The sequence below is a fragment of the Caretta caretta genome, chromosome 4, assembly GCF_965140235.1.
Source record: "Caretta caretta isolate rCarCar2 chromosome 4, rCarCar1.hap1, whole genome shotgun sequence".
NCBI classification, from domain to species: domain Eukaryota; kingdom Metazoa; phylum Chordata; order Testudines; family Cheloniidae; genus Caretta; species Caretta caretta.
Genome location: NC_134209.1, coordinates 139,259,290 through 139,403,468, shown reverse-complemented (window position 1 = coordinate 139,403,468; position 144,179 = coordinate 139,259,290). Strand labels below are relative to the sequence as shown.

Genomic DNA, 144,179 nt, shown 5'->3' with positions numbered 1-144,179 from the left:
AGTCAGCTTCAGATCATGTAAGGTGCCCCCTTACCTCTCTGCCTCCCCCTCCCACATTTTTCACCCAGACTGGGGAGTAACACTCTGCAGATGAACTTTTGAACTCTGGGGCTGGACTTTTTGGACTTTGGGTGATTTTTTGGATTGCTGGACTCAGAAAACGTTTGGGTTGTGGGACTCAAGAACCCGAGGGAAAGGACATGGCCCAATTTGTTGGGGTGGGTCTTTGCTCATGGTTTGGTTGATGAACCCTAGTTGTGGTGTTTTCTTAATTTAATGCTGATATCGTTTACCTCATGTTATTAAAGATTCTCTGCTACACCGAGACTCTGTGCTTGCGAGAGGAGAAGTATTGCCTCTTTGAGGCTCCCAGGGGTGTTTGTAAGATTTTCCCAGGTCACTGGGTGGGGGCTCGAGCCAGTTTTGCATTTGCTTTGATGAGAGGGAACCCCTGTGTACTGAACCCGGCCCTTGCTGCTATCAACTCGGCCTGGCAGTTGGGTACACAGAGAAGGCAGGTCCCCAAAAGACCACAGTGGACCTGCAGAGAGGAAGCAACTGATGCATGGGAAAGCCTGAAAAAAGGGTTAATGGACGCACCTACCTTGGCCACCCTTAACAACTAATTCCCCTTTGTGTTGTACCCTAGTGTTAAGAATTTCTGTATTGTTAGTATGCTTACACAGCATCCTGGTGCTGGGGAAATTATTATAGCAAAGCGTTAACAGGTCCAGAAAGTAAACTGGGAATTTGTGAGCAAACTGCTCTCGCTGCCTACTGGACACTACAAAAAGCTCAGGCAATTATCGTAGCAAGCAAGGTGATTGTAAAGAGCCACCATGCACTGGGAAAATTCCTCAGTCAGGAAAACCTATCTAAAGGACATGTGAAAGTAGATAAGGCCCATTCAATGGGTCTTTTCTCTCATGTCCAAGAATGTTAAATTAGTCCCACTAAAAGAACCTGAAATATCTGTATGGGGGTTGACTATAAATGGTGGAGAACATGTTTGTGAACCCCTAGGGGAATCCAAAGCACATCCTATATTTAAAGCAACCCCAGCTGAACAGGCATCAGAGGGGTAGCTGTATTAGTCTGGATCTGTAAAAGCGGCAAAGAGTTCTGTGGCACCTTATAGACAAACAGACGTATTGGAGCATAAGCTTTTGTGGGTGCATACCCACTTTGTCAGATGCATGTACTGAACAGGTGATTGGAAAAACCATTTCATTTGTGGATGGTAGCTTATATTACACTGAAGGAAAATGAGTCACTGGTTTTGCAGGGATTTGTTTAACTGAAAACCTGCAAAGAGTTGACTTTTTCCGGTACAAATTAAGCAAAGAGGAAACACAGTCAGCAGAAGTGTCAGCGATCTTGGAAGTTTTAGCTAGAATGAGGAACAAGCAAACAGAACTGCTAATAGGAACAGATTCAGATTATGGTTACAAGGGAACCACCATCTATCTACCATGGTGGAATAGTGTAGGTTTTATAGGAACTGACGGATCCGAAATTAAACACAAGACCTTATGGCAGCAAATAGAGCAATTGGCAGGGCAGTATCAGAGGATCCGGATGGTTAAAATAAAAGCCCATAAGAGGACAGGCCCATTGAAAAATGGAAACGAACTAGCAGATAAATTGGCTAAGGAAGCAGCCCTTACTGGAACACTGTGGGAGCCTACACCTGTGGCAGTAACCACCTGGGCACAGGCAAAGCAAAAACAACAAAGTGAGGGAAACAACCAGAAAGTGCTTCAGTCTCTATAGGACCTACAGGCAAAAGATGACTTAATACAGCAATGGATAGTAGAATGCCCCTCATAGTGGCAGGGTGTCCCGTTGAGAAAGGAGGGAAATCTAATTCTGGCAAAACCAGAAACTGAATGGGTTTTGGTAATACCTCAGCAGATACAGTACCTCCTTTTAGGATGGATACATGGTTCAATTGTGGGAGGTCACCCAAAACAGGAAGAGGCATTGGAAAAACTTAAAAACCTGGGATGGTGGCCTGGAATGAAAAATGATTTAAATCTGCATATTCATAGCTGTTTAACATGTGCTAGGGAAGACCCTGCTAGAAGAAAAAGATGTGGAGAGTTAATGCACCAAGCGTTAAAAGGACCCCTCCAACGTTTACAGGTTGATTTTGTAGGACCCTTGCCTACTACTCCTAGGGGAAATAGATTTCTGTTTGTAATTGTGGGTAGTTTTAGCAAATGGGTAGAAGCATTCCCTACTAGGAAAGAAATCAGCGGGGCCGCTGCAAAAATGTTAACTGAAATTTTTCCAAAATGGGGACTGCCACACTGCATTGATTCTGACAATGGTCCTGCCTTTATCGGGCAGGTATAGCGAAGTATGGGTACCTGGGCCGGTATTCCCCTACTGTTACACATCCCCGACCACCCTCAAGCTGGGGGACAGGTGGAAAGGACGAATAAATCTCTTAACATTGAACTGTCTAAAGTGTGTAATGCGCTAGGAACAATTTGGGACATAGTACTTCCATGGGTTCGGATGAGGATCAGGAGCCGTCCAAACCACATGACAGGATTTAGTCCCTATGAAATACTCTTTGGGAGACCTATGCCTGGCTGGGAAACCTTGCTGGATCCCTCAGATTGGGAAACAGTTACAGCACTGGAACACCTTTAAATATCGATTGGACACAGTTCAAGGAGCAGCTGCAGCACAGCTGGCTGCAGAACAGCAAAAAATGAATCAGGAATGTGTCTGGCCGTTGTTTAGTATATTACATCCTTCTCTCTGGAGTATGAAATCAAACACTGATCCAAGTCCAGAGGAACAGAGGTCATTCAAAAGGGCATATGAACTGCATTAGGGGCCTGATGCAGAAATTACTGGGTGAGGTTCTCTGGCCTTTGTCATGCTGGAGGTCAGACTAGATGATCATAATGGTCTCTTTTGACCTTAAAAATCTGTGAATCTACATCCAGTCATTCTTGCACAATAGATCTGTGTGGAAAACTCAGATGACTACTGCTTAAAAAGTCCACCTACGTTATTTTTAGGGGATGTTTCTTGCAGATTGAACCTTTGCCAAAAAACTGGTGAATTCCCACCTGGAAACTCTGAATTGTGTCCAGAGGATAGAATTTTGCCATTTTAATCATTAGAAGCTGATTTCACCAGCAAAAATGGAAACCTTTGTCCTCTGGATGAAATTAATGAATAATAGTATTTGGATATCTACAGCACTTTCCATAACAAAATCTCAAACACCAATGGAATTAAACTTCAAAAGTGCCACAGGGGGTGCTCGACTCCCCAGTTCCCGCCCAGTGCCTTCCACCTGCCGGTGGGCCGCACAGATCAGCGGCTCCCATCCGCCACAATCAGCTGTTTCGTGGTGTGCAGGAGGCTGGGAGGGAGGGGAAGGAGTGAGGATGTGGTGGGTTCGGGGGGAGAGGGGGTGTGGAACTGGCCGGGAAGAGGCCGGGTGGAGGTGGGAAGAGGCGGGGTGTGGGTGGGGCCTTGGGGAAAGGGGTGGAGTGGGGCAGGGCCTGGGGTGGAGCTGCGGGGTCAAGCACCCCCCTGGCACTTTGAAAAGTCAGCGCCTGTGATTCTCTAACTGGAAAAGTACAGTTTGGTGTGTGGTGCTCTGCTCTGTCCAATGTTGATAACAGTCGGCTGCATGCGTGTGTGTTCGCTCTGTGTGCTGTCCCGGCTCTGCACATCGCTGACACAGCAGACCCTGAGAGAACCCCCAATGACCACAGACTCCGATAAGGTACGAGGGCACCCGGCCAGGTTTATTGTCTAACGAAACACAGTAATAGTTTCCCGCAGACTACCAGACATACTACGAATATGTGCCCCTTGACAATGGACACAGCTCAATGACCATTTGTGCTATCACATTCTTATAACTATATTTATATTTAAAAGTGCAAACAAGTTTACAAAAACCTAAACAAGAAATTGACATTTTGTTAATATTATCTTTACCTTAATGTTGAGGTTTCCCCTTACATTTTTTCTCTGAATAACAAATAAAAAAACTTTGAAAAATAAAACAAAACTGTGATTAATAAAAGAGAATTCTTTTTGTTTGCAATTGCATTATTTGTTGAGGCAGAAATATATGTACATGTATTTGTAACTGAAACCTTTTTGAACTTTGTACAAAAAAATTGGTGTTAATAATACTATTATACCCCAACCATGATCTTATAGTAGTGTGGTACCACATATACATATATTTTTAAAAGGGTATAAAATTGACTTTTGTTGCAACAAAATAAAAATAAGAAGTAGTCAAGTGACACACACAACACGGGAAAACATACATGACATACAGGACTAACTGACAATTAAAAACAAATGGCACCAGAATTCTATTTACAACTATACAAAATAAGGCACACAAAAATAAAAAATAAAAAAATAAACGAAAGGGTTAAACATAAATAAGCGAGTCATTACCTTTTTATTTAAAACTTTTCATAAAAAATGATATTAAGTTATTTGCCAAATTTCTTGCATTGATTTAGTAACTTAAGGCATTTTTATTACTTTATATCAAACTTTATTGTAAAACTCTACTATCTGGAAATAAGGAAAGCCCATGTTTCAAATCTTAGTCAGTGGTTAGGATTAGAAGCAGAGTCTCCATTTCTGTTGCTTGGCAACCATATTTTCAAGAAAGTTAGGAGTAATGTCAGCTGTTGCATTCCTGAAGGGTTAAAATAATCTACCGGATTTATTTGAAGTAAAAGTGTTTACCTTGTTTTCTCTTTGTTTGTTGTTTTTGTTCTGTTTTCAATGGCTTTGTCTTTTCGAGGTTTCTGTAAAAACTACAACTTTTAACTTTTAAAACAAAGAGAGAGAGTTGAAGTGAGGAGGGGCGAGGGAAAGGGGGGGGGTGAAGAGCAAGCTAGGAAGGTAGCGAGATCTGAGCCAAGAGAGATTAACTCTATTAAGGAATGTGAAAGTATAAGGTAAGCTCATATCTAAAAATATAACCTTTCTCAAATATTTTTACATATCGGTTCAGTTTTTTCCTTTATATGCTTTCTCAGTTTGCTAAACTTGCTGCTGCTGCGTGCAGCAGCCAGTTTAGCAGCGAGTTCAGCAAACTGAGAAAGCATATAAAGGAAAAAACTGAACCGGTATGTAAAAATATTTGAGAAAGAAGGTTATATTTTTAGATATGAGTGTGGTTCTGTGGGTCAAAGCAGTTGGGAACCGCGCCGCTGGTTTTTATCCTGGCTTTGAGAGGAGAGTGGGGGTAGTTACCTGCTTTTGTAAAACCTGAATTTGTGTCTGTTGCTTTTGTCTGCATGCCAAATGGATTGCAGGAGTGCCCTTTTTTGCTGCAGCTAACTGTTTTGGGGCAGCTCCATGGGTTAAAGTACTAAGTGTAGGTGTTAACCTGCTTAATCTTGGTTTTTCACTTCGAAATTCTTTTTTATTTACTTCCCTGCCATTGAGTCGCAGCTCCTGTCTCCTAATGTGCTCTGTGAACCATTCCATTTTTAACTTCATCTGATTTACCAATTCAGTGATAGTATTGTTTGCTACTTTCCCCTCCTGTGCAGTTACTTGTCCCATTCTGACAGGCACCAATCTAGGTTTAGGTTTTACCAGAACCTAGCTTTTATCATGCAGTGGTGGTTGCAATGCAGTGGACACCGTTTCGTCTTTTAATTTTGCTAGGGCCACATTTTTCCATTTCTGTCCCCATTCTTCAGGCACAGGGTAGCTACCTGAAGCCTGCTGTTGACCACAAATATTTATAACAAGGGATAGCACATTTTTCTTTTGCAGGTTTTCCACAGCTGTCTCCAATTCTTTGTTTTCCTACTTTATCTGTTTGAGCATATCATGAGTCTGGACGGTCTGCTGCCCTGTTAAAAGAGCTTGGGCTTTCCAGTGCTTGACTGCCTGGGTTGCCTCCTCCAAGGCTTTAGTTATCTCTTCCACTTCTCTGGTTTTCTCCATTACTTGCCTGGCCAGTATGTTGGCGTGTTGTTTAAGCCATCTTACTGCCATGGACATTTAATTTCAAAATTCCAGCTTTTTTACTTTTGTTATTATTTTTTAGAGCTTCTGTTTCTACCATTGCTGTAGGTATGCCATTCTTTTTAAAATTCATATGGACCCCCTTTACTGGCAATACAGCGGGTCCACGAGTTATCAAACTCTGTGAGGATTTGAAGGGAGGGGATAAGGGGCTTCCCTAGCTTGTGGTTTTCTGTCATGTTAGATTGCGATTCCTACAGCAGACAGCTCTCTTACTCACCAGATCAGCAGTCGGGGTCACCAATGTGGAGCTCTGCTCTGTCCAATGTTGATAACAGTCGGCTGCGTGCGTATGTGTTCCCTCTGTGTGCTGCCCTGGCTCTGCAGATCACTGACACAGCAGACCCCAAGAGAACCCCCAATGACCACAGACTCCGATAAGTTACGAAGGCACCCGGCCAGGTTTATTGTCAAATGAAACACAGTAATAGTTTCCCGCAGACTCTACCGGACATACTACGAATATATGCCCCTTGACAATGGACACAGCTCAGTCAGTGGTGGGACTGTCCACTGCCCCCTAGGCTGGACAGAGACACCACCCCAGGGATGCATTCTTATACACAGGTACAAACAAGTTACACATCACTCTTGATGTATTGAGGTACAACCCCTCTATGTGTTAGGGTATGGCCTCTCTCCTGGTACATGTTGGTTCAAACAAACAACTCTATTCATCATATTATCCTTTTGACCCTGTCTTTAGGACGGGTCAGCGTGTTCCTTGTTATCTCTTTAGAAAGTGTTCATACCAGAATGTCCTGGTACCATCCTGGCACATGTTCATCCTATTAGTTAGTTCATCCTTGATACCTTTGAGATATGTGGATACGTGCAATTAGCAGCCTTCTTCTTGCCAACTTCTGTGAGCAAGGCCTGCCTCTTGCTCACGGTGTAACTTTGTTTTATGTTAGCAAAGTCTTGACCATTACTTTAGTTCAGGCCTTAGGCCTTATACCAGGCCTCTGATACAAGGGTTTATGTTTCTGAGTCTCATTTTACCACACTGTGCCTCTGGGCTACCACAGCAGATTTTCTTGCATAGCCTTGTGTTTTATAATGGGAGTTATTTAAAGAATCTTTCTTTCAGAGGTAACAGTTCCTGGACAGAATGAGGCAGGCTTCTAGCTGCATGTAATGTGTTTATTTTTTTCAATGAGGGATGCAAAAGATCCCAAAGGATCAGACACTCTGTAATTCCTTTCTGTCTTGTTTCCACATACGCTGCATCCAGGAGCAGCTCTTTCCTCTGAGACATATGAAACTCTTGCTGGGCTGTCAGAGGTGAATGGAAGAAACCCTATAAGAGCTAAGTGATATTAAGAAAGTAAATAAATATGTGTGACATGATTTAGTGAATAGTGGCAAGAAGTGGACATGACAATACTGCAATCTTTTATTTCTTTTATCCTTTTTTTTTAATATTACTTCTCTTTTATAGGGACTGATCCCACTCAATTGTGGACTCGACTTTAATGGGTGTTTGATTAGGCCCTCTGTTCTCAACCTCTGAGGATAGGACAAGAAGCAATGGGCTTAAATTGCAGCAAGGGAGGTTTAGGTTGGACATTAGGAAAAACTTCCTAACTGTCAGCGTGGTTAAGCACTGGAATAAATTGCCTAGGGAGGTTGCGGAATCTCCATCACTGGAGATTTTTAAGAGCAGGTTAGACAAACACCTGTCAGGGATGGTCTAGATAATACTTAGTCCTGCCATCAGTGCAGGGGATTGGACTAGATGACCACTCGAGGTCCCTTCCAGTCCTATAAACCTCATGGCCTCTATTACTTCCTTCTGAGTATTCTCCCTTTGGAATGCTTTGGACTGAGTAGTGTAAAGGACAGTTAGCTATAAAACTAATGAAGTAAAGTGTAATTGAGGTCCGGTAATTAAGTTAAATCTCTGTGATGGCCCTCCTGTCACAGAGGAGAGCTTATATGTCAGATGGAAACTGCATTTTGATGGACTGTTTGTCTTCTGATAAATGAACCTATTTCATACTTTTCTCATCAAGCTGGGCAGAGCATTGAATGATTGAAATCTGCAGAGTTTTGAAACTACACAGAGACTGGCACGAAAATGCCTAACAGTCTTGCAAAGTAGTACTTGGTCATGGTAAATGTCTAATTTAGATTGATGGATGAGACACGGATGATGATGTCACCAGAAGTCCCACCTGCCTTGACATCAATGGAAGTCCTGCCTTACCCAAAAGTGATATTACAAGAACTGATGATGTCACCCGAAATGAAGTTGGGGCATAAATTCATGCCCTTTGGGGATCTGGTCTAACCTTTTCTAACCTCTGAACCTAGAATCATAGAATATCAGGGTTGGAAGGGACCTCAGGAGGACATCTAGTCCAACCCCCTGTTCAAAGCAGGACCAATCCCCATTTTTGGCCCAGATCTCTAAATGGTCCCCTCAAGGATTGAACTCACAACCCTGGGTTTAGCAGGCCAAACATAAAGGCCTACCTGACCTAGAGAGGTAAACCACTATGATCTGATGTTGGCTCAGACTCCCTAACCCACCACCTGATAAGTAGCATCATCCATAAAAATGATAAAGATATTGACAAGGTGGTGGAGCCTCCGAACCTGGGTCCGGCATTTTGGTGAAAGACAGTGTAGAGGTGGTGAGGTACCCCTCCCCAGCACCAACAGAGCTGTAATCACTCTAGCCAGGTTAGGAACCTAAAGACCTGGGTCTGGCACCATAGTTAGAGGCACCAGTGTGAGAAATAGCATGGAGAGAGAAGCTAGAGGCAGCAGCAAGGCATCCTTCACAGAACCTGGACAGTACCTCCCTTTAGGCGCCGGAGGTGGGCCTGTCTGAATCATTCCTGGGCTCTGAGACTTCATCAACCACTGACAATTTGTGAGAGGGGTGCACCAGAGGGGACAAGGGGGGCGGCATTTGTCCATTGAATGTGCACAGCAGAAGGTGGGGAAACTAAGACAAAGGATTACTCCTTAGGATACAGTGGAGAGGTGGATATTACTATTCATATAGTTTATGGTTGAATTACTCTTGTTTTCCCAACTTAATGCTGTGCTCCTTTCCCCCATCCATAAGGAAGACAGACATGATGCCAGTATTAAAGAAACACATTTTTGCATCAGTAACAATCATGCTACTTTTCCAAACCTTTCACATTTATGAAAGTTGTTTGCTGCTTTTGATATTCATTGCTTGACATCTAGCATGGTGTCAGCATCATTGCTTCCTAGATAGGTAAATGACTTACCTCTTCTATTGCTTCTTCATCCAGTCTAATAGTTACTTTTGGGATATTGACAACCACATATTTTGTCTTTCCCTTGCTGAACAAATCAACTTGTTTGCTGTGTCTGCCAAAATCTGGGTCTTTTCTTTCATTGAGCGGTGTGTTGAATTGAACAGGACAATGTCATCAGCAAAAATGAGGTCATCCAACTGCTTTATCATTTGTGCATAAAATTCCTCTGTTGCCTTCTGCAGTTACTTTCCCCATGACATTGTCAATGACAAGTGAAAACAAGTAAATTTAGTTTTGTAAGTATCTATTTTCTCTTAAGAAAACTCTGCACATTTTAAAAACTCCTTCTGTGTACATTTTTTTTACCATTTTTAATGCTTTAAACTGTTTCTTTATCATGTCTAGTGGTGGTGCTACTTATCAGGCTCTGGTTTAAGGAGTCTGGGCCAACATCAGCGCCTACTGGTTTACCTTTCTAGATAAGCAGGCCTTCTGGTTGGGGTGAAGGTTCACAAGGGTTTAGATCAGAGCCCTGAAGGGCATGGGTTTAGGTCGTAATATCATTTCTTGTTACATCATTCTACCCTGCGCTGCCATTTCTGGTTAAAGTAAAACTTCCGGTGATAGCAAGAGCTGGGACTTCTGGTTAAGGCAGGATTTCTGGTGACATCATCATTGTTAAGTCATCCATCAATCTCTTATCTCATATAACAATCTGAACATAAACATTTACTTTGGTCAGGAATGTGCAAGTTCTAGGACTTTGTAAGAACCCTGAATACGTCTCCAGCACATTAGCCATAGTGCCAGCAGCAGGCAGTTCAGGTTGTGCAAGTACTATTGTTTGCATTCAACAGAGGACTGAAATGAGAATTTGAACTCTTCTGGGTCCTCCCATGCCTACTGGAATAATAGAGTATTAATAAATTACTCCTGGGGGAATTGTGTGCTACTGCTCATGCACATAATTAAAGAGCCATGCATACTTTTAATTTTGTTGTGCAAAAAAAAGCTGCCAAAATGTTGCTGCAGTTCCACCTCTTGCGCACCAGAGGGCACTGTGGCAATAGAACACAGCAGCAGCTCCCAGCCAGCTAGGGAAGAGACAGATCCTGCCTTCTTCGCAGCACCTGTAAGGCCAGGTCAGGAGACAGGGACTATGGGGAGACAGACAGCGTGGGTACTTGGAGGGGTCAGACAGGGGCTCATAAGGGCTAGTGGGGGAGGACAGACTGGGGCAGGAGTTGAATGGGAGTGGAGGCACAGGGCCATGGGCGGGGGGAGGTACAGGGCCACATGGTGATGGGGGAGGGAGTGCAGAGCTAAATATGGACAGAGGGTTGCTGAGTGGGAGCACAGAGACACATGGGGACAGGGACGGGGGTACAGAGCCACATAGGGACAGGGGAGTGGCTGGATGGGGGCACAGAAACACATGGAGACAGGGGAGAGGGTGCAGGGCCACATGGGGATGGGGGAAAGAGGGTCTGAGTGGGGGTGGAGGGACATGTGGACAGGGGGTGCAAGGACACATGGGGAGAGGGGCAGATGTGCCTGACTGAATGGGAGAGACTAGGGGTCAGCCAGGATTTGTATAGGGGGAAGTTAAATAACAATCCCTCCCCGCCCCCGCAAAAACCCTGTTCCATACTTTTCCCACCCATACCCAGCAACCCTCTAAGTTCACACCCAGGATCCTTCCCATCAATTTACTTCCCTCTCCCTCAGCTCCTCCATTACCCCTGACTCCCCCAAGCCTTTGCACTGCTGCTGAGGGAGTGCAGGAAATACGGTTCTATATTGTCGTTTAAATGAATTATTACTCAGAGTTCTGCATTAATATGCCTACTAAGGAATCTATTTGTCAAAAAACATTTCCTGACTCTTTTTTGTTGTCTGTATTGTTACAGACATACGTGCTGACAGGTATTTAGAAATAAATTATCAAAAATAATTGAAACTGCTGTGATTATATTGTGTTATTTTGACAAATAAAATATGCAGAATTTTGCAGAATTTTAAAATATTGTATGCAGAATTTTTAATTTTTTGGCACAGAATTCCCCCAGGAGTAATAAATAATAGTACTAGCTTTGTATAGTAGTAGTGACTTCAAGCTGAGTATTTCAAAACATGTTACAAAGTTATTGTACTATAAAAGCATTAACTCTGTTTCACAGATGAGAAATCTGAGACAGAGAGCTTAGATGACTTGTGCAAGGTCACATGGGAAGTCTATAGTTGAGCTGGGAACAGAGCCCAGATCTCATGACTCCCAGTAATGTGTGCTTAACCACATGGCCATCCTTCCTTTCCTAATGGAAGCTAATGACTCTGATGTGTCCTTAGGCTAGTCATGTTCCATCCTCATACCCAGTTACAAACCCAGTGCAACCCAAATGAAAACAAGAGGTCAGATCCTTGACACTGATTTGCCAATTTACATCAGTTGAAGATCTGATTCCAGGTCTTCACAGTCAACCAGAAGCTCCCATTAAAGACTGTGGCAAAACTCCTGTTGATTTCAGGATTGGGGATAATGGGATTTAGCTCGCAGTAACATTTCATTTACTAGGGCAGAAAATGGTGATATAGCACAAATATAACAGAGATGCTTAAAAGCAGGGTCCTTTATTCTGAGGATTCTGCATGGCACTGTAATTTCAGAGATTGTTTATATGTCCAGAGCAGCTCTCTCATATACCACACATTTAGTTGTTTATCATAATTTACAAGGCCATGTCTAGGTAAACATTAGCTGGCTGGCAAATTTGTAATGCTGCAAGATGAATATTTAATGTGTCATTTTCATTACTGATGCTTTTGAATATGAAGGGCAATTACTGCTGTAGTTTTCCGACAGAGCAAGAAAGCTTAAGAGTGACATGATGACTTTCACGTAAAATTAAATATGTCAAAAACAACAACAATCTCTGAAAACTGGTTTCTTCTAGTAGAGGCTGGTGACATCTGAAAATACATAGGAAATGCCTGGACTCCTAGATGGGCTCATGATGTAGAGAGCGCATTGACCTTGGTCATTCTTGAGGCGGCCTTACCCTTCCTTTGTGTCTATGCACAAGGGAGAATTCCCACCAAAGTGTACCTTTTGCATTGCTGTCTAGCACTTCTGATTCAATGGCTCCAGATGCCACATGTTGTGAGGCTGGTCCTGCCATCTCGTTTCTGTCTCCAACGTTCAGAATCTTCCTTCCTGGGCTTTTATCTGAATTCCCGGAGTCCAGGTTGTGTTTGTGTGTGTGTGTTTGGGCAGGGTTGGGGGGTTTGAATAAAGAAGACACCTCTTCTCCCAATAGAGGAACACTTCTCCCAAGCTTTAAAGCGTCAGCCTTGCAAAGAAGTTCAGGTCTTGGTGTGAGACTTGAATGAACCCACGATCTCAAGAGCCAAAAAAATGCTAGCAACAGTGTCAGCCACTGCTGCTTCTTGGTAGGATCATCACTCGGAACTGCTGACCCTGACAGTCAAGCTCCTTTCTCAGCCTCTGTTGCCTGGGTTTCCTTAAACCCAACTTCCTGTAGTTTACAGATGCTTATCCCAGCATGTTAGGGAGGGCGCAGAGTCAGGCCCACTCCTTGTGATCACTGCCCCCTTCTAGCTTTGCCTTAGTTTTCCTAAGGGCTGCTACAAAGGCCTACTAGCTTAGCTGCTTTGGGCAATGAGCAAAATTTGCGATATTTTAGTGCTGGCAGTGGCCTAGGCATTTTGCTGCGCTGCCAATGTCTTCCCTAACACCTTCTACATACCAAAGGTTGCCCAACTTGTAAATTGCAGTCTGGGGAGATCTATCTCAGCCATTTCCCATGCCCACCCCGACCCTTGACAGCTCTATCTCAGATAGTTCTAAGCCATACACCAATAAACATGACAGAAAATTTCACCTCTTCTGCAACTGACTTCCCATCTCACAATAGCCTTTTCCGATCCACTAAGGTGAATGCAGCGTAGCCTTCCTTCAGATGAGATGGCGATGCCAGGTTTCTTCTGACCTTCTGTTATAGTTGGCCAAGTAGGAAAGAGTAGGGGTTAATTAGAATGGTGTAAAATGCTCACAACAAAACCCAAGCCCAGGATAGACTTGTCTGCTTTCACATTTAGTTACAAATGCAAACCATGTTTGTAGACAGAGTGACAACTTTCTTGAGTCATCCTGGGCTTATGCTCAATACCCCATTTGAAACTCCCAGCGTGGCACTGTGTGGACAGGAAAGCGAGTGAAACTCTGCCTTTATCAGGAATCACACTTTGCATTTTTGTGCTCATTTCTGCCTGAAATGCCAACCAAGACTCAAGAAACATGAAACTTAATGAAAGGTTTGCACCAGCCCCTGGCAGCCAAAACCAGATGAGTTGCATCCAGCTATGGATTGCCCTAGCCAATGCAAATACCTTTCTCACTGAAACAGGTTTGTATTTCCCAAGATGGGTGTGAGTTATTGGCAGTGAAGACAGAATGGCTTCCACAGTTGGAGCATTACTGGTGTTTCACTTATCCTTTTGTGAAGGATTTAGTGGTCCTTGGAATGAGGAGCTCACTTCTGTTTATTAACTGAAAGAAAAGCTCATTTATTTCTGTCTCAGAGACAGACAGGCAATCTGTTTACCGCTGCACAAAACACTGGCTGCATGGCTATTTATTAATAGTTTATGTCTAATGTAATCATGTCATGTGTCCAACAACTTCCATGGGCTCTATTTATGGTCCTCAAGACAGAGCCCAGTGCTATTATCTTCTTAGACTCCAGTCAGCAGGGAGAAATCAGAAGCTTCTAGCTGTTAATTCAGCTATCTAATATTTCCCCCTATGTAGTTTAGATACAGGAGCCCCTTGTTTCCTCATGTTCTATACAGTCACTGTCAAAGGGCCAGATCCTACAATGTGCAGTGAGCCCTCACTGCTCATTGAAGTCAGTGGGCAGTGAGGGTGCTCCATTCCTTGTTGGATGGGGTCTTAAATCCTCCACCCCATTTCTTTTCTGCCTCATCTTCCCATTCTATCAGGGCTTCTTGATCCAATGCTCACTGAAGTCAAGAGAAATGAGCTTCAATAGGCTTTGGGTCAGGCCGTTAGATCAATGCATTGGAGTTCTGCAGGAATATGAACGAAGCCTCAGGTAGAGGTGTTTGGGTAAACCCAAATATCCCAGTGTTTGTGTGTATTTTCCACAGGCATCGCCTTAAGGGGCCCTGTCATAAATATAAAGGGAATGGTAAACACCTTTAAAATCCCTCCTGGCCAGAGGAAAAACCCTTTCACCTGTAAAGGGTTAAGAAGCTAGGATAACCTCGCTGGCACCTGACCAAAATGACCAATGAGGAGACAAGATACTTTCAAAAGCTGGGGGGAGGGAGAAACAAAGCCTCTCTCTCTCTGTCTGTGTGATGCTTTTGCCGGGGACAGAACAGGAATGGAGTCTTAGAACTTAGTAAGTAATCTAGCTAGATATGCATTAGATTCTGATTCCTTTAAATGGCTGAGAAAATAAGCTGTGCTGAATGGAATGTAGATTTCTGTTTTTCTGTCTTTTTGTAACTTAAGGTTTTGCCTAGAGGGATTCTCTATGCTTTAAATCTGATTACCTTGTAAGGTATTTACCATCCTGATTTTACAGAGGTGATTTTTTTTTTACTTTTTCTTCTATTAAAACTCTTCTTTTAAGAATCTGAATGCTTTTTCATTGTTCTTAAGATCCAAGGGTTTGGGTCTGTGTTCACCTATGCAAATCGGTGAGGATTTTTATCAAACCTTCCCCAGGAAAGGGGATGTAAGGTTTGGGAGGATTGTGGGGGGAAAGATGTTTCCAAACGGACTCTTTCCCAGTAATATACCGGTTAGATGTTTGGTGGTGGTAGCGATAAAGTCCAAGGGCAAAAGGTAAAATAGTTTGTACCTTGGGGAAGTTTTAACCTAAGCTGGTAAAAGAAAGCTTAGGAGGTTTTCATGCAGGTCCCCACATCTGTATCCTAGAGTTCAGAGTGGGGAAGGAACCTTGACAGGCCCAAATAATGTAAGAGCTGGACTGCTCAGGCTGTCTTTAGTGATTTGGGCTTCAGTGGGACTACTCATATGCTTAATAGTAGGTATGTGTTTAAGTGCTTTGCTAGATCAGTGCCACAAGGATTAGCCTCTTGCAGGACTGAGCTCTAAATGAGGAGCACCTGACTCCTCTTTCCCCCAATCAATCACTTTCACCTTTCCTGTACAGTCGCCATTTTAAGACCATCTTTCTCCTACAGCCTATATTTTGTTTCCACTTTCAAGGCTTGTTCAGAAGACTTCACCCCTGCAGCTCTTCTGCTATTAGGTAAAATTCCTGTTAGACAAAATCTTGCACCAACATCATGTATGTGCGCATCCAGGCTGGCAGGGCACCAGCACCACCTTGGGGGAAATCCCAAGCATAGATCCACTGTAATAGCTCCAGTACCATCCCCTTGCCTGGACCCGTGCCCCATGTCGGGGATGTGGCTGATAGAAAGGGATGTGGCTGGAGAGCTCAGTGCTGGGACAGCCATTGAAGGCCTTGAGATCAAGTTTAATTTAGAGCAATCTTGAGGCTGCTTTAAACTGCCCCGTGTAACAGGATCAGGCAGCCATAAAGTGGACTGAGAATCTGGCCCAGCGACTGGATGTAGAAGCATAGCAGGGCACTGGCAACTGTATGGCACTGGCCCTATTTTGTGCCTTATGTTTGAAGGTTTACAAGGAAATCCCAGGTGGATGGGCAGCGCACAACTAAGAAAATGCCTACATTACAGATCAGTGACGTTAGAAAGTGTGTTTCCATCCAGATAACACCCTTCCTTTCCCACAAATACAAAAAGATGTTGGAAAGATTGTCTTTCCATGTCAGCATCAGCAAGTGATGAGAGATCTGATTTCCAGGAAAGAGAGAGGCTTTCTGTATTGCAGCAGTTCTGCAATGTTATAATAATTGGTGAATTATTCCCTGCTTCCATGACTGTGAAAGGCACTGAATATGCCTCTTATAGAACTGGTATGTGTTTGTACAATGTGTTTTCTTCAGCCTTGAGTAATTAATCAGTCACTCCTCTGGGTTGACTCACCACATCAGAATGCTGATTTTTGTGGTAACATCTGCCCAAGGGCCAGATTACAGAGACAAGGTGGGGGAGGTAATATCTTTTATTGGACCAACTTCTGTTGGTGAAAGAGAGAAGCTTTCGAGCTTACACAGAGCTCTTCTTCAGGTCTGGGACAGGTACTGAACAGAGACACTGGATTTATGGCTTAAAAATGTAATTAAGATGATGTTAAAATAAAAAGAAAACGGTACAGAGTTTAAGCATAGAAGTTTCTGCTTATCAGGGAATAACGTACAGATTATCAAGGGGCATGAAGTTTGGTTTAGGATCCGATGGCGTAAGGAATACATAATCTGCAATATCCCCAATTGGGGATAAAAGGTTAACGGGACAAAGTACAGACATTGAGATATGGGGGTATGTTGTTCATATAATGGCTATGTTCAGGTGTGGAGTATAATGAGCGGATACGATGATGAGGATGGATTTACCTTCATTTGGTGAGATTTAATGTTCAGTGATTTTATGGTTCCAGTTCATATGTTCCAATGGAAAAAGTCTCTTGGTCCCTTTCTCACAGTTGATGCACGATGTCGTACCGGGTCACGCCTCCTGGTACTGCCGGTGGCCGGTGATGTGTTCAATGTGATGTCCCTGGACCATCAGATGGTGTCCGAGACCACGAGGCACCACATGAACTGTGTGTAGCGTCGACCGATCATTACATCAGCCTTTAACCCACTAACCCCCTCTTTTTATCCTATTGCCATGTTTACATTACAAAAGTACTCCAATTTTACAGAAGTCAATTTTTGGGAACAGATTGTATAAAGTCGAGTGCATGCATCCACACTAAGGACATTAATTCGGCCGCGTGCATCCACAATACTGTGGCAAGTGTCGACATTCCAAGTGGTGCACTGTGGGTAGCTATCCCACAGTTCCCGCAGTCTCTGCTGCCCATTGGAATTCTGGGCTGAGCTCCCAATGCCTGATGGGGCCAAAAATATGTCGCGGGTGGTTATGGGTAAATGTCATCAGTCAATCCTCCCTCCCTCTGTGAAAGCAACAGCAGACAATCATTTTGCGCCCTTTTCCCTGGACTGCCCGAGCAGACGCCATAGCACCGTTCAGCTCACCACAACAGTTATGACCATTGTATACACCTCGCACATTATCGTGCAGTTTATGCAGAACCAGCACCTGAAAAACTGGGCGAGGAGGCGACGGAAGCACGGTGATGAGGACATGAACACAATTTTCTCTAAAATTGCGGTCCCCAGCAATTTGGAGATCATGGTTTTACTGGGGCAGGCTCATGCTGTGGAATGCCGATTCTGGGCCCGGGAAACAAGCACAGACTGGTGGGACTGCATAGTGTTGCAGGTTTGGAATGATTCCCAGTTGCTCCAAAACTTTCGCATGCGTAATGGCACTTTCATGGAACTTTGTGACTTGCTTTCCCCTGCCCTGAAGCACAAGAATACCAAGGTGAGAGCAGCCCTGACAGTTCACAAGTGATTGGCAATAGCCCTAGGGAAGCTTGCAATGCCAGACAGCTACCTGTCAGTTGGTAATCAATTTGGAGTGGGCAAATCCACTGTGGGGGGTTTCTATGATGCAAGTAGCCAACGCAATCATTGAGCTACTGCTATCAAAGGTAGTGACTCTGGGAAATGTGCAGGTCATACTAGATAGCTTTGCTGCAATGGGATTCCCTAACTGTGGTGGAGTGATAGAATGCATATCCCTATCTTGGGACCGGATCACCAGGGCAGCCAGTACATAAACTGCAAGGGATACTTTTCAATGGTGCTGCAAGCACTGGTGGATCACAAAGGACGTTTCACCAACATCAATGTGGGATGGCCGGGAAAGGTTCATGACACTCGCGTCTTCAGGAACTCTGGTCTGTTTAAATGGCTGCAGGAAGGGATTTACTTCCCAGACCAGAAAATAACTGTTGGGAATATTGAAATGCCTATAGTTATCCTTGGGGACCCAGCCTACCCCTTAATGCCATGGCTCATGAAGCTGTACACAGGCACCCTGGACAGTAGTAAGGAGCTGTTCTACTATAGGCTGAGCAAGTGCAGAATGGTGGTAGAGTGTGCATTTGGACATTTAAAGGGTTGCTGGCGCAGTTTACTGACTTGCTCAGACCACAGCAAAACCAATATTCCCATTGTTATTGCTGCTTGCTGTGCTCCACAATCTCTGTGAGAGTAAGGGGGAGACATTTATGGTGGGGTGGGAGGTTGATGCAAATCTCCTGGCCACTGAATACGCGCAGCCAGACACCAGGGCGGTTAGAAGAGCACAGCAGGAAGCGCTGCGCATCAGAGAAGCTTTGAAAACCAGTTTAATGACTGGCCAGGGTACTGTGTGACACTTCTGTTTGTTTCTCCTTGGTGAAAACCCGCCTCCTTGGTTGCCTCTAAATTCCATGTAAGCCACCTGCCCTCCCCCCTTCGATCACAGCTTGCTTGCAAAGGAAATAAAGTCACTATCATTTAAAAAACCATGTATTCTTTATTAATTGATTATAAAAATAGGGAGATAACTCACAAGGTAGCCTGGGTGGGGTGTGGGAGGAGGGAAGGAAAAGGCCACTTTAAAGCTTCTTGAATGACGGCCTTCTGTTGGGTTGTGCTTGGGTTGGGTACCCGGAGCCTCCCACCCCGCGTTCTTGGGCGTCTGGTGAGGAGGCTATGGAACTTGGGGAGGAGGGAGGGCAGTTAAGCAGGGGCTGCAGCAGCAGTCTGTGATCCTACTGCCATTCATGAACCTCCACCGACGCCGGAGCATGTCCGTTTGATCCTGCAGTAGCCCCAGCGTTGCCTCATGCCTCCTCTGATCTTCCTGCCACCACCTCTCCTCACGTTCATCGGCCGCTTTCCTGTACTCTGCTATTGCGTCCCTCCACACAATCTGCTGAACTCTGTCAGTGCCGGATGACTGCATGAGCTCAGAAAACATGCCATCATGCATGCGTTTTTTTCGCAGCCTTATCTGAGATTAGCCTTTGGGACGGAGGTGGGAGGCTTGAAACATCTGCTGGAGGAAAAAAAGGGAGTGAAGTATTTTAAAAGATACGTTTTACAGAACAATGGCTATACTCTTTCACGGTGAACAACACTATTCACATTACAGAGCACATGTGATTTTGGTACAAGGTCGCATTTTGCATCTTCTATTGAGTGCTTGCGGCTTTGGTGTTAGAGATCACACACGCAGGGCCGGGCAACAGAATTCAGCTTGCAGGCGGCCATGGTAAGCCATAGTCCTTCGGCTTCTGCAACCTTCATAACAGCAGTGCCCTCCTCTCCCATACCAAGCAAAGCCCGTTGAATTGGCCATTTAGTGCTGTGGTTTTCCTGTTAACGTGCAGCAGCAGAAACCAAACTAACCCCCCATCCCATCCAATTCTCTGGGATGATCGCTTTACCCCTCCCCCCACCGCGTGGCTGGTATCAGGGAAGATCCCTACTAGCCAAATGCGAACAGCTCAGCACCAATGCCCTCCCCCCCCCACCGCATGGCTAACTGCAGGGAGGATTTCTTTTCAGCCACAGGCAAACAACCCAGTAGGAATGGCTACCCTGAATGTCCCCTTAATTAAATTCCCCTATTTCAACCAGGTTACCATGAACGATATCACTCTACTGAGGATAACACAGAGAGATAAAGAATGGATGTTGCTTGAATGCCAGCAAACACTGGGACCATACGCTGCCAGGCTTTGTCATGCAATGATACCAGATTACTTGCTACTAGCATGGCGTGGTAAAGTGTCCTACCATGGTGGATGGAATAAGGCTGCCCTCCCCAGAAACCTTTTGCAAAGGCTTTGGGAGTACATCCAGGAGAGCTTTATGGAGATGTCCCTGGAGGATTTCCGCTCCATCCCCAGACACATTAACAGACTTTTCCAGTAGCTGTAGTGGCCGTGAATGCCAGGGCAAATTAATCATTAAACACGCTTGCTTTTAAACCATGTATACTATTTAAAAATGTACACTCACCAGAGGTCCCTTCTCTGCCTGGTGGGTCCAGGAGGCAGCCTTGGGTGGGTTCAGGGGGTACTGGCTCCAGGTCCAGGGTGAGAAACAATTCCTGGCTGTCGGGAAAACCGGTTTCTCCGCTTGCTTGCTGTGAGCTATCTACAACCTCCTCCTCATCATCTTCCTCGTCCCCAAAACCTGCTTCCGTGTTGCCTCCATCTCCATTGAAGGAGTCAAACAACACGGCTGGGGTAGTGGTGGCGGAACCCCTTAAAATGGCATGCAGCTCATCATAGAAGCGGCATGTTTGGGGCTCTGACCCAGAGCGGCCGTTTGCCTCTCTGGTTCTCTGGTAGGCTTGCCTCAGCTCCTTAAGTTTCACATGGCACTGCTTCGGGCCCCTGTTATGGCCTCTGTCCTTCATGCCCTGGAAGATTTTGACAAATGTTTTGGCATTTCGAAATCTGGAACGTAGTTCTGATAGCACGGATTCCTCTCCCCATACAGTGATCAGATTCCGTACCTCCCGTTCGGTCCAAGCTGGAGCTCTTTTGCGATTCTGGGACTTCATCATGGTCACCTCTGCTGATGAGCTCTGCACTCACCTGCAGCTTGCCACGCTGGCCAAACAGGAAATTAAATTCAAAAGTTTGCGGGCCTTTTCCTGTCTACCTGGCCAGTGCATCTGAGTTGAGAGTGCTGTCCAGAGTGGTCACAATGGAGCACTCTGGGATAGCTCCTGGAGGCCAATACCGTCTAATTGAATCCACTGTACCCCAAATTCAACTTGGCAAGGCCGATTTCAGCGCTAATCCCCTTGTCGGGGGTGGAGTAAGGAAATCGATTTTAAGAGCCCTTTAAGTAGAAAAAAAGGGCTTCGTCGTGTGGACTGGTGCAGGGTTAAATCGATTTAATGCTGCTCAGTTCGACCTCAACTCCTAGTGTAGACCAGGGCTAAAGGTCAGTTTCAATGTGAATGCAATGAAATAACAATGCAGATTCAGACATGTCTCAATGTATTTGGATGATTTGGGGACTGAAGCTGGGTTGCTTAAGGTTTTAAAAAACAATAAGCTGGTAAACATAAGCTGCCTTGCATCAACCTAGATGTGGAAATGTCTTCATTTAAATTTGGCTACCACTGACATAAGTGCCTCTCTCTGCTGATTTAGTAACACCGCCTCCCCGAGCGACGTGGAGTTATGCTCAATGTAAATTTGGTCGACTCAGTGACAGTGTTGACAAAGTTGCCTACGTCGACTGTTACTGGCTCTGAGGAGCCATCCCACAGTGCCCCACACTGACAACACAATTGATACAAATGCTCCTCACGAGGACACGCATCACCGACGCAAGGAGCCAAGTGTGCACACACACAAGCGATTTAATTATTGCACTGTCTTTATGCTGATGTCAGTTAGGTCAACATAATTTTGTAGCGGAGACATGGCCTAAATTCCCAACTGCGGTGTTGTTTTCACAGAGCTTGGCTTTTTTGGCACGTTGCACTGTTGCCAACTCATGATCTTATTGGCAGTCTCCGGGTAGCTGGTGTTTCTTTTTTTTTAAAGACTCAGTTCCTGGAGTTGAGTGGTTGTGTGAAAATCTCAGCTTTCATTTGATAAAGAGGAAGTTTCTAGCCCTTGTGGTTGACCAGAAGAGCTTGAAAACATGGATCTTAAAGGCTCAGAGATCCAAAGGCAAATAAAAGCACCACAGATGCCTTAGTGTTTAAGCCAATCTCATGATTCAGGGGGTTGGGGGAAGGGACTGACTCATGATTATTGAATGCCTGGGATTGGCAATACTGACAACAATAAAACCTATTCCCCCTCCGTTATATTTTTTTTTAGTGGTGGGAGTGTGCTGGGGGGAAGGGAAGGAAACAACACAGTTGTGTTTTAAGATGAACAGAAGAAAGATAAATTAGTGGTTAGGTTTTCACAGGGTAGGTGAAAGGAGATCAGCAGGAGGAAGGATGTAGCAGCAGTCAACTGTGCGTTAACTCCCAGTTGGATTTCCTGTAGGAAATCTGTAGGGTTGACGTATTTCTTCCCCTCTTCCCACCATCTGGTTCTTCCAGCAACACCACACAGAGATCTGACCCTAGAAGTCATTCACAGGGGGGTTACTGAAGGATTAAGTAGAGAGGGGGACATGCCAAGGGGCTGTCAGTCCCCCATTCTGCACCTATCCTAGAAGGTTCTTTCAGGTTTTGTTTTGCTCAGGTCATAGAAGTGGAGAATAGAACACAGCTCTAGATGACTCCACTGTGGAATGGAACAGTTAATAATTAATAACCAGGAAAGGTTTTAACTTTTGCAGGGAATCAATAGCTGGCAGTTCCTTCAGAAAGAACGCCAGAGAAGAATGCTGCTGGTTAACAGAATTCTGCCCTGTGTATGGATTCAGATTCCTTTGCAACATTTAGGGTTTGACAGAAAGCCAGTGGATAGGTCAGGTGGAGGGCGGGGGGATGGGATGGAGGTGCAATATCATTTAAGAACTGGAAACTGATTAAAGCAAAGAAAATCCCTCAGGGGAATGGGAGGATGCATGAGAGCGAGTGAAGGATTATTAGGACCATGTGACTAAACTGCCATGAGAAATAGCATTTTTTCTAAAACAGCAGAACTATATATTGCAAATCTGTATCGCCTTCCAGCCTGATTAATGTTCCCTCCCAGCATCCCTGAAAAGTAGGTATTATTCTAATTTATAGATCTGAAAATGAGACAGTGAATCTTTGTTAGTGCTGGGATGAGAAACCAGGTTTTCTGACTTTAAATCACTAGCTCATCCTTCTGCCATGGAAAACCATCATCACTTTTTAACCAGAACTCGAAACAATTTCAAAGGCATCTTGGCTAATAGGGCGACGGTATGCAACTGTATTAGCTTAGAGAGTGTGCTGATTGGTTCATTCATCTCTAAACTATCACAATCCCACCACTCAACTATGAGCTGTTCCACAACTGCCTGGAGATAAAAAAATAAAATAAAAATAGTCCCAATTCTTGGGATTGGTTTAGCTGTGCTTTAGTGCAGGTTTGTAAGAGAGTTACGTAGTAAAAAGTTTGCTTTTTGCCAACATTAATTTAGCCCCTGCCATGAGTCAGAGAAGCCCTCGAGCTGTTCTAAGTTACTATAAGGTGCTGTTCTGGCACCTGGGAATAGTAGAATTGGAGAGATGCTCTGGTCACATCCCCTTTCCCCTGGCCATGCCCACTACACCAGACACTGTGGTTGGGATGAGAGTGGGGGTGGGAGAGCGAGAAATGAGTTACTGATTCTGTAACAGACACTTTGAATTGACTCACAGCTCTGCTTACCAGCTGGCAAACAGGAAATGCCATACATTTAAAGGTGCAGGACACAGAAAACTGAATCATAATCTCAGTTAATGACACATTAGATGGGCCCAAATTCTGACCACATTCCAGTCCATTTAAACCAACTCCTGCCAATGAGGTTGCCTGGGGACCGTGTCAGAGCAGAATTGTGACCGTGTTCGGCAAACTGGCACGTAGTCAAAGGAGAGAGAAATAATGGAGAGAGTAACTTGAGAGTTCAGTGGATGTACTTTTGCCCATGCATGTGTGCACCCAGTGTAATGACTATGCATGCTCGCACTGCAGCTATAATTTGGACTCTCCGTCATGGAGCCTTTGTCTGACTCAAATTGTGCAGTCATGTTTGAAGTAATAGTGATTCTAAATAAAACCTTACTGCTTCAGCACAAGCCAGGAATAGGACACTTAACCTAATGCTCCATGGCCAGAATAAATAGAGATGCTTGGAGAAAGCCCAAAGAAATAAAAAATTAGCAGCTATCATTTGGTGGGACTAATCAGTAGTATGTGACCTTGAAGAGAAACACCACACCAGTTGCATTGTCAGCAGAGGTTACATTTTGCTCTTTCTTTTCCCATACCTCGTTTTTTCCACTTCACTTCACTTTCAGACTGGGGCCCACAGCTTGCTGATAGCAAATATATATTGGGAACAATTATGAGGATGATACCTTATGATACCATCTAAGATGCTAAGCACCTCCATCTGACATTGAATTCATCCCTGATCATGGAGCTAGTTCACATCCACATATGGCTTAGGGTTTTGTGGCTGAAGACTGTGGTGCGTTATGTATTTGGTTTATTTGCACTGCACCTTTGAATCCCTAAGAAATCCGCAAAGACAGGAGCCAATTTGTTCTCAGAGCTGCTACAATCACCTGTTAGAGAAGAGATGCGCACACTGTACTTTCTCATGGAGACCTTACTTCTGTTCTTGTTTTGATGTTGTTTTCCTTAATTTAAATTCATTTTAGAAACAACATGGCTGGTTTCTGTAACTGGAAATCTAACAGGGCTAATCTCTCAAATGTTCAGATAAGGTTGGAAGTATTACTAAATTAGTTTTCTTCCCCCCCCCCATCAGTTTAATAACTATTATGTAAGTAAGGCAAAGGAGTGATGTGTCATACCAGTAATTTGTGGAGGACTCAAACACAAAGATGTCATAGCTAACTGGCAAATCAGAACACAGACTTTAGACAACAGGGCCCAGATTTTCATTAACTTTGAGTGTGTGTGTAAAATTGCATATACAATTGTATGCCTAATTTAGCAAAGCAGTTATTGCAGTCATCATACAGCCACAATAATTGTTTTCTGTTGATGTACTCACTGGCCAGGTGGGTTGGTGCCAGAATTGGAATATGCACACTGCCTAACACCCCCACCACAGTTAGGAAACCCCATTGCTGTAAATCCATCCATTATTTCCTGCAGATTGCTGAGAGTCACGGTCCTTTGCAGCAGGATACACTTATTGTCCTTGTAGACTTGGATGACAGGGGCCCCCACTGTGGATTTGCCAACTCCAAACTGATTGCCCACTGGCTGATAGGAACCTGGCAATGCAAGCTTACGCCGCATTGGTATTTTTATTCACTATGTTGATCATATCCTGTCATCATGGTTGAACATCTTCTCTTCTTCCTCATCACATTCCTGGTTGTGGTTATACTCACTGAAGCTCTGCAAATACCGGAGAATAACACATCCTGCCTTAGCAATGGTCATTAGAATTACATTGAGCTCTGCAGGATCTATGCCTCTGCCAGAGAGGAGACCAAAAAGCAGCAAATGGGAATGCAGGAATTTTAGAAAACCATGCACAAATTATGGAATGGAACAAGCATTATGGGATGGAGGAAGTGGCATTGTGGGAACTTGACACCTAGCTCCCAGAAAGCACTGAGCGAATTGCTGGTATCCCATAAAAAACTGTGAAAATGTCCCACAAGGCATTGCGCTGGACAGCAGCATGGGGCACACTGGGATACCTACCCATGGTGCACCACATTTTCACAGAATCATAGAAGTGTACAACTGGAAGGGACCTCAAAACACAGGCGCCAACTTCCCCTCTGCCCCATTGGTTCTCGACCTCCCCCACCCCTGGCCCCGCCCCTGCCTGCCCCTGCACCACCCTAACCCCACCCCAATTCCACCCCCTTCCCCCAAGTCTCCACCCCTGCCCCACCTCTTTACTGCCTCCTCCCCCAAGTGCGCTGCATCCCCATCCCTCCAGGAAAGTCCTAAGCGCTGCCAAACAGCTATTAGGCGGCAGGCAGGAAGTGCTGGGATGGGGAGGAGTGGGGACGCAGCACGCTCAGGAGGAGGAGGAGGCAAGGAGGGAGTGGGGATGGGGGTGAGGGGAGCTTGGCTGCTGGTGGGTGCAGAGCACCTGCTAATTTTTCCCTGTGGGTACTCCAGCCCCGCAGCACCCATGGAGTTGGTGCCTATGCCTCAAAAAGTTGTCAACTCCAACCTCATGTGCTGTGACAGGACCAAGTAAACCTAGACCATCCCTGACAAATGTTTGTCTAACTTGTCTTTAACAACCTCCAGTAACTGGGATTCCACAGCCTTCTTTGGAAGCTGAGCTTAACTGCCAATATAGTTAGAAAGTTTTTCCTAATATCTAACCAAAATCTCCCTTGCTGCAGATTAAGCCCATTACTTCTTCTGCTACCTTCTGTGGACATGGAGAACAATTGATCACTGTCCTCTTTATAACTGTGAAGACTGTTTTGAGGTTCCCTGCTCCGTCTTCTTTTTTCTCGACTAAACATGCCCAGTTTTTTAAATCTTTCCTCAGAGGTCAGGTTTTCTAAACCTTTTCTCATTTTGTTGCTCTCCTCTGGACTCTCCAATTTGTCCACATCTTTCCTAAAGAGCGGTGCTCAGAATTGGACACAGTACTCCACCTGGGGCCTCACCAGAGCCGAGTAGAGAGGGACAATTACCTCCTGTGTTTTACATATGACACTCCTGTTAATAAACCCCAGAATGCTATTAGCCTTTTGAACAGCTGCATCACATTGTTGACTCATATTCAATTTGTGATCTACTATAAACCCCAGCTCCTTTTCAGCAGTACTACTGCCTAGCCAATTATATCCCAATTTGTAGTAGTGCTTTTATGTTTTCCTTCCTAAGTGAAGTACTTTGCACTTGTCTTTACTGAATTTCATCTTGTTGATTTCAGACCAATTCTCCAATTGGTCAAGGTCATTTTGAATTCTAATCCTGTCCTCCAAAGTGCTTGCAACCCCTCCCAATTTAGTAATCCACAGATTTTATAAGCTTACTCTCCACTACATTATCCACATCATTTAATGAAAATATTGAATAGTACTGGACCCAGGACTGACACCTGCAACACCCCACTAGATATGCCCTCCTAGTTTGACAGCAAGCCATAGATAACTACTACTGGTCTTTCAACCAGTTATACACCCACCTGATAGCAATTCCATCTAGACCACATTTCCTTAGTTTGCTTATAAGAATGTCATCTAGGACTGTAACAAAAGCCTTACTAAAAATCAGGGTGTATCACATTCACTGCCTCCCCCCATCCCTTAGGCCAGTAACCCGGTTCAAGAAGGAATTTAGGTTGGTTTACATAAGTTGTTCTTGACAAATCCACACTGTCTATTCCTTATTATCCTCCAGAGTGCTTACAAATTTTCCATTTGACAGGTTTCAGAGTAGCAGCCGTGTTCGTCTGTATCCGCAAAAAGAAAAGGAGGACTTGTGGCACCTTAGAGACTAACCAATGTATTTGAGCATGAGCTTTCGTGAGCGACAGCTCACTTCATCGGCTGCCCGCCATTGACGCTTGGGGTGAGTACGTGCAGCACCAATACAAGCATCCAAGAGTGCGTGTGCCCGAGCAATATCCAAACGTTAGTGGCTGCACGCAGACATAACTTGAGCCAACCCAACTTTTGTAGCGGAGACATGGCCTGAGTTCAACCTGGCAGAAGGGCCTTCATTTTGATTCAACATATAGACACGATCCTTTTGTTCAAGGGGGGATCCAACTCTGTTGAAGGGCGGGAAGACCTTCTACGTGCCAGACTTCCCCATGAGGAAGATAGGCAACATCTGGTATGTTTCAAGTGCCTTTAGCTCTTGTATTGTTTCATGTTTTCTCTGTATCCTTTTGTCTTTAAATAAATGCACTCTGCTTTAAAAGAGCTGCTTGGCTACTGGTCAGACACTGGTCAGAGCCTTTGGAGAGAAACCTAAGTGCAGGGGCTGGATGTTAGTCAGACCTGCTGGGGATAATCGCAGCGCAACTGCAGGTAACTGCTGCCTAAACTCCTGATCAGAAGGAGCGGGATGCTAAGGACTGTCTATAGAGAGGTGAACATAAGAACGACCATACTGGGTCAGACCAAAGGTCCATCTAGCCCAGTATCCTGTCTTCTGATAGTGGCCAATGCCAGAGGCAATGAACAGAACAGGTAATCATCAAGTGATCCATCTCCTGTTGCCCATTCCCAGCTTCTGGCAAAAGGTGAGAGCTAGAGGCCTGAGAGGGCATTTTTGGAGCAGATCACAGAGAGGGGTTAAAGGTGCAGTTACCCCCAAAGTGTGACACACATAATAATTACACATACACACTGGCTTATTGACAGAGAAAAACATGTACTGAATTTTGTTCGCTCATTTTCTGGGTTGTACGTAGGTGTGGTGGGACAGGCTGTGGGCAACAGAAAATGAAAAGAAGCATTTGGGGTGCGGCAGTGCCTTTTGCCAGTCCTAGGGGAGACAAGCGCCACTGTGTGTGGGCTCGGGAGACATTAAATGGATTGTCTTAAAATCAGACAATGTGGTCTTGCCTCATTCATTCAGACACCCCTCTGTGACAGTATTTAGAAAGCTCCCCTCAGCACTGTAGTTGAGTGAAGTGTAGCAAATACCCATGCACGAGCTACTACACACCAGTCACTCAATATTCAGGCTATTGTTGCATGAACAAACACTAAACCTGCATTACATCACATTGCATTGTTTTAGTTCATCTCTTACCCACCACAGATGCAGCAGCAGCCTTTCCATACTCCAAAATATTCCATCTGGGTAAATATACAGCTATGTCCATTCTCATGATTTTAACTCAAAGAGCAGTTTTTTGGCAGACCAGTTTGATTTACTCTGTGTTTGTCAGTCAAAGGAACAATTAGGAGAAAGTGCCTTTTTCCAATCATAGAATATCAGGGTTGGAAGGGACCTCAGGAGATCATCTAGTCCAACCCCCTGCTCAAAGCAGGACCAATCCCCAATTTTTTTTGCTCCAGATCCCTAAATGGCCCCCTTAAGGATTGAACTCCCTACTTTTGTTCTTCCCTCCTCCCTTTACACTCAGCTGAGCATAAAGAGGTGCACAACTCACCCACAAAGAGCTGGAAACAATATATGCACATTTAGGACAGTCTAAAATGAAGACTTACTATCTGTGGAAAAACCATGGAAGAAAGACATGCTGTACAGCTTCCCCGTCTGGTACATTCACACTGGCAATGTTGAAATGCCAGTAGTGATTCTGGGGACCCAGCCTTCCCCTTGCTCACCTGGCTTATGAAGCCGTACTTTGGTCACCTCGACAGCACCAAAGAAATTCAGCTACTGGCTCAGCAGGTGCAGGATGATGGCTGAATGTGCTTTTGGTAGATTGCAGGGACACTGCTGCCTGATGTTTACTGACTAGATTGGATCTCAGCAGCACAGGTCACTGATCTGAGGCAGGTTATGTGACTCAGACTGCCAGCCTACTTTCCTTGAATTTATTTTCATTGTCTAACACTTACAAGTGAAGTAAGCAGTCAGAAGTCACTGCCTTTGTTCCGTACACATACAGATGGGATGGGTGCCATTTTTCAGAGAGAAAAGAACGGGGAGGGACGGAGGAAGGGAGAAAAGGTTTCAGGCAACAAAAAGGTAAAAAATGTTTATGAGGAGTAATGCATGTGCACACTTACCTGCGCTTCCTTCCGCTTTATCAGAGGGCTCGTCAGTGCTCGGCTGGTGGGACTGGCTTGACTCCAGCAGACTTTGAACCAGTTCTCGGCTCACCATCCCCCTTCGTGTCCTCTCCCTCTTGTACCCCCTCCCGCTCCCACCGTGGGCCGCAGGGGTCTTTCTTGTCATACTCCTGTGAAGTGTCCCCAGCCGGCTGCAGGGTGCTGGTGGGGTCAATGCCAAGGACAGCGCACAGTTTTAGTAGCGGCAGCTCTAAGTTTTAGGCCCAAAGCGGATCCATGCCCGCCCAAACTGTTGTCAGACCTGACTCTCCCCCTTGCTCCCGAACCTGAGTCAGTGCTGCGGCCACCTGTGCGGTCAGCTTCCCTCCTCCTGCCGGTGGGGTGGGCAGGCTTCCGCGTGCCGGCAGCTGCGTGACCCGTGCCTGCTGCCGCTCTGCGGCGTGCACTGCGGAGCAAGAGGCACTGCTCCTCCTCAGCACGCTTGCTCCCCACAGCGCGCACACGGCAGCAAGGTGGCGGGAGGGTTGCCACCCTCCAGGATTATCCTGGAGTCTCCAGGCATTAAAGTTTAATATTTAATTAAAGATTATGTCATGTGAGGACACCTCCAGGGATACGGCCAACCAAATTTGGCAACCCTAGTTGGTGGGGGCGGCCGGCGGGAGCAGGGCATGCAGCCTCCGCCGTGCTGATCCCACGGGTAGGCAGAGGAAGCTGACCCGACCTTTGCCTGAGAGGGTTCGGTCATTTTCCCACTCAGCCCAGACCCAACGCTTGCATGGACAATAATTTCACAGGCAAGTGATGTTGGCAGACAGTTCACTCCTAAGGGTGACAAAGGCCTAGAGATCCAACTGCCACTGACCTCCCGTAACCCGTCGGGTCCATATGCCGCTAGCCTGTTCACTGCAATGGTGCAGTGCAATGGTGCAATGGTGCACTGCAATGGGCCTGCAGTGTGGCACCAGGTTTGTTGCTGGTCTCCTTCACCTGCCAACGGTCCTTTGCTCTCATGCAGCCCTGCTGCTCATCCCTGTCCCTAGAGCCCCGCGCTGATACAAATGTATACCCGCAGATGCGGATATCTGTGGATATAAATCGGCATCCACTGAACGGCAGGGCTTTCCCGGGAACTGCAGCGGCAAAAGGAGCCGAGCATGGGGCCGCTGCTCCCAGGAGCCAGTGCCCTGTGCTGGCAGCTCCTCCAGCATGGCTGTATTGCCCGCAGCCCTGTCCTCTGGCGTGGCTGTACAGACCCCAGACAGGGGATGCAGTCACGCAGACAGCTGCATGGAAGGGATGGGGGCGGGGCAAGGGGTGGTACAGCAGCACGTGAGGAGCTGCTGGCACGGGGCGCTGGCTCCTGGGAGCAGCGGCCCCATGTTCGGCTCCTTTTGCCGCTGCAGTTCCCAGGAGAGCCCTGCCGTTCAGTGGATACCGATTTATATCCACAAATATCCACATCCACGGGGATAAATCTGTATCCACGCAGGGCTCTACCTGGCATGCCCCAGTTTCAGCATCTTTGATGTACCTTGAGCATAGGTGTCTATTTCTTTGCTGCTCCTGAGCTGGGCTTGCACAGACTTTTCTCCCCACAGACCAAGGAGATCCAAGTCTCCTTTCCTGCTAGTATGCCTAGGCACTTTCTGTCTGAACGGAGCTGTCATGGTTGGATGCTCACCAAGGTGGGCAATCAGGAAAAGGTATTTCCAAAACACGCTGGGGGTAGTGTGGGAGCACGCTTCCAGTCTCTGTGACTCCTGGGTACTGGAATTCAAACTTGTGACCAGAGTGGACACTGCCGCGGTGGCAGGGGCATTGTGGGACAGCTGCTGGAGGACTGTGAGGGTCAACACACATAATGCACTGTCTACACATGCACTGCATCAGCATAAGTATGTCAACCATGCCTCTGCGCTGTTCAGGGAGGTGGTGTTGTTGAGTCACCCTAACGAGGTGCTTACATTGGTGGGTGTTAAATCTAGCATTAGACACATGCACAGCTAGGTTGAAACAAATTAATTTTGTAGTGTAGAGCAGGTCTTAGTCTTGTATACCCAAAGCCCTTTCTTTGCTTCCTTGGTCTCTTGACTTCAGTCTGCATCAATACATGCAAATCACCCCAGGAGATGGTACTTCTCTGGAGCTGTTTTCAGTCCCAAGGCCTCCAGGAATCACTCCCACAGTTTTTAGTTTCTGGAGGAGCTGCAGTAACCCTCCCCCATTGAGTAGAACATAGTCCTTATCTTAAACCATCCATATACCCTTCATAAATGTAATACAGTAGCCTCCCAAAGACACTGCACGTGGTTGCAATATCTGTCACAATATAGTGATAAGGTTTTCTTTTATTTGTTTCTGCTTCACTGCGAAGGAAAAATGCTCTCAAAAAGGGGAACAAAATAGGGCTTGAGTTCAGTCTGAACGCTAGCAAAGAAAGTTCCGTAAGCAGTGCCTTGCAGCTGAGAACACTCTGGTCTGATCTGCATTCTCCTTGCAACCCTCATCACAGTATTTGAATGTCTTAAAATTACTGGTGGAAACAAAGCAGCAGAATTTCCATTCCTTCTTCTGCCTCTTGGGAGGAACGATCTGTTTCACTTAGAAGACATTTCTTTTTATATTGATGGAATGCCAAGAGGAAGTGTAAAATCCTGTGGTCCACAGTCAATTTATCTCAGCAGCCACAGAATTCTGTTGTCTTGGTCTAGCTTTTAAGAAAGTTCTGTCTTTTTCTGCTGTCATGTGTTACCCTCTGGAGGGCAACAACTTCATGTTTCCAGTGCTCTGTTGCTGCTGTCATGGTGCTGGAGGGAGGTGTGATCTCTTTAGTAGCCTGGCAACCTCCCTCCAATTGGATATCATGAATAAGCCCTTGAAAATTATGCTAATCAAGGTATGTGTGGGGGGTGGGGGAGAGCTAGTGCAGAGAGTGGAGTGCTGGAATGGAGCCCTACTGCTGCATTCTCTGCAAGCTGGAGCCTGCCAAGGTAAATGGTTTTATTCCTCAGTGTAATAAGTTGCAATAATCAAGTCCAGAGGCCACATATATGTGAGTCACTATAGCCAGGTCTGTGCCCAATAGAATGGAGACCAGACTGCTGGCCAGCTGCAGATGGAAAAAGGAATTTTTCACAGCTGTAGCTCTTTGGGCAGTGAGGAGTCCAGAAGGACCACAAAGCTGTGGATTGATTTAACAGTCTGAGGGTGATGTTACAGAGAAGGCAACTTCCTCTAGGTGCTTCCCTTTTCCCACAAGCATCATGTCCATCTTGCCTGAGTTCAGCTTTAAGCTAGAGGTTCTTCATCCTGGTGCTGATTTCAGCATGGTAATGGGAAAGCTGGGAGATGCTGCTGCCTAGCTTTGGTGTGTCATAGGAATTGGAGAACTGAGTGTCATGTTTTCAGTATGTACTATCTCATAGCTCTCATTCCACTTGCCATGGCTTCAGGTAGATGCTGAATAAGAGAGGGAGAGGCTAGAGGAACTTCACAGGTGAGGAAGGGTCTGGAGGTGCAACTGGCCACCATGACTCCCTAGGTGTTTAGTTCTGGAGCCAGGAGTGGAGGCATTGTGAACACTTTGGGAAATGGGCCAAGAGTTTGCCATCCCTGCTATACATTTGCAGCAATAAATCAGAGTAAAAAGTCTAGCAGTTCCTGGCTCCCAGCTGTTTTGGTCAGATTTTCAAAGCACAATTCAGACTTTATTCTTTCATCAAGAGTTTTCTTGTTTAAGAGGGAGCAGAGGAAGTAAACGTCTCTGACAGAATGTCTCATGACTGCAAAATGTGGCTGAACACAAAGGAGCCTGGAGAAAAGAAGCACTGTACACTTTGTGAGCAATATTACAACCATGTGGCAGCCTTGCTGCAAGGTTGTTCTGCCTAAATCCTATGCTAAACAACAACAACACTCAAAATGCAAAAGGATGTGGGGCAGTGAATTGGAATTGCCAGCATAGGAGTGGACGCTAGGAACTCCTGAACTCAAATCCCGTGTATGCCATTGACGCACTAGGCCCAGTTCAGCTCAATAAGTGACCGCAATTTCAGTGACTCCAGTGGAGCTGCTCCCACTTACTTCACCTATGAATTTAGTCCTGGGAGGTTATGGGGCTTAGGTCAGATAATGGTGTACAGTAGAAAACATGCACTGGTTTAACTAAATTGACTAAATTAATATGTACACTAGATCATTTGCACCTCAGATTCTATACCAAAGACAACACTTGTAGCCAATCCTGTGATAAATTAACTCAAGATTTATTAACTAAGAAAAAGAAATGAGAGGTTAAGGCAGGTAAACTTACACACACATGAGTTACAGTCAGGTTCCAAAAGGTAATAGGAGCTGCTGTAATATGTAAGCTGTATAAGTCCTCTAGGGCTAATGCGGCCAAACAGCTGGGGATCTCTTGCTTATGTTCAGAAATCAGAATTCAAGCCGCATAGAGATAATTTCTTCTTGACAAGAATTTTTATTCCCTTCCCCCAGAGTTCAAGCTGATGGGACGAGTGCTTGTGCACAGCTCCTCTTCATGGGTGTTGTGGGAGCAATCAACAATCTTTTGTCCATGGATGTTCCCCAAGGGCTTGTCTGGTGTCTATGGGCCTTCTTGTGTTGGAGAGGAGATGACACCTCTTGTGGTAAACTTGTATTTCATACTGGTAATGCTTCTCTCTGGACTGGATTTACAGTTTCAGAGTAAATACGTTTACAGTTACCATGCAAACACTTAAATATTACCTTATAACATGGGATACAGATTTCATCTGTGAGATCAATGCATGCAGCAACTCACAAGCACGTCATAAAGTCTCTACACATTTTTATAAATCTAATACCTATTTTACCAATACTAACACACAGGTGAGTCAGAGTGGTTTCCAACGATGCATTTGTCAGTGTTCAGTGAGGCCTAACGGTCTTGGCATTAGCAGACACTTAGTCTGTCAGCGTCACAGTAGCTAGATGGATTTTAATTAAACTAGTGCAAGTTTTTTAATGTAGACCAGTACCTAGCCAAGATCACACAGTAACACAATTAATATATTCATAAACTCATCGATTTTAAGGTCAGAAGGGCTCATTAGATCATCTAGTCAGACCCCATGTTTTTCAAGGGTGAAATTTAATGACCAGTTACCCCCGTACTGACCACAGTCACTTTTGTGTCTGGCTATAGCATATCTTCCAACCAGCCATCCAGTCTTTGAAGACACTAAGAGATGGGGAATCTACCACTTCTCTTAGTAGTTTGTTCCAATGGTTAGTCACAGTCACTGCTAAAATTGTGCGCATTATTTCTAATTTGAATGTGTCTGATTTCAGCTTCCAGACATTGGTTCTTGTTATGCCTTTCTCCCTTAGAATGGAGAACTTTTTAGTACCGGTATTTTCTCCCTGTGAACGTGGGCAGCGCGTGAACTGCTGGCTCCGGGAGGCTAGCCCCTGGCCCTTCTGCCCAAGGCCCCTCCCCCAAACCTCTGCTGGAGCCCAGAGACCCCCCACAGTTGCCGGCCGCCCAAGCACCCCCAGCCTTGGAGCACTGGGTGGCTGGGGGGCATGGCCCCCAGTGCAGGAGCACCAGCTGGGTGGGTGGTGTGGCCCCCCCAGCACTCCCAGCCCTGAAGTGCTGGTCGGGCGGGGAGCCCAGCCTCCAGTGCCCCCAGCCCCAGAGTACCGGTGGGGCAGGCAGCACGGCCCCAGCCGCTTGGAGTCCCAGGCTGCAAACCAGCCCCTCCAAGTCCCCCAGGCCTGGCCATGGGGGAAGAGTGCTGGTGAGAAGCAGGAGGGAGCTTGGGTGCGGGGCCACGCAGGGCTGTTTGGGGAGGTTTAGCCTTCCACGGCCTGCGATACCCACCATCCATGCCTGTGAAGGTACTTATTATACTTTTCTGCATCATTATTAACAATTTTAGCATCTCCATTTAGTAATTGTTAGGACAATGGTAGCCATAGATAAACTATCTAGGTAGTATACTGGGTGACTGGTAAAATAGGCAGCCTCAAAAGTGGGAAAGCTGGGAGGAGTAGGGATTTGATTACTTTACTGAGACTCTTAATTGTAATAGGCCAGGTGGAAGAGAGAAGACTTGAGATGGAAGTTGAGAAGAGTCAGGTGGCCAATTTGTTACAGAGAATCTGTTTAATTTGATGGACGCAGTGGATGCAATTCAAGGCAGAGGAAAACAGAAGTCTTATCATGTCACCTCCCCTGCCACCAACACTTCCAATCACCAGCAATGCAAAGTCTTCATCAAGCAGTCTCCTCCTTCTCCCAGTACATTTGCACTTTCCCCCATGCTGTCCAGTATGCACTGAATATCCTCCTTGAACTAGCCTGCAAAACCACTGTGATGCTGGCAGATCAGGTGCCAGCTCAGGTCAAAGTCCCTAGTCCGCAAGTGAACACTGTCAAAGGCATACTGGAATCCAGTCTGACTCAGCTCTGTTAGTATTGCTCAAAGAGGTGTTAGACTTGTGTTACGTTATCTGATTAAAATATGACTATTATAGATCATTGTTGCAACCACTGGTATATATTTGCAGCCAATCTTGCACAAAGGTTGTCAAGTGAGGTGTCTATGAAAAGGTTATGATTTGCTGGTTATGATTCTGCTCTCTGTATGCATGTATAATTTTTGTATTTAAAGTTATGAATATTGGCTCTATACCTCGATTTCAAATGTTTGCTCTGGGGGTAACGCCCATGAAGTAGTTAGCCAGCACGTTTTGGAGGGATTATTCAAATTGAGTGGCCCACCAAAAGGACACTTAACTGGCAACGGACCATGAGAGATGCCCATCTACATTGAGTGGACTGTCCTGCAACGTGCTGTCTGGAATACATGTAATGGCTTCCTGCAATGACTGAGTGAAATTGGGCATGAACATGTGACTTGCCCATGTGACTCCAAACATTATCTGGTCACCTGTGATTCTCCACTACCTGTGTTGAGGTCTTTGTTTGAAACAATGGGCTTCCCTCACATGGCAGAGGATATAGATGGCCCTGAAAACCCCTCCATTTTGCCTCTATCCTGCTCCAGCCTCTTTCCTGCCCAAGCCTCTGGACTATAAACTTATATTAATGGGAGCATTCTAACCAAAGGACTGAGGACCTTCCAGTGATTTGGACGCAGCCAGAGACTTATCAAGACAGAAGTTTATTCCATTACTGCTATGAGCCTGAACCAAAAGCTTTTAACCAATTTTAACTTTCTTTCTTTCTTTCTTTCTTTCTTTCTTTCTTTCTTTCTTTCTTTCTTTCTTTCTTTCTTTCTTTCTTTCTTTCTTTCTTTCTTTCTATGAATAAACCTTTAGATTTTAGATACTAAAGGATTGGCATCAGTGTGATTTTTGGATAAGATCTAAGTTATATATTGACCTGGGTGGGTGTGTGTGGCTGGTCCTTTGGGATCAGAAGAACCTATTATTTGATGAGACTGGTTGTAAAGAACCACTCATCTTTAAATCCAGTGTTTTTGGTGGTGTCATAAGAACTGAAATGTCCAAGGAAACTGCTTTTGTGACTTCTTGTTAGCCAGTGTGGTGAAACAGAAGTTTACTTTTGTTGCTGATTTGATATATCCTATGGGGGATTAGCCACCAGTCTTGGGGTATATCTGACCTATTTCTCAGCAGTTCGTCCTGAATTTGGTATCCTCAGTTGTGACCCTCTGAAGCACGGTTAAAACTTGTAACAATATTTTTAGACTTTAAGAAATGCTTGTACATTGCTGCATGCATTATTTCACTTATAATATCTGTAACCCATGCTATAAAGATATCCTTATGTTTGTTCTGTAACTATAAAATATTTGCTTTGAAACTGTAAATCCAGTCATGAAAGAGATATCACCAAATGTGAAATACTGCTTTGTACCCATGAGAACAGGTTAGCTCCAGCTCATCAGGAAGGCCTAGTGACCCTAAACGGGCCATTGTAAACCATCAAACAAGGTACTTTGTTGATTGCTTTCAGCACACTCATGAAGAAGGAACTGTGCAGCCTGGACTCTAGGGATGTGGGGATAAAAATCCCTAACCAGAAGGAAGTAAGGTCTTTTTATGCTGTTGGGACTCTAAGCCCTGGTCTACACTAGGAGTTGAGGTCGAATTTAGAACTGTTAAATCGATTTAACCCTGCACCAATCCACACGACGAAGCCCTTTTTTTCGACTTAAAGGGCTCTTAAAATCGATTTCCTTACTCCACCCCCGACAAGGGGATTAGTGCTGAAATCGGCCTTGCTGGGTCGAATTTGGGGTACTGTGGATGCAATTAGACAGTATTGGCCTCCGGAAGCTATCCCAGAATGCTCCATTGTGACCGCTCTGGACAGTACTCTCAACTCAGATGCACTGGCCAGGTAGACAGGAAAAGGCCCGCGAACTTTTGAATTTAATTTCCTGTTTGGCCAGCGTGGCAAGCTGCAGGTGAGTGCAGAGCTCATCAGCAGAGGTGACCATGATGGAGTCCCAGAATCGCCAAAGAGCTCCACCATGGACCGAACAGGAAGTACGGGATCTGATCGCTGTACTGGGAGAGGAATTTGTGCTATCAGAACTCTGTTCCAGCTTTTGAAATGCCAAAACATTTGTCAAAATCTTCCAGGGCATAAAGGACAGAGGCCATAACAGGGACCCAAAGCAGAGCCACGTGAAACTTAAGGAGCTGAGGCAAGCCTACCAGAAAACCAGAGAGGCAAACGGCCGCTCTGGGTCAGAGCCTCAAACATGCTGCTTCTATGATGAGCTGCATGCCATTTTAGGGGGTTCAGCCACCACTACCCCAGCCGTGTTGTTTGACTCCTTCAATGGAGATGGAGGCAACATGGAAGCAGGTTTTGGGGACAAGGAAGATGATGATGATGATGAGGTTGTAGATAGCTCACAGCAAGCAAGCGGAGAAACCGGTTTTCCCGACAGCCAGGAACAGTTTCTCACCCTGGACCTGGAGCCAGTATCCCCCAAACCCACCCAAGGCTGCCTCCCAGACCCGCCAAGCCGAGAAGGGACCTCTGGTGAGTATACTTTTAAAAATAGTATACATGGTTTAAAAGCAAGCATGTTTAATGATTAATTTGCCCTGGCATTTGCAGCTCTTCTGGATGTACTCCCAAAGCCTTTGCAAAAGGTTTCTGGGGAGGGCAGCCTTATTCCGTCCACCATGGTAGGACTCTTTACCAGTCCAGGCCAGTAGCACGTACTCGGGAATTGTTGTAGAAAAAAGCATTGCAGTGTATGTTTGCTGGTGTTCAAACAACATCCGTTCTTTATCTCTCTGTGTTATCCTCAGGAGAGTGATATCATTCATGGTCACCTCGTTGAAATAGGGTGATTTTCTTAAGGGGACATTCAGAGGTGCCCGTTCCTGCTGGGATGTTTGCCTGTGGCTGAACAGAAATGTTTCCCACTGTTAGCCATGGGGAGGGGGCAGGGAGGAGAAGCTAGCCACGTGGTGTGGGGAGGCAAAATGAGACCTTGGAACAAAAGCACATGTGCTATGTATGTAATGTTAACAGCAAGGTTTACCATGAAAGAGTGTACCCATTGTTCTATAAAATGTGTCTTTTTAAATACCACTGTCCCTTTATTTTTCTCCACCACCTGCATGTGTTTCAAGGATCACAGGATCTTCTCACTTCAGTCCCCGGAAAAATCATGGAGCAGGTCCTCAAAGAATCAATCCTGAAGCACTTACATGAGAGGAAAGTGATCAGGAACAGTCAGCATGGATTCACCAAGGGAAGGTCATGCCTGACTAATCTAATCGCCTTCTATGATGAGATTACTGGTTCTGTGGATGAAGGGAAAGCAGTGGATGTATTGTATCTTGACTTTAGCAAAGCTTTTGACACGGTCTCCCACAGTATTCTTGTCAGCAAGTTAAAGAAGTATAGGCTGGATGAATGCACTATAAGGTGGGTAGAAAGTTGGCTAGATTGTCGGGCTCAACGGGTAGTGATCAATGGCTCCATGTCTAGTTGGCAGCCGGTGTCAAGTGGAGTGCCCCAGGGGTCGGTCCTGGAGCCGGTTTTGTTCAATATCTTCATAAATGATCTGGAGGATGGTGTGGATTGCACTCTCAGCAAATTTGCGGATGATACTAAACTGGGAGGAGTGGTAGATATGCTGGAGGGCAGGGATAGGATACAGAGGGACCTAGAAAAATTGGAGGATTGGGCCAAAAGAAATCTGATGAGGTTCAATAAGGATAAGTGCAGGGTCCTGCACTTAGGATGGAAGAACCCAATGCACAGCTACAGACTAGGGACCGAATGGCTAGGCAGCAGTTCTGCGGAAAAGGACCTAGGGGTGACAGTGGACGAGAAGCTGGATATGAGCCAGCAGTGTGCCCTTGTTGCCAAGAAGGCCAATGGCATTTTGGGATGTATAAGTAGGGGCATAGCGAGCAGATCGAGGGACGTGATCGTCCCCCTCTATTCGACATTGGTGAGGCCTCATCTGGAGTACTGTGTCCAGTTTTGGGCCCCACACTACAAGAAGGATGTGGATAAATTGGAAAGAGTCCAGCGAAGGGCAACAAAAATGATTAGGGGTCTGGAACACATGACTTATGAGGAGAGGCTGAGGGAACTGGGATTGTTTAGTCTGCAGAAGAGAAGAATGAGGGTGGATTTGATAGCTGCTTTCAACTACCTGAGAGGTGGTTCCAGAGAGGATGGTTCTAGACTATTCTCAGTAGTGGAAGAGGACAGGACAAGGAGTAATGGTCTCAAGTTGCAGTGGGGGAGGTTTAGGTTGGATATTAGGAAAAAACTTTTTCACTAGGAGGGTGGTGAAACACTGGAATGCGTTGCCTAGGGAGGTGGTGGAATCTCCTTCCTTAGAAGTTTTTAAGGTCAGGCTTGACAAAGCCCTGGCTGGGATGATTTAATTGGGTATGGGTCCTGCTTCTGAGCAGGGGGTTGGACTAGATGACCTCCTGAGGTCCCTTCCAACCCTGATATTCTATGATTCTATGATTCTCCTTCCCAGAGGCTAGCGAAGATTAGAAGGCGAAAAAAACGCACTCGCGATGAAATGTTCTCTGAGCTCATGCTGTCCTCCCACACTAACAGAGCACAGACGAATGTGTGGCGGCAGACAATCTCAGAGTGCAAGAAAGCACTAAATGACCAGGAGGAGAGGTGGTGGGCTGAAGAGAGTAAGTGGTGGGCTGAAGAGAGGGCTGAAGCTGAAAGGTGGTGCTAGCGTGATGAGAGGAGGCAGGATTCAATGCTGAGGCTGCTGCAGGACCAAACTAATATGCTCCAGCGTATGGTTGAGCTGCAGGAAAGGCAGCAGGAGCACAGACCCCCGCCACAGCCACCGTGTAAGCAAACATCCTCCTCCTGAAGTTCCATAGCCTCCTCACCCAGACACCCAAGAATGCGGTGGGGGGGCCTCCGGCCACCCAGCCACTCCACCCCAGAGGATTGCCCGAGCAACAGAAGGCTGGCATTTAATAAGTTTTAAAGTTTTAAACTTTTAAAGTGCTGTGTGGCCTTGTCCTTCCTCCTCCACCATCCCTCCCTGTGCTTCTCTCCTCCACCACCCCTCCGAGGCTACCTTGGCAGTTATCCCCCTATTTGTGTGATGAATTAATAAAGAATGCATGAATGTGAAGCAACAATGACTTTATTGCCTCTGCAAGCGGTGATCGAAGGGAGGAGGGGAGGGTGGTTAGCTTACAGGGAAGTAGAGTGAACCAAGGGTCGGGAGGTTTCATCAAGGAGAAACAAACAGAACTTTCACACCATAGCCTGGACAGTCATGAAACTGGTTGTCAAAGCTTCTCTGATGTGCACCGTGCCCTCCTGTGCTCTTCTAACCTCCCTGGTGTCTGGCTGCGCCTAACCAGTGGCCAGGCAATTTGCCTCAACCTCCCACCCCGCCATAAACATCTCCCCCTTACTCTCACAGATATTGTGGAGTGCACAGCAAGCAGTAATAACAGTGGCAATATTGGTTTTGCTGAGGTCTAACTGAGTCAGTAAACTGCGCCAGCGCGCCTTTAAACGTCCAAATGGACATTCTACCACCATTCTGCACTTGCTCAGCCTGTAGTTGAACAGCTCCTGACTACTGTCCAGGCTGCCTGTGTATGGCTTCTTGAGCCATGGCATTAAGGGGTAGGCTGGGTCCCCAAGGATAAGTACAGGCATTTCAACATCCCCAACAGTTATTTTCTGGTCTGGGAATAAAGTCTTTTCCTGCAGCTTTTGAAACAGACCAGAGTTCCTGAAGATGCGAGCGTCATGTTCCTTTCCCTGCCATCCCACGTTGATGTTGGTGAAACGTCCCTTGTGATCCACCAGTGCTTGCAGCACCATTGAAAATATCCCTTGCGGTTTATGTACTCGCCGGCTTGGTGCTCCGGTCCCAAGGTAGGAATATGCATTCCATCTATAGCCCCACCACAGCTAGGGAATCCCATTGCAGCAAAGCCATCTAGTATGACCCGCACATTTCCCAGAGTCACTAACTTTGATAGCAGCAGCTCAATGATTGCGTTGGCTACTTGCATCACAGCAACCCCCACAGTAGATTTTCCCAATCATCCCAAACCTACAACACTATGCGGTCCCACCAGTCTGTGCTTGTTTCCTGAGCCCAGAATTGGCATTCAATGGCAGGAGCCTGCCCCAGTAATACCATGATCTCCAAATATCGGGGGAACGTGGTTTTAGAGAAAAGTGTGTTCATGTCCTCATTACCGCGCTTCTGTCGCCTCCTCAACTCGTTTTTCAGGTGCTGGTTCTGCATAAACTGCACGATAATGCGAGAGGTGTTTACAATGGTGATAACTGCTGCGGTGAGCTGAATGGGCTCCATGCTTGCTGTGCTATGGCATCTGCTCCTGCTTGGGCAATCCAGGGAAAAGGGCGCGAAACTATTGTTTTCCATTGCTCTGATGGAGGGAGGGGCGACCGACAACATGGCTTACAAGGTTGGCTTACAGGGAATTAAAATCAACAAAGGGGGTGGCTTTGTGAGAAACGGAATGGCCCCCTCAAGGCTAGAACTCAAAACCTCAAGGATAGAACTCAAAACTGGGTTTAGCAGACCATTGATTTCACGGAGGGAGGGAGGAAGGGAGGAGAAAATGAATACAAAACAAATTTGGTTTATTTCTTGTTTTGATCCACTTCACCTATCTTTTACATCGTGGTGGCAGCAGACTGTGTAGTACGAACGCTAGCCATCATCATCTCCTGGGTGCTCGGCAGAAGACAGTGCAGTATGACTGCTGGATATGAGTCAGCAGTGTGCCCTTGTTGCCAAGAAGGCCAATGGCATTTTGGGATGTATAAGTAGGGGCATAGCGAGCAGATCGAGGGACGTGATCGTTCCCCTCTATTCGACATTGGTGAGGCCTCATCTGGAGTACTGTGTCCAGTTTTGGGCCCCACACTTCAAGAAGGATGTGGATAAATTGGAGAGAGGCCAGCGAAGGGCAACAAAAATGATTAGGGGTCTGGAACATATGAGTTATGAGGAGAGGCTGAGGGAGCTGGGATTGTTTAGCCTGCAGAAGAGAAGAATGAGGGGGGATTTGATAGCTGTTTTCAACTACCTGAAAGGGGGTTCCAAAGAGGATGGCTCTAGACTGTTCTCAATGGTATCAGATGACAGAACGAGGAGTAATGGTCTCAAGTTACAGTGGGGGAGGTTTAGATTGGATATTAGGAAAAACTTTTTCACTATGAGGGTGGTGAAACACTGGAATGCGTTACCTAGGGAGGTGGTAGAATCTCCTTCCTTAGAAGTTTTTAAGGTCAGGCTTGACAAAGCCCTGGCTGGGATGATTTAACTGGGAATTGGTCCTGCTTTGAGCAGGGGGTTGGACTAGATGACCTTCTGGGGTCCCTTCCAACCCTTATATTCTATGATTCTATGCTGGCCATCATCGTCTCCTGGCTGCTCATTGAAAGACAGTGCAGTAGGACTGCTGGTAGGACTGAATCGCCATGAGACGAAACTTAAAAGGGTAATGACCTGGCTGAGTCACTCCCATGTTTGCCCTCATCGAGGTTGGTTAAAAGAGCACCCTGGACTACGTCGATGACGGCTACCAGTCATACTGCACTGTCTGCTGCTAAAAGGCAATAAGCTGCTGCTGTGTAGCAATGCAGTACCGCGTCTGCCAGCACCCAGGAGACATAGGGTGACGGTTAGCTGAGCGGGCTCCATGCTTGCCGTGGTATGACGTCTGCACGGGTAACTCAGGAAAAAAGGCACGAAACAATTGTCTGCCATTGCTTTCACGGAGGGAGGGAGGGAAGGGGAGGCCTGACGATATGTACCCAGAACCACCTGCGACAATGTTTTAGCCCCATCAGGCATTGGGATTTCTACCCAGAATTCCAATGGGTGGCAGAGACTGCGGGAACTGTGGGATAACTACCCACAGTGCACTGCTCCGGAAGTCGACGGTTGCCTTGGTACTGTGGATGCACTCTGCCTACTACATGCACTTAGAGCATTTGTGTGGGGGGACACACAATCGATTGTATAAAAACGCTTTCTACAAAACCGACTTTTATAAATTTGACCTAATTTTGTAATGTAGACAAGGCCTCAGTTAGTTTACTATAGGACTGGCTACAACATTGTCTTTGGAATGAGATTGAAGATGCAGATTGACTTGGGGTAAGTGACTGGTTCTTTGGAATTGGGAGTCACTTGAATATTGTTGTGCTCTTTGGTGTAAAGTGATCATCTATTACAGAGTCAAGCTTGCCTGGGTGGCAAGATAGATCACAATGCCCCAGGGGACTGCCTGTGGATCCACGTTAAGGGTGTATAGTGCCTGAGGTGTTTACACTTGTTATGTGTTGGTGAAATCTAAGTATAGAGTGTGCCCTGCTTCTTAACAATCTTCCCTGAGGTTGGTATTCTTACTCATGAGCCACCCAAGGTGGTTGTTTTGGGAAAGATGGTGCTAGGGCAGAGCCGGATTTCCATTTAGGCACAGTAGGTACGTGCCTAGGGGCGCTGGCATTCTAGGGGCACCTAAAAGTTAAAAGTGGGTATCAAGGCTGATTCCCCACTCTGGCACTTTGAGTGCAGAAGGTGGGGGCCCGCAAAGATTCTAAACATTAATTCTGGCCACTCCACTCTTGTATTAAAGTCCCAAGATTAAAGCTTCTCTCTGACCTTGGATGGGTAGCTGCTGCCACCACCCAAATGCAACCCCCCCCACCCTTTTTGGAACCCAGGAAGGCGAACTTGGGAATTCCTTCCTGTGGGGTACCCTGAAGCCCTTCCACCCCCCCGGGGAAGAGCTGAGAAAGAAAACAAAAGAAAATTAGTTGTTGCCCCCAGCTAATTAAACAACATGTGCACAAACCTCTTAGGACACAAAAAGCCCAATCCTGTTCTTAAAAAAGGTAAATGTTATTAAAAACAAAAAGAAAGAAAATACATCTGGAACTTAGGCTATTTGCTAGATCTTAAAAATATTACAAAAATTAAGCATCAAGATAGCACTCTTGAGGTTCAGCTTAAAGGTTACAAGCAAAATAAAAGCACCTGGGGTTAGCACAGAGGAGTCCACATGCCTTACAAAATAAAAGAAATAAACCTAATCGCATCTTTCTAGACATTTCTGATCTACTTACATATCTGGGTTTCAGATAAGTAGGTTCAAGGTATGAATTGATGTTTTTTCATACCTGGTTTTAAAACTGCTTACAGCATTGCTGCTCTGTGTCTCCGCTCTCTGGAGAACAACAGACACAAAGGGGAAGTTTCCCCCCCGTTTTAAAAAGTTCTAGCCTTCCGATTGGCTCTTTTGGTCAGGTGCCCACTCCCTTTCCTTTACCTGGGGACTTTTTTTAACGCTTTACAGGTAAAGCAAGCAGAGAACAGCCACCAAGAGGGACTTTATAGCTAGCTGGCTGTCTATAAAAGGGAGTTACCCCTCCGTCCCCCTTTCATTTATCACAGTGGGTTAAAAGTTTAATTTTTTACGGAAAATATGAAGGTCAGGTGTAGGTGGGGGGGTGCTGAAGATGCTGTGCGTAGGGATGCGTAAGGTGTAAATCCAGCCCTGTGCTAGGGAGAAGGAAGACTGGAGATGGGGTGGCAGCTGGTGAGGGGAAGTGGATCTAAGGAACGGTGTTTGAAGAAGGGGATATTGCCAGTGGCATAACTGAGGACATAATGGAAGACAGAAGTGGACAGTAATTAGCTAGTTATTGCTTGATATAAGGGTTGGGAGGTAGGACAAGACACTTGAGAAGCAAACTGGCCTGATATATTAGTACCAAAGCAGCTGCTGAAAGCACTAGACTTACAGCAGAATCAAGTGGAGGGGAAAGTACATGCTTTCTGTCTGACCTCTGCTCCGCTTCTGTTCCAAGGCAGGACAAATAAAACAATATGCAGGCTGACAGGAAGCATGTCCAGAAAACTAATGAAACAGAGGCCAGACTCCCTTGGTGGTCCGTAAACACCAGCTGTAGGGTTCATGCTGGAAGCTATATGCTTAATGCAGAAGACACAAGCCTAGCAACAGTACCATAGCAGCATAGCCAAGCTGTGACAATTACATAAATAAAATGGGCAAGGCGAGATTTCTCATTTAAATTGCACTCTGAGAACAATTTGCACATTCCTTCATTGCTGCCAGAGTGAGATGCTTAAATATGGCCTCAAAACCAAGCCAAAAGTAAATAAGTAGGCCGGATCTCCGCATGAGTACAACTTGGCAGGTCTGATCTTTGTATAAATTTACAGTGCTACATAAGTGATTGTTTTTGTCGTATGAGTACTGCCCAAGACCAAAATTAGGGTTTTATTTTTGTACTAACAACTCTAGGGGTGGTGGAATCTCTAGTACAGCTGTGCTGGGAGTTTGTGGTAGCAAGAAGCATAAGAAAATCATGACTGTTCTGCTCCTGATGTTTTCAGCAGCATTCTTATGATTTGTAAATCACAGAGCACAATGTTTCCTGTCATGCTTTATGGAAGGATGGGTGTGGCAACTTAACCTGCCAAGATAGATGAAGGGTACGTCTACACTACGAAATTAGGTTGATATTATAGAAGTCGATTTTTAGAAATCGATTTTATACAGTCGGTTGTGTATGTCCACACTAAGTGCATTAAGTCGACAGAGTGCATCCTCATTACCGTGGCTATCATCAACTTACAGCGCGGTGCACTGTGGGTAGCTATCCCACAGTTCCCGCAGTCTCCACTGCCCATTGGAATTCTGGGTTAAGCTCCCAATGCCTGATGGGGCAAAAACATCGTCGCAGGTGGTTTTGGGTACATGTCATCAGTTGCCCCTCCCTCCGTGAAAGCAACGGCAGACAATTGTTTCTCGCCTTTTTTCCGTGTGGACGCCATACTGCTTTCAGCAGACGCTGCAGTAGGACCCCTGCAACTCTGCTCTGCTGCTGTTGTCTCAATAGCGAATTTCTCCATATTGTCTGTCACGGGCTCCCGGGTACGTGTGTTCTTCCTCGGGAAATGTGTGCGGTGCTAGCCGTCGTCCTCCACCGCTTCCGCGGCAACTCTGCTCTGTTGCTACTGTCTCAATAGCGAATTTCTCCATGTTGTCTGTCATGGGCTCCTGGGTACATGTATTCTTCCTCGGGAGATGTGTGCGGTGCTAGCCGTCATCCTCCACCGCTTATGCTGCAACTCTGCTCTCCTGCTCTCCTGAATCCACCTTGCAGGTCCTCTCATCGTTCTCTATAAATATCTATTCTCGTGGCATCTGTCGTCAGCCACTACTTCCGCTGCAACTCTGCTCTCCTGCAGACACCATACCATGGCAAGCATGGAGCCCGCTCAGATCTCCATGGCAGTTATGAGCATTGTAAACACCTCACGCATAATCCTGCAGTATGTGCAGAACCAGAAACTGCAAAAGCAGGCGAGGAGGCGACGGCAGTGCAGTGATGAGAGTGATGAGGACATGGACATAGACTTCTCTCAAAGTACGGGCCCCGGCAATTTGGACATCCTGGTGGCAATGGGGCAGGCTCATGCCATGGAATGCCGATTCTGGGCCCGGGAAACAAGCACAGACTGGTGGGACCGCATAGTGTTGAGGGTCTGGGATGATTCTCAGTGGCTGTGAAACTTTCGCATGCAAAAGGGCTCTTTCATAGAACTTTGTGACTTGCTTTCCCCTGCCCTGAAGCGCAAGAATACCAAGATGAGAGCAGCCCTCACAGTTCACAAGTGAGTGGCGATAGCCCTCTGGAAGCTTGCAACGCCAGACAGCTACCGGTCAGTCGGGAATCAATTTGGAGTGGGCAAATCTACTGTGGGGGCTGCTGTGATCCAAGTAGCCAATGCAATCACTGAGCTGCTGCTATCAAGGGTAATGACTCTGGGAAATGTGCAGGTCATAGTGGATGGCTTTGCTGCAATGGGATTCCCTATGTGTGGTGGGATGATAGACAGAACCCATATCCCTATCTTGGGACCAGACCACCTTGGCAGCCAGTATGTAAACCACAAGGGGTACTTTTCAATGGTGCTGCAAGTACTGGTGGATCACAAGGGACGTTTCACCGACATCAATGTGTGATGGCTGGGAAAGGTGCATGACGCTGACATCTTCAGGAATTCTGGTCTGTTTGAACAGCTGCAGGAAGGGATTTACTTCCCAGACCAGAAAATAACTGTTGGGGATGTTGAAATGCCTATCGTTTGCATATCAGTTTGATCCCCCATTAGTCTCAGCATTGCACCCTGCCTCCTCTCCTCTTGCTCCCGCCACCTCTCCTCTTGCTCATCCCTCCTATCCTCGCAATCATTTTCTGCTTTCCCAGACTCTGCCTCCACGCATTCTGCTGAGCTCTTTCAGTGCGGGAGGACTGCATGAGCTCAGAGAACATTTCTCCGTGAGTGCCGTTTTTTTCGCCATCTTATTTGCGTTAGCCTCTGGGACGGAGATGATAGGGGGAGCGTTGAAACATTTGCAGCTGCAGGAGGAAAAAAAGGGAGAGTAGTATTTAAAAAGACACATTTTAGAGAACAATGGGTAGACTCTTTCACGGTGAACCAAGCTGTTAACATTACATAGCACATGTGCTTTTGGACCAAGGTTGCAGTTTGCCTCTTATATTGAGGGCCTGCTGGTTTGGTGTGAGAGATCACACACGCAGGGCCGGGCAACAGAATTTGGCTTGCAGGCAGCCATAGTAAGCCACAGTCTTTCGGCTTCTTCAACCTTCATAACAGCCCAGCAGGAACGGCCACCTCTGAATGTCCCCTTAATAATGTCCCTGGAGGATTTCCGCTCCATCCCCAGACACGTTAACAGACTTTTCCAGACGCTGTGCTAGCCGCGAATGCATCCCAAGTCTTGAGGGCAAATTAATCATTAAACAAGTATTATAATTACAAAGATTAATTAATTACAAAAACAAATTATAATTACACTCACCAGAGGTGCCTTCTCCGGCTTCATGGTCCAGGAGCCCGCCTTGGGAGGGTTGGCAAGGTATTGGCTCCAGGGTGATAAACAGTTCCTGGCTGTCGGGGAGAACGGTTTCTCTGCTTGCCTGTTGTGCGCTATCTTCCTCCTCCTCCTCATCTTCCTCGTCCCCAAAATCCTCATCCCTGTTGCGTGAGACTCTCCCCTTGCAGGAGTCCACAGACAGGGGTGAGATGGTAGGGGCACCCCCTAGAATTGCATGCAGCTCATCATAGACACGGCATGTCTGGGGCTCTGACCCGGAGCGGCTGTTTGCCTGTTGGTTTTTTGGTAGGCTTGCCTGAGCTCCTTAAGTTTCACACGGCACTGCTGCGGGTCCCTGTTGTAGCCTCTGTCCATTGTGCCCTTGGAGATTTTTTTCAAATATATTGGCATTTCGTCTTTTGGAATGGAATTCTGATAGCACGGATTCTTCTCCCCATACAGCGATCAGATCCAGTACCTCCAGTTCGGTCCATGCTGGAGCTCTTTTGCGATTCTGGAACTGCATGGTCACCTCTGCTGATAAGCTTGCCATGCTGGCCAAACAGGAAATGAAATTCAAAAGTTCCCGGGGCTTTTCCTTGTGTACCTGGCTAGTGCATCTGAGTTGAAAGTGCTGTCCAGAGCGGTCACAATGGAGCACTCTGGGATAGGTCCCGGAGGCCAATACTGTCAAATTGCATCCACACTACCCCAAATTCAACCAGGCGATGTCTCTTTCAGCGCTAATCCCCTCATTGGGGAGGAGTACAGAAATCGATTTTAAGAGGCCTTTAAGTCGACACAAATGGCTTCATTGTGTGGATGGGTGCAGGGTTAGATCAATCTAACGCTGTTAAATTTGACCTAAACTCGTAGTGTAGACCAGGGAAAAAACTCAGCCTTTTGTGGTATCATAAATATAAAGGGAAGGGTAAAGACCTTTAAAATCCCTCCTGGCCAGAGGAAAAACCCTTTCACCTGTAAAGGGTTAAGAAGCTAGGATAACCTTGCTGGCACCTGACCAAAATGACCAATGAGGAGACAAGATACTTTCAAAAGTTGGGGGGAGGGAGAAACAAAGCCTCTCTCTCTCTGTCTGTGTCATAAATATAAAGGGAAGGGTAAACCCCTTTGAAATCCCTCCTGGCCAGGGGAAAGCTCCTCTCACCTGTAAAGGGTTAAGAAGCTAAAGGTAACCTCGCTGGCACCTGACCAAAATGACCAATGAGGAGACAAGATACTTTCAAAAAAGCTGGGAGGAGGGAGAGGGACAAAGGGTCTGTGTCTGTCTGTGTGCTGCTCTTGCCAGAGACAGAACAGGAATGGAGTCTTAGAACTTTTAGTAAGTAATCTAGCTAGGTATGTGTTAGATTATGATTTCTTTAAATGGCTGAGAAAAGAATTGTGCTGAATAGAATAACTATTTCTGTCTGTATATCTTTTTTTGTAACTTAAGGTTTTGCCTAGAGGGGTTCTCTATGTTTTGAATCTAATTACCCTGTAAGATATCTACCATCCTGATTTTACAGGGGGGATTTCTTTATTTCTATTTACTTCTATTTTTTATTAAAAGTCTTCTTGTAAAAACTGAATGCTTTTTCATTGTTCTCAGATCCAAGGGTTTGGGTCTGTGGTCACCTATGCAAATTGGTGAGGCTTTTTATCCAACATTTCCCAGGAAAGGGGGGGTGCAAGTGTTGGGAGGATTGTTCATTGTTCTTAAGATCCAAGGGTCTGGGTCTGTAGTCACCTAGGCAAATTGGTGAGGCTTTTTACCAAACCTTGTCCAGGAAGTGGGGTGCAAGGTTTTGGGAAGTATTTTGGGGGGAAAGACGCGTCCAAACAGCTCTTCCCCAGCAACCAGTATTAGTTTGGTGGTGGTAGCGGCCATTCCAAGGATAACGGGTGTAATATTTTGTACCTTGGGGAAGTTTTGACCTAAGCTGGTAAAGATAAGCTTAGGAGGTTTTTCATGCAGGTCCCCACATCTGTACTCTAGAGTTCAGAGTGGGGGAGGAACCTTGACATGGTGGCACAGTGGTGGGATTAACCTGAAATCATTTGAGATCCAGTTGAGATTTTTTGAACTAGAAATACAGATTTTAAAAAGGAAAATTTTTTTTTCTTTGGAAAGAAAGTCCAGAAAGCAGCTTTGAAACTGAAAGCAGCTTGGTTTCTCTCTGCTTTGTGGCCAAGCAGAGACAAAAGGGGATTATCTTGTGAATTGCAGGGTTTTTTTGCCTGGAGGCAGGGTACTTAACTCCTGCAGGGAAATCTTCCAATCCAGAGGTTTTTTTTTCTTTTCTTCCTAAAAGTAAATAGGGGGTGTGTGTTCTACCCATTTGCTTTTTCTTTGGGCTGGGTAAGCAGGTTTCCAAGTAGTTGGAGGTTTTTTGCTTTAATTTGGGCCCAGAGCAGAGACAAGGGAATTGTCTTTTTCTGTAGGCTGACAATCACTATCAGAGAATAGGTATTCTATTGCAGCACAGCAAAATTTTACAGCCAAGTTTTGTTTGTTTATTTCTAAACCTCAGGTGTAAAGTTAGTTAAAAACAGAGAGGTTAGAATGACCAAATCCTCAGCTCAACTACAGCTGGAATTAGCCAAATTTCAGGCTGAGGAAAGACAAAGGGAACATGAAAGACAGATAGAACTCATGCGGCTGGAGAAGGAGGTACAGGAGGCTGCCCACAAGAGGGAAATGGAGGCAAGGAAGCATGTGGAGGAGGAGAAGGAAAAAGAGAGGAAGCATGTGGAGGAGGAGAAGGAAAAAGAGAGGAAGCATGTGGAGGAGGTGGAGAGGATAAAGGCCCAGCAGAATATACCAACAAACCCTAGCAATCCTTCTCCAGGTACCACTTCCCATCCCAGAAAGTTCCCCACCTACAAGGCAGGTGATGATACTGAGGCCTTCTTAGAAAACTTTGAAAGGGCCTGCCTTGGGTACAACATCTCTACTGACCAATACATGGTAGAGCTGAGGCCGCAGCTCAGTGGACCCTTAGCTGAGGTGGCAGCTGAAATGCCTAAAGAACACATGAACAAGTATGAACTGTTTAAATCCAAGGCGAGAGTCAGAATGGGGATAACACCCGAGCAGTCTCGTCGGAGGTTCAGAGCCCTAAGGTGGAAACCAGACATGTCATTTACCCGACATGCCTACCACATTGTGAAACATTGGGATGCCTGGATATCAGGAGCAAGTGTTGAATCTCCAGTAAATTTGCCCTTCCTAATGCAAATGGAACAATTCTTAGAGGGTGTTCCTGAGGAAATAGAAAGATACATCCTAGATGGGAAGCCCAAAACTGTAATCGAGGCAGGAGAGATTGGAGCCAGATGGGTGGAGGTGGCAGAGAAGAAGAAAACTGGTCGCAGTTGGAGTGGAGACCAGAAGGGACCACCCCAGACCACACCCTATTACCGGGGGCCGCCCAAAGCCCCACCTACCTCCCAAAGAACCCTCCAGACCCCTTATCGTCCCACCACCCCGTTCTCCAGCAACCCTCCTCGCCCCAGTGACCCGTCAGCTGGACGATGTTTTAAGTGTAACGAGCTGGGGCATGTAAAGGCCAACTGCCCCAAGAACCCCAACAGATTACAGTTCATTGCACCGGAATCACACCAGAGGTCCACAGGCCCAGATACCTCCCAGATACCCTTGGAGCGGAGGGAAACTGTGAGTGTGGGCGGGAAGAAGGTCACCGGGTGGAGGGACACCGGAGCACAAGTGTCAGCTATCCATGCTTCCTTAGTGGACCCCAATTTAATCAACCCAGAGATCCAAGTGACAATTCAACCCTTCAAGTCCAACTCTTTCAATTTGCCTACAGCCAAGTTGCCTGTCCAGTACAAGGGCTGGTCAGGAATGTGGACTTTTGCAGTCTATGATGATTATCCCATCCCCATGCTGTTGGGGGAAGACTTGGCCAATCATGTGAAGCAGGCCAAGAGGGTGGGAATGGTCACCCGCAGCCAGGCTAAACAAGCCGTGAGGCCTAGCTCTGTTCCGGAAACTTCTATCAGGACCCAGTCAGAGGTGATGGACCTGGACCCCAGGCCAATGTCTGCAACAGCAGTAGTGGATCCAGTCCCAGAGACCCAGACGGAACCAGTCCCAGAACCGGAACCAGCCGAACAACCAACACCAGACCCCGTGTCAGCACTGAATCCAGTACTTGCAACCTCAACAACAGAGGGCCCCACCGAACCTGAACTGGCAGCAGCCGATAACCCGACCCAAGAGGCTCAGCCGGAGCCTGAATCCCAACATAGTGCACCAGCGGAGAGCGGTTCACAGTCAACAGAAACAGCTCCATCCCCTATATCGCTTCCAGAGGGACCAAGCCTAGGTCCACAATCCCATGAGGAACTGATGTCTCCAGCATCAAGGGAACAGTTCCAGACCGAACAGGAAGCAGATGAAAGCCTCCAGAGAGCTTGGACGGCGGCACGGAGCAACCCACCGCCTCTCAGCTCTTCTAATCGATCCAGGTTTGTTATAGAAAGAGGACTTTTATACAAGGAAACTCTTTCTGGTGGACACCAGGAAGACTGGCATCCTCAGAGACAGTTGGTAGTTCCAACTAAATACCGGGCCAAGCTCTTGAGCTTAGCCCATGATCACCCTAGTGGCCATGCTGGGGTGAACAGGACCAAAGACCGTTTGGGGGGGTCATTCCACTGGGAGGGAATGGGCAAGGATGTTTCTACCTATGTCCAGTCTTGTGAGGTGTGCCAAAGAGTGGGAAAACCCCAAGACCAGGTCAAAGCCCCTCTACAGCCACTCCCCATCATTGAAGTTCCATTTCAGCGAGTAGCTGTGGATATTCTGGGTCCTTTTCCGAAAAAGACACCCAGAGGAAAGCAGTACATACTGACTTTCATGGATTTTGCCACCCGATGGCCGGAAGCAGTAGCTCTGAGCAACACCAGGGCTATAAGTGTGTGCCAGGCACTAGCAGACATTTTGCCAGGGTAGGTTGGCCCTCCGACATCCTCACAGATGCAGGGACTAATTTCCTGGCAGGAACTATGAAAAACCTTTGGGAAGCTCATGGGGTAAATCACTTGGTTGCCACTCCTTACCACCATCAAACAAATGGCATGGTGGAGAAGTTTAATGGAACTTTGGGGGCCATGATACGTAAATTTGTAAATGAGCACTCCAATGATTGGGACCTAGTGTTGCAGCAGTTGCTCTTTGCCTACAGAGCTGTACCACATCCCAGTTTAGGGTTTTCCCCATTTGAACTTGTATATGGCCGTGAGGTTAAGGGGCCATTGCAGTTGGTGAAGCAGCAATGGGAGGGATTTACACCTTCTCCAGGAACTAACATTCTGGACTTTGTAACCAACCTACAAAACACCCTCCGAACCTCTTTAGCCCTTGCTAGAGAAAACTTACAGGATGCTCAAAAAGAACAAAAAGCCTGGTATGATAAACATGCCAGAGAGCGTTCCTTCAAAGTAGGAGACCAGGTCATGGTCTTAAAGGCGCTCCAGGCCCATAAAATGGAAGCATCGTGGGAAGGGCCATTCACGGTCCAGGAGCGCCTGGGAGCTGTTAATTATCTCATAGCATTCCCCACCTCCAACCGGAAGCCTAAGGTATACCATATTAATTCTCTAAAGCCCTTTTATTCCAGAGAATTAAAGGTTTGTCAGTTTACAGCCCAGGGAGGAGACGACGCTGAGTGGCCTGAAGGTGTTTACTACGAAGGGAAATGTGCTGGTGGTGTGGAAGAGGTGAACCTCTCCATGACCCTTAGGCGTATGCAGCGACAGCAGATCCAGGAGCTGTGCACTAGCTACGCGCCAACGTTCTCAGCCACCCCAGGACTGACTGAACGGGCATACCACTCCATTGACACAGGTAATGCTCACCCAATTAGGGTCCAACCTTACCGGGTGTCTCCTCAAGCTAAAACTGCTATAGAACGGGAGATCCAGGATATGTTACAGATGGGGGTAATCCGCCCCTCTGAAAGTGCATGGGCATCTCCAGTGGTTCTAGTTCCCAAACCAGATGGGGAAATACGTTTTTGCGTGGACTACCGTAAGCTAAATGCTGTAACTCGCCCAGACAACTATCCCATGCCACGCACAGATGAACTATTAGAGAAACTGGGACGGGCCCAGTTCATCTCTACCTTGGACTTAACCAAGGGGTACTGGCAGGTACCGCTAGACGAATCTGCCAAGGAAAGGTCAGCCTTCATCACACATCTCAGGCTGTATGAATTTAATGTACTCCCTTTCGGGCTGCGAAATGCACCCGCCACTTTCCAAAGACTTGTAGATGGTCTCCTAGCGGGATTAGGAGAATATGCAGTCGCCTACCTTGACGATGTGGCCATATTTTCGGATTCCTGGGCAGACCACCTGGAACATCTACAAAAAGTCCTTGAGCGCATAAGGGAGGCAGGACTAACTGTTAAGGCTAAGAAGTGTCAAATAGGCCTAAACAGAGTGACTTACCTTGGACACCAGGTGGGTCAAGGAACTATCAGCCCCCTACAGGCCAAAGTGGATGCTATCCAAAAGTGGCCTGTCCCAAAGTCAAAGAAACAGGTTCAATCCTTCTTAGGCTTGGCCGGTTATTACAGACGATTTGTACCGCACTACAGCCAAATCGCTGCCCCACTGACAGACCTAACCAAAAAGAAACAGCCAAATGCTGTTCAGTGGACCGGAAAGTGTCAGAAGGCCTTTAACAAGCTTAAAGCGACACTCATGTCTGACCCTGTACTAAGGGCCCCAGACTTTGACAAACCGTTCCTAGTAACCACAGATGCGTCCGAGCGTGGTGTGGGAGCAGTTTTAATGCAGAAAGGACCTGATCAAGAATTCCACCCTGTAGTGTTTCTCAGCAAAAAACTGTCTGAGAGGGAAAGCAACTGGTCAGTCACTGAAAAAGAATGTTATGCCATTGTCTACGCTCTGGAAAAGCTACGCCCATATGTTTGGGGACGGCGTTTCCACCTGCAAACCGACCATGCTGCACTAAAGTGGCTTCACACCGTCAAAGAAACTAACAAAAAACTTCTTCGGTGGAGTTTAGCTCTCCAAGATTTTGATTTCGACATCCAACACATCTCAGGAGCTTCTAACAAAGTGGCTGATGCACTCTCCCGTGAAAGTTTCCCAGAATCAACTGGTTAAAATCGTCCTTGAGATGTGGAAAATATTGTTAGTTTTTATGTACTTGGTAGTATATTTAGAGATGCATGTGTCTTATTAACTCTGTTTTCCTAGAGCTCCAGGAAGAAATCCCAGCCAGTGTTTCACCCTAGCTGAGATTTGGGGGGCGTGTCATAAATATAAAGGGAAGGGTAAACCCCTTTGAAATCCCTCCTGGCCAGGGGAAAGCTCCTCTCACCTGTAAAGGGTTAAGAAGCTAAAGGTAACCTCGCTGGCACCTGACCAAAATGACCAATGAGGAGACAAGATACTTTCAAAAAAGCTGGGAGGAGGGAGAGGGACAAAGGGTCTGTGTCTGTCTGTGTGCTGCTCTTGCCAGAGACAGAACAGGAATGGAGTCTTAGAACTTTTAGTAAGTAATCTAGCTAGGTATGTGTTAGATTATGATTTCTTTAAATGGCTGAGAAAAGAATTGTGCTGAATAGAATAACTATTTCTGTCTGTATATCTTTTTTGTAACTTAAGGTTTTGCCTAGAGGGGTTCTCTATGTTTTGAATCTAATTACCCTGTAAGATATCTACCATCCTGATTTTACAGGGGGGATTTCTTTATTTCTATTTACTTCTATTTTTTATTAAAAGTCTTCTTGTAAAAACTGAATGCTTTTTCATTGTTCTCAGATCCAAGGGTTTGGGTCTGTGGTCACCTATGCAAATTGGTGAGGCTTTTTATCCAACATTTCCCAGGAAAGGGGGGGTGCAAGTGTTGGGAGGATTGTTCATTGTTCTTAAGATCCAAGGGTCTGGGTCTGTAGTCACCTAGGCAAATTGGTGAGGCTTTTTACCAAACCTTGTCCAGGAAGTGGGGTGCAAGGTTTTGGGAAGTATTTTGGGGGGAAAGACGCGTCCAAACAGCTCTTCCCCAGCAACCAGTATTAGTTTGGTGGTGGTAGCGGCCATTCCAAGGATAACGGGTGTAATATTTTGTACCTTGGGGAAGTTTTGACCTAAGCTGGTAAAGATAAGCTTAGGAGGTTTTTCATGCAGGTCCCCACATCTGTACTCTAGAGTTCAGAGTGGGGGAGGAACCTTGACAGTCTGTGTGATGCATTTGCTGGGAACAGAACAGGAATGGAGTCTTAGAACTTAGTAAGTAATCTAGCTAGATATGTGTTAGATTCTGATTCCTTTAAATGGCTGAGAAAATAAGCTGTGCTGAATGGAATGTAGATTCCTGTTTTTGTGTCTTTTTGTAACTTAAGGTTTTGCCTAGAGGGATTCTCTAGGTTTTGAATCTGATTACCCTGTAAGGTATTTACCATCCTGATTTTACAGAGGTGATTCTTTTTACTTCTATTAAAATTCTTCTTTTAAGAATCTGATTGCTTTTTCATTGTTCTTAAGATCCAAGGGTTTGGGTCTGTGTTCACCTGTGCAAATTGGTGAGGATTTTATCAAGCCTTCCCCAGGAAAGGGGGTGTAAGGGTTAGGAGGATTGTGGGGGGAAAGACGTTTCCAAACGGACTCTCTCCCAGTAATATACCGGTTAGACGTTTGGTGGTGGCAGTGATAAAGTCCAAGGGCAAAAGGTAAAATAGTTTGTACCTTGGGGAAGTTTTAACCTAAGCTGGTAAAAGAAAGCTTAGGAGGTTTTCATGCAGGTCCCCACATCTGTACCCTAGAGTTCAGAGTGGGGAAGGAACCTTGACAAGTGTATTACAAGTGTCTGATTTGTTTAAATGAGATTATGTTTGTTTACTAAAATAATGGTTGAAACCATCTGGCCGTATGTGTGTCAGATTATTTTTTAAGGGGTGTTGTTATTCTTCAGACCAAAGCCTGTGAGGTACTAAAACAGAGAAGTGTGGCCATAAAAACTAACATCCTTTCTTAATAGTCATATGCAGCATAAAACTATCAGCCATTGGAAGACAAAGGTGTTCAGTACGTTGCAGGTTTGGCCCAGAAAGAGAAGGGCAAACTGTAATTCAGATGGGGGGAAGGTCACTTTATTTTTAGGAATAACTATAGGGACATAAACAGACACAAAAATATTTTGAAGAATCCATCCAGAGATCTATTTGTGGATTCTAGAACAAATGTGAAGCTTCTGGGCAAAAATATCTTAACTTTCCCTTTCCAGTTCCACATAAAAAATGTCAGAACTTGATGTTCCAAAGTACAGTAGAAGCTAAAGATCACTTAAATTATAACTAGATACCATCTTAAAGAAACTTTTCAGGAGGATGCCTTGGTACATTCCAAGCCTAGATTTTACTGGTATCCTTTAAAGAAGTATGTGGTAAGTAAACAAAGTTCTGTCTGAATCCTAGCAATTCAGTTGTAGCATTCAGTGGTTAAAAAGCCAGTCCAAGACAATATATTCCAAGATAACCATCTACATAACTCTGCATAACCTTCACTAGAAGCAAAGAAGCTCTTCACAAACGATTCAAGCATAGTATAAATGGTCAGATATAAGCACGTGAATAAAGTCACTAGAGGAACCAATTATCCATCAAATATATAAATCTTTGTTTCATTTGAATTGAGCAGTCACATCCAAGGCAGGCTGAGGGAGCTGAGGCTGGAAGCCAGGAGAAGAAAAACAGTGTGAGAGGCCGGATGGGAGCTGCATAAAGCCATGGTGACAAGTGTAAGAGAGCCAATGAGCGGGGTGAAGGGGAGGTTCAGTACAGAAAGTGGAAAACCCACTGTGAACAAGGTGAAGGAACCAGCATGGCAGGACCACAAGGAGGGGCATGAACAACACTGGAGATAGCACCGGGGAATCAGAGATGCACTTTAAGAAAACAAGAGACAGTCACAGAGAACCCTGGTAGGAAGAGTCAGTGGAGCAGCCGGAAAGGGGACAAACTGTGGAAGCCCAGTAATCCCTTCCCCCTACACTGTACTGCCCTGAGACCAGCCAGGAAAGGAGCCATCACTAGCACCAGCCTGGGGAGTTTTAGCAGCCCCTGCATCCAGGGAGAAGACGGCAAGTCCTGTAGGCAAACTGCAGCTGGTTCTTCAAACTGCAGAAGCTCTTTCAGTCCAGGCCTGAGGCAAGACCTCCATGAACTATGCATAGCCCCAGGCAGAGGCTGCCCCACCTCACAGCAGACAGGGCAGTCCCAACCTCAGAGGATGACGTTTTTTATTTTTCTCTTTTACTCTCCATTTCAGTTGAGCCTTGATTGGGGGTTGGGGAGTATTCAGGTAGTGCGTTTACCCGCTTGGGAGGTGGGTCTTCTTCATTCCCCAAAGCCTACTGGGCAGGGCCGGGCTTAGGGGTGGGCCATATGGGTGACCGCACAGGGGTGCCATGGTCAAGGGGGCGCTGTGTGGCAGTGAAGAGGTGTGCACTGCTGGTGTAGAGTCAGAAACTGCTCCCAGCTGGCAAGGGAGCACCACGTGGTGGGGTTAGGGTTGCCAACTAATTGCACAAACCCAAACACCCTTCCCCAAGGCCATGCCCCTGCCCCTTTTCTGAGGCCCCACCCTCGCTCACTACATTCCCCCTCCCTCCATCACTCACTCTCCCCACCCTCTCTCACTTTCATCAGGCTGGGGCAGGGGGTTGGGATGCGGGATGGGGTGCTGGGTCTAGGTTGGAGCTGAGCTGTTTGGAGTGTGGGAGGGGGCTCTGGGCTGAGCCTGGGGAAAGGGATTGGGGTATAGGAGGGTGTTTGGGGTGCAGGCTCTGGGAAGGAGTTTGGTTGTGGGAGGGACTCAGGGCTGGCGGTTGGGGTGTAGGAGGGGGGTGTGGGGTGCAGGCTCCAGCTGGGCGGTGCTTACCTTGGGCGGTGCCCGGAAGCAGCAGCATGTTCCTGCAGCTCCTAGGCTCTGTGAGCTGCCCTTGCCTGTAGGCACCTTGCCCGCAGCTCACTGGCTGTGGTTTCCGGCCAGTGGGAACCGCAGACTCGACACTTGGGGTGGGGGCAGCGCGCAGGGAACCCCTGGCCGCCACTGCACCTAGGAGCCGAACATGTTGGTTGCTTCCAGGAGCCATGCAGAGCCAGGGTAGGTAGGGAGCCTGCCTTAGTCACGCTGCGCCACCGACCGGACTTTTGGTCTGTTAAAATCTCCCAGATTGCTTTCAATAGCAACCAGGAGACTGAGGCCAATTCTGGGAGACTCCCAGGCAATTTGGGAGGGTTGGCAACCCCAGGTGGGTGCCCAGATTTCTCCCTGCTTCCTCCCAGCGGAGGAAGGGGGAGTAGTGATGATGTACAGTTACTGTTCACCCCTCCCTCCCAATATTCCTCTGTGTCACCCTAAGGGGCTGTGAGGGGGAGTAAGGAGCAACACCAAGCTCTCTGTGCCTCTAGGTCACTTTCTCCACCTGGGCTGTGCTGTGAGTCGAGCATCAGGAGTTGCTGCTCTCCTGCCCTCTGCTTATGTAGCCCAGGTGGGCAAAGCGCCCTGGATGCAGGGAGCCCTGATGCTGTTCCTCCATGCACCCCTAACTCCTCTCTTCCCACTCACAGCCCCCTAATGGTGCATGGAGGAACAGCATTTCAGGGGGAGTGAGCAGCAATGTCCAGTGCTCCCTGCATCCAGGTCACTTTCCCCACATGGGCACAGGAGGCGGGTGCAGGATTTAGGGGTGCAGGAGGGGAGTGCAGGGGTTAGGGACGAAGAGGGGGTGGGGAGCCTGAGGAGCCCACGGGGACCAGGGGGGCCAAGATACAAGTTTGCCCAGGGTGCCATGTTCCCTAAGGCCGGCCCTTTGACCACTTAGTGACCTTTCAAAACAGGGTCTCTGTTGTTGGGGAAGATTTGGGGCTTGCACCAAACAAACAAAGAAACATAAAAGCAGGATCGGGACACTGCTGTGATAGTTTGAGTGTGTTAGGCAAAAAGATTATTTTCCCCAAGAATCAGGCAAGCACGGACAATACCGAAGGGGGTTTATTCACGGTACCGGGAAGACTGATAAACAGCTTCAAAAATATGGTGCCACCATGGCCAGTTATATACATTCGCTTATCAATTCATTTGCATTTATCTGTACATACAGAGACAGACATTGTTACAAGTCAAGAGAGAACCCTAAACAAAGATAAAAATAGGAATAGTATGTATGTATAGCGGCCATCCTGATTGCATCAAGCATCTGTGGCTACCTTGCAGGGGGAAGTGGCGGGGAATGGGGGTGGTAGGGATGAGTGCTTACAGATATCCGGTGGGCTGTGAAGGGAGGGTTTGTTCTGTTCTAAGAGCTGAGTTACTGGGCGGACATTTGATCATATAAGTCTATCAATGTTTACAGTTGTCAGTGTCTTTGAGCTACTGAAGCATTCCTGCTTGATCTGCCGTTTCTGTCTTAGCTGTTAGCTAAATTTTAACTCTTGTCTGACATGTGGAACTCCAAGTGACCCATAACCTAGTGGACATGGCATTATCCTCATGACACCCCTTCTGGAATTATCAAACTGAAGAGCCAAGTTCCACCACCCCACAGCAGAGCCATTGTTTAAAGTGGAGTTTTTTTGTGTGTGTCTATATAGAGTAAATGGTTTAGTATGTCTTTTTAGCTGTCTGTAGGAAGTAGTGTAAGGATTGCTTTAGTGTAATGTAAAACTTCTCAATTGTTTAGTATATTTTGAAACCTGCTAACAAGCTTTGTCTCAGTTTTAGGCTGTTCCTGAGAAAGAAATCAGTTTTACTTGATTTTGTGTTTTGTGTTTGTGCCTTTTTTAAAAACAGTTTAGTGGAAGGTAAAAGCTACTACCCCAGTTAGGGGTATGTTACTTATGGGGAATCTAGCTAGTAACTGGGTGGGAGCAGTTCACCTCACAGGTGGAGCTAATGCTGGTAAGAGGTGCAACTGAGGAGGAGGTACCGTAATTAGAAGGCGATGTGATTTGAAAGCTACTTCACTATAGCCCCCAGTGTTCAGGCTCAGTCCTGGGGTCTCACGCGGAGCTGTGATGTCCCTCAATAAGGAGAGGAATTGGGTTGCAGCCTTAAATCCATCCTACAGTGTTCTGGAGATCCAGTAAGCAAGGCCTACTGATGTACCCTTGCTAGGTAGATCGGGGGAAGGAAGTCCCCTGGAGTTACCAGTGTTCCATCCCTTTCCACAGGCAGGGAATCAGGCCCAGCCTATTCCTCTAGGGGGTGGCGAGAGACAGGTTGCTTCTCATCCCACTGAGATAACTAAGGCTGTGTCTAAACTAGCACTTTTTCAGCATAACTTACGTTGCTCAGGGGTTTCTTTTTTTCACACCCTGGAGTGACATAAGTTTCACTGACACAAGCACCGGTGTGAACAGTGCTACACAGCGGCTACACTGTGTTGGGATGTGGAAGGGTTAAGTAAAGAGCTGGGAAACCGCTGGTGTGCTGGCATGGTATCAGGGAGTAGAAGCACAGGCAGGCACTGGTTCTGCACTTGATGGATAAAGTGCCATCCCTCTCCCTTCCCTTCTGCTTGTTAAGGATAGAAAAGCACTGTGGGCGCGTAAGGAATGTTGTTGTGTAAAGGATACCCTTTGTGTAAAGAAGCGTTATCCCCCCCTCCCTTCTTTTCCCAGCTACATAAACGAGCTCGGAGACATGGCCCCTTCCCCCCTCCCCTGTAAACTGCTGATTAAGGGAACTTGTGGCTGCAATTACTGCAAAGAAATTTATCTTCAAGGTAAAAATGTCTGTAGAATATGCTTAATGCTGTAAACAGTAACAGGGCAGGAATAACTATATTCAGTATATGGGCATTCATATTACTAAATAAGGATTTTGGGGGTGCTGTAGTAAATGTAGGTATTTACATATTAACTTAAATAAAAGAGTGTGATGTGATTACCTCAGTGCTTACTCGACAATTGGGTCGAGGGGAACAAGTACTGCAATAAAGAAGCCCATTTACTCAATCCACCCCTGGGTCCTCCTGCTCAATCTCTAAAACACGGGAGATCTTACAGTGGAGCAGCTGCATCAGTACAGCTATGCCATTGTCTAAACAGACACGAGAACTCTGATGACCTGTTCAGCCTCCTTGCTTCTGTCACCAAGAGAGATGTTGAAAACAGGTACAGTACAAGGAAGATCAGACTATGGGATGGAACAGAGGGAACTTGACCCCGAACTCCCACATTTCCCTCTCAGGAACACTAGTTCCTCACAATTCACTACAAATATTTCCCACAAGTTAGTGCATTCAACAGCAGTGCCAGGGACATCGGGATGCCTGCCCCCAGTGCCACACATCTTTTGCCAGTACAACCTGGTGCAGTGAGGACACACTACACCAGCAAAAGCAGCCAAGTGTGAATGGAGTCTGGCAAACTAGCAATGTCAGCAACAGCATGCCGGCAGAAATGCAACTGGTAAAACTTTCTAGCATAGATGTGGGCTTAATCTAAGCCAGTGTTAGGAAAAGGAATAATCAATTAATATTAAGGAAAATACTTTTCTTCTCAGGCTTCTTGTAGAGAGTTCTAGGCAGGCTCATACTTGTGTGTTACTTTAGTAATTCATGTCTAACAATGAACAATAGAAAGTTCTGTAAACAGGGAGGCATTGGCTTATCTCTTAATAACTGGCTTATCATCAGTAGTAATATTTATGTCTCTTATCTTCTAAGAGGATATATTTAAAACATTAAGATGCAGCCAGGAGAGGATGTTTCGGTGAAGACCCTGGAATGGGACTCAAGAAATCTAGGTTCCTGTAGGATCTTGGGCAACTCACTTAGGCCCCAATTCCAGGAGTTACTTAATCACATGCCTAACTTTAAGCATGTGAGTAGTCTAATTGGAGACAATTGACCTACTCATACGATTAAAGTTAGGCATGTGATTAAGTACCTTCCTGAAGCAGGGCCCTCATCTCTCTGTGCCTCAGAGCTCTGTTTATAAAATGGGGCTAATGACACTTCCTGACTTCCCAGAGCTGTTGTGGGGATAAAAGTCATTAATGTTTGTGAGGTGCCTAGATACCATGCTGTTGGGGACTGTCAGATGGCGCCTTGGTCGTTACCTGCACTGTGGTCTCAAGGTCACAAACACACACCAGGTTGTTACCTTTTCACCACATGTGTATTTATTTACTCCTTCCTTGCAAAGTATCACAACGCACTGCAGGCTTACAGCAAAAGGAGGTTTCCCCCCCCCACCCCAGCCTCCACTCCTCAGCCCAGTCTCACCCTCTGAGCTTTCCTTCTCAGCCTCCCCTTGCTTCCTGTTCCTTACACTTATATCCTCCCAATTAGATCGTTAACCTAGTGAGTACCACCCGGATGCTCATAATCCCCCAACAGAAAGCGTGTAATTGCTCATAACTGAGCTTGTGGCCTTCTTCATGCTCTAGCAACATCAGTGACTGGGGTCCTACTAATAGTGCCCTGTCACACACCTCCCCCTACTTATTTCACCTGGGGCCGTCTCTTGCCTCCAGAAAAGGTCTTCTTTGCTGCATGTGCTAACAGTGCCCTGTCACACAGGACCCATCTGACTACCTGGATGGCTAATAAGCATATTTACTCCCTCTTGTTGTTCCTATGTTAATTCCAAAATGAAATACCCTGTGCTCTGCCAGCAACTTGTGTGCTTAAGATCTCATCATGGATTCTGCCACCACTTTTTTGATAGTACCATACCTCTGAAATGTCTTCTCAGAGCCATCTCAAATTTGGTCAAAAGAGAGTCCTCTTGCCAAAACTTTACCTGCCAAATTTCATGGGCAAAAGACCTCCTTCATGAGGAATTTAGAATACAAGCCAAAATCAAGCTTCAAATCGTCATGTGGTTACAACATTAACTCTGGAGAGACTAGCATCTGTCCATAATGAGAATTGAAAGGCCCTGTGTTCTGCGTGGACCTAAATTCTGCAGCAAAGCTCCCTGGTTTCTGAGACATTGGGAACTGCAGAATAGAAACTACAGTTAGTAGTTCTGCAATTTCACATTTGAGTTCCTTCAGAACTCATGGGTGAATGCCATCTGGTCCTGGTGACTTATTACTGTTTAATTTACAAATTTGTTCCAAAACCTCCTCTAATGATACCTCAATTTGGGACAGTTCCTCAGATCCGTCACCTAAAAAGAATGGCTCGGGTTTGGGAATCTCCCTCTCATCCTCAGTCATGAAGACTGATGCAAAGAATTCATTTAGTTTCTCCGCAATGGCCTTATCATCCTTGAGTGCTCCTTTAGCACCTTGATCTCCAGTGGTCCCACTGGTGTTTAGCAGACTTCCTGCTTCTGATGTACTTAAAAAAAAATTGCTATTTCTTTTTGGGTCTTTGGCTAACTGTTCCTCAAATTCTTTTTTGGCCTTCCTAATTGTAATTTTACACTTCATTTGCCAGTGTTTATGCTCCTTTCTATTTTCCTCACTAGGATTTAACTTCCACTTTTTAAAGGATGCCTTTTTGCCTCTCACTGCTTCTTTTACTTTGTTGTTTAGCCACAGTGGCTCTTTTTTGGTTCTCTTACTATGTTTTTTAATTTGGGGTATACATTTAAGTTGAGCCTCTATTGTGGTGTCTTTAAAAAGTTTCCACGCAGCTTGCAGAGATTTCACTTTTGGCACTGTACCCTTTAATTTCTGTTTAACTAACCCCCTCATTTTTGTGTAGTTCTCCTTTATGAAAATAAATGCTACAGTGTTGGGCCGCTGTGGTGTTTTCCTGCCACAGGGATATTAAATTTAATTATATTATGGTCACTATTATTAAGCGGTCCAGCTATATTCACCTCTGGGACCAGATCCTGTGCTCCACTTAGGACTAAATCAAGAATTGCCTCTCCTCTGGTGGGTTCCAGGACCAGCTGCTCCAAGAAGCAGTCATTTAAGGTGTCAAGAAACTTTATCTCTGCATCCCATCCTGAGGTGACATGTACCCAGTCAATATGGGGATAATTGAAATCCCCCATTATTATTATTGAGTTTTTTATTTTAGTAGCCTCTCTAATCTCCCTGAGCATTTCACAGTCACTATCACCATCCTGGTCAAGTGGTCAGTAAGATGTCCCTACCGCTATATTCTTATTATTAGAGCATGGGATTTCTATCCATAGAGATTCTATGGTACAGTTTGATTCATTTACAATTTTTACTTAATTTGATTCTATGCTTTCTTTCACATATGGTGCCACTCCCCCACCAGCAGGACCTGTTCTGTCCTTCTGATATATTTTGTACCCTGGTATTACTGTATCCCATTGATTATCCTCATTCCACCAAGTTTCTGTAAGCCTATTATATCAATATCCTCATTTAATACGAGGCACTCTAGTTCACCCATTTTATTATTTAGACTTCTAGCATTGATCTCATCTAGCGAGAGATGTTAAGAGTAACAAGAAGGGTTTCTTCAGGTATGTTGGCAACAAGAAGAAAGCCAAGGAAAGTGTGGGCCCCTTAGTGAATGAGGGAGGCAACCTAGTGACAGAGGATGTGGAAAAAGCTAATGTACTCACTGCTTTTTTTGCCTCTGTCTTCACTAACAAGGTCTGCTCCCAGACTGCTGCGCTGGGCATCACAACACGGGGAATAGAAGGCCAGCCCTCTGTGGAGAAAGAGGTGGTTAGGGACTATTTAGAAAAGCTGGACGTGCACAAGTCCATGGGGCCGGACGAGTTGCATCTGAGAGTGCTAAAGGAATTGGCGGCTGTGATTGCAGAGCCATTGGCCATTATCTTTGAAAACTCGTGGCGAACGGGGGAAGTCCCGTATGACTGGAAAAAGGCTAATGTAGTGCCAATCTTTAAAAAAGGGAAGAAGGAGGATCCTGGAAACTACAGGCCAGTCAGCCTCACCTCAGTCCCTGGAAAAATCATGGAGCAGGTCCTCAAAGAATCAATCCTGAAGCACTTACATGAGAGGAAAGTGATCAGGAACAGTCAGCATGGATTCACCAAGGGAAGGTCATGCCTGACTAATCTAATCGCCTTCTATGATGAGATTACTGGTTCTGTGGATGAAGGGAAAGCAGTGGATGTATTGTATCTTGACTTTAGCAAAGCTTTTGACACGGTCTCCCACAGTATTCTTGTCAGCAAGTTAAAGAAGTATGGGCTGGATGAATGCACTATAAGGTGGGTAGAAAGTTGGCTAGATTGTCGGGCTCAACGGGTAGTGATCAATGGCTCCATGTCTAGTTGGCAGCCGGTGTCAAGTGGAGTGCCCCAGGGGTCGGTCCTGGGGCCGGTTTTGTTCAATATCTTCATAAATGATCTGGAGGATGGTGTGGATTGCACTCTCAGCAAATTTGCGGATGATACTAAACTGGGAGGAGTGGTAGATACGCTGGAGGGCAGGGATAGGATACAGAGGGACCTAGAAAAATTGGAGGATTGGGCCAAAAGAAATCTGATGAGGTTCAATAAGGATAAGTGCAGGGTCCTGCACTTAGGACGGAAGAACCCAATGCACAGCTACAGACTAGGGACCGAATGGCTAGGCAGCAGTTCTGCGGAAAAGGACCGAGGGGTGACAGTGGACGAGAAGCTGGATATGAGCCAGCAGTGTGCCCTTGTTGCCAAGAAGGCCAATGGCATTTTGGGATGTATAAGTAGGGGCATAGCGAGCAGATCGAGGGACGTGATCGTCCCCCTCTATTCGACGTTGGTGAGGCCTCATCTGGAGTACTGTGTCCAGTTTTGGGCCCCACACTACAAGAAGGATGTGGATAAATTGGAAAGAGTCCAGCGAAGGGCAACAAAAATGATTAGGGGTCTGGAACACATGACTTATGAGGAGAGGCTGAGGGAACCGGGATTGTTTAGTCTGCAGAAGAGAAGAATGAGGGGGGATTTGATAGCTGCTTTCAACTACCTGAGAGGTGGTTCCAGAGAGGATGGTTCTAGACTATTCTCAGTGGTAGAAGAGGACAGGACAAGGAGTAATGGTCTCAAGTTGCAGTGGGGGAGGTTTAGGTTGGATATTAGGAAAAACTTTTTCACTAGGAGGGTGGTGAAACACTGGAATGCGTTAGCTAGGGAGGTGGTGGAATCTCCTTCCTTAGAAGTTTTTAAGGTCAGGCTTGACAAAGCCCTGGCTGGGATGATTTAATTGGGGATTGGTCCTGCTTTTGAGCAGGGGGTTGGACTAGATGACCTCCTGAGGTCCCTTCCAATGCTGATATTCTATGATTCTATGATTCTATGATATATAAGCACTTTAAAAACGTGTCTCCTTTTAGCTGTCTGCCATTACACAATGTAATTGAATGGGACTCTTTTTTATTTGATTGTTTCTGATCAGACCCTGCCTGTACCATAGAGATTCTCTATTAATAGATCGTCCCCTAAGGGATGTCCGAACCATGTGCTCCTCCACACCCATCGGCTTTACCCCAGCCCTTAGTTTAAAAACTGCTCTACGACCCTTTTAATGTTAAGTGCCAGCAATCTGATTCCATTTTAGTTTAGGTAGAGCCCATCCTTCCTGTATAGGCTCCCCCTTTCCCAAAAGTTTCCCCAGTTCCTAATAAATGTAAACTACTCCTGCCTACACCATTGTCTCATCCACACATTGAGACTCTGCAGTTCTGCCTGTCTAATTGGCCCTGCGCGTGAAACTGGGATCATCTCAGAGAATGCTACCATGGAGGTCCTGGACTTCAATCTCTTACCTAGCAGCCTAAATTTGGCCTCCAGGACCTCTCTCCTGTGATTCCCTATGTCAACGGTACCTACATGTACCACGACCACCGGCTCCCCCCCAGCACTACACATAAGTCTATATAGATGTCTCAAGAGATCCGCAACCTTCGCACCAGGCAGGCAAGTCACCATGCGGTTCTCCTGGTCATCGCAAACCCAGCTATCTATGTTTCTAATGATCGAATCGCCCATTACTAATACCTGTCTCTTCCTAATGCCTCTTCCTAATCAGTGCGAGAGGATACCACATCATCATCTGGAAGGAAGGTCCCAACTATGGGATTGTTTCCCTCTGCTGCAGTTAGATGCTCTCCTTCTCTACGACTTTCATTCTTCTCAACAGCACAGTGGCTGTCAGACCGGGGGTGGGACCGTTCTCCTGTGTCCCGGAAAGTCTCATTTATGTACCTCTCTGTCTCCCTCAGCTCCTCCAGTTCAGCCACTCTGGTCTCCAAAGCCCGTACACGGTCTCTGAGGGCCAGGAGCTCCTTGCACCAAATGCAGACATACGCCACCTGCCCATAGGGCGGGTAATCATACATGCTGCACTGGGTGCAATAAACTGGGTAGCCCCCGCTTTGTTGCTGGACTTTTGCCTGCATTTTCTTTTTACTCCTGCAGCTGGTTCCTTTGCTGTTGTTTTGTTTATATCCAGGGGGTGTTTTTGGCTTTTAAGTTTAATGAACGTTGAGATCTAGTCCCTGCTTACACTCTCCCTCTAAACTCCCTTGCCAAACTCCCCTGTTAGCCGCTCCTGCTCGCTAGCTCCTCTGGTCGCTTAGGAGTGGGCTTTTTAAACCCCTGGTCTCCCTGAGTACCCCGCCGCCAGGTTAAGGGTTGATGGGTGCTAAAAGGCTTAGGGATCACAGCCTGGTTAAGAAGATCTCAGCCTTGCCTAGCAATCTTGATAGTTTTCATTCCCCATTCGGTTTCAAAGTTAATGTCCCACTGAGTTTAATGACATTTACTGAAGTTTTGTTTGAGGCTGTGGGAAGACAAACAGTCCACGAGTTTATCCTCTGTTCTCACCTAGAAATTTATCTTGGCAACTATAGGGACCAGAAATGTATTTGTTTTTTAAAATTAGAGTTTCGATTCTGGAGAACAATGGTGCAGCACAGAGTGGATTCTGCAGCATATTTCAAAAAAATTATACAAATGACCAATGTTATGTACAGTGCTCTCTGTATGCAGTTTGTAACTCATCACAGTAAAAATGTTATTGTTTTAAATTACTGTACCATGTAAAATATAGTCCGACGCCTGTAAGTAGTGTCCCACACTATTCTTAATTATAGCAGCTCTCTGTTGAGTAAATGTGCTTTCTAGAGAATACATTGTAACTTTCTAAGCATTTCTTCACTGGTGCTGAAGCAATCTTGATGCACAGTTCTATATTTCAGTAGTCAGTCAAAATAACCATTAAAGCACAACACAGCTCAATAAAATGGTAAGAGCGGTGCTGCAGAAATAATTAAAAAGATCAGTAACCAGAAACAGCCATTATTTAAGTGCAGACCTACTGCAGTAGGATGACTTGCTTTACCCCAACCATTGAAGTAAGACAGTCAGTATGGGAAAAATAGCTATGTCTGTGGTTCAGACCGTTTTCCTTTTCTAGCATGCAAAATCTAGCATATCTGAGAAGCTTTTTCTCCTGCAATGTTAATTACACCACAGACCAGAGTTCCCTGTAAAGATATGTAGTAGTACCGTGTTACTATTCACTAATAGTTCCTTCAAGTCAATAAAAGCTGGAGACCTCTGTAAAGGCCTAATTAAGTTACACAAAAATGAACTACTTTACTGAGGTTGCAAGACTTCAATTCTTAATAAATAGTGTTGTTCTCCAAACAACAATGATGGAGAAGTGGCGAGAGAGCAATTCTGGAACAATTCCCTTGAGGAAAGAAGCAATAATGCATGTATCTAAAAAGAGATCCAAATAAATAATACATAATTTATACATCATTGCAAAAGCCCTTCTAGCATTTGGCTCCTCACAGCAGAGAACACTGACTTTACGGGCCAGATTTTTAAAGCTATTTAGACACCTAAAGATTGAGATCGCTGTGGAGTTAGATGTCTAGGCACTTTTGAAAATCCCACCAGGCCTCTATTTGCATCTTTAAGCACCTAAATACCTTTGAAAATATGGTCCTAAATCCATAACCCTAGGGTTACCATACGTCCGTATTTTCCCGGACATGTCCAGCTTTTTAGTTCTTAAATTGCCGTCTGGGAGGAATTTTAAAATATCTAAAACCCCTGGGATTTTGCCACATCGGTTAGGACGCCCTTTGTCCTGATATCGGGGACTGCTCACCTCACCGCGCGCACCAAAGTCCCGGGGCTGGTGGCGCTTCCTGGGGCAGCTCCTGGTGCCCACCTGCTGGCAGGAGCCTGCAGTGTGGGTGGCCCCTAGGCACAGAGGCGGAGGGGGGTCTCCGAGTGCTGCACCGGCTCCCTCTTGCCCAATCAGAGCTGAAGGGGCGGGGCTTGCAGGCGCCGGCAGCGGGCAGAGAGCCCTTCGACCCGACCCTAGGAGGAGCCAGAGGGACCTGCCGGATGCTTCCTGGGAGCTGCCCAGGTAAGCACTGTCGGGACTCCCCACCTCGCCCCCGGCAGGTTCCTCTGGCTCTTAGGGTCGGTGGGATGGGGGCAGAGGGCTCTCTATGCGCTGCTGGCACCTGCAAGCCCCACTCCGCGGCTCTGGCAGCTCCCATTGGTGCTTTTTCCGGCCAATGGGAGCACAGAGCTCGCGCTTGTGGTGGGTGCAGCATGTGGAGACCCCTCGGCTGCCCCTGATCCTAGGAGCCAGAGGGACCTGCAGCAGGAGGGGTGAGTAGGCAAGCAGGGTGGGGTGAAGAGGCGAGCGGTGAGCCAGCAGCGGGTGGAGGGTGAGTAGGTGAGCGGGAGGTGGTGAAGAGGCGAGCGGCAAGGAAGCCGCTGGCTGGCTGGCAGGCAGGTGGGCAGGTGAGGGTGAAGAGGCGAGTGGCGAGCCAACAGTGGGCGGTAAAGCGGCGAGCGGTGAGGGAGCCAGCAGCGGGCGGGGTCCAATGGGGCAGGGAGGGGAGGAGTTGGGGCGGGGACTTTGGGGAAGGGGTTGGAATGGGGGTGGAGAAGTGGTGGAGTTGGGGTGGGGCCAGGGGGGCATGAGCAAATACCACCCCCCCTCCGTGGAGTGTCCTCTTTTTCGAATGTTCAAATATGGTACCCCTACATAACCCCCAGCCCAGATTGCAGGAACTATCCAGTTAGGATGCTTAATTTGAATCTAACTATTCTCCATGCCATAGCAAGATAGTTTATGTATTTGAGTAATGCAACTACTTTTGTAAGAACTTCACACTTTCAGCCTGCTTTATTAGACCGCAGACCAATGTCCAGTGTTTCCACATTACCTTCAACAGCTCAGCCAAGACAGAGTTGGGGCTCTCAGCAGCACAGTGGTGTCAACCCTACAGCCAGTGCCCATATTGAAATACTTTATAAACATGGCAAATTACACAAGTCTGTCAAAGCTGGTGTAACAATGTATTTTGAACAACAAATAGAGCAGTGGTTGAAAAATAGATTTTAATCTCTTTATAGCATATTTTTAATCTGATGGCAAACAACAACATATTCTGAAATTGCTGCTGTTTTTCTCATTGCTCTGAAAGACATGGGCAATTTTTCTTCTTCATTGTTTAGATTACAATTTTTTATTGTTTCTGATCATTTGAGACAATATTTCTCAGTAATCTCCTTGCTTTTGTACAATGGGGAATATAATGCTTCTCTGTTTAATTGCCCTTTTTTTTACATTGCTTGCAAAACCTGGCCTGTTTTTGCTTTCCAGTCTCGACTCAGTCCTGCAATTACATACACATGTGAGCAAGCCAACTGACTTTAATGGGACTAGTCATGTGAGTAAAAGTTACACACATGTGTATTTGCAGAATCAAGGTCTTAGATCCAGATCCTCAAAGGTATTTAGGCTGGAAGTCGGGAGCCTAGATACCTTTGAGGATCCAGGTATTAGTTTGTACCGGCCAGCTTGCATGTCTAAGACACTATAATCAGAAAAACGGGATTACTCAGTGAAGTGAAAAGTGAACACATTTAAATCGGACAAGGACACACTTTTTACACTATTTGTTTTCTTTTGATTTATGTAAAAAAGTAAAAGAGGGGGCTTGTCCAAAGTTCTAAGAGGTCCTGCCATAAATTAAAAAAACAAATACATTTAGAGCCAGCAGAACACAAAAACAATGCAGTCATCCTGTAGATCTCACTGCCTCAAAATAATAAGAGCCCAGAGGTAGGTATAAAAAAGCTGACAATAACAGAGGGCTAAATATTGGGGGAGAAAACGGAAAGTTGCAATAGGGTCATATGAACAATAGAGAAATCAGCGGAGGAATTGATTCAACATCTTAGCTGCCTTTACTTAGTTGTAAGGAGCATGGGGATTAAACAGGAAGAACTGGAAGTATTAGTACACAAGCTAAATTATGACTTAATTGGCATCACAGAGACTTTGTGGAGAAATCTCATGACTGGAATATTAGAATAGAGGGATACTGCTTGTCCAGGAAGGACAAGAAGTGTGTGTGTGGGGGGGAAGGTGGAGGTGTTGCATTATATGTCAAGAATGTATATGCTAGACCTGAAGTCCAGAAGGAGGGGAGAGACAGACCAGTTGGAAATCTCTGGGTGGATGAGGCATTTCTAAAACAAATAACAGAAATATCCAAAACACAAGATCTGCTAGTAATGGGAAAACCCAGACATCTGTTGGAAAACTAATATAATAAAACACAAAATGTCCAATAAGTTCTTGGAATGTACTGGAGACAACTTTTTGTTTCAGAAGGTGGAGGCAGTAACCGAGGGTTAACCATTTTAGACTTGATTCTGAAGAAGAAGGAGGAAGTGGTAGCAAATCTGAAGACTGAAATCAATTTGGGTGACAGTGAATCGTGAAATGATAGATTTCATAATTCTAAGGAAAGGAAAGGAGGTGAGAGCCCCAGAATAAGAACAATGGACTTCAAAAAAGTAGACTTTAACAAACTCAGAGAACTGGTAAGGTCCTATGAGAAGAAAATCTTAGGGGAAACTGAATTTAGGAAAGCTTGCAGTTTCTCAAAGAGACACTATTAAAGGTGCAACAGTAAACTATACTAATGTGAAGGAAAGATTGGAAAAATAGGAAGAGGCCCATATGGCTCCATCAGGAGTTCTTTAATGACCTGCAAATCAAAAAGGAATCCTACAAAAATTGAAAACACTGACAAATTGCTGAGGATGAGTACAAAAGAATAGTACAAGTGTAAGCAGAGTCAGGATGAGCTCTACCCTGACATCTGGTGGCGAGTCATGGTGGTTGTGGAAAAGAACTTCAGGGGCTGATCTCATTTGCATAGGCACACCCACCCTGCCTAGGTGGTCACTTTGGCTGCTGTAGGAGCCCCAGTTTCTCTGTTATTGGGGCAGGAGTAAACTGTTATTATCCAGATTATGTGACTCAAGGACAGTGGAACTGTACTTGGCCTTTTGTTATGATGGAGGGACTCACCATCAATTAAGCAGCACTCGCTAGGCAAGGGTCATGCGTTCCAAAAACCCAGTGAATGGAGAGAGGCTGGGGGCAGGTATTAATACTTGGTGGCATGGGTCCCCTTACATGGTAATTGCACTTCCTCCTCTCTTCAATGTGGAATATCAGAGTGAATTTTGATTCTATTAGGAGTCTAGTTACAGGCTGCTGAGCTGAATTCATTTTGGGCTAATAGTGCACCAGCACTGAGGCTCCCCTACTACCAGCTGAAATCACTGAGTGTTGTGTTAAGTAGTGGGGGAGCCTGAAGATATACAGTGGAGCAGTTTGCGGGACGGCTGCCAGAGCAGAGCGACTGGTGGGGCAGAGCAGTTTGTTGGATGCCTGGTGCAGCTCATGGGGGCGGCTGCAGAGCGGAGCCCCATGGAGAGGTGGGGCAATCAGCTTTGGACCACGTAAGGTGCCCCTTAAAACCCCCCCCATCTCCACCCAGGTTGGGAGGTAAAACTCTGCAGATAAACTTTCAAACTCTGGGGCTCCCCTGACCAGGGACAGAGACTTTTGGGTCTTTGGGTGATTTTGGGTTGCTGGACTCAAGAACCAAAGGGAAAGGACATGCCCCAATTTGCTTGGGGTGGGTTTTTTGCTCATGGGTTGTGTTATGAATCCTGTTGGTGGTGTTTTCCCAACATAATGCCAAATTGTTTCTCAAAGGCTTTTTGCTACACTCAGACTCTGTGCTTGTGAGAGGGGAAGTATTGCCTCTTGGAGGCGCCCAGCAGGAGTGGTATATATTTGTCCCAGGTCACTGGGTGGGGGCTCGAGCCGGTTTTGCATTATGTTATTGGAATGGAACCTCTAGCTACTGAACCCGGCCCTTGTTGCTGCCCACTCTGATGGGCAGAAGGGTTATACAAGCATGTAGGGACAAAATCAGAAAGACTAAGGCACAAAATGAATTACACCTATCAAAGGGCATAAAAAGCAATAGGAAGTTCTATAAATACCTCAGGAGCAAGAGAAAGACAGAGGAAAGTGTAGGTCCTCTACTTAGCGAGGAAGGCGAGCTAATAACGGACAACATCAAAAAGGCTGAGGTCATGTCTATACTACAAACTCTGGTTGACGCAAGTTATGACGGCAAACAGCCATCAAAGTTTTTGTATTGTTCGTGCGTGTGCGTATTTGGCAGCGTGTGGGAGTGCCGCATATACCTATCAGGAACACTTGTGTCCATGCAAATGGCAGTGCATCACAGATAGGTGTCCCAATGTGCCATGCGGTGCTGCCCAGCTTGATGCCTTTTGGGAATTTTTTGCAATGTCTTGCGGGACAGGAATCATTTGCCCATGAATCTCTGAGAGCTAGGGGGGTCAACTTCTCAGCATGCAACTTTCTCCATCCCATAATGCCATCCATATTCCCTAATCTTTGCACCTCTTTTTTAAATTCTGCAAACCCGCACAGCACTTTTTGGTGTCCACCATTCCTGACAAGCATGGAGCCCACAGAACTCTGCACTATTCTCATGGAAGTTAGGATGCATGATCCTCCTGCATTAGCAGACCTGCAGGAAGTACTGCAGCAATAGGGGACATGACAATTTCTTTGAGGACAGTTTGCTGAGGAACATAGTGGAAAACAATTCAAGCTTGTTGGTGACATCCGCACATGGTTGAGACCATTCTGGGCTTGAGAAATGAGCATTGCCTGTTGGGATTGCATTGTAATGCAGGTTTGGGTTGATGATCAGTGGCTGCAGAACTTTTGGATGTGAAAACCCACATTTCTGGATCTGTGTGCAGAGCTCACCTCAGCCTGGCAGTGGAGGGACACCAGAATGAAAGCAGCACTGACAGTGGAAAAGCAAGTAGCAATCGCACTCTGGAAGCTTGCAACACTGGATTGCTACTGGTCAGTGGGAAATCATTTTGGAGTTGGAAAATCCACAAATGGAGGGAGGGGGCATTGTCATCCAAGTGTGTTGGTGTAACATTCCCTACAGTACAATCTGGACAACTGAACAATTGTGTCCCCTCCAACCCGGGGTGCCTTTCACACTTCTTTGCTGTGAAAGCACCCACTCCTGGTCTGTTCATACAGCCTCTAGCATGCAAAATCACTCCTATATGTTTGCTGTTGAAGAAAAAAATCCAGAATACATAACATTGTTGTTTTTAGTTAAATAAAACATTTAAATGTCTGTCTGGTGATGTTCTCCTCTTAATACAACAAGGCAAGAAAATCCTCCAAATATTAATGATTAACCTGTTGAATTGGAGATCGTTCACCTCCCAATGACTTCATAAATATATGCTTTGGTAAATGAAATAACCAACAATCATTCATTTTCTGATATAGCTGTAAAACTAATCTGAAAAGTTTTCAAAATAAATCACTTAAAATGTATAGTGTGTACCTTTTAAAAATGAAACTTACATCTATCTCTGAGTTGTGAAGAATATGTATTAAGGTTATAACAACCAACAAGAATGCACTTTTATGTAGAAATCCATGATTAAATCGAGTCTTCCTGACTAGTGATTTAAATAAAATCCACCCTGGTACATTCAAGGGTTTACACCTTCCTCTGAAGTATCTATTATTGGTCCCTCAGAGACAGGATACCAGACCAAAGGGGTGATTGATCTTACACTCTATCGCTTTTCCTGCATGCTTAGCAACCATGTCATGTTAAAACACCATTTTCTGAGACAGTAAAAGCGCGGTTCTGCCTTGTAGATAGGACCTAATAATGTTTGAACCATGCTACTAGCCCTCTTCAGTCCAAGCAACTTTCAAGGAATAATTTGAAATTAGTTAGGTCCCATCTACATTAAAAGACAGAACCATGTTTTAAATATATCTGGGAGGAAGTTTATCCCTTGTCATGACACAAGACAGATCCCTTGTCATGGTTATTATAGCGCATGATGTTCCTTAGTGCTGTTTACAAGTTCTATACTTGGTTAGGAGCTGCTTATGTCTGGAATTATTTTTACTGATTATTTTGCATTAATCAGTTATGATAGAATATGATTTCTGTTTATAAATCAGTGCTTAGCTACCATAGTGATAGGCACTATATAAAAAAAAAATTAGCAAGATGTGTAGCAATCTAGTTCGTTTTGTTGTTTAATCTGCTCTCTCCCACAGCTATGTGGGCTCTCTATGGTCTGCTCCCATGTGTTCAGCATGACCTGCTCATGGTTCAAGTTGCTTGTTATTCATGCTCTTTCTCTGTCTCCCAGTGCAATTTACTGATTTGTCCACTGAACTAATTTTCACTGCCTTGCAACTTGCAGTCATTTACACCGGTGCAAAATGCTACCAAATCAGAAGGGTGACATTCTACATCTACTGTGCCAAAGCTGTAAACTCTTGCACATTCTTCTTACAAGTCTACTGTTTGGAGTTATTCTTTAAGCCACAGCTGCTGAATTCACAATACTGCATGAGAATCGCTGCTTTCATTAAATTATTACATTTCTAGCTCTCACAGTTGCAAAGAAAAGCTTAGACTCATCGATTTTAGGTCAGAAGGTCATCTAATCTAGTCCTGGGAATCCTGGGGCCCCATCTTCTCAGGTATTGGCACCCTGTCAGCAGGATTGTCTGGCTAGGTGGACTCTCTCCTCAGGCCCTATGCTACCAGCACTCCCAGCTTTGAGACACCACTGACTTCCTGAGGAAACTACAATCCTTCGATGATCTTCCAGAAAACCCTCCTGGCCACCATGGATGTAGAAGCCCTCTACACCAACATTCCACACAAAGATGGACTACAAGCCGTCAGGAACAGTATCCCCGATAATGTCACAGCAAACCTGGTGGCTGACCTTTGTGACTTTGTCCTCACCCACAACTATTTCACATTTGGGGACAATGTATACCTTCAAGTCAGCGGCACTGCTATGGGAACCCACATGGCCCCACAGTATGCTAACATTTTTGTGGCTGAGTTAGAACAACGCTTCCTTAGCTCTCGTCCCCTAACACCCCTAGTCTACTTGCATTACACTGTTGACATCTTCATCATCTGGACCCATGGAAAAGAAGCCCTTGTTGAAATTCTGGTGGAATTCCTCAATTTCCATCCCACCATCAACCTTAGCCTAGACCAATCCACACAAGTGGTCCATTTCCTGGACACTACTGTGCTAATAAGTGATGGTCACATAAACACCACCCTATACTGAAAACCTATACTTATCTACATACCTCCAGCTTCCATCCAGGACACACCACACGATCCATTGTCTACAGCCAAGCTCTACGATACAACCACATTTGCTCCAATCCCTCAGACAGAGACAAACACCTACAAGATCTTTATGAAGCATTCTTAAAACTACAATATCCACCTGCTGAAGTGAAAAAACAGACTGACAGAGCCAGAAGAGTACCCAGAACTCACCTACTACAGGACAGGCCCAACAAAAAAATTACAGAATGCCACTAGCTGTCACCTTCAGCCCCCAACTAAAACCTCTCCAGCGCATCATCAAAGATTTACAACCTATCCTGAAAAATGATCCCTCACTCTCACAGATCTTGGGAGATAGACCAGTCCTCGCTTATAGACAGCCCCCCAACCTGAAGCAAATACTCACCAGCAACCACACACCAAAAAAACTAACCCAGGAACCTATCCTTGCAACAAAGCCCGATGCCAACTCTGTCCACATATTTATTCAAGTGATGCCATCATAGGACCTAATCACATTAGCCACACCATCAGGGGCTTGTTCACCTGCACATCTACCAATGTGATATATGCCATCATGTGCCAGCAATGCCCCTCTGCCATGTACATTGGCCAAACCAGACAGTCTCTACGCAAAAGAATAAATGGACACAAATCTGACATCAGGAATCATAACATTCAAAAACTGGTAGGAGAACACTTCAACCTCTCTGGCCACTCAGTAAAAGATTTAAGGGTAGCAATTTTGCAACAGAAAAGCTTCAGAAACAGACTCCAACGGGAAACTGCTGAGCTTGAATTAATATGCAAACTAGATACCATTAACTTGGGTTTGAATAGAGACTGGGAGTGGCTGGGTCATTACACATATTGAATCTATTTCCTTAAGTTAAGTATCCTCACACCTTCTTGTCAACTGTCTAAATGGGCCATCTTGATTATCACAACAAAAGTTTTTTTCTCCTGCTGATAATAGCTCATCTAAACTAATTAGCCTCTCACAGTTTGTATGGTAATTTCCAACTTATATGTATGTGTGTGTATATATATCTATATCTATCTATCTTACCATATGTTCCATTCTATGCATCCGATGAAGTGGGCTGTAGCCCACGAAAGCTTATGCTCTAGTAAATTTGTTAGTCTCTAAGCCTTGGTCTACACTAGGAGTTGAGGTCGAATTTAGCAGCATTAAATCGATTTAACCCTGCACCCGTTCACACGATGAAGCCCTTTTTTTCGACTTAAAGGGCTCTTAAAATCGATTTCCTTACTCCACCCCCAACAAGGGGATTAGCGCTGAAATCAGCCTTGCCAGATCGAATTTGGGGTACTGTGAACACAATTAGACGGTATTGGCCTTCGGGAGCTATCCCAGAGTGCTCCATTGTGACCGCTCTGGACAGCACTCTCAACTCAGATGCACTGACTAGGTAGACAGGAAAAGGCCCGCGAACTTTTGAATTTCAATTTCCTGTTTGGCCAGCGTGGCAAGCTGCAGGTGACCATGCAGAGCTCATCAGCAGAGGTGACCATGATGGAGTCCCAGAATCGCAAAAGAGCTCCAGCATGGACTGAACGGCAGGTACGGGATCTGATCGCTGTATGGGGAGAGGAATCCGTGCTATCAGAACTACATTCCAGTTTTCGAAATGCCAAAACATTTGTCAAAATCTCCCATGGCATGAAGGACAGAGGCCATAACAGGGACCCGAAGCAGTGCCGCGTGAAACTTAAGGAGCTGAGGGAAGCCTACCAGAAAACCAGAGAGGCGAACAGCCGCTCCGGGTCAGAGCTCCAAAAATGCCACTTCTATGATGAGCTGCATGCCATTTTAGGGGGTTCAGTCACCACTACGCCAGCCATGTTGTTTGACTCCTTCAGTGGAGATGGAGGCAACACGGAAGCAGGTTTTGGGGATGAGGATGTTTGGATATAGATATTCAGGCCTGTCTGTAAAGGCCAAACTCTAAGAATTTAGGTGTATTCTTATCACTTAGCTAGTTATAGAGGTATAAAAGAATCAAAATCACTGTCTGGCAGTGTAAGGTCCTTCTTTTACTGTGACAGTCTGAGGCCCTGTTCTTAGGCTAAGGCCTTTGGCTAAGCAATAGAGGCAGCCATAAGCTGGGAAGCAAACGGTCACCTCCTCACATTCCAAACTAGTCACATTGAAATAAGGTGCTATTGGGCTGTTAGGCATTATCAGGACAGGATTGTATTCCTATCGCCTCCAGAGAAAGGGAAGTGCCTAGAAAATGTAAAAGGAAACTTAGTTTGATAGCATCCTGTCTGGAAAGAACTCATTTATCAATAGCTGGGATGTGAAATCCTCACTTCTGTATTGTTTTGTCATTATAGTTCCCACTTTGCTCTTGTTTGTCTGTATAATCTCCATCTGGTTCTTTGATTGTTCCTGACTGCTGTATAATTAATTTTGCTGGGTGTAAACTAATTAAGGTGGTGGGATATAATTGGTTACATAATCATGTTACAGTATGTTAGGATTGGTTAGTTAAATTTCAGGAAAATGATTGGTTAAGGTATAGCTAAGCAGAACTCAAGTTTTACTATATAGTCTGCAGTCAATGAGGAAGTGAGTGGGGGTGGGTGTATGGGTGGGGGAGATGGGAACAGGGAATGTGGGTAAGGAAATTGGAATCATGTTTTGCTAAAAGGGGAAATGGGAACAGGGACACAGGTGTAAGGCTCTGTGGTGTCAGAGCTGGGAAGGAGGATACTAAGGAAGGAAACCGGAATCATGCTTGCTGGAAGTTCACCCCAATAAACATCAAATTGTTTGCAACTTTGGACTTCGGGTATTGTTGCTCTCTGTTCATGCGAGAAGGACCAGGGAAGTAAGTGGGTGAAGGAATAAGCCCCCTAACAGGACTCCCCACCTCACCCCCCCCCCCGCAGGTGCCTCTGGCTCTTAGGGGTGGGGTGGGCACCCACTACGGTGGCCCGAGAGACCCTCCTGTCCAGTTCTGCCTTAGGTGCCAACTCCACAGGTGCTCCAGCCCTGGAGCACCCAAGGGGAAAATTTGGTGGGTACAGAGCACCTACCGGCAGCTCCCTGCCCCACCCACAGCCCCAGCTCACCTCCGCTCCGCCGCCTCCTCTGCTTCTCTGCACCCCCGCCCCAGAAGGGCGGAGAAGCGGAGCTGGGCGGCGCGTTCAGGGGAGGAGGCAGAGGCGGAGCGGAGATGCGATGGGGCTGGGGTTGGGGTGGGGAGCTGCCGGTAGGTACTCTGCCCAGTTCTGGGAGCAGTCAGGGGACAGGGAAGGGGGGTGGATGGGGCAGGGGTCCTGGGGGGGGGGGCATCAAGGAACGTGGGGGGGTTGGATGGGGCAGGAATCCTGGGGGGGGCGGGCAATGACCCCGTCATGGGGTGAGGAGGGAACCCATTGTTAAGATTTTGGCGGCTCATCACTGGGTGGGTGCCGTTTTTTCAACACTCCCTGGCTGATGTAACTATGCCCGTGTCCGTTTTTAAGGGTAGACCAGTCTTCAGCATTCATTGGTGGTAATACCATACTTGTCTTCTCCCAGGTGAGAACTGTGATGCACAGGCAGAGCTTGATTCTCCATAGCCTTTGAACCTTGAGCAGTCATTTATGTCTGTGCACACAGTATTGTCAGCTTCAAGTGTTCAAAAATCGTGGCAGGTCGGGGGAGGGGAACATGAGCCTGGCTTAAAAATCATAAGATTCTTTAGAAATAATACATTTTTCGTTCTTTTCCTTTCCAGCTTTTGAGTCTTTAGTTTATATTTGGTTCATGTTTCCAGGAGCCAGGGAACTGTTAGCACCATTATACAAGGCACTGGTGAGACCTCCTCTGGAATACTGTGTGCAATTCTGGTCTCCCATGGTTAAGAAAGATGAAATCAAACTGGAACAGGTGCAGAGAAGGGCTACTAGGATGACCCAAGAAATGGAAAACCTACCTTAAGAGAAGATTCTCAAAGAGCTTGGCTTGTTTAGCCTAACCAAAAGAAGGCTGAAGGGAAAAAAGATTGCTCTCTCTAAATATATCAGAGGGATAAATACCAGAGAGGGAGAGGAATTATTTATGTTGAGTGCCAAAGTGGACACAAGAACAAATGGATATAAACTGGCCATCAACAAGTTTAGGCTTGAAATTAGACAAAGGTTTCTAACCATCAGAGGAGTGACGTTCTGAAACAGCTTTCCAAGGGGAGCAGTGGGGGCAAAAAAACGTAACTGGCTTCAAGACTGACCTTAATAAGTTTATGGATGGGATGGCATGATGAGATTGCCTACAAAGGCATGTAGCTGATCTACAACTTCTAGCAGCCAATATCTCCAATGGCTAACGATGAGGCACTAGATAGGTAGGGCTCTGAGTTATTTCAGAAAATTCTTTCCTAGGTGTCTGGCTGGGTGGGTCTTGGCAACATAGAATCATAGAATATAAGGGTTGGAAGGGACCCCAGAAGGTCATCTAGTCCAACGCCCTGCTCGAAGCAGGACCAAATCCCAGTTAAATCATCCCAGCCAGGGCTTTGTCAAGCCTGACCTTAAAAACCTCTAAGGAAGGAGATTCTACCACCTCCCTAGGTAACGCATTCCAGTGTTTCACCACCCTCTTAGTGAAAAAGTTTTTCCTAATATCCAATCTAAACCTCCCCCACTGCAACTTGAGACCATTACTCCTCGTTCTGTCATCTGCTACCATTGAGAACAGTCTAGAGCCATCCTCTTTGGAACCCCCTTTCAGGTAGTTGAAAGCAGCTATCAAATCCCCCCTCATTCTTCTCTTCTGCAGGCTAAACAATCCCAGCTCCCTCAGCCTCTCCTCATAACTCATGTGTTCCAGACCCCTAATCATTTTTGTTGCCCTTCGCTGGACTCTCTCCAATTTATCCACATCCTTCTTGAAGTGTGGGGCCCAAAACTGGACACAGTACTCCAGATGAGGCCTCACCAACGTCGAATAGAGGGGAACGATCACGTCCCTCGATCTGCTGGCTATGCCCCTACTTATACATCCCAAAATGCCATTGGCCTTCTTGGCAACAAGGGCACACTGCTGACTCATATCCAGCTTCTCGTCCACTGTCACCCCTAGGTCCTTTTCCGCAGAACTGCTGCCTAGCCATTCGGTCCCTAGTCTGTAGCTGTGCATTGGGTTCTTCCGTCCTAAGTGCAGGACCCTGCACTTATCCTTATTGAACCTCATCAGATTTCTTTTGGCCCAATCCTCCAATTTGTCTAGGTCCTTCTGTATCCTATCCCTCCCCTCCAGCGTATCTACCACTCCTCCCAGTTTAGTATCATCCGCAAATTTGCTGAGAGTGCAATCCACACCATCCTCCAGATCATTTATGAAGATATTGAAGAAAACCGGCCCCAGGACCGACCCTTGGGACACTCCACTTGATACCGGCTGCCAACTAGACATGGAACCATTGATAACTACCCATTGAGCCCGACAATCTAGCCAACTTTCTACCCACCTTACAGTGCATTCTTCCAGCCCATACTTCCTTAACTTGCTGACAAGAATACTGTGGGAGACCGTGTCAAAAGCTTTGCTAAAGTCAAGAAACAATACATCCACTGCTTTCCCTTCATCCACAGAACCAGTAATCTCATCATAAAAGGCGATTAGATTAGTCAGGCATGACCTTCCCTTGGTGAATCCATGCTGGCTGTTCCTGATCACTTTCCTCTCATGCAAGTGCTTCAGGATTGATTCTTTGAGGACCTGCTCCATGATTTTTCCAGGGACTGAGGTGAGGCTGACTGGCCTGTAGTTCCCAGGATCCTCCTTCTTCCCTTTTTTAAAGATTGGCACTACATTAGCCTTTTTCCAGTCATCCGGGACTTCCCCCGTTTGCCACGAGTTTTCAAAGATAATGGCCAATGGCTCTGCAATGACAGCCGCCAATTCCTTCAGCACTCTCGGATGCAACTCGTCCGGCCCCATGGACTTGTGCACGTCCAGCTTTTCTAAATAGTCCCTAACCACCTCTATCTCCACAGAGGGCTGGCCATCTCTTCCCCATTTTGCGATGCCCAGCGCAGCAGTCTGGGAGCTGACCTTGTTAGTGAAAACAGAGGCAAAAAAAGCATTGAGTACATTAGCTTTTTCCACATCCTCTGTCACTAGGTTGCCTCCCTCATTCAGTAAGGGGCCCACACTTTCCTTGGCTTTCTTCTTGTTGCCAACATACCTGAAGAAACCCTTCTTGTTACTCTTGACATCTCTGGCTAGCTGCAGCTCCAGGTGCGATTTGGCCGTCCTGATATCATTCCTACATGCCCGAGCAATATTTTTATACTCTTCCCTGGTCATATGTCCAATCTTCCACTTCTTGTAAGCCTCTTTTTTATGTTTAAGATCCGCTAGGATTTCACCATTAAGCCAAGCTGGTCGCCTGCCATATTTACTATTCTTTCGAATAGTGCTATGGATCTAACTCAGGGGTATGGATCTAACTCAGGGGTAGTCAATAGGAGGCCCGCGGGCCAAATTCGGACCCCCAGATAATACATGGGCTTGGTAAGGAATTTTCTCCCAGGTCAGACTGGGAGAGACCCTGCGGGGGGTTTCGCCTTCTTCTTCAGCATGGGGCCTGGGTCACTTGCAGGTTTAAACCAGTGTAAATGGTGGATTCTCTGTAACTTGAAGTCTTTAAATCATGATTTGATGACTTCAGTAACTCAGCCAGAGGTTAGGGGTCTATTACAGGAGTGGGTGGGTTAGGTTCTGTGGTCTGCAATCTACAGGAGGTCAGACTAGATCAGCGGTTCTCAAACTTCATTGCACTGCAACCTCTTTCTGACAACAAAAATTACGACATGACCCCAGGAGGCAGGACCAAAGCCTCAGCACGCCTGAGCACCGCCACCCTGGGTGGGGAGCCTCAAGCTCAAGCCTCACCACCCCATGCAGAGGCTGGGGGAGACAAGCCGAATCCCAGGGCTTCCGCCAGAACCTGAGCCCTGCAGCCCAGGGCTGAAGCCCTTAGCTTGGCTTCGGCCCCAGGTGGTAGGGCTCGGGCTTCAGCCCCAGGCCCCAGCAAGTCTAACACCAGCCCTAGTGACCCCATTAAAACAGGGTCGCAACCCACTTTGTGGTCCTGACCCACAGTTTGAGAACCCCTGGACTAGATTAGTTTCAGAGTACAAGCCATGTTAGTCTGTATCCACAAAAAGAACAGGAGTACTTGTGGCACCTTAAGGTATGTCTACACTATGAAATTAGGTTGAATTTATAGAAGTCTGTTTTGTAGAAAGCGTTTTTATACAGTCGATTGTGTGTGTCCCCACACAAATGCTCTAAGTGCATGTAGTCGGTGGACTGTGTCCACAGTGCCGAGGCAACCATCGACTTCCAGAGCATTGCACTATGAGTAGCTATCCCACAGTTCCCACAGTCTCCGCTGCCTATTTGAATTCTGGGTAGAATTCTGGGGCTAAAGCATTGTCACGGGTAGTTCTGGGTACATATCGTCAGGCCCCCTTTCCCTCCCTCCTTCCGTGAAAGCAAGGGCAGACAATCGTTTTGCACCTTTTTTCTTGAGTTACCTGTGCAGACGCCATACCATGGTAAGCATGGAGCCCGCTTAGCTAACCGTCACTGTATGTCTCCTGGGTGCTGGCAGACGTGGTACTGCATTGCTACACAGCAACAGTTTATTGCCTTTTTGCAGCAGACAGTGCAGTATGACTGGTAGCCGTCGTCGATGTAGTTTAGGGTACTCTTTTAACCAACCTCAATGAGGTCAAGGGCTCCTGGGCAAACATGGGAGTGATTCAGCCAAGTCATTTCCCTTTTAAGTTTCGTTTCGTGGCGATTCAGTCCTACCAGCAGTGCACTGTCTTTTAGTCTGCAGCCAGCAGAAGATGATGGCCAGCAGTCATACTGCACCGTCTTCTGCTGAGCACCCAGGAGATGACGATGGCTAGCAGTTGTACTGCACAGTCTGCTGCCAGTAAGATGTATAAAGATAGATGAAGTGGATCAAAACAAGAAATAGACCAGATTTGTTTTGTATTCATTTTCTCCTCCCTCCCTCCCTCCCTCCGTGAAATCAATGGCCTGCTAAACACAGTTTTGAGTTCTATCCTTGAGGTTTTGAGTTCTATCCTTCAGGGGGCCATTCTGTTTCTCGCAAAGCCACCCCCTTTGTTGATTTTAATTCCCTGTAAGCCATGATATCAGTCGCCCCTCCCTCTGTCAGAGCAACGGCAGACAATTGTTCCGCGCCTTTTTTCTGTGCAGACGCCATACCACGGCAAGCATGGAGCCCGCTCAGATCACTTTGGCAATTAGGAGCACATTAAACACCACACGCGTTATCCAGCAGTATATGCACAACCAGAACCTGGCAAAGCAAAACCGGGCGAGCAGGCGATGTCAGCGCGGTGACGAGAGTGATGAGGACATGGACACAGACTTCTCTCAAAGCACGGACCCTGGCAATGTGGGCATCATGGTGCTAATGGGGCAGGTTCATGCGGTGGAACGCCGATTCTGGGCTCGGGAAACAAGCACAGACTGGTGGGACCGCATAGTGTTGCAGGTCTGGGACGATTTCCAGTGGCTGTGAAACTTTTGCATTCGTAAGGGCACTTCCATGGAAATTTGTGACTTCCTTTCCCCTTCCGAGAGTGCTAAAGGAACTGGCGGCTGTGATTGCAGAGCCATTGGCCATTATTTTTGAAAACTTGTGGTGAACGGGAGAAGTCCCGGATGACTGGAAAAAGGCTAATGTAGTGCCAATCTTTAAAAAAGGGAAGAAGGAGGCTCCTGGGAACTACAGGCCAGTCAGCCTCACCTCAGTCCCCGGAAAAATCATGGAGCAGGTCCTCAAAGAATCAATCCTGAAGCACTTACATGAGAGGAAAGTGATCAGGAACAGTCAGCATGGATTCACCAAGGGAAGGTCATGCCTGACTAATCTAATCGCCTTCTATGATGAGATTACTGGTTCTGTGGATGAAGGGAAAGCAGTGGATGTATTGTATCTTGACTTTAGCAAAGCTTTTGACACGGTCTCCCACAGTATTCTTGTCAGCAAGTTAAGGAAGTATGGGCTGGATGAATGCACTATAAGGTGGGTAGAAAGTTGGCTAGATTGTCGGGCTCAACGGGTAGTGATCAATGGCTCCATGTCTAGTTGGCAGCCGGTGTCAAGTGGAGTGCCCCAGGGGTCGGTTTTGTTCAATATCTTCATAAATGATCTGGAGGATGGTGTGGATTGCACTCTCAGCAAATTTGCGCATGATACTAAACTGGGAGGAGTGGTAGATACGCTGGAGGGCAGGGATAGGATACAGAGGGACCTAGACAAATTGGAGGATTGGGCCAAAAGAAATCTGATGAGGTTCAATAAGGATAAGTGCAGAGTCCTGCACTTAGGACGGAAGAACCCAATGCACAGCTACAGACTAGGGACCGAATGGCTAGGCAGCAGTTCTGCGGAAAAGGACCTAGGGGTGACAGTGGACGAGAAGCTGGATATGAGTCAAGAGTGTGCCCTTGTTGCCAAGAAGGCCAATGGCATTTTGGGATGTATAAGTAGGGGCATAGCGAGCAGATCGAGGGACGTGATCGTCCCCCTCTATTCGACATTGGTGAGGCCTCATCTGGAGTACTGTGTCCAGTTTTGGGCCCCACACTACAAGAAGGATGTGGATAAATTGGAGAGAGGCCAGCGAAGGGCAACAAAAATGATTAGGGGTCTGGAACACATGAGTTATGAGGAGAGGCTGAGGGAGCTGGGATTGTTTAGTCTGCAGAAGAGAAGAATGAGGGGGGATTTGATAGCTGCTTTCAACTACCTCAGAGGTAGTTCCAGAGAGGATGGTTCTAGACTATTCTCAGTGGTGGAAGAGGACAGGACAAGGAGTAATGGTCTCAAGTTGCAGTGGGGGAGGTTTAGGTTGGATATTAGGAAAAACTTTTTCACTAGGAGGGTGGTGAAACACTGGAATGCGTTGCCTAGGGAGGTGGTGGAATCTCCTTCCTTAGAAGTTTTTAAGGTCAGGCTTGACAAAGCCCTGGCTGGGATGATTTAATTGGGTATGGGTCCTGCTTTTGAGCAGGGGGTTGGACTAGATGACCTCCTGAGGTCCCTTCCAACCCTGATATTCTATGATTCTATGATTCTCTGAGGCACAAGAATACCAAGATGAGAGCTGCCCCCACAGTTCACAAGCAAGTGGCGATAGCCCTCTGGAAGCTTGTAACGCCAGACAGCTACCGGTCAGTCGGGAATCAATTTGGAGTGGGAAAATCTACTGTGGGGGTTGCTGTGATGCAAGTAGCCAACGCAATGAAAGATCTGCTGATATCAAGGGTAGTGACCCTGGGAAATGTGCAGGTCATAGTGGATGGCTTTGCTGCAATGGGATTCCCTAAATGTGGTGGGGCCATAGACGGAACCCATATCCCTATCTTGGCACCGGAGCACCAAGCCGGCGAGCACATAAACCGCAAGGGGTACTTTTCAATAGTGCTGCAAGCACTGGTGGATCACAAGGGACGTTTCACCAACATCAACATGGGATAGCTGGGAAAGGTACATGACGCTCGCATCTTCAGGAACTCTGGTCTGTTTCAAAAGCTGCAGGAAGGGACTTTATTCCCAGAGCAGAAAATAACCGTTGGGGATGTTGAAATGCCTATAGTTATCCTTGGGGACCCAGCCTACCCCTTAATGCCATGGCTCATGAAGCCATACACAGGCACCCTGGACAGTAGTCAGGAGCTGTTCAACTACAGGCTGAACAAGTGCAGAATGGTAGTAGAATGTGCATTTGGACGTTTAAAAGTGCACTGGTGCAGTTTACTGACTCGGTTAGACCTCAGCGAAACCAATATTGCCACTGTTATTACTGCTTGCTGTGCACTCCACAATATCTGTGAGAGTAAGGGGGAGATATTTATGGCAGGGTGGGAGGTTGAGGCAACTTGCCTGGCCGCTGGTTACGTGCAGCCAGACACCAGGGCGGTTAGAAGAGCACAAGAGGGAGCGGTGGGCATCAGAGAAGCTTTGACAACCAGTTTCTTGACTGGCCAGGCTACGGTGTGAAAGTTCTGTTTATTTCTCCTTGATGAAACCTCCCGACCCTTGGTTCACTCTACTTCCCTGTAAGCTAACCACCCTCCCCTCCTCCCTTCGATCACCACTTGCAGAGGCAGTAAAGTCATTGTTGCTTCACATTCATGCATTCTTTATTAATTCATCACACAAACAGGGGGATAACTAGCAAGGTAGCCCAGGAGGGGTGATGGAGGAGAGAAGCAGCAGGATGGGGGGTGGTGGTGGAGGGAAGGACAAGGCCACACAGCACTTTAAAAGTTTAAAACTTTAAAACTTATTGAATGCCAGCCTTCTGTTGCTTGGGTAATCCTCTGGGGTGGAGTGGCTGGGTGGCTGGAGGCCCCCCCACCACGTTCTTGAGCGTCTGGGTGAGGAGGCTATGGAACTTTGGGAGGAGGGCAGTTGGTTACACAGGGGCTGTAGCTACTGTCTGTGCTCCTGCTGCCTTTCCTGCAGCTCAACCATATGCTGGAGCATATTAGTTTGATCCTCCAGCAGCCTCAGCATTGAATCCTACCTCCTCTCATCACGCTGCCGCCACCTTTCAGCTTCAGCCCTCTCTTCAGCCCACCACCTCTCCTCCTGCTCATTTTGTGCTTTCCTGCACTCTGACATTGTCTGCCTCCACGCATTCGTCTGTGCTCTGTCTGTGTGGGAGGACAGCATAAGCTCAGAGAACATTTCATCGTGAGTGCGTTTTTTTCGCCTTCTGATCTTCACTAGCCTCTGGGAAGCAGAAGATTCTGTGCTCCTTGAAATACATGCAGCTGGTGGAGAAAAAAAAAGGGACAGTGGTATTTAAAAAGACACATTTTATAAAACAATGGGTATACTCTTTCACGGTAAACCTTGCTGTTAACATTACATACATAGCACATGTGCTTTCGTTCCAAGGTCGCATTTTGCCTCCCCCCACCACGTGGCTAGCCCCTCATCCCTCCCTCCTCCCCCTGGCTAACAGCGGGGAACATTTCTGTTCAAGTACAGGCAAACAGCCCAGCAGGAACGGGCACCTCCCAGCTATTGATAAGTGAGTTCTTGCCAGACAGGATGCTATCAAACTAAGTTTCCTTTTACATTTTCTAGGCACTTTCCTTTCTCTGGAGGTGATAGGACAGGATTGTATTCCTAACAGCCCAATAGCACCTTATTTCAATGTGACTAGTTTGGAATGTGAGGATGTGACCCGTTCGCTTCCCAGCTTATGGCTGCCTCTGCTGCTTAGCCAAAGGCCTTAGCCTAAGCATAGGGCCTCAAACTGTTACAGTAAGAGAAGGCCCTTACACCGGCAGACAGTGATTTTGATTCTCTTTTGTACCTCTATAACTAGCCAAGTGATAAGAATACACCTAAATTCTTAGAGTATAGGCCTTTACAGACAGACCTGAATATCTATATCCTAACACTCCACCCCTTTTCTTCTTTTGGGATCCTCCTGCTCAGGTATCCCTGGAAAAGCATAGGACATATGGCGACACATTTCCTGATAGGGCCAGGCATCAAGGTGGAAGGGTCGATATTCCATTTGTCCCACTGCCCCTTGTGTAGTATAGTGCCCTGCACCTTCTCTCGTACGGGCATACCACGCCTATTCCAATTAGTGTTCCAGACTTCCCATTATAGTGGGCCCGAGAAGGTTGGGTCTGGGTTGTCTAGTACACTGCAGGGTTTGGAGGGCTTATTACATTACTTATAGGTTATCTCCCTATGCAACGTAACACAAGTACAGTTAACAATACAAAATCCACAGCAACACCGAGTCCTGACCACCGCAGTATGGTCCAACATCTGAGACACCCCCAAAACACTGCCTCTCCTCCTTCAACGGGGTCACGATCTTATGTGTCCAGTTGCTGGCAGTTGCAACAAGCTGCCCCTGCAGGTTTTGCTTGCTTTTGTCCATATCATAAGTCCACTGAATGTTCACAGAGAAATGGGATATTGTCCAAACCAGCTTGACCACTTGGTATAGGCCCTGGCTTATTTACAGCAATAAGATTCACAAATCCATTTGTGCACCAAAGTCCATATAGCAGCATGTAGATGGCTGTAGTTTGGTTATGGCCTGGTGTAATTGTGCCCCCAGTAATATGTACATTCCCAGCAAAACACCTTATACACAGTACACCCAATTGTATACCCCTTGCATAGGCCATTGATCCTGCTCCTCTATAGTCATAGGAGAGGGGCACATCCAAACATCTTCTGCTGATTTACACTATTTTACACACCCCTCCATTGATTCCCAGTGAGCTCCTGCCCTTCTCATTATTTCCATAGGGCTTGTGGGGGCCACCTTAGCTGCCATTCCATTTCCAGGTACCACAGTAGCTGGCCTTCTAGGGGAGCATTTTGCATTCCCATACACATCTTCCCCCCAGGTCAGCCTTTTGAAGCTATCCCCCACCCATGTCATGAGGTTTTCTGTTCATTAAAACACAACAATGCTAGCAACAAGACAAACACCACAGACAAACACAAAACACAGATCCATGGTATTCTGGGTTATTTTTCCCGCTGGCGCCAGCTTGCTTGTAGAGTGTCTGAAAAACAAAAGAAACAATTTCCACCCCCATGGTGGGGACAGACTATTGCTTAATAATAATACCACTTTCTTTTACAAAATTTCCTTGCTAATTGCAGGAAAAACAGAAGAATTACCTCCAGGCTGTCCTTATTTTGTTCTATAGTCAGGCTAGTGAATTACCCCACTCACTGGTCATTTATGAAATTCATGAGGTGGTGTACCTCAGTTTCCCCTCTTGTACAATAGACCAAGTTTGCAATAGTTTCTCTGCTGTACCAAGCTTTAAGTTTATTCTCAGGTAATAGTGGAGACACAGCTTCAGATTTTAGCACTGTACACACACACCCCTTAAAGTTAACCTGTCCCCCTTATTTTCAGGCTTGACTTTTTTCACCTCCCTTTCCTGGAGGGCCATAATCTGAGTCTTCTAGTAGCTTGTTTGCTGATCAGATGTATTCATTATTTGCAGCTCCTTTTGGCCCCTCAGCTAGGTAATTTGCATTTACACAGAGGCTTACTAGCTTGCTTCTGGATCCAAAGCTGTTAGCAGCTCAGACACTGTATTAAAAGGGAAACATTTTACTTCCACCAGAGTTCTGATTGCTTTCCACTTTCATCTCCTGCTCCAAAACACACACAGATCTGAAAAAGAAAGCACAACCTATTATGGTCCCTTTTGGAGCCCTAATAGGATTTTAATTAAGTACCATGTTTTATTTGTATTTCTTTTACCCCTTCTCCAATATACACTGCACACGTCCTGGGAAAATGCACATTCCTTCCGTATAGTTTAACCTCCATAACATTATATTAGCCATATTAATTTTACACAAGGTGTAACTGCCTCCCCCATGCCCACAGAGTTTTCATGCACACCCACCAAAGCAACAATCTGATCCCCCAGAGCCACCCCAAGGCTCAGTGTTCCCATCATTCCTCCCCTTTTCCTTTTACCACACAAAATTCTCTTTTGCCTAACATTTCTTGCACTGTGATTACTCTTTTTTACACAACTGTACCCCAATTACACTCCTTTTCTTTTTGCGAATACAGACTAACACGGCTGTTCCTCTGAAACTTCCATCTTGTGCAACTAGACACAACCAGGGGCAGCCAAGTTAAGTTCCAATAGAAACCCCTTCCATCCTTTAGTGATTTTGATTACATTTCCCAAAAGTCAAATAATTTTGATCAGATTCTCTCTCCGCCTGCTGCCTGCAGCAGTCCCTTATAGACCATTTCTGTGGGAAAAGGGCCCATTTTCCCCTCAGAATAGCTGTAAAGGCTTCTGGGGACAGAAGCATAGTGGTGGTAGTAGCCACTAGACCTGACCCCCTTGGATAATTTAATTACCAAGCTTCCATCCAATGTGACTGCACAGACTTGCACATACAGTTACATTTATAGAACTGGGTTTTATCATTAAACAAAAACTTCCTTCTTGACATCTCACATAAGTATCCAAAGTACCCTCCATTAAAACTTCAGAAAAACAAAAGTGTGGAAAGGCAGGTTGCACTTTGAAACTTTTTTTTTTTTCCTCTCCACTCCCCCAGGACCAAGTCCCAGCTCCAGTCTCTAAAGGTCATCTGTTAACTCTGCTTTTGACTTTAAACTCTATTGTGCCAAATCATCTTTCACTACCCCTAACTAATTTACAACCCTTCAGCAGCCCTTGCTGAAGCAGCACCAAACTTGAAAGATTACTGGCAGCTTCCCATAATGCTGCCCTTACTTCAAACCTCTCGCAAGCGGACTGAAGTGCCTCCTTTCCCTGGAAGGCATTCAGTCCCCATGGGCAGGGACCTTCTTCCACTACCCATATACCAAGGAGGGTGGGCTCCTCAGCCACCCCCCTTACCTCTGGGTCCCCTAACACTTCCTCCATTTCCTTTTTAATCTCATCCCAGGTTGACCCCTGCACATGGTATGGGCCCTGGTTCTTCCTTATCCATTTATCCAAAAAATCCTTTACCCTGGCTTTCCAGAACCCGCAACTACCATCACGAGAGTTCGCGATACCCCCTCCAAGCAGCTGCGTGGACTGTTGGGAAGGGGGACTTACAGGCTGCCACTCACCTACCCAATGCGATGCACCCAAGTCACCGGCACCAAGATCTTAGGGGGCTTATTCCTTCACCCACTTACTTCCCTGGTCCTTCTCGCATGAACAGAAAGCAACAATACCCAAAGTCCAAAGGTGCAAACAATTCAATGTTTATTGGGGTGAACTTCCAGCAAGCATGATTCCAGTTTCCTTCCTTAGTATCCTCCGTAAATTACACCTGTGTCCTTGTTCCCATTCCAGCCCTTAGCCAAACATGATTCCAGTTTCCTTACCCCCCATTCCCTGTTCCCATTTCCCCTTTTAACAAAACATGATTCCAGTTTCCTTACCCACATTCCCATCTCACCCCCCCCCCCCACTTCCTTATTGACTGCAGACTATATAGTAAAACTTGAGTTCCGCTTTGGTATACCTTAACCAATCATTTTCCTGAAATTTAACTAACCAATCCTAACATTGTAACATGATTATGTAACCAATTATATCCCACCACCTTAATTAGTTTACACCCAGCAAAATTAATTATACAGCAGACAGGAACAATCACAGAACCAGACAGAGATTATACAGACAAACAAGAGCAAAGTGGGAACTATAATGACAAAACAATACAGAAGTGAGGATTTCACATCCCAGCTATTGATAAGTGAGTTCTTGCCAGACAGGATGCTATCAAACTAAGTTTCCTTTTATATTTTCTAGGCACTTCCCTTTCTCTGGAGGTGACAGGCATTATCAGGACAAGATTGTATTTCTAACAGCCCAATAGCACCTTATTTCAATGTGACTAAGTTGGAATGTGAGGATGTGACCCGTTCGCTTCCCAGCTTATGGCTGCCTCTGCTGCTTAGCCAAAGGCCTTAGCCTAAGCACAGGGCCTCAGACTGTCACAGTAAGAGAAGGCCCTTACACCAGCAGACAGTGATTTTGATTCTTTCTTTTGTACCTCTGTAACTAGCCAAGTGATAAGAATACACCTAAATTCTTAGAATATAGGCCTTTACAGACAGACCTGAATATCTATATCCTAACAAGTCCCGGCAGTGCTTACCTAGGGCAGCTCCCAGGAAATATCTGGCAGGTCCCTCTGGCTCCTAGGGGTGGGGGAACGTAGCGGGGGGGGGGGGGGGAGCAGGGAGAGCAGCCGCTCCCCCCACTGATCACATCAAAAGTGGCGCCTTAGGCACCGACTCTCTGGGTGCTCCGGGGCTGGAACACCCACGGGGAAAATTGGTGGGTGCAGAGCCCCTACCGGGAGCTCCCCGCCCCACGCCCGGCCCCAGCTCACCTCCGCTCTGCCTCCTCCCCTGAAAGCACCGCCCAGCTCTGCTTCTCTGCACCCCCCAACCCCCCAGAAGGACGGAGAAGCGGAGCTCGGCCCCGCGTTCAGGGGAGGAGGCGGAGGGGAGGTGAGCTGGGGCCGGGGGTGGGGCGGGGAGCTGCCGGTGGGTGCTCTGCACCCACCAAATTTTCCCCTTGGGTGCTCCAGCCCTGGAGCACCCGTAGAGTCGGCGCCTAAGGCAGAACTGGGCAGGAGGGTCTCGCGGGCCACTGTAGTGGGTGCCCACCCCACCCGTAAGAGCCAGAGGCACCTGCGGGGCGGGGCAAGGTGGGAGTCCCAGCGGTGCTTACCTAGGGCAGCTCCCAGGAAGCATCTAGCAGGTCCCTCTGGCTCCTAGGGGTGGGGGAACGTAGCTGGGGGGGAGCGGGGGGAGCAGCTGCTCCCCCCACTGATACATCAAAAGTGGCACCTTAGGCGCCGACTCCGTGGGTGCTCCGGGGCTGGAGCACCCACGGGGAAAATTGGTGGGTGCAGAGCCCCTACCGGGAGCTCCCCGCCCCACGCCCGGCCCCAGCTCACCCCCGCTCTGCCCCCTCCCCTGAATGCACCGCCCAGCTCTGCTTCTCTGCACCCCCCACCCCTCAGAAGGGCGGAGAAGCGGAGCTCGGCTGCGCGTTCAGGGGAGGGGGAGGAGGCGGAGGCGGAGCGGAGGTGAGCTGGGGCCGGGGGTGGGGCGGGGAGCTGCCGGTGGGTGCTCTGCACCCACCAATTTTTCCCCTTGGGTGCTCCAGGGCTGGAGCACCCGTGGAGTCGGCGCCTAGGCCGCGGAGCCTAGCGCAACGGCGGGCGGGGGCTGCCTGGCGCTTCGCTCCCCTTCCCCCCCAGCCCCCCATGTGGAGGAAACGCCACGGGGTCGGCGCGGAGCCCGGCGCAGGTAGGGGCTGGGAAGGGGGCCCCGGGGGCGCAGCGGCGGGGCCTGCAGGGGCGGGATGAGCTGGAGGGGCTGAGGGGTTGGGGGGCTGTATTGGTTGCCAGCGGGGGGCTATGGGGAGAGGTTTTTGTAGGGAATGCTATGGGGGGGGTGTAAGGAGCTGGGGGGGGGTTTGGTGGTGCGGTGGCTGTGGGGCATGGGTGGTGGTGCTGTTTTGTGAGGCTGTTGGGGGGCTGGGAGGGTGTATTGGTGGCCGGGGGGGGCTATGGGGAGAGGTTTTTGTAGGGAATGCTATGGGGGTGTGTGTAAGGAGCTGGGGGGGGGTTGGTGGTGCGGGGCTGTGGGGCTGTGTTGTGGGGCTGTATTGGTTGCCAGCGGGGGGCTATGGGGAGAGGCTTTTGTAGGGAATGCTATGGGGGTGGGGGTGTAAGGTGCTGGGGGGTGTAAGGGGCTGGGGGGGTTTGGTGGTGCGGTGGCTGTGGGGCATGGGTGGTGGTGCTGTTTTGTGAGGCTGTTGGGGGGCTGGGAGGGTGTATTGGTTGCCGGGGGGGGGGCTATGGGGAGAGGTTTTTGTAGGGAATGCTATGGGGGGTGTAAGGGGCTGAGGGGGGGTTGGTGGTGCGAGGGCTGTGGGGCATGGGTGGTGGTGCTGTGTTGTGAGGCTGTTGGGGGGCTGGGAGGGTGTATTGGTTGCCAGGAGGGGCTATGGGGAGAGGTTTTTGTAGGGAATGCTATTGTGGGGGGTGTAAGGGGCTGGGGGGGGGGTTGGTGGTGGGATGGTGTTTTGAGGGTATGTTGGGGGGCCTGTAGGTGGTTATGTGGGGGTTGGGTATTGGTTATTTTAGGGTTATGGAGTGGTCATGTAGGGGATATTTTGGGGTCTGAAGGGAGTTATGGGGGTTGTTGGTGGTATTTTGAGGGTTCTGTAAGAGGTTACAGGAGAGCTGGGGAGGGAGTATTAGTTGCCTGTAGGAGGCTGTGGGCATGTTGGTTCTGGGGTGGTAGTAGGTTTGTAGGGGATGTTATGGGGGCTGGAGGGGGTTATTGGGCAGGTTTGGGTGCGAGGGCGGTGTTCAGAAACTTGTAAGGGAATGTTATTGGCAGAACTTGCCTAGTGATGGATTTTTCAGTTCTCTGGCAATTCTGAAAAAATCGTAAATCTTGTTTGGGGTTGAACTGAAAACAAATTGTTTAGAATTTTTTTGGCATATAAAAAAACAGGAAACATTTCTAGTTGGGTCGAATTAAACATTTTTTTCAAGCCAACTCATATTTTTTTGTTTTGATTTTAGGCATTTTGTTAAAAGGATGACTATTCACAAAACAGGGGAGGGGGAGATTGAGGAGGTGGTGGTGGCTGGTGGTGCTCTCCTTATAAATTACTTGGGATGTGGGAGACCCAAGTTCTATTCCGCCCTCCCTCTGATATGGAGAAGTGATTTGAATTTGGGTTGGCTACATTGTAGAGAGTGCCCTAACCACTGGGCTGGATGTTCTGGTGTGGGTCTCTCTCCTGTTAAAGCTGTTTCACTCTGTTTAAATAAACAGTCCTTAAATTAGGGATTGAACTAGGATCTCCCATATCCTGTGTGAGTGCCCTAGACTCCCGGGCTATAGAGGCATTCTCATTCTCTTTCCCTGGTCCAATTGTTCATTGTCATTCATAATGACAGTGGGCCAGGGAAGTGGAATGACGCTCTGGCTCCAGGGGGGTTAGGGCATTCACCCAGGATGTGGGAGACCCAAATTCAATCACTACTCCAATGATTGATTATCTAGATTGAGGCCCCCCCGCCCCCGAATATCCAGCACAGTAGGTAGGGCACTCTGCTACAGTCCCAGGTGAGTACACTAACCATTGGACTAAACTTTATAAAAGAGGCACCCCCCACCCCTTCCTTCAACTGTTTTGTGACTCCAACCTGAAAAAAATGACGTTTTGGTAATGTCAAAACAGTTTTGACCAAACCAAAAAAAAAAAGAAAATATCTGTTGAATTTGACACGAATTCACTAATCGTTTTGGGTCAGCTGAAATATTTTCCCCCAGCTGCTCTAGTTACAGTTTGTTGGGAAGGTTTTGGTGCTGTGAGGTGGTGGGAGAGTTTGTAGGGGATGTTACTGGGTTTATATGGGGTTATGGAAGTGTTGTGTGGGGTCTGTTGGGTTAGGGAAGGACTGTAGAGGGTTACTGAAGAAGTTTTGATGTTGGTGACTAATAATGAAGGTTTGGAGATTTCGGAAATGGGGTAGTGTTGGGGTACTTAGTAAGGCGGGGAGAAGAGGAGCGTTCTTAGAAGGGATGGGTTGCGGGGGATTTGGTTTTTGAGAGGGCAGTTTGTGAGAAGTGGTTTATTTTGTTCAGAGGAAGGGAAAATCCTGTTTATGGGGTAAATTTACCTCTTTAAATAGATCAAGTTCTCGGCTGTACCGTCCCTGGTACCTGCTATATTCAATCACACAAACTGGAACTAGCTGTGGGGTCTTCTAACCCCCATGTTTGCTATTGTAAGTGACCAAGGTGCATAGCTGGAACATGTGCAGTTGAATGGGTGATGGCGCAGTAGGGGGCTGCCTTAGGTGGCCACAAAACCCCAAAGTACCAGTACTGTGGGCATATTGTACTGAATAAGAGCTTCTCATTTAAATTGTGGAAGCTGCAGCAAGCTTGATTTGGGGTTCTATTGCCAGCCAGGAGTGAGTGGGTGGAACAAGTAGACTATATAATTGCCTCTGCTGCATGCTTTCCCATTAAAATAAATAAAATCCTATTCTGTTGCATCATTTCTCTCTCTGTCATGTGGTCTGATGCTCTAAATTGGGTTGAGGATCTACTAGATTCACAGCTGTCAAATTGAAAGAGATTAAATGGATTTCAAAATGAAAGAGAAATTTGCAAAACCGTTTTCCGTAAAAGATAGCAAAACTTTAAAAACTGCCTTTAATCTAGAGTGAGGAAGGCTTTCTCCAAATGATAGACGTGCTAAGATTGTGGAGGTGAGTCTGTAACGGATGTGAGTCTTTCTCAGCACTATTTTTGAGATGAGAAATTTTTTTTGGCTTATGTTGTTTTGGGTTTCCCCTGAAATATGTATGTTTGCATTTGAGTGTATGGTTGGTGTGTATTTTTGCAGCTGTAATTTGAAGCAGTAAAGAGGCAGAGTGGAAAGAAATAGCTTCTTCTGCTATTAAAACATATTTCCCTGACTCTGCCCCTCTTTAATAGTCAGGGCCAGCCTTACAAAGCCTCGTGATGTGGGGAGCCACTCAGGGTGCTGTAGTCAGGTGAGTGCTGTCTGAGTGCTGCAAGCTGGTGGGCCTAGGCTGCTGGAGCAGGGTGAGTGTGGGTGAACCCGGGGCTGGAGCCCCTGGGCAGGCGGTGGGCAATGCTGCCCTGAGCTGCCAGCCTGGTGGGGAGGCACAGGCAGCAGGGCTCACCCCTGCAGAGCCAGTGGGCTAGCCCCTGGGTCCCCCCTTCCTGTGGGTATGGATGGTGTTCATGCACCCGCTCTCCTGCTAGGTGTTCAGGGGGTGCATAGCCAGGGGAGCCCCGGACTCCTTCCTGTTCAGCCCGGCCGGGCTCTGCGGCCAGGAGCTGGCCCTTTTGTTTGGAGCCCCACGCTGCTGTTCTCAAACTCAAAGAAAGGGCACCAAAATACAAGTTTGCCCGGGGCTCCATTTTCCCTAAGGCTGGCCCTGTTAAAAGTACTCCAGGAAGATAGTAATTCTGCTTATCTTCTGCATTTTGCCATTCTAACTTATAATTGTAAAATGCTACTTTAGACCTCTAAATATGTGAGGGGAAAAATGTTTAAGAATTTCTTTTGGGAAAACAACCTTTTCCTTCCTGGATGATTATTTCTGTTGTTTGAACTCAGAAGTTGTAAGGGTGATCAAAATGTGTGTGTGCTTCTTTATTTTGCCACATTTAAAGAGATATTGTAAAGATTAGAAATCTATTTGTGTGTTGCAAATGGAAATTTAGGTTAATAAAAATGAACATTTTAAAACATCTAATTTGCTTAACTATTCATTTGGGTTTTTAATTTATATTTCTCTCTGGACAGTGAACATAGACTATGACTTCAATTTCAGGCTCTTACATGCTGAGACTTAGTGTTTGGGTTGCAGATACTACAAGGGAATATTTTTGTTTAAAATGCTTTCTGTTGGACTTAAAAAAGAGAGATAACGGAAATGTTTCTCTTGGTCTTAGCTTTTGTAAAAACTTATTTTATGTACTATGAGCTAAATTCTGATGATGACACTCTAAACTTAAACTAGCCCTGGACTTAGGTCTCCAATTATATGTGGTGTCTTTGACATAGTTGAATAAATTTGGTTCACAAATAAACTGTCCACAATGTTAACATCTCCAATGTTAACTCAAGCACAGCATTCACACCAACCTAAGATTCTTTAAGTAAAGTCTGTTGGTAAAATATTTATCTTAAGGAAGGTTGTGTCTCTGAAGAATTGAGTGTGGGTTTTGGTAGTGGTTGTAGGTTGGAAGTGAAAGCAGGTTTGTCTTGGCTTTTACGCTAGAAATAACAGATGTCCGGAGAATATTGTTTAGCTGAAAGTTGAGTTGAGGACACATGTTCAGTACTGTTTCAGCAATCAGAAATGGTACCGAACCTCTTCTACAATTTTGTGAAGCCCTTATTTCGTGTAATGTGATAGAAACGATTTTAAAAAAGCATTCCTTTTCTTAGGTGTCATCTATGCATGTTTTATTAAACAGATAAGGTGAGCGTCCCAACATGTGGTTCATGTGCAGAGGTATCTGTAACCAGGAGTCCTAGGGTCTTGACTACACAGAAATAGTTTTTTGGTATAACCCAAGGTATGGTGGTGGTAATTAAAAAATACACTCATAATTTTACAAAATAGAACACGTTATTTTTCTTCCTTTTTAACTTTATGCGAAAAGCCCTGCAGATTCAACACCTCCTGTTGCTTAAACTTCTACACCAGAATTTCATCATCCCTAATCATGAGCAAAGGTGGCGTTTCCATTTTCTAGAAAATTTTGACATCTTTTCTGCAAATTATTTTTATTTTTTATTGATTTGATTTTTTCCAAATACAACAAATACACCAACATACTATTTTCTTTTATAAAATGATTGTTTCTTGCCTCTGAAAAAGGAAGTGGACCAGTGCATTTGGAAAAAGGGAGGACTTTACACTGAGTGTTCTCTTTCCTGTATTATTGACTTAGGCTCTGTGGTGTTATATTCATATGTTTCTTTTAATAAAGTCTGATAGTGGCATATAGAAAACTTTCTGGGAAATGGAGATGCTCATACACCAAAAAGAATGGGTAGTAAGTGAGAAATGGAGGAAGAAAAAAGAATTGTGCCTTCACCTCTCTGAGTAACTTCCAGGGTTGGGATTCCAACCAAGCTGCTGCCCTTGAATTGCATTGCTTCCCCTCCAACTTTCATTCTGACTACTTGGCGTCTTGGAACTTTTCAAGACTTGTAGCCGCATATAATGAAAATAGGCTTGGCACAGTTTGATTTTTTGTTTTGTAATTTTGATTGATATTATCAATGTTTATTTTTAAGCATTTTTTATTTTTATCCGTTTAAATGTTCACAATTGTGCAAAATTATGGGTTTTAAGCATTTTCTTCAATTTTTATCAAATTAAATTTTCACAGTTGCGGAGAATTATGTGGGGTGTCAGACAATAGTTATTTAATGACTAGATGTTGAGATTCAGAAAGTTAAAGCTTTATAACTGTTAAATCAAAAATTGTCAACATCACATGTCAAAATATACAAAGTAACTATCTTTAAATCAAACTCTAGTTCTTCAGCAGCATTTTTCTTTCTTTGCCTATCTGTAAATCTGGATGATCATCTATGGAAATATTTTTAATTGGTTTGTGTGTGTACAGTGAAGGCAACATTTACCAACTATTGGAAATAATTTCTTTAATAAGTTTATTAAGGTTTACCATGACTCAGTTTCCACACAAGCATTCATTTATTTGTCCAGAGGTCAGTTGGTGTTGGTTACATCCAAAATTACAAATACAAGCATATATGCACTTCTATACCACTTTCTAGCAACAATACAGTTATAAACATTGGCCAGCTACTCTTAACAGGATCAGGCGCAGGAGATGCCTTTCCATCATGGCATGACTCCAGAGGGGTAAGGAAAAGCTCTGTCAAAGAGACCCCTAGAAAACTTTGCTTCTTATACACTATAATAAACAAGTGGTGTCACTGCTTGTTATTGGACCTTTGCAGAAGCCAGATGAGGGAGTTTTAAGACTGAACACTGTACCTGATATCCAGTTAACCATGTTTTCTGTGTTTCCATTACCTCAGCTCAACCTTAAATAAGATAATGCTGGTATTTCAAGGATCACTACAAGTTTAACACAAACAACTCTTCTTTCTCATGATTTCATTATATGTGGTCACATGCTTTTGGTTTTATCACCTGTGCTAATATTCAAACTCAATTTAAAACCATAGTTTACGCAGTTCTAATGTGGGCCTATATTCCTACACTAACAGTTTCCAGTAAAAATCTAATTCTTCCAAGCCTAATGTTAAAGAACAAAGAGATACCTGCACTTAAAACAAAAATAGATCTGCAACTAGGATCCTTGATTTCAAAAGGCCAAACTTTAAAAAATTAAGGGAATTAGTTAGGGAAGTAGACTGGACCACAACTATCTGAAGCCTGCATCCCAAGCAAGGGGAAAAAAGTCATAGGGAAGAGTTGTAGGCCAAACTGGATGAGCGAGCATCTCAAAAGAGGTTATTAAGAGAAAGCAGAAAGCCTATAAGGAATGGAAGATGGGAAGGAAGGAAAGCTAGCTCTTGGAAATCAGAAAGAGTAGAGAAAAGTGAGAACTGCCAAAAGCCAAGCAGAGTTGGACCTTGCAAAGAAAATTAAAACAAATAGTTAAAGGTTCTATAGCCATTTAAATAAAAAGAAAACAAGGAAAGAAGAAGTGGGACCACTAAGCACTGAGGATAGGGTGAGATTAAGGATAATCTAGGCATGACCGAACACCTAAATGAATACCTTGCCTCAATTTTTAATAAGGCTAGTGTAGAATTTAGGGGTAGCGACAGGGTGGCTATTGGAATGAAGAAATGAAGATATGGAAGTAGAAATTACCACATCTGAGGTGGAAGTCAAACTCAAACATCTTAATGGGACTAAATTGGGGGTCCCAGATAATCTCCATCCAAGAATATTAGAGGAACTGGCACATGAAACTACAAGCCGAATAGCAAGGATTTTTAAAGAATCTGTAAACTTGGCGGACATACCCTATGACGAGAGAATTGCTAATACAGTTCCTATTTTCAAGAAAGGGGAAGAAAGTGATCTGGGAAACTACAGGCCTGCAAGTAATTTGTTCCAAGACCTCAGCTGTATGGAAGGTCTTGAAGCAAATTTTGAAAGAGAATGTAGTTAAGGATATAGAGATAAACGGGAATTTGGATGAAATACAACATAGTTTTACAATAGGTAGTGTGTCCAACTCTACAATAGATGAACGTGATCTGCTTCTTTGAGAAGATAGCTGATTTTTTTAGACAAAGGAAATGCAGTAGATCTCATGGACCTGGATTTCAGTAAGGCATTTGATACAGTTCCACATGGCAAATTTAGTTAAATTGGAGAAGATGGGGATTAATATGAGAATTGAAAGGTGGGTAAGGGACTGGATAAAGGGGAGACTACAGTGCGTCATGCTGAAAGGAGTTTAAGAAAGATTAATTCAAACTGGAACAGGTGCAGAGAAGGGCTATTAGGATGATCTGATAAATGGAAAACCTACCTTATGAAAGGAGACATTAAGAGCTTGGCTTGTTTAGCCTAACCAAAAGAAGGCTGAAGGGAGATATGATTGCTCTCTATAAATACATCAGAGGGATAAATACCAGAGCGGGAGAGGAGTTATTTAAGTTGGGTGCCAAAGTGGACAGAAGAACAAATGGATATAAACTGGCTATCAACAAGTTTAGGCTTGAAATAGACAAAGGTTTCTAACCATCAGAGGAGTGAAGTTCTGGAACAGCCTTCCAAGGGGAGCAGTGGGGCAAAAAAACCTAACCGGCTTCAAGACCTATAGTTAAAGTTACCTACTTTTTCCAGTATAGACCTTGTTTTCAGTTGCTTATATGTTTGCCAAACTTAAACCATTGAGGATGAATTTTTCCATGCTGGATGTTTGCCTCAGGTGGATTTTTAAAAAAATAATCAGTAAAAAAGGCTCTGCCATTGCTCAGAGTGAGGTTAGGGGAAAATATGTTGTTTTTCACTGTTAAGGCGCTTTCCCCACTCCGAACTCTAGGGTACAGATGTGGGGACTTGCACGAAAGACCCCCCTAAGCTTATTCTTACCAACTCAGATTAAAAACTTCCCCAAGGTACAAACTTTGCCTTGTCCTTGAACCGTATGCTGCCACCACCAAGCATTTTAAACAAAGAACAGGGAAAGAGGCCACTTGGAGACGTCTTCCCCCAAAATATCCCCCCAAGCCCTATACCCACTTTCCTGGGGAAGGCTTGATAAGAATCCTCACCAATTGGTACAGGTGAACACAGACCCAAACCCCTGGATCTTAAGAACAGTGAAAAATCAATCAGGTTTGTTAGGGGGCTTATTCCTTCACCCACTTACTTCCCTGGTCCTTCTCGTATGAATAGAGAGCAACAATACCCGAAGTCCAAAGGTGCAAACAATTCGATGTTTATTGGGGTGAACTTCCAGCAAGCATGATTCCAGTTTCCTTCCTTAGTATCCTCCTTCCCAGCTCTGACACCACAGAGCCTTACACCTGTGTCCCTGTTCCCATTCCTACCCTTAGCCAAACATGATTCCAACTTCCTTACTCCCATTCCCTGTTCCCATTTCCCCCTTTAGCAAAACATGATTCCAATTTTCTTACCCCCATTCCCTGTTTCCCATATCCCCCTCCCACCCACACCCACTCACTTCCTCATTGACTACAGATTATATAGTAAAACTTGAGTTCTGCTTAGCTATACCTTAACCAATCATTTTCCTAAAATTTAACTAACCAATCCTAACATATTGTAACATGATTATGTAACCAATTATATCTCACCACCTTAATTAGTTTACACCCAGCAAAATTAATTATACAGCAGACAGGAACAATCACAGAACCAGACAGAGATTATACAGACAAACAATAGCAAAGTGGGAACTATAATGACAAAACAATACAGAAGTGAGGATTTCACATCCCAGCTATTGATAAGTGAGTTCTTGCCAGACAGGATGCTATCAAACTAAGTTTCCTTTTACATTTTCTAGGCACTTCCCTTTCTCTGGAGGTGATAGGAATACAATCCTGTCCTGATAATGCCTGACAGCCCAATAGCACCTTCTTTCAGTGTGACTAGTTTGGAATGTGAGGATGTGACTGTTCGCTTCCTAGCTTATGGCTGCCTCTGCTGCTTAGCCAAAGGCCTTAGCCTAAGAACAGGGCCTCAGACTGTCACAGTAAGAGAAGGCCCTTACACCAGCAGACAGTGATTTTGATTCTTTCTTTTATACCTCTAGAACTAGCCAAGTGATAAGAATACACCTAAATTCTTAAAGTACAGGCCTTTGCAGACAGGCCTGAATATCTATATCCTAACAAGGTTCTTAAAAGAAGAATTTTAATTAAAGAAAAGGTAAAAGAATCACCTCTGTAAAATCAGGATGGTAAATGCCTTACAGGATAATCAGATTCACAACATAGAGAATCCCGCTAGGCAAAACCTTAAGTTACAAAAAGACACAAAAACAGGAGTATACATTCCATTCAGCACAGCTATTTTACCAGCCATTCAACAAAAGAAAATCTAACGCATTTCTAGCTAGATTGCTTACTAACTTAAGGAGATATGAAGAGCATTCCTGATCTGTTCCCGGCAAAAGCATCCCACAGAAAGACAGACCCTTTGTTCCCCCCCCCCCAGCTTTGAAAGTATCTTGTCTTCTCATTGGTCATTTTGGGTCAGGTGCCAACGAGGTTTTCTGAGCTTCTTAACCCTTTACAGGTGAAAGGGTTTTGCCTCTGGCCAGGAGGGATTTTATAGTACTGTATACAGAAAGGTGGTTACCCTTCCCTTTATATTTACGACAACATAAAGAAGAGTGCTCAAACTGGCTGGTATTCTTACAAAGCACATGAGGAAAGAGCTCTGAATCTGTTTACCTCCTCCCACAGCCATTTCAAACTGCATAAGTAAATCATTGTTGTACAGTCAGTATAGTCAGCAGATATTTGAGGAGCAAAGTAAAAACATTTCTAGCTGAGGATGCTTCAATTTGCTGAGTACTCTTGTCTTCCCACTGAGTTATGTGAGAATATTTTTTGTTTAAATGTGAAATAGATCCAAGAGTCATGTGTGAAGATATTTTGTGAGGAAGGATGGTCCAGTGGTTAGGACACTAGTCTATAATCTGGGAGGCATAGGTTCAATTTTCTGCTCTGCCACAGATTTCCAGTGTGACCTTGGGCAAGTCATTTACCTTCTCTGTGCCTCAGTTCTCCATCAGTAAAACGGGGATAATAGCACTCCCCCCAGCTCACTGTGGTAGTGTGAAGATTAATATATTAAATAATGTGAAGTGCTCTGGAGTCTGTTCATGAAAAATGTTATATAAGACCATGGCATAATTATTATCATCATTTGTTATCATGGGCGGCAGGTATAATAGACCAGAGAAGGCTCTGCCTTTCCTGGCTGCAGCTGCTGCTGTGGGATGCTGGGCTGGGGCGTCTGTGGCAGAGCAGACTGGGGCTGCTTGGGTTGGTCGGCCGGCTTGAGCCGCCCCGGGGCTCCTGTGGTGGGGGTAGGTGGCTCGGGGTTCTGGCAGCCAGGGGCTTCTCTCTTCTTTTTAAGAGACTGATGATAGTAAGTACATTTCTTAACATAAAACATCAATACCAGAATCAGAAACTGCACAAGATTCTGTAATAGAATTTTCATCCATGGAAAATCAGTTTGTAAAAACTTACAAATTAAGAAAGATTTATCTTGAAGACAGTTTTTAAATATTTTCAGTCTCTTAATACTCAAATTGGCTAAACAGGGGAGACTGAGCACTTCACCAGCATACAGACGTGTTGCAAAATGATACCTGCAGTGTGTAAATGCAGTTAAACAGCACAGCGTTTTTTACATCCAAACAAAATAGCAGCAGAATCTTTAAGAAATAACGTAGAATAGGGAAAATTACACTTGTGTAGGAGACACAATTTATCTTTAAGAAACAGAAAACACTAAGCCACTCCAGAGGAGGAGGTCAATTTTTATTAGTAGTTTTTGAGGTCAGAAAGCACCATTATGACTATCTAGGCTGACTTTCTGCATCAATCCTGTAATTTTCTGGTTGAGCTAGAGTGTTCCTTAGAAAGGCATCCATTCTTGATTTTAAAGAGTTCAAGTGACTGAGTTGCTCCAGTGGTCTGTTATTCTCATTGTTAAAAATTGCGCCTTGTTTCTAGTCTGAATTTGTCTGGCCTCAGCCTCCGGTTTTTGGATCTTATTATGCCCTTTTCTACTAGATTTAAGGAGTCCTTAACTATCACAAATATTCTCCCCATATAGGTTCCTATAGACTGTGATCAAGTTACCTGTTAAGCTGCTCTTGGATAAACTAAAATATTTATCTGTGTTTTAGATAACACTGCTTTCTTATAAATCCATTGAAACCTACTCTTCGGTTTACCCTCCGTTTAGACATTCTTTTCGAAACTTGGTCATTTAATACATCACACCTGCCCTGTCTCTACAGGGGCTCCCTACTTTAAATATTTTATTACTTTCTTGTATGTTGTCATTGATGTAGGTAATGCTGAATAGAATTTAGAGATACAATAATTGCCTTGGATAGGAGATCGGGCTTGTGTGTGTGTGTGTAATATATAAAGTGTAAATGTAGACTATAGTCAGTTATTCTGTTCTATGATAGCTTTATACAACTTCTGTGTAATGTAATTCATATAGTTCAAAATGTTGCATTTCCTATTATTTAAACTCGCATGAAATCTATGCTTTGTAAATAGTAACACTTGTATATTTTTAGAATTGCTTCCTAGCAATACAGTTGAGAGTTGATTGGGATGAATTCATACATTCATTGTAACCCACTGGGATGAAGTGATTCTCAACAATACAGAAATTTAAAACTGCGATTCACCATTGACAACAGGGTAAACAAAACCACGGATCTATTCCAGGAAACTTTCCACTTTAATTGCTCATAGTAATTGAATGCCTTCAGAAGCTTTTTGAATGTATAGCAACAAGGATTCTTATTTAAAGTGGTGTGTTTTTCTTTACAGCAATGCTGAGTGATGAAGATAATTGTGTGAAGTTGAAAAGTGATCAACCAAAGCTGGTCACACATGAAGATGAAAAGACCAAGCTGGTTTTTAAAAGGTACTCTCAAGTAAGTGTGTCTCTGTCATGATATATTAGATTTAAATTGCTGTTTAATCAAACATGCTGCAGGGTGTAAGCACTGAAGATACCTCAGTGATATGTGGTATAAAAGCCTAGGGAATGGGATCATCACATCTGCCAAAGGGAGTTAAGCACCCAATCACATTGAGATCCAATGGAAGTTGGGTGCCTGTGTCATTTTTTTCAAGATGCCATCCTCTGTCTCTCTTTGTATATATAATATACACAGCCCATTTCCCCACCTCCCAATAAGAATTTAGCAGCAAGCCCTGGAATATCAGTTTTATTTTGTGTCCAATAAATCATCTTGCCAAGACGCTTCCATAGTGTGGTACTTGATGAAAATAGAGTACAGTGGAAATGCATTGTAGATCACTGAATTTTCCCATTGTTCATTTACTTGCTAAACACAATTGTTTTAAAAAATGTTGCACCAAAAATGTTTGTCCCTTGTAGTTAGTTCTAATTTGATAATACTTCATAGCTAGTAGTATATTAGTATAAATGCTAAATTATATAAAAAATAAAGATATATATTTGTATTAAGGCACATCATCACAGTGTGAGCCATTAAATCTTTGTGAAGTGTGGAGAATCTGCCAGTGTTTTTATCGCTTACTAGCGTGTGGATTAGCAAACTTCGCTTTTCACATAGAACTTATTAAAATAGCTGTCTGGCTGGCATATACTGAATAGGTTTATGTCAAAGACAGTCAAATGGGAGCTGCTGGGTGCTCAGCACTTCTAACAATCTAGGTATTATTTAGGATGCCTAATATAGACTTCAGAGCTTAACTTTAGTCACTCATTTGTGAAAATCTTGGCTTTACTGTATATTTACTTCTGACATGCAGAAACCAAATATACAGTCATTAATTTATTAAAAATTATCTACGCTACTGTAAGTGACTGACAACTAATATTTATTTATTGTGTATAAAAATCCATAAATTGTAATGGTTGGCTTTTGTTCCATAGGAATAAATGAACAACTAAACCTCAAAAATCAATAACCAGATTTCCTAATAACAAGAAATTATTCAAATTAACTAACAAGAACGATATGCATTTGTAACGGTCAATTTAAAAATATTTTTATTCTTTATCGTATAAGTGTTTCTAAGATATCAATGACGAAATAGCATTTTTTGGTTTTGTGTTTTAACATGACAAAACAGGCTATTGACATTGTAACATTACTGTTATACAATAGTCTTTGTCAGAAAGTACTTAATTAACATTATTTATTCTGTTCTGGGTAAAAATATATAAAAAATCATGAGTTCTTAGGAAAATGCACTTTTTATAGCTGAGTATTGGCAAGGACTCCATCAGTCTAAAACACCTTGGCTGTGCCTTCTCAGAAGCAATAGCAGGTGAATTGAAACTTTTTTGCAGCAATAATGATATAAAATCAATTTTTTGTCTCCGTAGAACTTCTGTGGTGGGTTGTAAAATTCTGTGCAATTTTTGATTGACCTACATATGTCTAATTATAAAAAAAACCAAAAACCTCACGCAACACACTGCGTGTGCATATAAGCAAAACTGACTAAATGTGTGACCTTGTTACTGTAGCCTTTGTTTTTCTCATCCCTTCTTCTCTATTGTGTATTACTCTATCTTGGCAGAATCTTGATTGTAAGCACTTTAATGAAGGGACATTGCTTGCTGCTTTGTATTTTTGTGTATTTTTTTTTTAATTGTAAAGCATCTGGCACACTCCAGGATTCTGTAGCTTTAAAATAAAAGACAAATGCAACACATACACTTATGGTACATTTGAATAAGCTGAGTTTCCAAAAAAAAGGATGCTGTTAAGTAGTGTAAAAGTGCTGGATGTTGCATTCACCTTGGAGGCTTAGTCCTCCATTAGCTGCATTTCATGTGAACTAACGCTTAAGTCAAGGTTGTTCTTTGAGTAATGGTCCCTATCTGGATTCCAGACGCAGGTGCACATGCGTGCCATGTGCTGGTGCCGGAACTGATCAGAGTAGTGTCCATTGACCCACACGTGCTTTGTGTGTCAACTGTGTGGTATGTCTGAGGCGGTAAGAGGCTGTGCGGGTTGACGCCACTACAGTTCCCTCTTACTGCCGCGTGGCCAGAGTTGGAACCCCTGCCAAGAGAACTGCTCTTCGTTTCTGCTGTATATGGTGGTTGTCCGTGAGTTTTCAGTAGTTAGTTAATTTTCCTTGGACTTCTCCCCTTCAGGGGTTTCTTTCTCCCTGGCCTGGGGACTATGCCCCAACAAACTGGCTTCAAGAACTGTGACTTGTGCCGTCGCTACTTTTTCAGTGAGAGGCGAGCACATTCGTTGCCTTTACTGCCTTGTACTGTTTCTCATTGCCCGGACTCGAGCAGCTTGTGAACCTTACCTCCGCAAATATCTGATGGAGGAGCAATGCACCCACGTGCTCCACCAGATCTGCTGGAACAGTGCTCGACACCGGTGGTGAGCGCTTCACTGGGCCCCTCCCGTGCAGCACTGCCTCACCTGCCGAAACCCCACTGCGTGCACAAGAAGCATGAGCATAAGAGCGGTTACCCGATGGGGACAGCTTCTAAATACAGTATTACCTCCCCGAGCCGTGCTAGGTCAGGCAAGAAGTCGTGTGCAGCTGTGGATGCTCCTGCTCCAAAAGCCGTCGTACGCCACTGGCACTGTCTTCTGCTTCGGCACCTGGGCCACCTCCTTCGCCCTCGGCGCGGTCGACACCGCCAGGACCTTCTGGCCTGTCCCACCCAGTCCTGCGCACTCTGGCATGCTTATCACCCCTGATGCCGTCAGATGAGCTCATGCTGCCTTTCGTTGGCTCTCCGCCGCGCTCTGGACCCCTGCCTGTTCCGAGACTCCTCTCTCCAGCGGACGAGCCCCTCCTGCTCCAACCCGAGCCCTTTCCACCTCACGGCCTGGTATTTGGATGGGGCTCGCATTTAGACCAGGCTTGTTCTGACCCCATCTAAGACATCCTCACTGAAATGGCTAAGTGGCACCGCTTCAGCTCATGGGCACGCTGCCATCACATCTTTCCAGGCTCTGTCTCCATTCCTGTTCTTCTGGACTACCTCTGTCATCTCTGCCAGTCAGGCCTCGCTCACTTCTCTGTCTGCATCCACCTGGAGGCACTCAGTGCCTTTCTTCCTCCTGTGGATGGCTTCTCCGTTTTCACCAATCCGATAACCTCCCGCTTCCTCTGCAGCCTTCTCAATGCTTTTCCCCTAGTACGAAGGCCTATCCCCTCTTGGGTTCAGAATCTGGTTCTCTCTGTCCTCATCAAGCCACCCTTTGAACCCCTCATCACTTGCTCTTTCTCCCATCTTTCCATGAAGGTGATCTTCTTAGTGGCTATCACCTCCGCATGATGCGTCAGCAAACTGGCCGCCATGATGGCGGATCTGCCATTTACCATCTTCCACAAAGACAGGGTCTCCTTACGTTTTTACCCTGAGTTCCTGCCCACGGTGACTTTCTCCTTCCACCTCAACCAGAGTACACACCTTCTGGTCTTCTACCCTAAGCCATACGCCTCCCCCATGGAGTGCATATTCCACTCCCTTGATATCTGCCGAGCATTAGCCTTTTATCTCTACCACACCCGTGACTTCCGAGTGGCCCATTGACTCCTCATCGCCATCACAGAGTGCTGTCGGAGTTGCACCCTTTCTTCCCAATGCCTCTCCAAATGGATCTCCCGTTGCTTCATAACCACTCCACATGGGCGTGTGCAACCCTGTTGGCTTTCCTTGCGGATGTTCCGTGGCAATAGATATGTCAGGCAGCTCCTTGGTCCTCTGTCCACACCTTTTCCTCTCACTATGCCATGATGATGGATGCAGCAGCTGGTCATGCTGTCCTGCAGACTTGGTCTTCTCGAGAGCCCTCATGCCTGCTTCCCTACTGACCGCTGCTCGCTACTCTCCTGCGTTTGGAATCCTGACATAGGGACCATCACTCGAAGAAGAAAAGGTTATTTACTGTAACTGGAGGTTCTTCAAGAGGTGTGGTCCCTATCTGGATTCCACTCCCGCCCTTCTTCTCCTATGCTCTGGCCTGTCCCACCCTATGATAGCATATCACCCCTGATGCCGTCAGATGAGCTCATGCTGCCTTTCGTTGGCTCTCCGCCGCGCTCTGGACCCCTGCCTGTTCCGAGACTCCTCTCTCCAGCGGACGAGCCCCTCCTGCTCCAACCCGAGCCCTTTCCACCTCACGGCCTGGTATTTGGATGGGGCTCGCATTTAGACCAGGCTTGTTCTGACCCCATCTAAGACATCCTCATCCTATGCTCCGGGCTCCCTTTGCTTCCTGGTCCGAGGGAACTGGAGGGGTGTCAGCCTCTTAAACCCTTGGATGCGCCACATGGTTGAGGCATGTGCAGGTCAACAGAGACTACTATGAACAGTTCTGGCTCCAGTGCATGGCGTGCATGCACACCTGTGTTTGGAATCCAGGTAGGGACCACACATCTTGAAGAACCTCCAGTTACAGTAAGTAACCTTCTCTCATTCTTTAATCCCATGCTTTGTGAGGTTAGAGGCTGGACAATCACATGCTATCATATGTTCGCAGCAAAAAAGACATCTGTTCTTTATAGTTTATTTTAATCCCTTTCGGAACAAGGGAATAAATATTAATAAACATTATCTATTAACATTCTTAGGGAGTAGCCCCCATTAGGGGAACTAGCACTGGGGACAGGGGGGAGCATAAAGTCATAACTGTTTAATAGTAACAATTTATAATTACTCTCTCCGACGTCCCAAATTAAAGGTACAGCTTTGGCTTGTGTCATAGAATCGTAGAATCACAGAATATCAGGGTTGGAAGGGACCTCAGGAGGTCATCTAGTCCAACCCCCTGCTCAAAGCAGGACCAATCCCCAATTAAATCATCCCAGCCAGTGTCTGTGGGGAAGGGATGGTAGTGGAACAAGAGGACAGAAACTATTGTTTAAAATACTTTCAAATAAATATTTAAAGTGTACTATAGCTAGGGCCCTACCAAATTCATGGCCATGAAAAATGCATCCGAGACTGTGAAATCTGGTCTTTAGTGTGCTTTTACCTTGTACTATAGGGATTTCACAGGGAAGATCAGCATTTCTCAAATTGAGGGGCCTGACCCACAAGGGAGTTGCAGGGAGTGTCAAGGTTATTTTAGGGGGGTCACCAAAAATATTGCCACCCTTACTTCTGCACTGTCTTCAGTTCTGGGCAGCAGGAGAGCGGTGGCTGTTAGCCAGGCAGCCGGCTCTGAAGGTTGCGCCCTGCCAGCAGCAGCACAGAAGTAAGGGTACCATACCATGCCATCCTTTATTCGGCGCTGCTCTGGCGGTGGCTCTGCCTTTAGAGCTGGGCGCCCAGCCAGCAGCTGCTGCTCTCCCGCTGCCCAGCTCTGAAGCAGTGCCGCTGCCAGCAGCAGCACAGAAGTAAGGGTAGCAGGACCGCAACCCCCCCTACAATAAACCTTGCAAGCCCCCCACAACTCCTTTATGGGTCAGGACCCCTAAAATTACAACCCTGTGAAATTTCAGATTTTAATAGCTGAAATCATGAAATTGACGATTTTTTTAAATCTTGTGACTGAATTTGGTAGGGCCCTAACTATAACGCTCCATCTAAGGTAACAGCGCTCAGCTGACTGGTAGTTCTTATTACTTCTGTTGTTCAGATAGCAGTTCCCAGTAATAATACTCAACATTCACATAGCCCATTACCACTGAGGAAAACCTGGATTAGAATGATTCTAGGAATGCTGGCTTTTTAATATAGGGCGGAAAGTTGGGTGTCTGGGTGTCTTTTTAAATTTATAAATCCTGCATTCTGGCCTTCCAAGTAACCTAAAATAGATCTGGTGGCCCCTAGGTGGTGGTTTGAACACCCAGGTGTGGGATTTTAGCCTCTGAAGTTTTCAGATTGGGTTTTCAGCACCAAAAACATTTTAAGTATTTTTGACACTGAAAACCCAGTTTGCAACTGCACTCTTTACATGAGTAGTGTTTGTTTTGGCCATTTTTAAGAATGAAGCAAAACTATTCTTTTTAAAGAAAACAAAAAGTACTTTAGTGTTGTCCCAAAATTTACAGAGAGCAGCCTGTTGATACAGTCCAATTTGATGCAGGACACATCAAGGTCATTTAGTTTAAAGTAACCGCTACCAGTGCAGAACCACGCTACAAAGCCAAAGCATCCTTGAGCACCAGTCTCCATATTACAGTATTTATCCAAGTTAGTGCAAAAAGCTTTGAAGGGGCGAGGAAGAATGTGGCTTACAGCATTAGGACTGTGAGTGTCTCAGTATGGGTTGCATTTAAGCATGCTTTTTTACAGTTTTTTTTTTATTTTTTTTAACTTGCTCACATTTTATCAGCTTCACAAAGGAGTAGTTCGGAAATAACTGCACTGTTGGCGGTGGCCCACTGCTCTAAAAGTAATCACTGGCTCTTGTTCGTTTTAGACCTGTTATACTGCTTGCAGTCGTGGTGTACTTCCTTTATATCCTCAAGTTACGTTTTGGCCCTGAAGAATGTGACATGAAGAAAATGCACTATGTGGACCCTGAACGTGTAAAGGTTTGCTAGCCTTTATCTGTATCTAGCAAATGTTACTGGTGTATTGTGTAGAGTTGGAAAGTTCACCGCAGGACCTGAAACGATGGAGTTGTAGGCTGAAGTCCTGCAATGCAGGCAGATGAATTTACTTTTCTATATGCTCCATTACCTGGACTGAGAGGCTGTTTTCAATTCTTATGCTTATGTAGGCAGTGAGACTTACACAGAGAAAATTATAGAGTTTTAGGAATAGAATTAATGAGGAAGAAAACAATGGTTTATGAAAGAGTAATGTTTGCCATCACAGATATGATACATAGTTTGAAAAAGTTTATGGAAGGTTGCAAGAAAAGAAAAGGACTTAGATATGTATATAGAATTCTATGGCCTGATTATCTTGCCAGTTGCATGCACAGAATGCCTTTGGCCTTGCTGCAAGTTGCAGAATGGATGGGATGATTAGTCAGACTTAAAAACCAGCTTCTGTAGTGCCACACTGGAGAGTGTGAAGGCTTGGGAGTTGTTCTAAAAACTGAAACATTATGCTTGCTATTACACTGTAACACAAAGGTGCTGACTCTCACCCTGCATTGGGAAGAAGGAAGAATTTGGTATTCTGAACATCTGATTAGAAGTCTAAAACACCCTGAGCCTGCTTAAAATTTTTTGGTACCTGTAGGGTCTGTTCTGCACATCTGTGGAGTTCTTCTAATTGCAATTTTAAAAAACCTCCCCTTTTTCCATTTTTCTTTGTTCCCCTTTTTCTATAATCTTAACATCAGGCTTGCATTTTTGACTCTCCCACATATATCACACAAACATCTCTTTGTTTTCTACTTGCCTCTGTTCCTCCCCCCTCTCCATTTTGTTCTTGTTTTTATGATAAATCTTCTCATTTGTTGAGCAGTGATAAAATGGCATCTTTGCCTTTGAACTGTATTAAAGCTTCCCCCTCGTACCAGACCCCAATTTGCAGGTTCTACTCTCTAAAAATGTGCAGGAGGATCTTGTTTCAAAGAGACAGATTATCATTTATTTGGCAGGGGAAGATTCAGCTGAAAGCTGGTACTGTAGGTTTTTATATTGGTACTTCATCTTCATTTTAAGGAGAACTTTAGACCCTTCACTTTCAGGTGAACATTTTAAGCGTGGTTATAGTGGGATTTTTTAAGTGACCATAAACATCTAGATTAAAATCAGTTCACAAGTCAAAATGCTGCAAGTCCTGTCTTGGATGTGACGGAGTTTTTCTTTCCAGCTTACATGTCTCTGGTAGTACAGCTTCTGCAATCAAAATTTAGCTGAAAAATTTGTTACTGATGGATAAGGCAGAGCAAAAACCATCTTCCTTTCCCATAGCTCTATTGGCCATGAACAAAAATAACCAGTCATTGCTTGAAAACGTTCAGGAAGCAGACAAGCTTTGTAAAAAGGTACCATTTTACATAGTAATTTTTCTGACTGCACCTGCACTCTAACTTACTCCTAAAGAAATCTTCCACCTGAAAGAGGTAAGTTATACTCTGAAACCTGCACTCTTGATAACCCCACAAACAGGAAGCTCCTTGTTTTAACTGACTAGTTTTAAATTTTCCACAGTTGGTGGTTCAGTTTGGTTTGTCTTTCTAAAACCTACATCTGCTAATTTACGGATGTCTATTGACCTCGTGGGAGGTTGCTTCAGACAGGAGATGCTATATTTATAATACTGAAATGTACTAGCTTGTATGACTTAAATTTTATATACCGTTTTGTTTCAGAGAGCACAAAAATATGCCAAACTCATACAGCAAGGAGAATGTCGACCTTCTTTTGTGAAGAAGGAGATGGACAGATTATTTGCTGAGAAGTACAGCGTGAACATATTTCCCTTTGTAAGAGAAGATATAAACAGACATGAAGCTGTGTTTAAGTACAACCCCCCGTTTGGATTTCACAAGAACTCTGATAAACTTCAGAACCTCTTAAAACTCTTACCTGAGTATGACTTGCCCGAGAACTTGAAGTCAAAACACTGTAAGCGTTGTGTTGTTGTAGGAAGTGGTGGAATACTTCGTGGATTGGAGCTAGGCCATGTGCTGAATGAGTTTGATATTGTTATAAGGTGCATATTTCTCTTCTGTCTAAAGTTACAAAGTAATTTAACATTTGTGTTGTTTTCAAACAGCCTCTCTTTTTGAGAGGGGAAAGGGGAGTCTCAGACTCCATTTATTACTTAGTTTATGAAACTGAAAGTATTTTATTAATATTACTTGTCTTTACAATATTCAAAATATGGTGAATCAGATAAACTTACTCAAATTCAGACTGCAGGGACCAGGAATATATCATTATTTCAGTGTGCTCCAGACCAGTGGTTTTCAACCTTTTTTGGACCAGGTCCCATTTGTAAACATTGATGGCCAGTCTCAATCCAGTAAATAGAAAGTAGAAAATGCACGTATTTTGGCCCCCAAATACTTATTACCCACTGTATGTAACAACAACACCAATAATAACAATAACAGTAATAAAAAGTTAAAGCAGCTCAATATCCAGAAAGTTAAAGGCAGAAATCAACATTAACAGGAACACATTAACAGTATAATAAATTCTAGGTTCCACTTAATGAGAAACTTGAGCTTGCTTCTCTTTGACAAGTTTATCAAAGTTTGGTGTAATTTTAGTCAGCACAATCTGAAGGTTGTGTTCAACATCCAGTCTATTCCTGCTTTTATTCTTCAGTTGAGTCAAGGCAGAGAATCCAGCTTTGCACAAGTATGTTGTACTGAAAGGCAAAAGGACTGGCAAGCAGGACATTCTCCAACAGCAGCACTGCACCAAAACTGGGGAATGCTCATTTCAGTATATTTTCTCTATAGATTGCGAATGCAAGATAACTTGACCAGCTGAGATTCTTCCTTCTTAGGTAGATTCATGTTTTCCAACACAACTCCAAACGGATCCTGTATCCATTCTTTGCCCTTAGGTTGTTTGGAAAGTAATTGCAGAATCTTGTGTGCAATTTAGTTAAATTACTACTGATCGTTTTCTTCAGTACTTCCTGGCTAGTGGAATCTTTCAAATTTTTTGTTTCTGAATATGCGTTACGAAACATGTCCATCCTATCATTTGAAATATGTTTGTTCACAGAGAGGGTTTTTTTTAAACTCAGTAATTTTGTCAGTTAGCTGCAAGCGATTGTGCTCTCTGCCCTGTAAAGACAGATTCAAATAATTCAGATGATCAAATATATGTGCCAGATATGCAGCACAAACAAACCATGTGTTGCTACTGAAGCGTTCTGCCAGGTGAGACTTTTTTTCTTCAAGAAAAGCTGCCAACTCATTTTTAAATTTGAGACACTTTGCCATGGGACAGCCAGCAAACTTCAGCATGGTAAAGCAGATGTACGTGAGTACTGCCCATTTTCTGACAGAAAACTTGAAAGCATCATGACTTCTTGGTATTTTGTTTGATGTAAGTGACTATTTTGACAGCATTTTTAAGAGTTTCTTGAAGCTCAGGTGCCTTGTCTTTAGCTGCTAATGCCTCCCTGTGCAGGAAACAATAGTTCCATGTTGCATTGGATGCTTTCAAAGGGATACTTTGAGCAACTACTGAATGTTTCTCTCTTATCATATGTGACACCAACACACTTTGACCAGCTTAATCCCACCAACTCCAAGTAATTATCCAGTGCAAGAAACATATCAGCAGTAGTAATAGCAATAGGCAAATCCGCACTAAATAAGTACTGTTCTTGCAAATCACTTTTCTGTGCATGCCTCACATAAACCAGCAATATAGTGTGGTTTGATACATCAGTAGATTCATCTAGTTGTAAAGCAAAACAGTCGCTTACTGAAAGATGATCAGTTGTTTGCAGTTTGGTGTGTTCTGAGCTATATCACAGATTCTTCTCCATATTGTATTGTTGGAGAAAGAGATTGCTTTTAATTTTTTTGCCACTGACTCGCCCAACAATTTAGTGCATGTGTCAATAGCAGAAGGTAAAATTAACTCCTCAGCGACAGTGTGAGCTTTTTTGCAATGCGGTGTGCAACAAGGGTAAGAGGCATGCAGTGTTTGCTCACGGACAGTAAATACATGTTCAGATGCTTTTTTTGACATTTCCAAATCTGCTTTTTTGTTTGAAAAAATGAAGAGGCTTGTCTTTATAGCTAGAGTGCTTTGTCTCCAAATGTCTACATAAATTTGATGGTTTTAGGCTTTAATTTGCTAACAGTTCACTGCAGATGACACACAGTGGCCTGTATTCACCATTTCGGTCCTCAGTAAATGAAAACCCAAACTTTAAGTAAGCAGGGTTGTACCTACGATTACTTTTCTTCCCAGGTTTTGATGAATTCCTACTATCATTGGTACTTGCAGTTGCAACAGCACAGTTCAAAAAATTTATCCATTTCACTAACTAAAGACCCATTTTGTGATTAAAACACACTCTTCACTTGAAACTCTACACAGCACTCTTTTCCCATAACTCTTCCCGCCTTGCATTCGATTGGCTAATCGGTAAGGCTAGGTCACGGAGGTCACTGATTCCGTGATTTTATGTGACTTCCATGACTTCAGCCTTTGGTGGTGGGGCTCAGGGCTGGGGTGGCTGTGAACCTTTTGTACATTCATGCGACCCACTTTTAGGTAGTGACCTGTGGGTTGAGAAACTGATCTAGACACCAGATACCACACAACATGGATAATAAAAATAGTGAGTTGGAAATTACTGCAGTCACGGACAAAGCACAATGTACACATAAAGTTGGTACTATATAAATTCCTAAAGTAAATAGATGTCTGATCATTCTAATGTAGGCTCTTGAAATAACCTGTTCCACCTTCTGGTTATCAGGGGGAGTTGATCAGTTATCTTGCTTTTCTAGTATTAAGTGTTTCATGTGAAAGGGTAAGTGGATCTGCTAGTGTTAGAAAGCATTCTGTTTCAGAGTTGTGATACATAGCTTTATTTTCAATGCACCTGCCTTGTTGACACACTCTGGAAGACACATAGTATAACAGAAGCATAATAAGCAGTCAATAAAAATGAAATAAACCACTGTCTTCTTTAAATGAAAACCAATTCTGAGGTTCCTATTAAAAAAAAGAAAAAGAAAAAAGGTTTGGGAGTGATGACATGGGCAAAGAATAATATGGGCTCGCTAGAGGTCATCTTAAATACTCATTGAAATTAAAAGATGACAAGTGCAATGTAAAATATAGACTGCTTGCTCATTTTAGTGACAAAAGTAAGTCTTGACTGCTTTTTACCCTCGTTAGCCCTGCAGAGATACTACTTTTCTTGTCACCAATAGAATTGTGAGATACTAAAAATTATGGACTGAATAGAGACACTGGATTTATGGCTTATTACAGCCATCTATAACCCACTAATAGCCCCTCTTCTCAGCTGCTTTCCCTGCCTTTTCCTCCCTCTGACTGGAAAGATGTTAACCTTTGCCTTGAATAGTCCCTTGAAATATGTGTTAACTTCTTTTGCTAAACAATCTGTTTAGCAGTAACACTTTGAGGTTAAGGTTTTGTCTAACACTGCACTTTCGTTCAGAGGTGTGAAAAACACACACACACACACCCCGAATGACAAAAGTGTTACTGACGAAAAGTGCTCTCTCCTTCCTCTTGTTGGGAGTGGATTTATTTTGTCGGCGGGAAAGCTCTCTCCTGCCGACATAGAGCGGCTACACTTCGCACCTTTTAGTGGTCTGGCTGTAGCGGCACAGCTGTGTCACTAGAAGGCACGTGGTATAGACATAGCCTTAGGCTACGCTATAGAGTTAGGTCAACAGACGGCAGCTTAAGTTAAAGTAACTATAGAAATGTCTACACTTCAGTTTCGCTCCTGTCATAGAATCATAGAATATCAGGGTTGGAAGGGACCTCAGGAGGTCATCTAGTCCAACCCCCTGCTCAAAGCAGGACCAATCCCCAATTAAATCATCCCAGCCAGGGCTTTGTCAAGCCTGACCTTAAAAACTTCTAAGGAAGGAGATTCCACCACCTCCCTAGCTAACGCATTCCAGTGTTTCACCACCCTCCTAGTGAAAAAGTTTTTCCTAATATCCAACCTAAACCTGCCCCACTGCAACTGGAGACCATTACTCCTTGTTCTGTCATCTTCTAGAACTGAGAATAGTCTAGAACCATCCTCTTTGGAACCACCTCTCAGGTAGTTGAAAGCAGCTATCAAATCCCCCCTCATTCTTCTCTTCTGCAGACTAAACAATCCCAGTTCCCTCAGCCTCTCCTCATAAACCATGTGTTCCAGACCCCTAATCATTTTGTTGCCCTTCGCTGGACTCTCTCCAATTTTTCCACATCCTTCTTGTAGTGTGGGGCCCAAAACTGGACACAGTACTCCAGATGAGGCCTCACCAATGTCGAATAGAGGGGAATGATCACGTCCCTCGATCTGCTGGCTATGCCCCTACTTATACATCCCAAAATGCCATTGGCCTTCTTGGCAACAAGGGCACACTCTTGACTCATATCCAGCTTCTCGTCCACTGTCACCCCTAGGTCCTTTTCCGCAGAACTGCTGCCTAGCCATTCGGTCCCTAGTTTGTAGTGGTGCATTGGATTCTTCCGTCCTAAGTGCAGGATCCTGCACTTATCCTTGTTGAACCTCATCAGATTTCTTTTGGCCCAATCCTCCAATTTTTCTAGGTCCCTCTGTATCCTATCCCTACCTGCCACCGTATCTACCACTCCTCCTAGTTTAGTATCATCCGCAAATTTGCTGAGAGTGCAATCCACACCATCCTCCAGATCATTTATGAAGATATTGAACAAAACCGGCCTCAGGACCGACCCTTGGGGCACTCCACTTGATACCGGCTGCCATCTAGACATGGAGCCATTGATCACTACCCGTTGAGCCCGACAATCTAGCCAACTTTCTACCCACCTTATAGTGCATTCATCCAGCCCATACTTCTTTAACTTGCTGACAAGAATACTGTGGGAGACCGCGTCAAAAGCTTTGCTAAAGTCAAGAAACAATACATCCACTGCTTTCCCTTCATCCACAGAACCAGTAATCTCATCATAGAAGAAGATTAGATTAGTCAGGCATGACCTTCCCTTGGTGAATCCATGCTGATTGTTCCTGATCACTTTCCTCTCGTGTAAGTGCTTCAGGATTGATTCCTTGAGGACCTGCTCCATGATTTTTCCGGGGACTGAGGTGAGGCTGACTGGCCTGTAGTTCCCAGGATCCTCCTCCTTCCCTTTTTTAAAGATGGGCACTACATTAGCCTTTTTCCAGTCGTCCGGGACTTCCCCCGATTGCCATGAGTTTTCAAAGATAATGGCCAATGACTCTGCAATCACAGCCGCCAACTCCTTTAGCACTCTCAGATGCAACGCATCCAGCCCCATGGACTTGTGCACGTCCAGCGTTTCTAAATAGTCCCGAACCACTTCTTTCTTCACAGAGGGCTGGCCACCTACTCCCCATGCTGTGTTGCCCAGCGCAGCAGTCTGGGAGCTGACCTTGTTTGTGAAGACAGAGGCAAAAAAAGCCTTGAGTACATTAGCTTTTTCCACATCCTCTGTCACTAGGTTGCCTCCCTCATTCAGTAAGGGGCCCACACTTTCTTTGGCTTTCTTCTTGTTGCCAACATACCTGAAGAAACCCTTCTTGTTACTCTTAACATCTCTTGCTAGCTGCAGCTCCAGGTGCGATTTGGCCCTCCTGATTTCATTCCTACATGCCCGAGCAACATTTTTATACTCTTCCCTGGTCATTTGTCCAATCTTCCACTTCTTGTAAGCTTCTTTTTTATGTTTAAGATCTGCAAGGATTTCACTGTTAAGCCAAGCTGGTCGCCTGCCATATTTACTGTTCTTTTGACACATCGGGATGGTTTGTCCCTGTAACCTCAATAGGGATTCTTTGAAATACAGCCAGCTCTCCTGGACTCCTTTCCCCCTCATGTTATTCCCCCAGGGGATCCTACCCATCAGTTCCCTGAGGGAGTTGAAGTCTGCTTTCCTGAAGTCCAGGGTCCGTATTCTGCTGCTTACCTTTCTTCCCTGTGTCAGGATCCTGAACTCGACCAACTCATGGTCACTGCCTCCCAGATTCCCATCCACTTTTGCTTCCCCTACTAATTCTTCCCAGTTTGTGAGCAGCGGGTCAAGAAAAGCTCTCCCCCTAGTTGGCTCCTCCAGCACTTGCACCAGGAAATTGTCCCCTACATTTTCCAAAAACTTCCTGGATTGTCACTGTAACTGTACCTGCCCTGCTACGCTGACTTAACTCCACCTCCAGAGTGGCGTAGAGTCAAGGTCAATGTAGTTAGGTCGAAGCAGTGTCAGTGTAGACACTGTTTGCATATGTTGACTGTTCCTGGCTTTCAGGAGCCATCCCACAGTGTCCCACACTGACAGTACAATTGATACAAGCACGCCTCATGAGGAGGCACGCTGCTGACACAAGGAGCAAAGTATAGATATGCACAAGCAGTGTAATTATTATGGCAGCTGTATGCCAACGTAAGCTAGGTCAATTTAATTTTGTAGTGTACAGGTGGCCTGAGTTAATTTCCCAGACCTGAAGAAAAGCTCTGTTTAAGCTTGAAAACTTCTCTCTCACCAACAGAAGCTGGTCCAATAAACAATAATACCTCATCCACCTTGTCTCCTAAATTCCAGTCAGTTAGAATTGTGCAAACCCATTGAGGACATTGGGATTCCTGAGATGTCATTGTAATTTTGACTTAAAGAGCCTTTTATTACAGGGGTGATATGCAGTAAGCTTGCTGTTTGCCCCTCAGAGCCCTAATTGAACTATGGGGCAACAAGAAACACGAACACTGCAATAGTATTTGTACGGTTGCTTTTCAGAGCGAGGCCACCCATTGAGGTTTGTTCTTGTTACCAGGGGAGTAATTTATTGATGTATTATGTTCAAATAAAATTTGGTGAGCCAACTAAAACTTGTTACTTAGGTATTTAAAGTCACTTGTGTGGTATTTTAATGACATCAGATACCATGTTTACTTAATGTGTTTTATTTCACTTTTTTAGATTAAATGATGCACCAATTCAGGGCTACACAGATCATGTTGGTAACAAAACTACCATAAGGATGACCTATCCAGAGGGAGCCCCACTTTCTGAAAATGAATATAACCCTCAGAGCTTGTTTGTTGTTGTCTTATTTAAAAGTGTCGATTTCAATTGGCTTCAAGCAATGGTAAAAAATGAAGCATTGGTAGGTATAAACAGTTGACTTATCACATGCATATCTTGGTTTTCTGATGCACAGAAAACGGACTTTCCAGTCCAGTCACTATTTTACTGTATTGAATTCTTCACTAGCAGTCAGGGTGGATTGTTTTAAATCAGCAAGCAGGAAACTTTGGTTTAAATATTCAGTTTTAATCCTGTTTTGCATTTGTACTTCTGAATGATTTTTCGAAAGAAAGGTTGATTCTCATTGGTTGGTACAACGTGGTACTACTTTTCGCTAACCAGGAGGGTACACAATATTTAATGGCACAGAGTACACTTATAAAGTTTGCGGATGATACCAAACTGGGAGGGTTGCGAGTGCTTTGGAGGATAGGATTAAAATTCAAAATGATCTGGACAAACTGGAGAAATGGTCAGAGGTAAATAGGATGAAATTCAATAAGGACAAATGCAAAGTACTCCACTTAAGAAGGAACAATCAGTTGCACACATACAAAATGGAAAATGATGGCCTAGGAAGGAGTATTGCAGAAAGGGATTGGGGGATCATAATAGATCACAAGCTAAATATGAGTCCACAGTGGAACACTGTTGCAAAAAAAGCAATAATTCTGGGATGTATTAGCAGGCATGTTGTAAGCAAGATACGAGAAATAATTCTTCCCCTCTACTCCACGCTGAGCTGAGTAGGTCTCAACTGGAGTATTGTGTCCAGTTCTGGGCATCACATTTCAGGAAGGAAGTGGACAAATTGGAGAAAGTCTAGAGGAGAGCAACAAAACTGATTAAAGGTCTAGAAAACATGACCTGTGAGGGAAGATTGAAGAAATGGAGTTTGTTTAGTCTGGAAAATAGAAGACTGAGGGGGGGATATGATAACAGTTTTCAAGTATGTAAAAGGATGTTATAAGGAGGAGGATGAAAAATTGTACTCCTTAACCTCTGAGGATAGGACAAGAAGCAATGGGCTTAAATTGCAGCAAGGGTAGTTTAGTTCGGACATTAGGAAAACCTTCCAAACTGTTGGTGGTTAAACACTGGAATAAATTGCCCAGGGAAGTTGTGGAATCTCCATCATTGGAGATTTTTAAGAGCAGGTTAGACAAACACCTATCAAGGATGGGCTAGACAATACTTAGTTCTGCCATGAGTGCAGGGGATTGGACTAGATGACCTCTCGAGATCCTTTCCAGTCCTATGTTTCTGAGACTTACATGCATTTAAGCAGTATGTGGCTTAACATAGATTTAGTCAGATTCTTAATTTTTATATTTTTGTTAGAAAATGCTGAATGACACATTTATATACTAGGTTGATTTTTATTTTTTTTAGCAGTGACTTATCTAGCTGCATTACATAGGAGATAGTATAGCTTAGTGGCTAGAGAACTGAACTGGGACTTAGGAGATGTGGGTTTAATTCCTGGCTCTTCCACTGGCCTGTTTGCCCTTGGGCAGGTCACTTCTCCATGTCCCTTAATTTTCTCATTTATAAAATAGGGATAGTGATACTGTGACCTTTTTTGTAAAGTGTTTTGAGATATAAAAGATGAGAAGTGCTATATAAGGACTAAGTAATTGTCATATTATTATTGGTATTATTTGGATGGAAATTGGAATCTAATTAAAAATGCACAAAAAATAACATTTTAAAATTGTTTTTTGTTAAAACTACCTTAAATATGCTGGATACATAAGAAAAAAAGTATATCAACATTTTTTGTATTTAAAACCAATTGATTTATTAAACAATGACAGCATTATCTGTAGTTAATTGAAGTGATTTCTTTCTGGTTATCATGTCCATCAAGATTTTATAATGGTAGATCTCGTCCTGTCCCCTCGTGTTTATTGATAGATTAAAAGAGTGAAACAAGTTTTCTACTTTTTAAGATTCCAGCTGGTTTCACAACTTTGAATGAATTAATCATTGTACTGAACTACTTGAATAAACTGAAATGAAGAAAATATTTTCTTTGCAGCTGCAGAAGGGGCTAGGTCTGTCAAAAGCTGGGTAACACTTCAACAAACCCTGGTTCTAGGTGCATAGCCGATGACTTCAATTAGTTCAGTAGTTTAGCTTTTCTGGCAGCAAACATATTCTGTTTGAATATTATTTTGATATTTAAATTGTAATATATTTTAATTTAGGCCTTAACGTAGCATAATTTCAAATTTAATTTTAAATATATCTTTTTAAAAAAAGTTGAATTAAAATCAAATTTTGTGTGGTTTTTTTTTTATCCACCTTGCAAGCAATCTATTTGTTGCAGTACTTCTAGTTATTGTTCATGATGTAATACTACTAGATGTAATACTGTATGCTCACACTGGTGCCTTTCATCCAAGTATCTTGATCCTTTACACACAGTAAACATCAAAATGCCTTATGTGCTCAGTAAATTCATTTTGAATTTGGGTTAAGTGACTTGGTTAAGGTTGCAGAGCCAGGAACAGAAACCAGATGTTCGGACTGCCAGTCCCCTTCCTTACTCGCTAAACCACATCATGCTCATTTAGGGGTGTTTGTGTTATGTGTAATAGATGTAAGGTATTAGTGGTGTTGGTTACTGCCCTTCTGATTCTGTATGAAGATTCTGTATGAAGATTCATTCGTTGCTTAATGGATGTTTAAAGAAATAGATCTATATGCAAGAGACACCTGAAGTATTGTATTTTATTGATTAGAGTGTTTATGCAAACATGAAATGCCATAAATTATTCATTAGCAATATATTTGGTAGAAAATCTGTCAAGATATTTAGCAGTTTGTGCACATAATATTATAGATAATGCAAAGGAAGGTTAAATTCTATGGTTTTGCAACCTGGACGGGTTTATGGAATGCTTTTAGACTTGCAGAATTGACCAATTACTTTGCACATGCATTTAGGTAGAACATACTGTTTTATTACAGTGCTCAGCACTGTATGTTCTGCTTTTTAAAAAAAATGCTTTAAATATAATACAAGTGATATTAATGAAGAAATTATCCTTAAATTATCGTTTGAATTTAAATAATGGTAATAACTCTAACAATCAATAATCATTCAGTGTGATAATAGGCAAACGTATTACATTTGTGGAACTTTGAGGAACTATCACTGTGTGATCCATTGGGCCCAAGCAATGTGTAATTTTATAGAACACCAGCACACCTTTCAAAAAAAATGGCACAATTTCACATAGCAGCATTATGTTAACAACTATCGAATGCACCCTCTGATCTGAACTGGATATCTGACTGACTTTGGTGGCTCTAATGTCATTTTATGTGCTTAAAGCTGCATATAGTATATTCTAATAATGAAAAGTCCCTGTATTTTTGTAATATCAGAAGAGTAGTCACATTACAACAATAGAGATAACAAATGTTTTTCATAGGGATTTGTTGGGAAAGAATGTGCCAATGTACAGAAAAGGTACCCTCTTCTTGAATTACTTTTCTCATTTGCTCACCATGACACAATTTATGGAGAGAAACATAAAATGAGCCTGATTCTGATCTTTCACCAGTTTAGCACCAGTGCATCTCTATTGACTTCTTTAGCATTCTGACGTATTCTGGCATGAGATCAGCATCGGGCATGCTAAGTCTCATTGCTCTTCTCTCCTTTCATTCTACTACACTTGTCTTTAAATGTACACTGTCTGCTAGAAATACAGTTAATTTGAAAATGTGAGTAAAATAGTTTCAGGTAGGGTGACCAGATGTCCTGATTTTATAGGGACAGTCCTGATTTTTGGGTCTTTTTCTTTTATAGGCTCCTATTACCCCCCACCCCGTCCCGATTTTTCACACTTGCTGTCTGGTCACCCTGGTTTCATGTCCTACACCTGTTTGCAAGTCACTCAGCCAACTGTTGTGGAATTTTGTTCATGTTTTTCCTCTCTTTTCAAATGCTTTCTCTAGCGTGTTGCTGTCGGAAAGCCCAAATAGAGGCAATAGGGATGGGTGAGTGACTGTCCTCGGAAATGCAGTCACACGTTCAAAGTAAATGACCTAAACAGATAAAGAATTGCTCGCGCTCGCGCTCTCTCTCTCTCAACTTAAGTATTATTTGTTTAAAAGAATTCAGGCATTTGGGAATTATACATCAATGTCCTAGTAAATTTTTTCATAAATCATTTGTGATGAGATGTGGACAATCTCATGTTTTAATAGTATGGAGTTACATGCTATGCCCCAGTACCAATTTGTCATGTCAAAGTATTTGTTTCCCTAGTTTTAACTGATTTTTTTTTTCCTCTTTAGCCACTATGGGTGCGACTATTTTTTTGGAAGCAGGTGGCTGAGAAAATTCCTGTAACACCAAAACAGTTTCGCATTTTAAATCCGATCATCGTTAAAGAGACTGCCTTGGATATACTACAGTACCCTGAGCCTCGATCTAAATTTTGGGGCTGGGATAAGGTAAGATACCTTTTTTGGGGGGGAGGTGCTGTATAGATACATTTAGCTTCTTAGAAATCTAATATGACAAGATCAAATAAAAAAGAGTTTGGCCTTGTAGTCTCTTTGTGCAATTTCTCAGTCATTGTAAAACATCGAAGTCTTCTCTTCTCAAACACTATTTGTATTTTCTTTAACATTCTCTGTTAAATATTTGTAGAGTAGTGGGGTTCAGCATTCTCGTTAATTATAGAAAAAGTAAAAATCTAGTTTTAAAGTTGGGGTTAGGCTTGTTTATGTTCACGTAAGGTGACCTGCTTGTGATTTTTTTTTTTTTAATAAATACCCCAAAGTTTTAAAAAGAAAGTACTTCTGTGAAATGCATTAAGGATGCAGGTCTTCTCAATACCATGTACAGTGGTAGGCCATGCACTGCATTTAAGCATTCAGATCTTAAGGCTTTTTGAATCATTTGTGTGTCCCTTTTTTGCTGAGGAGGATTTTGCCTACGAATATGTTTACACTACACTGTAAAAATAGGTGAGTTCTTCACTTGGGGTAGCTCACTTGGGTGAAAATAGCAGTTATTACAGCAATCAGTATGTAAGCACCTGGAGGATAGTAGGGTAATAAGAATGGATTTATCAAGAATACATCATGCCAAACCCTAATCTAATATCCTTCCTTTGCAGGATAACTTGCTTTGTGGATGTGGGGGAAGTTGTAGATGTGAGATGCCTTGATTTTTATCAAGGCTTTTGACACATGACATTCTCATAAGCAAACTAGGAAAATGTGGGCTAGATGAAATTACTATAGGATGGGAGCACAGCTCGTTGAAAGACTGTCCTCAGAGTAGCTATCAATGGTCAGCTATAAAGCTGGAGTGGGAGCTATAGAACATAAGAATGGCCATACTGGGTCAGACCAAAGGTCCATCTAGCCCAGTATCCTGTTTTCCGACAGTGGCAAATGCCAGGTACCCCAGAGGGAACGAACAGAACAGGTTATCATCAAGTGATCCATCCCCTGTTGCCCATTCCCAGCTTCTGGCAAACAGAAGCTAGGGACACCATTCCTGCCTATCCTGGCTAATAGCCATTGATGGACCCTATCCTCCATGAATTTATCTAGTTCTTTTTTGAACCCTGTTATAGTCTTGGCCTTCACAACATCCTCTGGCAAAGAGTTCGACAGGTGGACTGTGCGTTGTGTGAAGAAATACCTCCTTTTTTTTTGTTTTAAACCTGCTGCCTATTAATTTCATTTGGTAACCCCTACTTCATAGACTCATAGAATATCAGGGTTGGAAGGGACCGCAGCTGTGGATTCATGCTTCATTCATTAACTTCTGTTTCCTTTCATTGTTGATGCAGACAGGACCTAGTACTGTTCAATATTTTCACTGATGACTTGGATAATGGGGTGAAGAATGTGCTTCTAAAATTTGTGGGTGACACCAAGATGGGAAGAGGTTACTACACTTCAGAGGACAGGATTAGAATTCAGAAAGACCTTGACAAATTGGAAAAGTGGTCTAAGATCAATAAGATGAGATTCAATAAGACAAGTGCAAATTACTACTCCTAGGATGCAAAAAAAAAATAAAAATCTAATGCACAACTACAAAATGGGGAATAACTGGGTAGGTGGTAGAACTGCATAAAAAGATCTGAGGATTATCGTACAGTAGTTCTCAAATTGAGTATGACTCAACAGTCTGCAAATGTGATGCAGTGCTAAAAAGGCTAATATCGTTCTGGGATGTCTTATATATGGATTGTAGTATGTCAGGTAATTGTCCCACTCTATTTAGCATTGGTGAGTACTCAACTCGAGTACTATGTTCAGTTCTGGTCACCGCACTGTAAGAAAGAGGTGGACAAATGGGTGAGAGTTCAGAATGGAGCAACAAAAATGATACAAAGTTTGGAAAATCTGATCTATGAGGAAAGGTTAAAAAGGGGAGGGGGGGCATATATAGTCTTGAGAAAAGAAGTCTTCAAACATGTTGTAAAGAGCTGTTTTAAAGAGGACCGTGATCTGTTGTTTTCCATGTCCATACAAAAAGTAGTTGACTTAAGCGGCAGCAAGGAAGATTTAGGTTAGATGTTAAAAAAAAATTTCTAACTATAAGGATAAATAAGTAGTGGAAGAGGCTTCCAAGGATGGTTTTGGTATCCCTGTCATTGGAGGTTTTTAAGAATAGGTTAGACAAACACAGCAGGGATGGTCTAGCTATACTTGGTCTTGCCTCAGTGCAGGGTGGTGGTCTACGTGACCTCTAGAGGTCTCTTCCACCCCTAGTTTCTAAGACTCTGTGAAAACTGATCAAGGAGAGAGATGTTGTATTGTAAATGTTTATTTTTCTTTTTAGAATGTTCCCACTATTGGGGTCACTGCAGTTGTTCTGGCCACACATTTATGTGATGAAGTGAGTTTAGCAGGATTTGGATATGACCTCCATCAACCCAACACACCTTTGCACTACTATGACAATCTCTGCATGGCTGCAATGGAAGGACAAACTATGCATAATGTGACAACTGAAACAAAATTCCTACAAAAACTGATCAAAGAAGGGATTGTGAAAGACCTCAGTGGAGGAATAGAGTGTGAATTCTGCAAAAAACCAAGCTAATGACTGGAACTGAGAGCACAGACTGGATTAGAGGTTCCTGCAGCCTTGCTAGCAATGACCCTTTCAGTGCTCTCATCCCACAAAGACTTGGAAGAATCTCTGTTCTTTGTATTTCTGTTGCTTTTTAATGTCAAGTTGAATTCGTTGTATTTTTTAATTTATTTTGAGTCCAGGTTTTTACCTTGCACACTTTTGTGGGTAATTATCAATACAGTTTTGAGTTTAGAGAGATTCATTTAAAATATGTCATGTTTTAAGCTGTCTGAAGGAAAACAGAAAATTTAAGGGTTTTATATGTGAAGGGCACTCACGAACCTAGGTGTGTTTTGCCTAATCTGGGGAGAGGAGAATTGTTCCCACTGAAGTGATGTTGCCTTTGTGGGTCCATTTGTCAGTAAATGAATCTTCTGTGCATACAAAGAAAAGAAAAGGTGTGTGTTTTCTAAGTGAATTTGCTTTGTTGCTTGCAGGTTCACTATTCTTTGTGGTAGATCATCCACTTGTGTAACCTTCAACAAATATTTAAACTAGTCCCTTTCTGTGCTGATACTTATTTTGGGGGTGGGGTGGGCAGGGAGCAGGAAAGGGCAAAACTGATGTGGCAGTGGAGCTGAACAGTAAGTTCATTCATGCCACATCTAGTCATGCCTGGTATTTAAATCATTGACGGATGTGAGTGCTTTAGGATTAGAATGCTGGCTAGTTAACCACTTGACACATTTGGATCTGACCATGTTATAACCAGATTTAGGCTACAGTAGATATCTACCTGAGCCTAAACTCTTCTCTTTCCCATTCCTGGCTCCCAAACACCTGGTCATAATATGGTTGGGTCACAAAGTTTAAACATCACTGTTACAGGAACAGCATCAACACGAATTCCAGTCCTTTTTGGGGAGGGAGGTAAAAAGTAGTGTTTGGGGGTACACCTGCCCTTTTGCTATTTTATAAAAATGTTTTTACTCCTTGCTGCTGTGTGAAAAACCCACAAAGGAAATGGAAACTTACTGTATAGTAGTCAGTGAAACTGACTACAAACAAATTGAAAGAATGGAAGTATTTGGTTTAATCTCCTTAGTGGTACAATAGGTATTAACTTGCAACAGTATTATGTAAAATAAAAATTCAGACTCAAATATAGTTTAAGTTGATAGTGGCCCTTTTATGGTGTGAATATGGTGTATGCTTCTTAATTGGGAGGGAAAGAGTGGAATTGTTTGCTTTGCAGACCACCAAATAAACTGGCAATTCTGTGTGCACAAATAACTTACGAAGAAGAAATTGCCTTCGAGGAAGTAGTATGATCTACTAGCACTGTACAATGTCTGCTAAGTGCAGATTGCTTTTAGAAATTTCTGTATAAATGTACTTTCTAATGATCGGAAATCAATGTAATTGAAAGAAAGCAGGACTGCATTTTTGTGAGCAAGTCTAAACTGTTTTGCAAATAACAGTTGTGGTTATTGGACTGCTTGCTTTTGAGTGCTGTCTGTTACTCAGAGCGAGTGAAAAATATTTTATTTGAACATGAAATCTTATCAGAAAGTTAATAGAAGTGAACAGGTGAAACATAATTATATGAATTACAGGAATCACTTTTGACTTTCCAGGTGATAAACCTTCCTATTAGTTCCTTATCATATGGTAAGATACACTAGGCATATTTTTAAAATTAGCATCAGGTTAAATTGCATCAAGAAAATAGGATGTGGGAATGGAATATAGTATTCATACTTGCCATGAAGAGTAGGTCTAATGGATGATCGTGTATGAACGCAGAAGTTGCACTGGCTATGGTTGTAGAGAGACAATAACACAATGCCAGTTTACAAAGTGTAACACAAGATAGTGGCTATGAGCCTCATCTTTCCTAAGCACCCACATATCCCCTAAAGTGAATGATTAGAAATCACACTCTGTGTGTTCAGGGCTCCATTTGTGCAACAGCAATAATATTAACCTAACTTCCTCCTTGTAACAAACTAATTTTTGTAACAGCAATAAATTTCTAGTCCATGTTTTGTATGCTTTTAAGTATAGATAAAACTGTTTACTTGAAAATTACTGATATGTAAAGAGTTTTTACAGATAGTGTTTTGTTTAATATAACAGGTTGATTATTATCCCCTTATAGTTAAGATGAAAGCAAGCTACCTTAACTCCATTCAATATTACTGAAATATGAAAGGGTTTGGGAAAGTTCAAAATGTGCATATGGACAGTAATACACTGAAGTCTTTCAAAGTGCTGTTACCCAAAAGTTTTGTTGTACATTAACTGTTAGTTCACCAGGACTTCACACTGTTATGACTTAAGAATTTGAAAATGTGAACTTAATAGAATGAAAGTATTATTAAAGCAATCAATAGTGTCCTTTGAGGTTTTCCATTTATCATCAGCTCTACAGATGCTTTAATGTGGGCTTAAACTGTAGTCCAGCCAACTTTGTCAGCTGTGATCAAACTTTTTTCTCTGTAGTAGTAAGTATTATGTAGAATACTCCTATGTGGACTTGACCATTCCTGAAACAGCAATGGAATTCAGGCTGTGAAAAGCAATAAACAGATGGAACCACTTTCTATTTATGTAGTTTCACAGGTCACAACATAGTCTGTCTTTTTCATTAAGAATTATATATAGCTAGGGAGTTCACTGATCCAGTTTAATAGTCGACATGAGATCGCAGGCAATCTAGAAAGAGGAGACCTTATGGAATAGTGCCTCATTTCTTTTCACTTACGCCTGATTAAGATTAATTTCATGAGAGTTATTCTTGGATCTCCCTGATGTACGTGAGAATTGGTCTCCTACTCAGAGCCAATGTGCTCTCCAGCTTCTTGAGGCTAATGTAGATGAGAATATATTTGTCTTCATTGGAGCACTGTCCTTAGTGTTCTAAATGTGTTTACATGTGTTTCACGTGTATTGAAATTTAAAGAATTTGTGAGTGAAGATAAAGTAAACTCACATTAGAATTTACCTTTTATAATAGCATTATAGGTGGGAGGAGGCACAGATGCATATTCAGAATCAGTGCAGTCTGTATGCTTTTTTCATTGTAACTGGATATGTCTTTACTTTGGTGTCTAGAACTTTGTTAATTTTTCAACTTTGAATGGTGGTGGGTTGTTACCTTGCAGCATCTGTCATCTGAAAAAGGCAAAACATGATATACATGATGATCTGTTCAATCTTAAAGTATTTAGACCCGTAATCTACTCTAAACTACTTTTTTAAAGAGGGCACTAGCTTGTCCATTTAAAAAAATATTTTATTAAAAAAATCTTTAATTCTAAGTTTAGTTCATATTTGGGGGGTTATTTAGCAGATAGCAAAAGAGACAAACCTAGGAGCAGCTCAATTATTTTGGCTTGCAAGAGGTTGCTCATTCCAATTTGCTTTCACAGGTTTTCACAATTTTGTGTATGCAGAGTATGGATCTCATTGCTGTGTGTATGTACAGGAATCCTGCATGTAACCTGATTGGCTTGCCTCCAGATGAAAGCAATGTCAGCTTGGGATTTTTGTATGGTAGTGCAATTTATGAGTAGTTTGTACAGTGCTATGAACATGTAAAATGCTAATGTATGTAAAATACAGGCAAATGGAGTAGTGTAAATACAGAGTGAGAATACTCTACAAAGCATTTAGTCTCCATGAAAGATCTGTAACCCAATGGTATTCAAATGGGATTGTGACCCACTCTTGAGGTACTTGGAGATGTATATAGACTGAATGTAGACCAACCTCATCTGCCAGTGGGTGCCGGGTGGTAACTTAGACTTTAGTGCGACAGCCTGCTCTTGAATAAGAGGTAACCAACTGACATAGAAAGGAGAGACCTGCACAGAAAAGAAGCATGAGGTGGCTTTTGTCACCAGGCCTTGTGTCTTTCAGCCAGGTGAGGCAGGGAGGTTGCTTGAAACCTATGCTTCTTTCAGAGGTGACAACAGAGACCACACAGAGGTGGTCGGTAGCATCCTTTCTCTTTCCCACCAGCAGCAGGGATTTTTGCATACACCTCTGGTTCCATAAGCAGTGGGATCTCTTCCTAAAGGCTGACTTTCCAGAACCTTACCCTTTTGCTCTCCTTTTACCAGAGAGTGACTCTCACTATCTTGGAGAGCATAAGCCTTGTTTTCTATGTAACTAAGGCTGTGCCTACGCAATGAAGTTTGATTGGCACAAGTAACATCTGTGAACAGCCGCCAGGGTTCGTATGTGCACACTTGGCTGTTGGCTGTGCATACGTACCGGGAGTGTGTTGATGTAAAGTTAGGAGCAACACAGGTAGCCCAGCATGCCTCATGCCACTGTCTGGCAAAATACCTTTTGTGATATTTTTGAGTGCTTTGTGGAATAGCCGTGATTTGTCTCAGGATTTCTTAAAGATAGGGGTCAAGTTCACACCATACCACTTTCTTCATCCCATAATACTTTCCACATCTCATAATTTTTGCATTTTTTTTTGAAAACTCCCTCAGTTCCATGCAGTGCTTTGCCATCATTTCTCTGACAGAAGCTTGGACCCTCTTGAGCTCAACAGAATTCTCACGTGCTGACTGAATGCTGATGTGTATATAGTGGTGGTGGGGGAATGCCAGGTTGCTGCTGACATTGATGGAGCAGCACCACACGTAGCCAGACAAGCCAAAGAAGGGAAATTGAGCACTCAGAGAAAGGAAAAGCGAATGCTGACTCTACCTTTGTTTGATTACCTCTGGCTGAGCACAGGACTGTTCTGATGTGGGTTGTGTAACTGGATTGCCATACAACCCTTTTTAGAACTTGTTCCCTAACCTGTTATTTTCTAACACTGTACCGCTAAAGCAAAGAAGAGTCAATACCTTGGTCTTAACTTGCAGGTGGGCCAGGTGCCATTTTTAAATGGGAAACAAAGGTGGCTTCGTGGTGGGGAGGGAGGTGAGGTTTGAGGGAGAGGAAAAGCAAAAAACACATTTCAAGGAATAATGCATGTATGCACTTACCGAAGCTCCCTCACCCTTCACGAGCAGCCTCATCTCTGCTTTTTTAGAAGGGGAGCAATTTTAGCCTATTTCTTTACTGCATTATGTTCCAGATAGAGGATCAAATTCAGCCCTGTTCTAATTTCCTGGACTGTAATGGAGATAAACCCGTGGTATAACAGGTCTGTAGCGTTGATGCATTGTTCCAAAGCCCAGGGCTGTTATGTTTCTTGCAGGCATGCTCAAAAGACATAGGACTGGAAGAGCGCTGCAAGGGTCATCAAGTCCATTGCCCTGCTACCACAGGTAACCCCATTTTATAATTGTGTTCCAGACTTCCACTCCTGATGGCTAAAAACCTAATTTCCAGCCTAAATTTAATAATTGTTACTTTATATCCATTGTGCCAACATTGCCCTTTAGCTTAAATAGCTTTTCTCCCTTGCTGCTGTTTACCTCCGATCTATTTACAGAGCGTACTCATATCCCCTGTTAGCCTATGTTTTTTGCTAGTCTGAACAAGCCAAGTTTTTAGTCTCCACTGATAGATATATTCTCCTTTATCTTGATCTTCCTAGTAGCACTTTCTTTACCTGTTCTGGTGTGAATTCATCATTCTTCAATGTGGGTGACCAGCATTGTAAATAGTATTCCAGATGAGGTCTTACCAGTGCTTTGTACAATGTCAAAGGGGAGAAAATCAAGTGGTCAAGAAAACAAACTTGAAGAAACTCTGGAGAGTTCACACTCTGTGTAACTGGGAAGACCATGGTTTTTCTCGCAGCTGAGACCCAGTCTGAGTGGAGGATGTGCTTCACAACTGCAGGATTTATTGGGAATCAAAAGTGAGTTCAAAGTACCACCTACTACCTGCACTGAATACTGCTGTTAAGAATTTTGTAATGTGGGCAGGGCTAATACCAATATCTCCATATAATGTAACTTGTCATTGTTATTTAAGTAGGGCTGGGGGCAAGAGAGGAAGTGGGCTACAGATCGGCATTGCAAAAACGGAATCAACAAATTCTTTCCTCACTTGCATAAAAGGCATGTGGCTATTACCTGCTGCTTTGGCCACTGTGCCCTGAAAAGTTCTATGAATGAACTGTTTGTACTTGTGCATTGCACTAGGAGACTCAAAGTGGAGAAAATGCAGTGCCAAGACTATGACATTGTTTGGATTCATAGAGTTTAAGACCAGAAGGGACTATTTTGTAATCTTGTCTGATCTTCTGCGTGTTATAGGCCATTAAATTTCAACCAGTCACCCCTGTAACTGAACGCAGTTACTTGTTTGACTAAAGGATATCTTCAGAAAGGCATCCAGTCTTGATGTGCAGACATCGAGATGGAGAATCTACCACTTTCCTTGGCAATTTTGTTCCAATTGCTAATCACGGTAGTTTAGAAATTTGTGCTTAATTTCTTATTTGAATATGTCTGGCTTCAGCGTCCAGCCATTGGTTCTTGTTATGCCTTTTGTCTGGTAGATTAAAGAGCACTTCAGCACCTGGTATTTTCTCTGTGTGAAGGTACCTATATACTGTAATCAAGTCACCTCTGTCTTTTTGATCAACTAAAGAGATTGAGCTTTTTAAGTCTGTCACTGTAAAACATTTTCTCCAGCCCTTGAATAATTTTTGTGGCTCTTTTCTGCACCCTTTCCAATTTTTCAGTATTCTTTTTAAAACAACACCAGAACTTCATGCAGTATTCAAGGATTGGTCTCACTGATAGCATATAAAATCCCCTCCTTATTCCTGCTCGCTACTTCCCTGTTTATACATTGTTTATGCTACAGCATTGCACTGGGAACTCATGTCCAGTTGCTTCTCCATTGTGACCCCCTATATCCTTTTCAGAGTCATGGCTTTCAAGGCTGCAGTTCCCTGTTCTGTAGATAGGTCCTGCATTCCTTGTTCCTAGACGTTTCATTTGCATTTGGCTGAATCAAAACCAACTTTCTTTGAATGGACCAAGCTTACTATGCGATCAAGATTGCTATGCATGACTGCCCTGCCCTCATCATTTACCATTCCAGAAAACTTGGTCATCCCCAAATACTATCAGCGGTGATTTTATATTTACTTCCAGATCATTGATGAAAATGTTTAATAGTGTCAAGCCTAGTATCAATGCATTCAGAACTCCATTAGAAACGTCCTCCTTCAGTGAAGATTCCTCGTTGACAACTACTTTTTGAGATCTATCAGTGAGCCAGCTCTTAATCCATTTAACATGTGCTTTGTAGTTATTGTTTAGTGCCACTTTTTAAATCTGAATGTGGCATGGTACAAAGTCAAAGGCCTGACATAAATCGAAGTATGTTATCTCTGTGCAGGTACCTTAATCAAATTTGTAATCTCATCAGAGTAAAACCAGGTTTGTTTGACAAGGTCTGTTTTCAATAAAATGTTGAATTGACATTAACTGTATTTCTATGCTTTAATTATTTTATCAGTTGAAGCACGTGTATGTGGGTGTGTAGTCTTATATTACTGGTTGGGACTGTCTTTTGTTTGCTCATATTGAATGTTATCAGACCATGTGAAGGCCAAAAAAGTATAACAAGGTCCATCAATGGCTATTAGCCAAGATGGTCAGGGCTTCAAGCCCATGCTCTGGGTATGCCTAAACTTCTGACTGCCAGAAACTGGGACTGAACAAGAAGGGATGGACCACTTGAAAATTGGCCTGTTCTGCCCATTCCGTCTGAAGCATCAGGCACTGGCCACTGTTGGAAGACAGCATATTGAGCTAGATGAACCATTAGTCTGTCCCAGTATGGCCATTCTTATATTCTTTAAATCATTGGTCCCTAGGCAATCAACATCTTCATGTGCAGTGACCAATTCATAAGGTCCAAAATAGTTACATCATCTTGGTTGCAATACCATTTGTGTTAGAAAATTATCTATAATTTTTTAGAAACTTTAATGAACGTGTCCACCATATATGCATATCTCCTCTTTCACTACTATTTCTCCAACACTTATTCCCATTCAATCCATCCATCCATACTAAATATGAGGTGCCACAGAAACAGTATCTTAAAGAAATTTTCTTTTATTGTAGTAGAGATTGAGGTTTCTGGTCCTCTTTTTCCAGATCAAAGTCTATTCCTCTGTAGTAATTTGTCTATCCAAATTCCTTTACACCTGTCACATATGTGTACCACTTTATTAGAAAAGTATCTGCAAAGATTGTTTCCTAATTGACAAGAAGCCATCACTTCGATAAAAGTTAGCTTTCTGAATAAAAAAACTTTCCTAGAAAAGTTGAGAAACCTAGTGCCTAACTTGAAGGTACTGGTACCATGGGAAAGTGGGCCCACTGAAATTAGTTTTGATTTTTAAAATAAGTTAGAAAAGTTTCTTTGGTGAACAGTTGGCCAGCCATATGTATTCCGTGGCTATCCCAGTCTTTAAAAACTCTCTGATTTGTGACTTGGGTATTATTTGTAATGGGTGTCATTGATGAAGGAAAAGAACTAAAGAGCTGCTTTCCCCTGTCCTCCCCCCCAAGTAGTTCTATCCTGTAGCCTTTGCTAAGTGATGTGTGTAAATTTCCAGAGGGCATGTTTTTTAGTAGTCCATGGTAACCTAGTAATTGTGACGATTTGGGGCCCTTTTGGGTGTCACCTGATGTGCTGAGATACCATCGAGTCGGCCTGTTATGCCAGACTGGCTCCTTTTTACCTGGCCTTGCTGGGTTAGGCTCACAAGCCTCTTCCAGTCAAGCACACAGGCAGGGCCACACCCAGCTGCACAGAGAGACAGAGATCCACTCAGGAAAGATTCAGCCTTAAGGGCTTGCCCCAACACTCTGGTGCCCACTCCCTCTAGAGGGGTACAAACCCAAAGGTTTTATGAAATTCGCCCCCTCCCTCAACATGGAGGGAGATATGCACAACTTCTCTTACCGTCCACTTAGAAATTACAGAAACTGGGTTTAATTAATAAACAAAACAAATGGTATTAACTACAAAAGGTTAATTTTAGGTGAATATAAGAGATTCTTGCATCCAGGTCTTTTTCAGTGTCTCTTAGGGTGGGGAGGCTGAAGAGCACCTTGATGATGTCACTCCCCTGCCTTATATAGCTCTTGTGTAAGGCGGGAATGCTTTGTCTCCTCATGGAAAACCACTAGCATTCCAAAAGGGGATGAGGGGTATCCAGGACCAGGTGACTCAGACCCCGGTCTTTGCATGGCTGTGGCAGCCATTGCTCCAGTACCAGGTGACTCAGACCCCGGTCTTTGCATGGCTGTGGCAGCCATTGCTCGTAGGCTGTCTCCAGCAGTCTCAGGAAGACTAAGCTCTTTCACAGTCCATTGTCTCTGCTAATGGCCCATTAGTCCTGTCTGGCTTTTCCATTGTTGTACCTGAAGGGCTGGCTGGGGTTGACACCCAAAGTAACACATTTGAAATACAGACACATAGTTATTTTTCCTAACTTCAGATACAGAAATGATACAGGCATACAAACTGGATAATCACATTGAGTAAATCATAACCTTTCCGAAGATACTTTTACAAGACTCATTTTGCATAAAGTACATCTCAGTTATGTCATATTGATGTCATAAGCATATTTTCATAAAGAATATGGAGTGAAATGTCACAGTAATATTTACATTGCAACAGTTTTCTTGTTCAATAATGACTCAGTATATGGCGAGATTAGAGCACCCCCACTCTGCCGGCCGGCTTGCTAGTACCATATAGTATTTGGAAAAGCTGGACTACCCAGGTTTAATGCACTCTTATTCCATATAAATTTCAACAACATTCTCTGTATTCCTGCTAGAGTTTTATGTGGGATAATTAGAGGAATATTTTAAAACAAAAAAAAATGTCCTTGGTAAAATGTTAATTTGATTGTGGCTGTTCTTCCGTACCAAGAAATTGCATACTTCCCTCAGCACTCCGAATCTTGTTTTGTTTGCTGAAGTAGTGGTTTAATATTTAAATCATACAACTTTTCTAGGTTGTTTTGAGACCTGAATTGGCTGCCCATTAGTAACTAAATGTTTTCTATAAGTATGACTTCTCAGAGTCTGGTAAATGTATAGCTACCATTTTAGTTTTGGCATAATTTATTTTAAAACCAGATGCTTTTGTGAAATAATGGATTTCTTTAGATACTAATTTCAGGGAAATATTCAGATTAGCTAAAAATATTACATAATGTACACATATAAAGCTATTTTTAATGTATTACTGCAACTTTTATTCCTGTGATGCTGTGCTGTGAAGATCATATCCACAGTTCCATGACTTGTTCAGAAACCACTCTGTGACTCCAGTAAAATTTCTTCTGACAGGGATAGAAGGTGGGTTGCAAGGATCCGCACCAGAACTTTGCCTGCAATGGCTAGGAGGGAGATACCACGATAATTTCCACAATCCACTTTATCCCCTTTCTTGGGTGACAATCAGGGCATCCCTCAATTCACTGGGTATCTCCTCCTTTATCCAGCTTTTAAAGATAAGCAGGTAAAGCTGCTGAATTAGCTCTGGTCCACTGTCTTTAAAGATTTCAGTGGGGATCCCATCTAGACCTGCTGCCTTGTTGTTCTTCATCTGCTTGGTGGCATTGTGTACCTCATACAAATTGGAGGGTCTCCGAGCTTGTCCCTAAATTGTTGTTGAGGGATTTGCTCAAGGACTTCATCTGCAACCACAGAATTATGGTTAAGGAGACCTTCAAAATGTTCTTTCCAGCAAGAATTGATAGCTTTGTTGTCCTTCAGAAGTGTAGTTCCGTCCTTAGAGTGAAGAGGATTCATACCATGACAAATTGGCCCATAAATAGCCTTGGTGGCACTAAAGAAACCACATGTATTGTGGATGTCCATGAGATGTTGGAGTTCTTGCACTTTCTCAGTCCACCATTTGTTCTTGAGTTCTCTGGTTTTACGTTGGACTTCTGCCCTCACCTTGGCATGGGCTTCTCTCTTTATATTACAATTTATGTTGTTCTGCCAAGCACGGAATGACATTCTCTTCTCACTGGTGAGTTGCTCCATTTCAGCATCATTCTTGTCAAATCAGTCCTGATGTTTTCTGGTTTGGTAGCCTATAGTTTCCTCACAGGCATTGACAATTACTGCTTTCAACTGGCTCCAGTGTTCCTCAATTTCTTCCAGAAACTCTGATGGGAGCTTTTCTTCTAAGACTGCTTGCCTCATTCCATTGCAGGGAAGATTTCGGCATGTGTCTTGCACAATACACTCTCCACCACCACCAGTAACATTTTCTCAGAGTATCACTACAGATTCCACCCAGGGTGCGGATCCGCGGATATGATTTTTGCTGCTTGTCAAATACAAGCTAAGTGCCGGGAACAAAACTGTGACCTCTGTATGGTGTCTGTAGATCTGACAAAGGCCTTCGACACTGTTAGTCAAGAGGGTCTCTGGTGGATCTTGCACAAAGTTGGGTGCTTGCACAAATTCATCACCGTCATACCCTTATTCCCTGTCAGCAGGCTGGCTACAGTGCTGGGAAATGGTGCTTCATCTTTGTCACAAATGGCCATGAAGCTGTGCTGTATGCTTGCACCTACATCATGTGCCATTCTTTCTGGTGCTATGCTGCGAGATCCTTGAAGACTGTGACCAGAGTGTTTACAAGCAATGCAACATAGATGGCAGCATCTTCAATCTCCGTGCCTGTGTGTGTCACTAAAGTGATTGACTCTCTTGTCAGAGAGTTCCTCTTCACTGATTGTGCAATTGTAGCACATACTCTTGAAGACATGTGGCTCTAATCGACTGCTTTTCCAGATCTGCAAAGCAATTTGGGCTCTCTATCAGCCTCAGGGAAACTGAGGTGCTTTACAAGCCTGCTCCAGGAACAATGTATTCTGCCACCGAAATTGCAGTCAATGAGATGCTGCTTAATGCAGTAGAAAAAGTTTGCTATCCTGGCAGCACTTGATCTAATAATGCCATGATCAATGATGAAATCACACAGCACATTTCTAAAGCCAGTTCTGCTGGGCAACCAAGGTTAATATCAATCATGCAATTGTGTTAAGCACTCTTCTCTATGGTGTGAAACATGGACACTCTGTAATAGGAACTTGAAGCAACTTTCCTAGAGCATTTTCACATGCACTGTCTGCATCTCGTCTGTAACATCCAGTAGTCAGACACGATACCAAACATAAAGTCTTAGACCAGTGCTGCACGACTAAGATTGAATACTAATCATACAGGTGCAACTTCGCTGGGCTAGTCGTCTCGTATGTATGTTTGATACCCTACTCCCCAAGTGGGGGCAACGGAAATGATATAAGGACACTCTCAATACTCATCTAAAAGCTGGCCAAGTCAACCCGAACATATGGGAAATTGCTGCTGC

At 44.6% G+C, this 144,179-nt stretch overlaps 1 protein-coding gene and 1 long non-coding RNA gene across 13 annotated transcripts; one reads left to right on the top strand and one right to left on the bottom strand.

Moving 5' to 3' along the window:
• Positions 1-32,639: 32,639 nt before the first annotated feature.
• Positions 32,640-139,240, top strand: ST3GAL5 (ST3 beta-galactoside alpha-2,3-sialyltransferase 5). Of its 10 annotated transcripts, none has more exons than XM_048849173.2 (7): positions 32,640-32,704; positions 108,920-109,016; positions 115,501-115,615; positions 117,355-117,698; positions 124,643-124,829; positions 129,065-129,223; positions 131,580-139,240. In XM_048849173.2, the coding sequence occupies exons 2-7, from the start codon at positions 108,922-108,924 to the stop codon at positions 131,841-131,843; spliced, it is 1,164 nt and encodes a 387-aa protein (XP_048705130.1). In that variant the 5' UTR covers positions 32,640-32,704; positions 108,920-108,921; the 3' UTR covers positions 131,844-139,240. The 10 variants fall into 10 exon arrangements, with proteins under 10 accessions (XP_048705130.1, XP_048705136.1, XP_048705129.1 ...); XM_048849179.2 differs by having other exon boundaries at positions 32,687-32,704; positions 108,920-109,026; XM_048849172.2 differs by lacking the exon at positions 32,640-32,704 and adding an exon at positions 57,407-57,449.
• Positions 90,371-96,201, bottom strand: LOC125636273 (uncharacterized). 3 transcript variants are annotated; one of them, XR_007356533.2, is made up of 3 exons: positions 95,403-95,613; positions 92,418-92,925; positions 90,371-90,523 (listed from the first exon to the last, which is right to left on the bottom strand). It is a non-coding gene; the product is annotated as an uncharacterized LOC125636273 (long non-coding RNA). The 3 variants fall into 3 exon arrangements; XR_012668227.1 differs by lacking the exon at positions 95,403-95,613 and adding an exon at positions 95,984-96,201 and having other exon boundaries at positions 90,371-92,925; XR_012668226.1 differs by having other exon boundaries at positions 90,371-92,925; positions 95,403-95,624.
• Positions 139,241-144,179: the final 4,939 nt, after the last annotated feature.

Bases quoted from the DNA above. Each gene is read 5' to 3' on its own strand.
- ST3GAL5 (XM_048849170.2), top strand. From the start codon at position 96,525: ATGTGGAGGAAACGCCACGGGGTCGGCGCGGAGCCCGGCGCAG. The intron at 115,616-117,354 runs GTTTGCTAGCCT...GTTTTGTTTCAG, and splicing joins TGGACCCTGAACGTGTAAAG to AGAGCACAAAAATATGCCAA. The intron at 129,224-131,579 runs GTAAGATACCTT...TTTTCTTTTTAG, and splicing joins AATTTTGGGGCTGGGATAAG to AATGTTCCCACTATTGGGGT.